The sequence below is a fragment of the Rhinolophus sinicus genome, chromosome 13, assembly GCF_057876585.1.
Source record: "Rhinolophus sinicus isolate RSI-liver-muscle chromosome 13, RSI-T2T, whole genome shotgun sequence".
Lineage (NCBI taxonomy): Eukaryota > Metazoa > Chordata > Mammalia > Chiroptera > Rhinolophidae > Rhinolophus > Rhinolophus sinicus.
The window spans coordinates 25,978,518-26,121,890 of NC_142513.1; the positions used below are offsets into that span (position 1 = coordinate 25,978,518).

Consider the following 143,373-nt stretch of genomic DNA (forward strand, 5'->3'; position numbering starts at 1 on the left):
TTGTTTCAATACTTCAAAATTGTACTGTTAATTTTAAAAGCACTAAAGAAAATATTGTAAGCACATGTTACCAAAAGAAGCAAATCACTGTGATGATATACATATGTAGCTGCTACTAACAAAAGATGCCATTGTATTTAATATGACTAAGGCATTCATATACAGTGTTTCCCTGAAAATAAGACCTAGCCGGACAATCAGTTCTAATGCGTCTTTTGGAGCAAAAATTAATATAAGACCCGGTCTTATTTTACTATAATATAAGACCGGGTCTTATCTAACATAATATAAGACCCGGTCTTATTTTACTATATACTATAAGACAGGGTCTTATATTAATTTTTGCTCCAAGAGACCCATTAGAGTTGATTGTCCAGCTAGGTCTTATTTTCGTGGAAACTCGGTAGTTTAATTTCCAAAACAGAATACTTATGAGAGTGAAAGAGGGAGTTGTAGATCTTTATGTAAGGATAGAGGGACTGTCCTAAGTAAACTGAGTCACCCTAATTTTCAATTATAAAGCAATTTCTGAGAATGACATTTCCACCCCCAAATGTTATTGTGACTGCGTAAAATAATGGATGGATGCTAGCTGGACCAATGAAGGATTAGCTAAAAGTCATCTAGAATAGATGTAAATGAGCCATGGGCGACCAATCTACCCAGTACATTAGTCTTGATACCTTTTGTGGGCATTTATTTGAAAATGAGATGATAAGCTCAAGAGACAAAAAGAAGGAAAACACAGATAAGAGGGCCAGAGATTGAGAGAACACGGTGATAAGTTCTAATATATATTTAACCAAAGTTCCAGAAATTGAAGGGCAAGAGAGAAGATGGGGACAAAGCAATATCTGAAGACATAATAGCTGAAAAATTTCTGAAACTATTGGAAGATACCAGCCCACAGATTCAAGAAGCTCAACTCCAAACAGCATTCGTAAAAAGGAATCTGCACCTAGACACATCATAGTGAGACCACAGAAGACCAAAGACACACAGAAAAATTTTGACAGCAACTAGAGAGAAAAAAAGACAGATTATTTTTAGTTAGATGGCAATGGAAGTGAGAAGAAAATGGAATGATATTTTCAATGTGTTGGGAAAAAATTCATAGAATTCTACTTTTAGCTAAAACATCTGTCCATTAAAAAAAAAGTAAATATGTTAATGTGTTTTTTTTTCATTGTATTCATTTCCCCGCACCAGACACAGTTCCTTGTTATGTCTATGCCACTTGCCCAATTCTCAGGAGCATCTGAAGTGGAAAATAAAACCTACGCTACCAAATGTTTTAGGGGGTTGAGAAAAAAGTAATTTCAAGCCTGGAGTATTTGCTGCCGTCAGGAAGACTATGACTACCTTTATTTTGAAATACATGACGGAAACCACAGCTCTCTGTGGCTTAAAGGAAACATGATGAAATCATTTTGAGGCTCTTCTCCTGTTTAAAACCTGGGATATAAAAAGAACTCAATGATAAAACAAACAACCCAATAAAAATGGGCAAAGGATTTGAACACACGCTTCACAAAAGAAGATATACAGATGACAAAAAAGCACATACAAGATGCTCAACATCATTAGTTTTAATGGAAATGCAAGTACAATGAGATGTCACTATACACCTACCATATGACCCAGTAATCCAACTTCTAGGTATTTATCCAAATGAAATAAAAACTTACATCCATACATAAATCTGTATGCAAATGTTTATAGCAGTTTTATTCAGAATCTCCCAAACAAGAAAACCCAAATGTCCTTCAACTAGTGAATGGATAACCTGTGGTATAATTACATAATGGAATACTACTCATCAATAAAAAAGGAATGAACTATTAATATACCCAGCAACATGGATGGATTTCAAATGCATTAGGCTAAGTGAAAGAAGTCAGATTCAAAAGACTACATGCTGTATGATTCATTTTTTTCCAGAAGAGCAAAACTATAGTGTCAGAAAACAGATCTGTGATTTCCAAGGCTGGAGGAGGGAGAAGGGCTGACTACTAAGGAGCAAGGGGGAATATTTTGGGGTGGTAGAGCTGTTTATATATTGATTACTGTGGTGATAACACAACTATATGAGTTTTTCAAAACTGCACACTAAAAAGGGTGAGCATTACCATATGTAATTTATATCTTAAAAAAGAAGAAAACAAAAAAGAAAAAAAAAGTAAAAAAAAATGCAGGCATCCTCAGGGTATTTTATAATCTCACTCTCTTTGACATGTAAGTAAATGCTGTACACATACACAGACACACACACACACACACACAAACACACACACAAAAAACATTGGTGGTTGTCATATCAAATTTCCAGGACCATTTCCTCCAGCCCTCTTTCTCCTTTTAGTAGATGACTTTCCTGTCTACATAACCAAGAAGTATCAGATTAGAAGAACACACTTGACTTTTCTCTCCTCTATCTAAACTGTCTCTCCTGATTCTTATGAGGATTTAGGATAATCTTTTAAGCATCTCAGAGTATCTGCATTCTAGTATGGAAAATAATTTTTAAAATTATTAAAAACTAGAATGAGTTCAACAAAAAATATAGTGACTTGGTGATATGACCAAGACCCTGGCATCCCTTGATGTTTCAGGGATCAACCTATTTGTGGACGAATTAACCAGTTAAGGCTAAGTGGAAGAAGCCAATGTGAAAAGGTTACATACTTTATGATTCCAACTATATGACATTCTGCAAAGGACAAAACTATGGAGACAGTGAAAAGATCAGTGATAGCCAGGGGTTTAGAAGGAGAGAGGGGAGAATCGATGGAGCACAGAGAATTTTTTCGGCACTGAGACTTATTCCGTATGATACTGTAATGGTGGATACATGTCGTTATACATTTGTCAAACCCATAAAATGTACAACTCCAAGAGTGAACCCTAATGTAAATAATGGGCTTTAGTTAATAATAATGTATTAATATTGGCTTGTCAGTGATAGCAAATGTACCACAACAATGCAAGATGTGAAATATTGGGAAAATTGGGAGGGAGAGAGAAGGGGTACATGAGAACTCAAATTTTTCTGTAAACCTAAAACTGTTTTTAAAAATCTATTAATTAAAAATAAAGTGATGCGGAAGAGTTGAACTTTAGATGTGAAATTTTCAGAATACTTAAGCAATTTTGTTTTGCTTGAAATTTCCTTCTTATGTATGCACAAAAGTGATAAGCTATAATTTATTGATCCTAAGACACACAATTTAAAAAATCTCTGAATTGGGATGCGTCTTAAAATGGATGACATTTTAGATTTGATAAAATATATATGTTTAAATAAGTTGAAAGGAGTTCTTTCAATAAGTATTAAATAAAACCTAAGATTAGAAAGTGTTGTGTCAAAGTTTAATAGGTAGTGTTTTTCTTTTTAAGTGGTGCTTAAAATAATAGTGCATCTTATAATTGATGTGTTTCAGATTAGATGAAATATAACATAAGTATACACTATAAAAATCAGCTAGATGATGCATATTTAATTTATCTGTTATTGCCTTTGATGATGGGAGTTAAAGGGTGATGACAATTTGAATTGTAATGCTTTAGTTATTGTATTTAAAAATGATACAGCAACTGATATAAAATGTTAACAATGATTAAATCTGAGAAATAGGAGCATGGTGTTATGTCTTTCTTGGCTACTTTATTTTCTACATTTAATATTTTAAACAAAACAGAAACACCTGAAAAAATAAAATGGAAGAACAACAGCTCAGAAACTTATTTTATTTGCTTGGGAGTATTCTTGGGCCATTAGGGGATGGCGGAACTAGAGGGAGGAAAAAGTTGGGCAGGCAGACACAAAAAGACGAATATTGCATGATTCCACTTATATGAGATACCTACAATAGTTAAATTCATAGCTACAGAAATCAGAATAGTGGTCACCAGGGGTTGATGGTGGGGAGGTGGAGGGAAGGGGGTGTTTTGTTGAATGGGTACAGCGTTTCAGTTTGGGATGATGATAAAATTCTGGAAATGCATGGTGGTGATGGTTGCACAATATTGTGAATGTAGTTAATGCCACTGTGAACTGTACACTTAAATATGGTTGAATTGGTAAATTTTCTGTTGTGTATATTTTAAAACACACATACACACATGCACATACACACACAAGTTGAGCAGGGGAAATCAAGAGTCTTATTTTGGGCATGTTGAGTTTGAGATGCTCAAAGGTAGTTGGATAAAAATCCAGATGCAGGGGAGTGATCGTGGGCTATAGATGCAGATATAGCAGATGCCGTGTTGGAGCTGTGGGGCCAGAAAATATGGGGAAGGGGAGGCAGTCAGTTCCAAGACCAGGGCCCTCCAACCCTTAGAGGAGGTGCATCCAGTGAGGTAGGAGGAAAACCAGGAGAGGTGGGGTCCAGGAAGCCAAGAGCAGAAAGCCCTCCTAGCAGGAGACAGTGGTCAGCAGTCTGGACTCTTTCTGAGAGACATGAGTGAGGTGAGGACCACTGGATTTGGATTTGGTAGTGACAGAGTTGTTGGGGTTTCAGTAATGTGCTAAGGAAGGAAGGCAGACTGAGGTGGGTTGTGAAGGGAGGAAGTAGTGATGGGAACTATCCACATATTTTGAAATTTTGCTGTGAATATTAGGTGAGGAATGGGGTGGTAGCAGGAGGCAAATAAGGAAGTCTTTTTTTTTTTTTTTTTTAAAGATGAGAGATGATGGAAGACATTTGTATGCTTGTGGGAATGGTCCACTATTACCAGAAGAGAGGGAGCGAGGGAAGAGAGAGGAGAGAAAGGAGAACTGAAGGAGGAGGGATACAAGTAGTGTGAGTGGCCTTGGGTGGGAACAGGATACCTCCATCTCGGAGAGGAGAAGGGGTAGAGAGAGTGGGCCCCAAGTATGTGGGTCTGAAGTTTTGGTGGTGGGAATATGATGGTGTCTGTTTCTTCAATGAGGAGTGAAGCAATGAAGCGGATGGCTTCTGTTCCCTCACCAGCTGAGCTGGGCACAAAAGGGGGTGTTGGAGGTTTGAGGACAGAGGAGAAAATGTGAACAAGTCATAGCAAAGAGTAGGAAAGGCTACACCCATAGGAAGTGTGGTGGGCCTGTGGAGGTGGAGCCCTGGATATAAGGGGAGGCCAGTGACAAGGCTGAGTGACTTTCTCTAGTGGTGAGTACAGTCAGGTGGGTATAACTCAATTATAATTCTTAACGTGTGCTTCAGAGACCAGTATCACCTGGGAACTTGTTAAACATGGAAATGTCAGGTAACACCCCTAACCTATTAAGTCAGAAACTCTGGGGTGGGGCCCATCCATCTGTATTTTTCACAAGCTCTCCAGGTGATTTGGAAAGTCTGAGAAGCTCTGAACTGGAGTGAAGGAACCAAGGGCATTGGGGATGATCTGCAACTTGTAAGTGCCAACAGGTGCCATTCTCCGGGGCAGAAGTTCCAAGTGCTATGAGCTGTGGGTGTGTCTTTTCCGTGGACTAATGACAGATCTATAAGCACACCCTGGAAACTGCCCAACAATGGAATGACACTTATAGGAACTTGGAGCTTTCTAATGAAAGATTATTTTGAAAGACAAATACCATCTTTCTTTTTTTTTTTGTTTAATTTATTGGGGTGACAATTGCTAGTAAAATTACATAGATTTCAGGTGTACAATTCTGTATTACATCATCTATAAATCCCATTGTGTGTTCACCACCCAGAGTCAGTTCTGCTTCCATCACCATGTATTTGATTCCCCTTAGTCTCATCTCCCACCCCCACCCCCCTTACCCTCTGGTAAAATACCATCTTTCAAATACACTTTTTTTTTTTTTTTTTCCTGAATCTGAATTTGGGTACTGAGTTTCCTATGTCTTGGTCTCTTCTGCCCACCGTGTTGTGGAGGACCCTGGACTTTCCCTGCTCTGCCCAGGTCACATCTTCCAGGGTCGTCACGAGGCCCTTCCTTGGGACTGCCCTGTCTTTCCACATGGCTCACTTCTAATTTTCAAGTGTGTGGAGAAACAAGGATGAACTAACTGGTCATTCTCCTACGTGTGAAGACTTTTCCTCCTGAACTAAAATAAAGACAGGGATGAGTCAGCCTCTCCCAAGCTCCAGGATCTCTCAATGACTCAGAGGATGGTCTGTTTAATGGGCAAGTGCTCCTCCCAGGATGTTGGCAGCCCCGGCCTCCCCCTGTCTGAGTCACCAGCCCTGGGTGCTCCTTGCCACACATTGCCACCAGGATCTGAGGAGACAGACCAAGAAAGATCAGTGATAAGTGGACCAGGAAGGAGGATGGAGTTGAAAGGCTAATACATGGGAAGCTAAATTAGTTCCTCATTTGCTGGTGGCCTTGGGTGAACCCACAAAGGGCTCAGTGTCCCTTTTTAGAAAGTAGGAGAAATCGTGTATCCTACAATGTGAGTAGACCCAGTAGTGGCCCAAAAGGAGAGAAGATGAGCCCTCTGGGAATATGTCTGGTTGGAGACACACTGTGGAAGTTTTCTGTGCCAAAGGAAGGGAGCCGTGGGGGTGGTTCATCCTTGAGGATTTCTAAGACAAGCTGTAGCTTGAACAGAGTCTGTAGGATGGTGCGGAGCCTCCATGAGCGGAGGCGCAGAAGGTCAGATGTGGGGAGGCTGGCCCCAGGCAGGGGAGCTTGGCAAGTAGGGGCACCAGTGGGACACCTGTGGGAATGTAGAACAGCTGGCAGAAACACAGAAGCCCAAGTCCTTGGTTTTGGTACTGCCTGAGTTGTTGGCTTTGGCTTTCTTCTCTGTCTCTTTCACTGTCTGTCTCTGCCCATCTCTGTTTCTCTCTATTCGTCTCCTCCTCTGTCTCTTACATCACGGAGAGTAGTGAAGGCCCCCCCTCTTCATGGGTCGAGTGTTTTCTTTCCTGTTTAGATGGTGACTGGCATTTGCTTGTGGAGGCAGCAATCGACCCATCCTGTTTACTTACCACTGACACAGGCTGTTGTGGTCAGAGCGGCTGTCCGCCGCAGCCTCCCAGGGTGGGGTGAGGACCAGGATGCTGACACACACAGGCACACACACTCAGCCATGACCAGGTCAGTCTGCCCCATAGAGCCAGCAGCTCCTGGGCTGTCCCACTTTGATGTCTTGGATGCTGTGAGACAGTCAGCTGGGCTGAGGTCACCTACTCTGCTGCTGACGTCCGATGGCCCAGCATGCTTGGCACGGACTCAGGTTTCAGAAAAGATCTGACCGAAGCTGAGTACACAGTGCACAGCTCCTCAGAGGGTGGGGGAGTTCTCAGGAGTGAGAAGGGCAGCACCCAGAGGGCAAAATGTTAGAGGGCATCTTGCTCAGAGTTCCCATTTCTACGTGAGGCAATTAGAACCACAGAGAAGGCAAAGAGCTTGCAGAATCGGTTACCACATCCCCTCTCTGCTCTGTCTCGCCTGGTTGGGCCCCTCTTTCCTTAATTCATGTGTTTTGAAACACTTTTAAGTTTGTTTTTCTTAGTTTCCCCAAATTCTGTGCAGTGTGTGCTGTTCAGAGTTAGGCTGGAGATTAACAAGTTTTCCAGAAATGGGTGGTATGAGTGGGGAAAGGGCGGGAGGAAGGCCAGACCTGTGGGGGGACAGATGGTGGTGGTGATGGGCATTTTAATAGAGGGAAGGAGAAACCAAGGCTGAGAAGATGGTACTTTATGTTATCAAGGGCTTGCCTAAAGCCTGGCTCATAAACTCAGAGCATATAAGGGCTAAAGCAGACAAAGATTGTCAGTGAAAATGAGCAAGGAACATGGAAAACCTACATAAGCCAAGAATCTAGGTGGATGACCTCTGATATTTCAAGGGTTTTTCAGAATTCCTGTGGTCATGTGGAGTTTGCCAGGGTCTGCCTCATGGCCTGATTGTACTCCAGCTGTGATGGTGAAGAGTCAGATAGACATGGGGTTGCTGGTGGGGCAACTGTACCTCTCAATGCTGTGTGACTGGGGCCCATGCTTTGACTAGGACATTATTCATTTTCTGAAGTTCAGATTGGACTGAGTGTCTTGCATTTTCATTTACTAAATCTGGCAACCCTTCTAAGCCCTCCAAAGGTCAGCTGCCACACCCGAGGCCATCAGCAGCAAACCGGAATTACTTTGAAGTCTGAAATTTCACCTGAAAAACTCACATAAAGTTTAAGGTCATATCCATGTTTCTATCTTTATTTTGGTATAAAGCAGGTATTAAATTATCCTGGTTAGAAGGCAAACATTTCCCACCTATTTATATTTGATTGTGGATTAGTTAAGGCCCTGCTTATCCTGATGGCTGACTTTCCAGGTGGATAGTAGGAGGACCCGGGGGTGGAGTCCTGGGGGTGTTTGCACTGGGCACCAGTGAGCGAGGAAAGGAAGAGTAGGGGAGTGAGATTTTTACAAGGTCACATTTGTTCAACTTAAAGGACTCAATTTTTGCCTTCCATTTTGCCTTTTTGGTATGTGTTTGTCTCTTCTTTCACAAAATGAAGATTATTTTAGTTAAAAAAAATATAAATTCTCTTACTTTGTAAAATAAAGGGTGGGCAGGCAGAGAAAGCCAGAGCCTCTGGAAAAGTGGGGAAGAGGCAGGAGGGTACAAACTCCTGAAAACAGCAAAGGGTGTTTTCAGAACAGTAGCTACATGTTGGAATAACTAGGAGGCCAGGTGGCACCCCAGACCCTCTGCATCAGAAATTTTGAGGGTGGCAGTGCCTTTTAAAGCTTCCCAGTTTATTCCAATGTGCAGCTGAGGTTGATGTCACAGCTTTGCTACCCAAACTCTGGCCTGAGGACCAGTGGCATTAGCCATCCCTGGGGGCTGGTAAGAAATGCAGAATCTTAGGCCCCACCTGCTGAATCAGAACCTGCCTTCCAACAAGGTCCCCAGGTGCTTCATCAGCGGTTGAGAAGACTCGCTTTAGTGCACCAGTCAGGAGCCTCACCTTGATGGGGTAGTCTCAGCAGGAGCTGGCCTATTCACTGGGGTCCTGAAGGCCACGGGTGCTATCTCTCCATCAAGCTTGCTATAGTATCTCCCATTCCTGGGCATATGAAGTTGGAGCCCTGCCCATAGTACTGGAACTTGTATCCTTTGTTTGGGTCTGTTAGTGTCTTTTCACCAATACATCATTTGTTCCATCAGGACAGCCATACAGCAACCAAGGATGTTGGCTGAAGATCAGGGAGTCCTGTCCTGGTGGAGAAACGTAAGCACACCCGTCAGGATATGTGGAGAGGAACTAGAGGGAGTATACAGTGTGGCCTTGACTTCAGATGCAATCTTTATTTACTGCATGGCCACGCAGGCCTGGTTTTGAGCTATGTACTCTCTTGTTTCCTACCTCTTTCTTCAATCAGATGGAATTGACATAACTTATGAAAACACTGGGTGAGCGAGGATACTTTTTATTTGTCTTTATCTGTCAGAAGTTGTCACAACAGTGCTTTGTAACAACCGTGAAACCTCAGTGGCTGGCATACAACAATCAGTATTTATTTCTCGTGTGTGTGGTTTGGCTGGGATGGCTCTGCTGACCTCATGTGCTTACAGGGTGGGTGGGTGTTGGCTGATCTAGACTGGGATCAGGTAGGGTCTTTAAGTTAATGGTCTGGGTGAGTTTGGCTCTAGGTGCTGGGTTGAACTCTGGGCTGCTCCTCATGTGTTCATTCTATAGCTCCAGGCTGAAGGGCAGCAGCTATCTAGGGGAGCATTTCTAATGGAGATGGCAAAAGCAAAATAAGGAAGTGGAAATGTGCAGGAACTCTCAAAACTGAGGCTCAAAATGGACACACTCCCACTTCTCCATTTCATTGGCCAGAGGAAATCACATGGTCGGGCCCAACATCAGTAGGTGGGAAAACATACTCCATGTCTCTGAGTCCATGGTAAGAATATGGATGCAAAATGCTACACAGAGAAGTGAAGCGTTGTGGCCAGTAGGTCAACGTACTACATCCTCCCACCAGGAACACTTCCTTGGGGATATATGACCCATTCCTTCTAGAACTTCTTTATAAACTCTCTCATGGCAGAGACTGCAGCCTATTACTCCCAAATCACTTTCCTACCTTTCCTGTGTTCATAGCTAGAACACATTTCCCAGCCTTTCTTGTAGTAAGGTATGATTACGTGACTGGTTTTGGCCAATGATATGTGAGTAGAAATAATGTCATTTTTCAAGTTGAGGCTTCCCAATGCTGCTGGCTTTCCAATAACTACAGACCCTAATGGTTGCTGGAGGCACAGGTTGGAATGAACCTAGATCACTGAATATGGAGGAAAGCCATTATCAAATGAGAACGCCTCTTTATTGTGTGGGTAAGGTATGAATTTCTATGATGTTTGAACCACTGTATTCTTGGATCTCTTTGTTACCGCATTACTATAACTAATACACTTCTTAAAGTCCTTATTTGTTACTCTGCCCTCATAGCATAGGGCAACCCAGCTTCTTGTGACGGAGATTATGGAAGTGCTTTGTAAACTGTGAAGTGTTCCACACATGAGAAGTCTGAATGTGATTAGTGCTTTCCTAATATTTTAACAGAAAAATGGGATCTAAGTCAACTATACTGATGTAGCAGAGACTGATGCTAATAATTACATCTAGAGGGGGCATGACGGTTTAGACATCATTTTCCACACACTGTATTCTTTTTAACCTTCATCGCAATCCTGAGTGGTAGGTTTTTTATCTTTACCCCTGTTTTAAGGATGACGAAAGGGAATCTGCCAAACTTGCTCAAGGCCTCACAGCTTGTCAGGTGCCTGAGCCTGACCTTTCCCTCCTTGTTGTTCTGGGAGGAAACAATGAAGGACTGTTTTAGCTCTAATCAATTTTGCACCAATCAGGCTCCAAAGGGTCCCTTGAGGGGATAGGAAAACAGGTTTCACCCAAGGCTGCTGATGCTGGCAATGTGATTTGTAAGAAGCGTTTAAATTTGGGGACCTAGTTGAACCTGCCTACCTCACGAGTCTGTTCTTAAGAATAAGAGGGAGATATTCTTTGGTGTTTCTACTTTGTGGTAGATGGCTAACAAGGAGTCCCTCCTTTCCTGTATGTTAATTTGTTATAGGTTGAATCATGGCTGCCTCCCCTCCCCCGCATAGGTAGGTTGACTATGTTGGAGTCCTAACCCCCAGTACCTCAACATATGACCTTATTTGGAGAAAGGGTCTTTATAGAGGTAATCAAGTTAAAATGAAGTCATTAGGGTGGGCCCTAATCCACTGGTGGGCCTTAAAAAAAGGGAAATTTGGACATAGAGATAAGGACTTGCACACAGGGAGAACTCATGTGAAGATGAAGGGATGAAGGCAGAAATTGGGGTGATGCATCGACAAGCCAATGGACACCAAAGATTGCCAGGAAACCACCAGAGCCAGGAGAGAGGAATGGAACAGATTCTCCCTCACAGGAAGAAAAACCCCAGATGACACGTTGACCTTGGATTTCCAGCCTCCAGAACTGTGAGACAGTACATTACTGTTGATTAAGCCACCCAGTTTATGGGACTTTGTTGTAGCGGCCCTAGCAAACTAATACCACACTCCACTCTTCCTAACAAGAGGTGGAGTCAATTCACCCTCTCCTTAAATCTAAGCTGGCTTTGTGACTTTCTTTAGCCTATAGTATGTGGCAGAAATCATGTATTGGCAGTTCTGGGCTTAGGTTTAAGATGCCTAGCAGCTTCCAACTTTACCCTCCAGGAAGCCAGGCTGCCATGTAGTAAGAAGTCTAGGTCATCCTGTTGGAGAGTCACATGCAGAGAGAATCCATTTGGACTATTCCATGCCCAGCCAAGCTTCCAGTTGTTGTCCTTAGTCAACGTCACATACAGCAGAAGAACCGTCTAGCTGAGTCCAATCAACCCAAAGAGTTGTGAGAAATAAGAAATCATTGTTGTTTTAAGCTACTAAGTTTTGAGGGTTGTTTGTTGGGTAACAATGGACAACTGAAATGTATTTTGGCAAGTACTCCAGCACCTCTGTCACTGTTGAAAGTTCTCCCAAGAAAGAAGGATGTTCCAAAGATACTGGGCATCCCTGAAACACGACGAAGGTCCCCAACAATGGCCTATGTATTTTTTGTGAACTTACTGTTTGTTTGGCACACAGCTCTGGGTCCACTCACCTTCTGATTGTACACAGTACCCTGATACCAGCCTTCTTCACTCTCCATTGCTGTGGTGTGGATGGGATTGACGTCAGGGTTGGGCATGTGATTTAGGCCCAAACAATGATATGTGATCCAGTCAGAGCCAACTTGGTATAACCTTGGCTTTTTGCTCAGACAACTGAAAGAAATGTGGACTTGGGCTGTGAAGATGGAGCTGCTTGCAGCCATCTTGCTGCTGCAAGAAACAGAGATAAGAGATGAGGAGAGGAAGACTACGTCTTGGTATTTTTTGAGCCTCTTGATACCAGGATCTGTCATACCATTGGAGTTTTTGCTTCTGTGAGCATATAAAATTCCTGTTTGCTCACACCAAGACAACGTGAGTCGTTTCCCATCATTTGTAATCCATCAAGTTCATAATGATGTTCTTATTTAATATTCACAACTCTTTGGAGTAGGTACTACTTATTAACCCCATTTTACAGATACGGAAACTGAAGCACAGGGAAGGCACGTAGAAGCAGAATTCAAACCCTGGAAATGTAATCCTGAGAGCCCACTCATAGACATTTTGCTTTCCTTGGTGACGGGGAAGGATTCACAGAGGAGGGTGTGACATTTAACTCCAAGGGAATACATGGGCTTGTCAGGAGCAGGGAGGAAGGCTTCTAGGTGGAGGGAATAGTTCGGACAATGACAAGGCCTTTTTCTGCTGAGAAGAAATCTCAACTGGAATTCACCATACACGTGCCCTACAGCCTATTGTGGAGGAGAAACTGTTCTGTGATGTGACTGCTGCCAGACCCACCAGATAGATCTGGGCTAAAACAGGAAGTGCTTCCTAAAAATCCCCTCAGAGAGCTCTCCCCTTCCTCTATGCCCCAGATGTGCTGGCCCTGGAACAGGCCTTTGCCCTACCAAGCACATAAGGCTTTTCCCACTGTCTGGAGCGAGTCACGTATCAGTACCCTTATCTTTTCTGCCCCATTCTATATATAATTCTTAGGGCCTGCCATGTTGCCCAGAGAATATCCATGTCATTTTGCTGCTGCCCACGAGAAGCCTCATGTGTAAATTCCCTTACGTTTGCCTGGGGAAAATTTTCCAACACCTGAACCCAAGTGGGTCCCTTCTGCAGGGGAGCTTCAAATTCCAGTACTGCTGGGACGCCTCTGTCCTCCTGGTCTCAGGACCCATGAGGACCTATGCTCTGTCCTGGGGCCTGTGGGTCCCCTGTGGAGTCTGGGTTAGGTGAGGCACTTTCCTCAGCCTGAAAGACAGTTCAGGGCAAGGGCCTGGCTTCCACTGAACACTTGCACTCCTAGAACTGGGTCTCTATCAGCCCCAGGAAGCCCTGGAGATGCTTACAGGGTTAAATAGAAGGCAATTGTCAGAGACCAAGGGCTCCCTCCCTTTACACCCTTAAACTAGAACAAATGAAAAACTGTACAGGGACCAGAGCAGTGCTTGCAGAACCTCAAACCGAAAACAAATAATTTTTATTATTGATCTTTTTTTTTTTTAAGGAAAAGAAAGTGACCCTCGCACTTGTATTTGCTTCGGTTTTTATTCGAGGATGAGGCAGTGGGTGCCAGTGAAAGATATTTTCTTAAAGAGGCTATTTCCACTGACAGCCCGTGGGCCGCGAAGAGACAGGCTGTGGCGATTTGAGTGCCCCCCTACCCCCTGCTGTTGCGGGTCTGAGATTGATTCTAGGAGGCTAGGGGGCCGGGTGGTGGATACGGCAGCGCTGTTGGGGAGAAAATGAGATTGGCGGTGGCCCCAAACCCTGGTCTGAGGGAGTGAAGACAACTCTGGGACGAGAGAGGTGCGCCCCTTCCTTTCGAAAGGGCGATTCCAAACTCTGCGGGTAAACTGAGGCCCCCGTCCTAGCTCTGTTGGATGCCTGGCAGGAAAGCTCGACCTTATGTTTTGCCCAGCACAGGGTGGGCAGGGCTGGGTCCGCTCCTTTTCTTTCCAGGATGGGTGGGGACGTTTGGCGCTCAGCTTGACTGCAGTAGAGGGCTGTGGGGCCCTGGTGGGAAGCGCCAGGCTGGGGATCCGAGGCCGGGGCACCATGGTCCTCGGTCCCGGCGGCCACCAGCTTCCCCGCCTCCGGCGGGGCGGGCCCGGGGAGGAGCTGGGTGCGTTCCCGCCCCGAGGCGGAGCGGGGGCCGGGCCGGAGCGGACCGGGCGGGGTGGGCTGGGGACACTAGGCGGAGCGGGGCCCCACACAGGCCGCGGCGGCTGGCTTGGGCCCCTACGGTCCCGGTGGCGGCTGGAGGAGGAAGCCAGGCGGTTGAAGAAGGAGGGGAGGCGGAGGAGGCCGAGGCTGGAGCGCCGCTCGCGGCAGACTCACTTCCCGGGCTCAGCAGGGAAAGGTACGGCGCGCCGGCTCTCCGGCCCCAGCCCCCGGCGCCCGGCCCTCGTTGGGGGGTCGGCAGGGTCTGCGGCAGTTACGCGGGGTGAGGGCCCCGGAGCAGCCCCGAAGGCTCCGCCGGCCCGGAGCTCCGGCAGCCAGCGCGGCGCTGGGGCCGGAGGGCTAGGTGCGCGGCGTTCCCCGAGGCTTGCGGAGAGCTGTGGGCGCCGCGCCCACCTCGCCGGCGTCGGGGGAGGCGGTGGTCGGGCCCCAGGGACCGTGATCTCGGGAGGGGGCTGCGCGAGCCCGGGCAGCGCGCCGGGGTGGAGGGCAGGCCGGCCCCTGCGAGCTACGTGCGGCTGGGGAGCGCCCCGGGCGCTCGGCAGGCGCGCTCCGTGGGCGCAGACAAAGCCGGGCGCCGACGCCCCGCGACGACTCGGGCGGTCCAGAGGGTGGGCGCTGGGGAGAGAAGAGAAGGCTGCGGGGCGACGGCTGGGACACGGGTTGAGGCTGGGCCGCCCTCCCTCCGGACGTACGGGTGGTCTCCTCGCGGGCGCTGGGGTGGGGAGCAGCTCTCTCCAATGGGCCAACTAAGGGCTCACGGGCTGCGCCAGGCTTGGTGATAGCCACACTCGGAAAGGGATAGTGTGTTGAGAGCTCACTTTGGGGGAGGGGCTGAGGGAGGTCACTGCTCTGAGTTGGGGGCTGAGGCCCTGATGGAGCGGGTGAGGGTCCCGTGGACCCCTTCCTAGCTTGCACCAGGATGGGGCACCGCCTGATGAGGTAAGCACAGTGGCTGGACCGTATGGTAAGATGTGTCCACAGGTTGTTTGCAGAACCTGCTGGTGCTGGCACATCCCATGCCAGCCCGTGGGAGGGCCACTTGTCCAAGCAGTGAAACAAGGCAGGTGCCTCAGGGGTCACTGGAGTGGGCACGAATGGAGGGTGTAGGCGTGCATCTGAAAATGTGTACAGTGAAGGCCTCACATTTGCAGTCTGCCTCCTTGGCCCCCCTTCCTCTCTTCTTCTCCCTTGTTAGGGGTAGGAAGCATCCCAATTCCTGCCACAGGCCCATGCCTCCACTTGGGCCCCAACGTGGTCCGCTCCAAATCCCCCTTTCTTCAGTTACTTCTCTCTCTAGTGTGAGAAGTGGCTTCTTTCCCCCTTAATCATTCACAACAGTATAAGAACATACTTTGGCGCCCTCCTCCATCCCCACCCCCATTTCATAGTCCCCTTTTTGCCTTCGTTCCTCATTCTCCTCCAGCAACAGACCCACTTCTCCACTCCTCACAGCAAAGCTTCTCCAGAGAGCTGTCTGGACTTGCTCCTCGGAAGCACATCCCTTTGGTTCCTCAGCCTACTTGACCTGGCTTCTGTCCCACCACTTCACTGAAACTGCCCCAGTCAAGGTCTCGAGTGATTCTCTTCCCACCCCACCACGTCTTCCTTGACCTCCCTTTGTCTTGTTGGTCATTCTCTTCTTCTAGAACCAATAATCTCCCTTGGCTTTTCCTGGTTTTCTTCTCTTTCCCTGGCTAGTTCTTTCTTAGTCCTCTTTGGGGACAACTTCACTCAGCTCCAAATGTTGGGGGATCTCAGGGCTCTCTCCTCAGCCCCCTCCTCTCTCCTGGCTCCCTTCTCTTACATACCCCACCATGTTCTCATTCTTTCTTAGGATTTTTAAAACCAAGCATTCATTTACAACAATACAGATCCTGAATGTACATCATTTTCATTCTCATGATTTTAAGTAGCAAATTTTATCCCTAGCCTCTCTGTCCAACCACCCATCTGATGATTTATGGTGTCCTGGATGTGTCAGAGGTATGAAAAACTTCACACAGTTGAAACAGAAGCCTGACTGCACTCCTCAAACATGACCGTCCTCAGGCCTTCTCATCTCAGTAAACCCACCCAGCTTTAAAGACAGGAAACAAGGTGGCATCAGCTCCCCGCTTTGTCTCCCTCCCCACATCCAGTCCAACGGCAAATCCTTTTGGTTCTTTCTGCAAAATCTATCTCAGACCTGTTCATCAAACTCTGACTCCACTTCAACCGCCCTCGGCTACTGCCACAGGCCAAGCTACCTTTTATGTCTTGCCTGAATGCTGTAGTAGTTGCTGTCTGCTTTCCCTAAGTCCGCACTTGCCCTCCTCTAATCCATTTCAACAGAGAAGTATTTAGGAAAATATTGATTAGATAATCTCATTCCTCTAAATAGCCCTCCATAACTCTCTGTTGCACTTGGAATAAAATTTCAAAACTTTCCCATGGCCTCTCAGACCCTCCATGATCTGGGCCCTTTTGACCTTCTCCAGCCTTGTCCCTTTGCATTCTTCCTGTCAGCCACACCTGAATCACTTTGCCTTTGAACTTTCGAAGACTTTTCCTGCCCTAGGGCCTTTGCTTGTGCTATTTTCTCTGCGAAGAATGTTCTTCCAGAGTTTTCTACTGGGCTAGCTTGGCTCCTCCTTATTTTGCAGGTCTCACCTTAAATATGCCTTTCTCATATGCCTTCCCAGTCTTGGTAGAGGGTCCCTCTCTGTCCTGTAATTCATCACAGCACCTGCTTTACTTTCTTCCTTATATTTATCACAGTCCGTAACCATTTGTTATAGTTGTTGTTTTACTTCGTCCGGCTTCTCAAGGGTTAGAACCTTGACCAAACGGCCCACTGCTGTATCTGGAGCATCTAACACAGTACCTGGCATGTAGCTGCTGCTCAGGAAATCTTGCGCCAGGTAGGAAGGTCTGGGCTGGGCTGGGCTGGGCAGAAAGAGGTGGGTATTGCCATCAGCTCAGGAGTCCCCTTTAAACCTCAAGTGACAATGAGGATTTTAATTTTTTTTCCACAAAAGCAGTTGTGCAAATGGCTGCAAGAATCTGAGGGGGCCAGTCGGGTGTGGAAAAGGGAAGTGAAGAAGGTACAAGTGTCTTGAAGGCAAGCCCGTATGCCTAGGGAGAAATTGGGGACCTGGGGGATGTGGAGTGGTGTGGGTAGCTGTGGGTTGGGAATAAATGACTTCCTTTGCTTTCTTTGGTGGAAATCCAGGCTGGGTTAATAGAGGGGTGTGTGTGTTCGCTAACTCAGGAGATGAGAGTGGCCCGGGCAGCTGGGGATTTATTTCAAGCTACTCTCTTGGGTGACTGCTGGGTGCCTAGCCTTGGGGGACAGGGAGTTGAAAGGGAAGAAGAAGCTGGGGCTGGGTATCTCTCTATAGACCCTTGTCTTTCTACCTACAGCTCTCCTCTTTGCATAGAGGAACCAGCTGAGAATTGAATTGTGTGGCTGGTGCTCTCAGAATGGAGGGCTGAGAGCCAGGAGACCTCAGATCTGGGAGGGAGGGGAACTGGGTGCTGGCCAGGCAGACTGGTGATGGACCAAGATGACATTGTGAGGTGAGCACTGAAACTAGGGGATGGAGGTCCAGATCTAAAATTGGGCTGGCATGCCTAGGAAAGTCTTTGAGCTCGGACAGGTGGGAACAAGGAGGGTATCCTGGGTGGGAGAAATCAGGCAGAGGCCAAGAGGCTGTGCCAGGGCCCTCATCTATTCAGTGGGTGCCAGACAATGTTCTAAGGACTGTGCAAGTATTAACTGCTTTAATCATCTTAACAGTTCTCTAGGGTAGGTCTTATTCCCATTTAACAGACGGGAAAACTGAAGCACAGTAATCCAACACAGTAGCGACAGAGCGAGGATTTGAACCCACTCAATCTGGCTCCAGAATCCAAGCTCTAAAGCACCTCACTCTACTATGACTCTCGTGCCTCTCAGATACGGCCCAGCTGAAGTTGTCTTAACAAACAAGTGGGTTTCCCAGACTTCCTGAGGTGCCTGGCCTTGGGGACTGGGGAGGTAGGAAAGAAGTCATGCCCTCTAAAGTAGAAGGGGTCCTTGCTCAGAGTGGGCAGCTGAGTTTCTCTGCTTCATGTACTACCTTTTCTTCCAGGAGGGCCGTAGGCCCAGGCCGAGTAGTTGGGTGTTATGCACATTGTGATTTCAGGGTGCTGGGGAGGTCAACTGCTTCTGGTACAAAACAACTCTCTGCTTGAGATGCTACCATTACCGTGTTTCCCTGAAAATAAGACCTAGCCAATCAGCTCTAATGCGTCTTTTGGAGCAAAAATTAATATATTATATTATATTATATTATATTATATTATATTATATTATATTATATTATATTATATTGACTGGGTCTTATACTAAAATAAGACTAGGTCTTATATTAATTTTTGCTCCAAAAGACGCATTAGAGCTCATTGTCCGGCTAGGTCTTATTTTCGGGGAAACAGTAGAATGTCACCCCTCTGGGTTTAGCGTTGCCTCACTTCTCTCTTTATCTCCCTCCAGAGAGCCAGGGAGGTCAGGTAGGAGCTCTGCAGATAAACTGGCCTGTTTTGGATTCCATCTAGGATATCGTGAGGTTGAATTTCACACTTGGCCTTGGGAAGCCTGGATGGGGGTCAGGGTGGGGTTGGGTTGAATGTGGGAGCTGAGCTAGGGGAACAGAGAAATGGGACCTGCTGAGAGCTTAATGTACTTCACTGGTGGCCCTGTCCTTACCTCTTTTAGTCTGTCTGTAAAATGGGATTAGAGAGGCTTTTTTCCCTTTTTCCCCAGAGGTTGTGGAAGCTGGGAACTCCTTAAGGTTACGTGCTTGAGTGTCTTCTTACAGACCCAGTGTGAAGGACTTCCCATGGGACACCAGCCCTGAGGAACGGGGCCAGGAAGGAGGGAGCCAAGAGGAAGGTGTGGCAGCCCTGTCCTGCGAGGCTTTCCTGTTTGGTCATGAGAATGCCTCTGGGCAGGTGACTTGGGCTCCCAGGGGCCTGGCTGGCTGGCCGAGTGAGGATTTGCTGAACACACAAGGATGGAATCTCTTTGTTCCAAATTCTGAACCCTAGAGTTTAAGGGATCTGCTTTTCTATCTTGACAGATTCTGCCAGCCCTCCAGGAAAAGAGGGAGGCAGAGTTGGTGGCTTCTCCTCTGCATTTTGGGAAACTGAGGCACAGAGTAAGGACATTGCTGCTGGAAGCTCAACTGGTGCATGGGTCTGGCAGGGAGTATGCAGGCGGCTTAGCCACGCTGCCCAAGTCTCTTTCTGCTGCTTTGAGGTGAAGGTTGTGGCAGAGCCAGAAGCTGGCAGGCTAGAGCGGAGGGTGGGCTTCTTGACAACTGGATGCTGGGCCTTGTTACCTTTGGTCATCATTTGGCATCTCTAATGCCCTGGCTTGGTACTCACAGCCACTGGGAACACAGGACAGGATCCCCACTCTCTAAGAAATAAGAGTGAGCCATGCTGGGTGTGATATGATAAGGTGCAGTTCAGACCAGCGTCCTGGAGGAGGAGGTAGTGCTTTTAGAGGGTCCTGAAGTCTTGGGTGGCTTTGGCTGACTGTGGTGATGATGACATTCCCAAGACAGAGGGGAAGCCCAAGCCTGAAGAAGTGGGTTAAAGCCAGGCTGGGGAAGGCCTTGACTGCTAAGCTGCTGAGTCTGGACTTGATTCACTAGGCACCAGGGAGCCATTGAAGGTTATAGGCTCCGGGTGCAATGACTTGATTGGAACAGTGGCCTATAAAAGTGCTTCTCAAACTCGAACATACACAGGGATGACCTAGGCAGCTTGTTAAAATGCAGATTCTAGTTCAGCAGGTCTAGGGTGGGGCCTGAGACTCTGCATTTCTAACAAGATCCGGGTGGTGCGATGTTGCTGGCCCACGGGCCTTCTTTGTGTAGCAAGGGTTAAGGCTGGCAACTTGAGGGCCAGGCAAGTGCAGGTCGGGTGGGACCTGGAACAGGCAAAGAGGCCTGTCCTGGCTCCTATGGACTGTTTGGGGAGGTGCACGGACTGCTTGTATTGGACCTGAGGTGGGAGCAGGGCAGAGGGGAGTGTGTAGAGGGTGTGGGAAGCAGGGGGCTGCTCTACTGGTAGGTGGGGCTAGGTGAGGGGTCTCTGGGGCCTTGGGTCTCAGGCCAGGACACAGGCTTGATTTCCGGGGCACCTGACTGTGAGGAACTCACAAGATAACGGGAGGGTATCTTAGGTAACGGCCCCAGGGCAGGATGACAGGCAGGAGGCACATAGGGCATCTTATCTTTGCCCACAGCTGAACCCAGCCCTGTGGGTAGCTGATCTGGGGTGAGCACTCTTCCTCTAGCCATTCACGGTGGGGCCAGGGAGATTGGGTAAACAGCTGACTTCAGCCCGACATGCCATCTTCTAAAAGCCCCCAGATTCTACTCAGCCGCTGAGCTGTACCCGGCGTCCTTTACCCCAGCCTGTGTGAGTCCTTGTAGCCACTGCCGATGGTTACCTGAGCCACTGTTGGGATCTTCTCCCACCAGGACCCGTCCCTCGTACACCTGGACGTGGGAAGGCCCAGATGCTTCTCTCTGCTCTGCCTCTGGCTGGGCCACTACAGGCAAGTGACTGCTCCCTGCTTAGGCCACAGTTTCCTATAAATTGAGGGATTTAGTCCTTGACCTGGGGAGGAGGGGAGAGGGTCATAGGGTTTGTTGGGGTGGGGTGGGGCACTGCTTCTTCCCAGAATGGCAGCTTAATACTCTTTAATTTTGGTTTACTATTAAAACTTGAATGCTAATGATAGAGTAGAATGAGCAATTTGCATGGAAGAACTGTCTAGCTTGCTTTGGGGTCTCCGAAGGTCCCTCGTTCTCTGGGCTCAGCATAGCCTGGGGAGTGGTATCTGAGGGCACTGGAGAGATGAGGTCCCTCTAGACATTGGCAAGATAGTCGGCAGTCATCTCGCCCAAAGGAAAGTGGGAAGGGCAGACACGAAGGCAAAGGTTCTGCAGCCCTGGGCAGTGCCAAGAGGGACTCTCAGGCTAAGTTCCCCAAATGTACCACATACCTTATAAAAGGTCCGCAGGGCCCAGTGCCTGCCTGTGTGGCATTTCTCAAAGACTGTTCTGAGAAACCTCAAGGGTTCAGAGAACAAATAAGGATAGGAACTGGGAAATTCACTCCACTGCTGGGTGGGAGATTCAAAATGCTTTTAAGAGAATTAAAGGCTCTGACAAGTCCTGCAGAAAAGAAATTATTTGATGTTTCCCAAATTGATTTGACCATAGAGATCTTTTTTTCTTTTTTTAAATACTTCCTAATAATATCCCACTGACCAGGAAAACACCCGGGGGGAAGAGTTGATGTGGAAGGATGCTGCCCCACAAAAGACCATAAATGAGTGATGGGTGGGCCCAGAAGTGCCAGGGAAGGAAGGGAAGGTGGATGGATAGCTTCTTGGGGGAGGTGGACTTGGTAGGATGGGTACCATTTGGAGGGTCAGTGGAAGAAAAGGGCACTGCAGAGGGAGGGACAGCCTGGAGAGGACTGGGGCCCAGAGCCAGCCCTGGGTTCTTGTGGCAACCGTTCGGCTTCACTGGGTGGGTGAGGAAGGGACCTCAGAGGACCTGTCTGGTGCCTAAGACTCAATGGTAACCAGGCCCTGGTCTTTGGGATTCTGGGAGTGCCTCCCACCCCACCACTCCTACCATCTCCTTGCTCTACAAATTCTCTCCCAGCTGTTCATCTCGGAGAGCAGGGTTGTGACCTCTCAGTGCCTCAGTTTCCTCATTTGTACTGTGGGAATAACATTATTTCCCTCGTAGGGTCATTGTGATATCGAATATCTCTATTGGCTGCTCTTAGTGTGACTGACATGGCTGCAGGTAGTGTCTCCAGGAGGGACCCAGGGAACGGGACAGTGGTCAGAATCATGAGAGGCACAAAAGCCAGCCGAGAGCATGATGAGGCTTGAGGTGGGTCCTAATTAGACCAGAAGAGTTAGCTTCTGGAGAGGAGAAGAAAAGTGTGGGCGAGGGGAGCCAGGACTGACTTCCTAGAGGAATGGCTGGCAGGATCAGGAGATTTGGGCAGAATGCAGTAATTTTTCAGGCCACCCTGGCCTCTGTGGGCCTCGTCTGAGTGTGGATTTCAGAGCATCATGTGGGGTGTAGGAGACAGAGACTGAGGGCAGGGAGGAGGTGTCCCCTGAGGAGGTCTACCTTCATTCATTAGGCCATGGGGAGTCATCAAAGGTTTTTGAGCGTCGCAGTGGTTTGATGAGAGCAGCGCTTTAGTGAGAAGCTTGGCAGGGCTGTGATGGTGGTTTGGGGGGCAGGACCCCCTTAGGCCTTCCTCATAGAATAGTTTATGCCCCTTCACAACTCAAAGCACTGGCCGGGGTCGAGTTGCTTATATGACCCCTGTCTTTAGATTCTCAGAGCTCTGAGTCATTTTCTCCCAAAGGTTGGGAATTTCATCCTGTTGCCTTCCTGGCAGGGTGTTGCAAGTGCAGGAAAGGGGTGAGGGGAGTTCCAGGGCCCCTGCTCCTTTCCCCACCTCCTCCCCTGTGGCTGAGGGCCTCAGTGAGTCCACCCTGCCTTGTCCCTTGCCACACCTCATTTCCTCTGAAGTGTGAGGACTCTTTGTTCAGCAGCTCAGGTGGGGGTGACAGGGTGTGGCATTTCAAACAGTGACCCAGGAGAAGTTGCTTTCATGGTTCAAAGTTGGGCAGACAGGAGGGCCCTGGCAGAGGATGCTCAGTGAGCTTGCTTACCCAGCACAGCGACACGACACTCTCGTGTCCTCCTTCGCCCTCCTCCTCGTTTTCTTCCTCTTTCTTCCTCAAACAGTTGGAGCCCAGGGCTTTTCCTGCTGTCTCTAAAAAGGCTGGGAGGACAGGGGAGGAAGTAAAAAGCATTTGGGTCAGCCAGAGTAGGGTGTCCTGGGCTGGGGAGTGCAGCCCCCATGCCCCCTCAGTCCAGATTCTTTTATCTTCTAGCTAATTCTTGGAGGAGGGTGTTAAGGAAGGTGTGATTTAAGCCCAGGAGAAGAAGCACTTGGAAATGAACTGTAATTTATTAGAAAACAGAACAAAGAACCTAGCCACTCTCTACCACTTTTGGGCCAAGCCTTGGCAGATCCATAGTTCCTGCCTCAGGAACTATGGCCCCATAGAGCCCGAGCTATTACCCCATTTCACAGACGGGGACACTGGCAGTGCCAATGAATGGAATGACTGGGTCTCCAACCCCAGTTCTAGGATATCTCGTCAGGGGCCTGTTCTTCACCTCACAGACCCCTCAGAGCCTCCCCACCACAACCAGAACTTCCCCCTCAAGCAAGCCCAGCCCAACTCCTGACCTCAGGGAGAAGGTGCTGATGGTGCTTTTGGACTGGCAAAAAACTAGACCTTGAGTCAGCTAGATTTTAAGATGACTCAGGCAGAGACACTCAGGACCATCAATGGGCGAACATTCTGAGGAAAGATTTTTAAATGAGGCCTTTAAATGTTAAACATACAGATCCTTTCTACTCTCTTTGAAAATTTTGGAAAAATTGATTTAAAAAATCATACACTATGAATGGAAAACTTTTGACTTAATCTGAAAAAGTAACTCAAGACAATGAACTCAACTCATTCCTTGGTTTTAAAATAATGTGAAGTCTGAGGCTTAGTATTTTACTAAGTGAATTTTGGAGCGCTTTATGTCAGATGGCAGGTATGGGACCTCTCTGAACCTCGGTTTCCTCCTCTGTAGGATGAGGGTATTGACATGAGGATTCACTGATATATTCCACGTGAAATGCTTAGCACTCTGTTCTGTACCTCAGACGTGCTCAGGGAAAAATAGTGATAACGATGATAAAATTGTAAGAACAAGCATTTCTTGACTTCAAAAGCTGGCGAATTATTAAGTCTCTCTGTGAACTAAACAAAAGGACTTGAAGAATATATTTATTGTACAGGCTCAGTATCTTAACTGTAGGTGTTTTATAGATTAAATCGTGGGGTCAGGGCCCACGTGTGCATTTTGAAATGAACACCATTGGCTTTTCAGACTTGGTTCCAGCTCTTGCTAGAGTTCTGCTTCAGGGTTGAACTTTACGGAGAGGCCTTTATTGGGTGAGCTTTTGTTAGGAGATGCTGTGTTACCGTGTTTCCCCGAAAATAAGACTGGGTCTCATATTAAATTTTGCTCCAAAAGATGCATTAGAGCTTATGTTCAGGGGATGTCCTCCTAAAAAATCATGCGAGGGCTTGTTTTCTGGTTCGGTCTTATTTCCGGGGAAACACGGTAGGATTTGTTAGAGGAGCACAGTTACACCATCCTGAAGTTACCAGGTGGGGAAAATCTTGGGCCACTGAGAGAGGTGACAATCTAGAGGGAAGTATGAGTTAGTTGCTCTTAGAATTTTTTTGTGTGTGTGTGCAGGCACAGCAATTAGACCACTGTCCCTGTCCCTGTTTATGGAGGATGAAGCCAAGGGCAGAGGGCTGTGGCCTGGCATAGTGTAGTGCCTGGCAAGCCTTGAGCCAGTCCCCATGAGGCAGGGAGACTCGGGTGGCCTGAAGCCGACCCCACTATCACCCTGAGCAGGAGGCAGGTGGCCTCCCCTTGGCAGCCCTAGGTTTTGGTGGAGCAGCCAGGCTTGGGGACACGTCATGCAGGGCAGCCCCAAGTGCTTGGCACAAAGTGTGTAGTGTCAGTCTGTGGGGAGGGGTGGGACAGGAGAAGTGGCAGGCCAGGGCTTTCCTCATGCCTGCTGTTCCTGGAGGCTGATAGGGGCCTGAGAACCGAGTAAGTGCTGGGGAGCAAGAGATGAGCTCTCAGTATTGTCAAGCCTCAGTATTATCACTCTGTCTGGGTGGCCTCCATCACTTCTGTGAACCTCTCTGAGCCTGTTCCCTCCTCTGTAAAATGGGTACCTGGGTGTTGGGGAGTATTAAATGATGGCATGAACGGAGACTGCTCAGCGCGGGGCCTGGTGCAGGAAGGGCTCAATAAACAGAAGTTTGCTACGAGGTTCATATGGTGCCTGCATTTTGGGGGGATGTTTTTGTTTTCCTTTTTGCCTTTTGTTATCATGTGTGCCACCTTCACTTTGTGATAAACTGTGCTGAGTGGGGGCCATAGGAGAGGGAGCTTTATGAGAAAAGAGTTTACAGTGGAGGGGGACCCCTTCCCACAAAACCTGCCTGGAATCAGCAAGCCTTGGACACTCAGCTCTCCTGTCAGGGCTGCAGTGTCTCGTTGGGGGCAGGGAGCACGGGTCCTGGGCTGGGCAGAGTGGGGACCCCGTGGCTCTGGAGAGAGGATGGGCTTGCAGGAGAGCTCCCTCCTCCCCGGGGCTGGAGCTGAAGCACAGACAGGCTTTGTGCAGAGTCACGAGGGGCCAGCAAGGGGGAACTGCGCCCGGGCTTGAGTTTGTCTCACAAGCCTCAGTTCTTGTCAGTGGTTTTGAAAGAGTCAGTGGAAAGTGCTGACTGGGCAGCCCCCTTCACCCTAGAATTGTGGGGCTGTGGCTCCTGGCAGGGAGAGGGGAGAAACCTGGCAGGGAAGCCACCTCCTCATCTGCCAGCTTACACCTCCCAGGCTTCAAGTGCTCCAGGTGCAGAATAGGTGGGGACGCTAACCCAAGTCAGGGGCCGGTCAGGGTGGTGCCTGCAGGTGACGCCTGAAGAAGGGGGCTGGGAGCGGGGCTCCGGACCATGTGTTTGGGGGTATGCTGGGCATTGCAATGAGAGGTGGCCTGGAAAAGCATTCTCAATGCTGGTGATAGCCCTGAGGGGAGAACTGGGCTCTGCAATTAGACCACCTGGGCCCTCCTCCCACCTGCAGGTCTTATACCAAGTTATTTGGCCTCAGTTTCTTGTCTTTCTTACCCCACAGGCTTGTTGTCAAGGAGAAAGGGGATAACCAGTTGACACAGAACTCGACAGGGTTTGTCCTTGTGGTGTCATGACTGGTCACCCAAGTCATCCTGACCCTGCTCTTGCTCTCGCCCCCATATCCTGTCATTTAGCAAGTTCCCAGGGGGTCACTGTAGCACTTTCACCCTCTGATCCCCTCCTGCCTGTCACTTCCTCTGCTCCATTGTCACCTTCTCAGAGAGGCTTCCCTGACTTCACCACACAGAGCAGCTGCCTCTCCCATCACCCTGCTTTTCTTGTAGCACCTGTCACCCCTGATCTGTTAGATCCTCCATGGGGAGGCTTCTGACTGTTGCTGTAGTCTGAGTGCCAGAGTAGTACTCACTAAACTGTTTGTTGTTTTCTATTGTGGGAAAATGTACATAACATAACATTTACCATTTTAACCATTTTTAAGTGTACAGTAGTTCCCCCATTATCCACAGGGGATATGTTCCAAGACTCCCAGTGTTTGTCTGAAACCAGAGATTGTACCAAGCCGTCTGTTACGATGTTTTTTTCTTATACATACATACCTATGATAGAGTTTAATTTATAAATTAGATACACTAAGAGATTAACAACAATAACTAATAGTGGAATAATTATAACAAAATATTATCATAAAAGTTTGTGAATGTGGTCTCTCTCTCTCCCTGTCAAATATCATATTGTGCTATATGTACAGTGTGGATGTAGTGGACAAAGGGATGATTTACATCCCAGGCAGGATGGAATGGGATGGTGTGAAATTTCATCACACTGCTCAGAACAACGCACAATTTAAAACTTATGAATTGTTGACTTCTGGATTTTTCCATTAAATATTTTTGGACTGCTGTTGACCATAGGTAACTGAAACTGGGAAAGCAAAATTGTGGATAAGGGGGGACCCCATGATGTCATGTGCCCACCCAGACTTCTCACTGCACTGTGCACTGGCTGTACAGAGCCTGCACTGTTTGCTGAGTGACTGTGTGACCGTCCTGCCCACCCCCTCTCACTTTGTCTGGAGGGTTGGGACTGCAGGTGATACCTGATGAAATGGGGCTGGGAGAGGGGTCATGCTCCACACTCCACTGCCTGTGAGGTCTTGTGTTCTCTGGGGACCTGGGGCCACTTTGCCCTTTCTCCTGGGCGTGCCCCCACAAGGGTGAGTTTACGTGTGTGGCTGACTTACTTGGGGAAGCTCAGGGCAAGCCCTCTAGGCCTGCACTGTAGCTCAGGTGGTGGCTGCTGCAGCTGTGGAGGAATGTCAGGTGAGTGGCCAGGTGAGACTGAAATGCAGCAGGTTGAGTCTTGGAGGGAGGGAAAAGTGATGTTGAGAATTGATCTTGTAAGCAACGCCTCTGAGCCTTTGCACATGCTGTTCCCACCGCCTGGAACTCACTTCTCATGTCTCTCGTGGAAATCTCATCTGACCCCTCTCCCTGCCCCCATTAAGTGCCCCTTCCTATCTTCCTCCACATTCTCTATCACAATCCATCCATATCAAGTCCTTATCACTATGTTGTACCTGTGAGTGAACTGGCTGTGGCCTTGTTTGTTTGATCCATTGCTGTATTCTCCCCAGGGCTGTGTCTTGGGGGAGACAACACATAGAAATCTTTCTAAAGATACCTAGGACCCCAGAGAGTGCAGAGCAGGTGTGATGGCAATCCCCATTTTACAGATGAGGAAACAGTCTTCCCCAAGATCACTCAGAGCTAGACCCCATCCTGTACCCGGAGTCCTCTCAAAGGGCAGAGGTTGTCCCTATCTGGCTTGAGGTGCATTGCAGCTATGGAATGAAGAGCGCTTAGGGAGCTGGGCAGCTGCAGGGGCTTGGGGATAGAGGGAGACCCTCAGTTTAAGGGGATTGGGGGAGTGGACCTTGGGCACTTCCTGTCCTGCTGCTCTCTCTGCCTCCTCCTCTCCTGCACAGGTGAACACCATGTTTCTGGGCTAGCCTGGAGCCTGCCTTTGGAGCCTACTGTAGAGTAGTGATTCTTAACCTTGGCTATATGTCACCATCATCTAGGGCCCTTAAAAAAATATCCACAATGGGACCCACTCCCAAAGAGTCTGATTTAGATGACTCAGAGTGGGGGTTGGGTTTCAGTCTTTTATACTAATCTCTAGTTGAGTCTAATGCACTGGCTAGGAAGGAGCTTCTGTCCTCTGGGCCTTGTAAGCCTGGCCCAGGCTCTCTACTCACTCCACCCCAGTCCCGAATTTCAGAAAAGAGGGAGCTGGGCCCTGAGTGAAATGGGGGTTTTATCTGAGGATTCCTACCCTGGGGGGTTCCCCAGGGAGAGAGAACTGATGGCTGTATTAGTTATCTATTGTTGCGTAATAAACTACTCTAAAACTTAGTGGGTTAACATAGCAATAAACATTTATTATCTTCATAGTTTTTGGGAGCAGTTTAGTTGGGTGTTTCTGGTTCAGGGCCTCTCAGGAGGTTGCAGTCAAGATGGTGGCTGGGGCTGCAGTCATGTGAGGGCTTGACTGGGGCCAGAGTGTTTGCTTCCAGGGTGGTTCACTCACAGGCTTTGCTAAGTGGTTTGGCTCTTGGTAGGAGGACTCAGTTTCTCGCCTGACGAGCCTTTCTACAGGGTTGCTTGAGTGTCCTTATGATGTGGTGACTGGTTTCCCCTTTAGCAAGCAGTCGAAGAGAGCAAGGTGGAAGCCACAATGTGTTTTATGAACTAGTTTCGGAAGCCACACTCCATCATTTTTACAATATCCTATTGGTTACACAGGTCAGCTTGGAAGGAGGCTATATTAAGGCACAGGTATTAGGAGGCAAGGATCATTGAGGGCCATCTTGGAGGGTGGTGACCACACAGATCGTCCTGTCATTGCACTTGTAGCCTCACAGTGTTACCTGGGAGGACCAAGCATTCCCAGTTAATGGAGGGGCCCTTCTTTCCTAACCTCTGTTCCTTCCCTGTCATCAGACCATAGCAATGTCACTGCAGGGTGGCTGGTTCTCTCTGGGGCCTGCAGGTCTTGCTCTGGAGTCATCATGTGGCCCAGGGTGGTGGGGGGAGGTGTCTATGACCTCTTACTTGGCTGGATTTTCCCTAGCCCCTACCACATCTGGTGTCCTGGCCCAGCCCTCCCCACAGTCACCCCACTAGTGTGCAGAGTTGGGCCTGTAGGAATAGAAAAACTACTGCTGCTACATGCCTGGCTGTGGGCTAAGCACTCTGCATTGTCCCACTTAACCCTGAGGCTGGTACTCTTTATCTTCATTGTACTGATGAGGAAACTGAGGCTCAGGTCACTCATTTAATATGTGGTAGAGATTCAAACCACTGGTATTCAAAAACAAGTGATCTGACCCCAGACCCTGTATGAAAACCATTGTGCTATAAAGTGTCCCCAAAGGAGGGGACTATTTATCAAGCAGGATCATCAAGCGAAACATAGCAAAGTATGTTTTTATGATTATGTGTGTGTGTGTATGTGTGTGTGAGAGAGTGACGTGTATCTTTCTGAGATTTCTCAAAGGCCATGGTCTCAGAACAGGGCTGGTACTTTGTTTTGAGGCTGTTTTTTTCTCTAGGTCCAGCCCTTTTACGGGAACTTCCTCCCAGGGAAGTGAGTGACTGAGAGCTCCATTTCCCATCAGCCCTCTCCTGCTCACGGCCTGGTCTGCTATCCCCAAGGGCAGTCTCACACCAACGTAGTCACCAGGATAATGGCCAGCTCTGTGGACTCTTGTAATTCTGTGGTTGATGACTTCCTGGAGGGGGGTTCAGAGTTGGGGTGTCAGGTCCTGCTTAGAGTGAGGGAATCTAGGTCATGGAGTCTCCTCCGAAGGGTTGCTAAAGGGAGCCACAGTGAAACCTGTGCCTTTAGGACTTTTCTGGGGAACACAGGAAGCTGGCTGACAGATTCTGGGCTCGGGCCTCACTCAGGGTAGGGGTAATTATTCCCATTTTACAGATGGGGAACCTGAGGCTCAAGTGCCAATGGACTTTCCAAAGGCCACACTGATTAGGGGCAGAGGCTACTGGCTGGGCAGTTTCATCTTCTCCAGGAGTGTCCAGGAGTGGCATAGTTATCATGTCAGACCCAGACCTCTCTCTGGGCTGAAGGGGCCTGGGGTCTGTCTGCCTCTGTAAGATCTGGGATAGAGGGGAATATTGTGGGCCCTGCTGGCTAAGGGGTAACTGCCTACCCTGCCAGACAGGACATCTGCAAGAAGACAAAGATGGGAAACCAGGGCGTGGGGTGTGACAAGCTGCGGTTGGAGATGGAAGCTGAGCTGTGCGGCTGGCCCAGAATTTGAAAGGTTCATAGGGGGTGTTTAGAACCATTATGACTGCCACCTGGTCTGATCTATTGTCAGAGCATGATCTACTCATTTGTTTTTGCTGAAGGTGGGATCTCTAAGGTGGAGTTTGGGGTAAAGCTGTTTGGGGGAGGGTACGGAGGCAGGAATGCAGTCCTAGGCTCTGCCCTGGCCCATCTCCACCTCTGTTTCTCTTTCTGGCTACACTGTCATCAAAGCTGCCAGCTGAGCATTATTTATGCCCATCAGAAGACCTTACCTTTTCTCTGGCTTCTTTCTGTATTCTCTTCCCTTCTCCACCCCCAACTAACCTTAATAACCAGAGGCAGGTGGTCTTCAGGGTCTCTTCCTGCAGGCAGCTGTAAGCTGGGGTCCTGGAACAATCCACCTGGGTCTGTCCCATCTTGCAGAGCGTCATGGGAAGTAGAGGCTGCACAAAGTGCTGACCTCTCCAAGAATCCCTCCCCCTTTGCCACCCGTGCCTGTGTGGGCCAAGCGTTGGATCTGTCCCCTCAAATATCCTGTCTAGCTGCGTCTCTCCATGCAGTGTAAGCTCCCCTTTTTCTGAAAAGGCTTACAAAGCCTTTAAAGTTGTGCTTTTAGGGACTTTACGCATCTGGTAGTGGGGAAGAGATGTGGCTGACAAAAATGGAGAGAAGTCTAAGTTCCAGGAAGGAAGATGGGACCGCCCAGAGCGCTTTCCTCACCTTGGCCTGTAAGGGCCAGAGAATGTTGCTGGTGGGAGGGTTCTGAGGAATGAGGCACCCATGCTTTGGCCCTTTTATGAGCTTGGGGATGGCTAATGGCCCTCATCTCTGATGCCTGTCCCTACCCCCAAAACTGGGTAGGATGGTCAGGCTGAGACAGTACTGAGGGCAGTCTGATGGGTGTCAGGGTCAAGGTCCAATCTGATATTAGGGATGGGGCCATGGCTGAGGCTGGGGTCTGAGTTCAGGTGAAAACTGGGGTTCTTCAAATGAACTGGAGCTCTGGGCTGTGGGAAAGGTGGCACCCACGTCTGTACTAGTCTCTCTGGGTCACTTCCTCCTTCTCCTTCCCTTTCTGAGGTGGCCCTCGCAAGTAGCCACACCTTCTGCTTGTGCTATCATTTAATCTTCCCAGCAGTCCCACCAGGTAGCTCTACCTGATCCCATTTTACAGATGGGAAAGCTTGAAGTCTAAAGGAGGCCGTGAAGCATCCTATGGGGCTTAGACAAGTGTGTCCAGGAGGCGGGGTACAGATGCTGTGTCCTTGGAGTGGGTTCAGAGGTTTTGGCCAGGTGGGGCCCAGAGAAAGGGTCATCTGTCAAGGAAGCGACTGAGCTGGGACCTGGGACTCTGGGCACCCAGGCCAGTGTTCCCTTTCCATCCCTGTGTCTCTTTGGCTTGCAGGCTGCCCTTGTCCTGTCCCCCAACCCCTGTGACTGGCCAGGCCTGGCTCTGCTTTCCTGCCTCTTTTACTTCCTGGCTGGCTGGTCTGGGTAAGGAGGGCTGGGGAGGGTCTGGCTGGGAGGAGTTCAGGCCCAGCCCCTTCCTGGGGCTGAGGGGTAGGAGGAGCCACGCCGGCAGACACAGAGCCCCTTTGTCTGGGCTGCCCGTGCAAAGCAGCTGGTCTGGGATTTCTGGGCGTTTTTTACATTTGAAGAATAATTGCATTGTCTGGGGGGCCCCTTGAGAATCCAAATCACTCCCCAGACCAGCCAGGCAGTCCAGAGAGATTTCCCCTGACATTCCCCCTCCCCTCAGATGTCTGAGGCAGAGGGGTCCCTCCAGGGAAACTGAGGTAGGGCTGCTGCCCTCAAGCACTAGGAGCATCTTTTGGGAGGAGAGACTTAGAAGTCCCCAAGGTTGGTTGGGGAGCGTTCAGGTGGCCCCCAGAGCCCTGAGCAGGGCTGAGAGGAGGGGAGGAGCCTGCTGATTGGGAAGGGTGGGCTCATTTTGGAGCGGAGTCTGAACCCTAAGGAGTGAGGTGAGGTGAGCCAGATGGGCTAACTGCCTGGCCATACTCTTCTCCCCTGGGACATGGGTCATTCACCTGGGTGACCTTGAGAAAAGGAGAAGGAAGCAGACACATGTGGGAGTAGCCTGTGTTCAGGGGTGAGCCAAGAATGGGTAGAAGTTTTTTTGTTCCTTGTGAGGGGTGACTTTGGAAGGGTGTGGGGCATCTGGGAAGCTGGCCCTTCATGGCATCGTTTTTGTTGTCATGGCCACTGTTGGGGAGGGAAGTGACCTGATTGCTGGGTGAGCAGAAGTGGACGCCAATGCTGAAGAGGAAGGGCCACCCCGTGCTGAGCTGGGCCACTGACCTTCCTTGGAGTTCAGTCCTAGGCTTGGGGAGGGGTCACCAGTCTAGCCTGGGACGCTGGCCCTGCTCAGTGATCATGCGGCTGCAGCCTCACTCCAGAATAATAGGCAACAGGATTCCCTGGGGCGAGATGCCTATGCTTTGGGAACAGGCAGTGGCTGGGCGGTGGTGGTTGCAGAACAGAACCAGTGCAAGGAACTCACATTGCCAGGGTGTCTGTTGCTTCAGGAAACATCAGGGGAACAGACCTTCCTGGTGGTTCAAGCAACAGACAGCCGTGCAGCCACACAGCTGCACAACCACAGTACGCTACACAAGGGTGTGCGTATAAGAGAACCCAGCTGGCTTCTCTGACGTGTGTAGGACGGGTGTTTCCCACAGGCCTTCAGCGGGGCTGCACTGGGGATGCTCAAGACTAGTGAAGTTGGGGTATTTGTGTACGTTTGAGGGGGTGTGAATAAAAACTGAAGCCAGAACGGTCAGCTAGGTCCAGAGGGTCAATGGCTGAGGCCTGCCTAATATCTGGTACATTGTAGATCCTCAGTGAATTGCTGGGTATTATTCCTGGTCAATGAGGGGCCCGGCCAGCGTTGCCTTTGAGGGGGTGGCTGAGCAATTCTGTAGGGGTGCAGTTCAGATGGAGGAGGCAGGCCGCTGCCTGGGGAAGTTGAATGTAGAGGCAACAGTGATTTGGGCTGTGGGGTTGATGTCGTGACCCAATGGATACGGGTGGGTCTTTCACGAAGGATGCCTTCAGTTTTGAGCCTGGGAGTGCTTGGTGCTCCAGCCGTTTTTAATCGAGATGGGGAAAGCATAAGGAGATGCATGGTGCCCCCAGCTCAGTTCTGGGCATTTCCAAGAGGGGCTGAGCAGGGTCATTTGTGGGAGGCCAGGATTAAAACGTATCTCTTGTATTTGGCAGTTAGGAGGTACTTTTTGAAGAGTAAATCTCCGGATGTCAATTGAAACAGTGAGGATGTTGCGAAAACATGGGTGGGGAAGTGGACGCGCTTGGGTGCCAGTGTCCATTCCTGTGGCATGGCCTCCTCGTCTTCATCCATTCTTCTTTGGTGGCTCTGCCACAGGACAGATCTTTCGTCCCTCTTTTCCTCTCTTCTTTTCAGTTTGGCTTCCTGGGCAGCTCAGTCATGGCATTGTTGGCTCTGTGTAGCAGGGGGAGGCTGGGGCCTGCAGGCCAGAGTGGGAAGGAGGCTGGGGAGGGCAGTGGGGCACCGTGAATGGCAGTGAGACACTCATGCCATCACTGGCCTGATTTCCTGAAGTTACCAAGCTTGGCCTGCTTGGGGATGTAGGGGCCCCAGGCTCCCACCCCCATTTTGCCAGGGGGAAGCAGGAGCAAGAAGGCAAGTGCTGTTGCCCTGTGCCTCCTGCCTCCCTCCTCCCCTACCCCTTCTCCTCTCCCTCCTCCTCCTCCTCCTGCCCCCTCCCTGCCTGGCTGAGCCAGCACTTTTTTCTTCTCTCCTTTATCTGCTAGAAAAGTACAGGGCGTTCTGTTTCTCCTGTGCATACAGATCAGGGAGCGGATGTTATTTATTTATTTATTTCCCAAAGTTGAGAGAAGGGCAGGCAGGCACCAAGGAGCATTAAGTAATTCTTCCTAAGTCAGGCATTTTCTCATAAAACTGAAAAAAAAAAATGTTGGAAACGAAAACATGACACAAACCAATAGAAAACAAGTTGTCTCCCCAATCAGATAACAGCACCTGAAGATCCAGTTCAGCATTGCGCTGAGGGCCCAGCACACAGCAGGTATCCCTGCACATGGCTTTCTACCTTTCAGTTTGGACCCCAAGGCGTGTTGGCTCCAAGGACCGATATGGGGGGCATGGCAGACACCTCATCTCTCTCTGCCTTCTGTGGGCTATGCTGGTGGTTTCTGTGGCTTCTTGGGGGCCCTAGGGGTTGATGGGCCATCTGAGACAAGGCCTGTGGAAGCATAGGACTGGGGGATTAGCTGTGAGGGCCAGGGACACTGGCGACCTACATGACCCTACTTACTGCTTCCACGTTGACACCCCATGTGTGATGTCTGTCTGTGATACTTGGGAACTCGGGGTACTTTTCTGTGTTCATCTGAAAGGCAAGCTGCCCGCCTGTACTTCTCAAAATCCATTCCTGACCCCCTTCCCAAAGACAATCTGCTCATAATTTAGCTATAGAACTTCACAAATGATGTTTACATGCGCAGCTCTTGAAAAGGGTGACAGTCTTGTGACGTCCACATAGGGCCTTATTGGACTTCACAACGAGGTAGTGAGGGCAAGCTGACCATTTGCGAGAGAAGGACGTTCAGGAAGGGCTGGGAAAGTGCTGCTGCCCCAAGCATTCTTTCCCTAGACCCGCTTCCCAAGGTAGCTTCTTACCTAGACCCCAGGTTTTTAGAGGTAATGCCCCAGGGAACCTGTGATGAGACTTCAGTAGGGGCAGGACCCCCTGCTTCATCCCAGGCATACCCTGGGCCCCACAGGAACTTTTCGAGAAGGGGTTCCACCAACAAAGTTGGAGAACCACTGCACCAATCCAACTCCTTTATTGTATAAAAGAGTTTGTTTTGGGGGTGGCCTCAGGGTAGGGGTGGGAATAGAGATGAGATGAGCAGTGCCCAGCTGTGTTGGTGTCAGTGGTAGCTTCCAGCGCCCTATGTATTTATAGACCTGCTGTAGACCCTTCCTCCCTGCTGCCTGCCCTGGCCTCCTGGTGTGGACAGCCACAGCCTTACCTAGATTTAGTGCGCAGGAAGGAGAACCTGGGGGAGGGAAGAAGGGAAGGGAGGAAAGGACTCAAGCCAGCCCTGATCCCCATGCTCCTGGGAGGCTGGACGGAACATCCTGGGAAACTGGGGGTGGAGTGGGTGGAGCGTGGTGGACGGACAGGAGGACTGAAGCAGGAGGGAGGAGGAATGGGAAAGCTGGGACACAGGCTGTCCTGGAAGGAGGCGGGGCACCAGTCTGAGTCTGCGAGCCCCTACCTCTGAACCTGAGAGTCTGTCTCAGAGATTCCAGGCCTTAGGCACCACCTTCTGGCCCTCTAGGGAACCACTTCTGCACTGAGTCTGGGCCTGGAGGGTTTGGAGGGAGTTTGGGGCAGGAGTGGGGGGACATGTTTGTCCATGCCCAGGTGTGGCATGACAGGTGGGGTGGGTGGGGGGAGGTGCGAGGAGCAGCTTCTCAGCTTGAGCATATTTATAAAAGGACCCCTTTGCTAAATGTGTGATAAAAAGATGTTCGAAGGTAAAACTTTAGTGATCAGTCCTTGAGATGTATGGAGAAGGAAGTCAGGGTGTCAGCTTTTATTTATTATTTTTATAGGGAGCCAGGAATGGATATCTGAGTGGTTGCTGAGGTATAAATGCACGTATAGAGTGAATCGCACAAATCCTAAATGTCCACCTCTGTGGATCTCTGTATGTTTACTGTGTAACCACCATCCAGATCAAGATACATATTCCTTCCACCCCAGAAAGTTCCCTTGTGACCCTTTTCAGTCATCCTCCCGACCGCCATTTCTCTTCTGTCATCACAGATTGATTTGACCTTTTCGTGAACTCCGCATAAATGGACTCATACAGGATGAGCTCTTTTATCTCTGGCTTCTTTTGTTCAATGTAATGTTGTTGAATTTATTGCCAAGAACTAGTCCCTTGCATGAATATGCTACACATAGCCCAATATATTTATCCGCGCTCATGTGGATGGACTTGGGTTGTTTCTGTTTTTTGGCTATTGTGAATAAAGCTGCTATAAACATTCTTCAGCATATCTGTTTGGTGAAATCTGCCCTATTGGGTGTGTGTCACAGCTTTTTAGATGCCCCCTGTCTGCTGCCCAGAGCAGCCACCTCGCTCCCTGTTGTTAGGTCTGCAACTTCTGCCATTGAAACTTCAGCCATGGCAACTGGGTCAGGTAAGGAACAGGGACAGAATCAGAGCTGAGTGGCTCCCCAGGGTGACCCACGGACACCTTCAGACCTTTCTGGTCACTCTGGGAATAGAAGGGTAGCTTCTCCCAGCCCTGGGGCCAGATTTCTGGACCCCCTTGGCCTCCCAGCCATCTACTTCTTAGCCTGGCGTCTCTGAGCAAGCTGGCTTAGCGTAACTGTCAATTTGATGTCTGGCCTCTGGTGCCACAGGTCCTCATGGTCCACTGTTTCCTGGGCTCCTTGCTGCTTTGCGGTGACTGAGGGGCTGGATGGTTGGAGAAAACAACCAGAGGTCTACCCGGAATAGCAGAGGCGCGTCCAATACCGGCCTCGTGGCATTTCTGGGGGGAGGGTGGGACTCTGTCCTGCCTACCAAATTGCCACCTCGTTGAGGCTGTGAAAGACTAACAGAAAGCCAGAGGAGAAAAGAAGGGGCAAGGAAGAGAGAGTACCAGGGAAGAGCCAGGCAAGGGAGAGAGAACAGAAGGTCCAGCGCCGTGTGTGCAAGTATCTGGGGTTAGTGTGAGCATCCTGAGGTCCGTGCAAGCGTCCTGGGGTCAGTGTGGGCATCCTCGGGTTGGTGTGAACTAAACTACAGCAGCCGTGCGGGGCCCAGCTGGCTCAGGGTCAGCAGTGCCAGAGTCAGTTTCTCCTGCCTTTGGCCTTCTTGATCATCCTCTTCCTGGCCAGTCTCTTAGCCTTGGGGAAGAAATAGTGCCTAGTAGGTTTGGGATGGCATTGAGGGCTTTCAGGGACTCAAGTTCTCCTGCTTGTGACAGGGTCCAACAGTACATCCCTTCCTTCCTCTCTCCTTCCCTGTTTCTCTTCCTCCCTCCCCAGATCCTTTGGAGATGTGTCGTTGCTCAGGTCCTGAAGGAGGTGGGGGAGGGCTTGAGCTTCCCCCTTGAGGGTGGAGCTCGTGAGTACCCCTTGGGGTAGGTGGGAAGTGAAGGGGGGTAGGTGAGCTGTGACACCCCTGCTTCCTGCAGGTTCCTAGGAGGCGAGTGCGGACGGTATGCAAAGTTGTGAATCCAGTGGCGACAGTGCGGATGACCCTCTCAGTCGTGGCCTACGGAGAAGGGGACAGCCTCGTGTGGTGGTGATCGGCGCCGGCTTGGCTGGCCTGGCTGCAGCCAAAGCGCTTCTGGAGCAGGGCTTCACGGATGTCACTGTGCTTGAGGCTTCCAGCCGCATCGGAGGCCGTGTGCAGAGCGTGAAACTCGGTGAGTGCCACCTTAGCCCAGCCACCTCTCAAAGTTACCTCTTGTTCCCTAATACCTTGGCCCTGCCTGAAATCTCATTACTTTAGTTTCTTCTCTGAGGTGAGTGTTCCATCATGTATGCTGCCTGGATGTTTTCCAGAAGCTCCCTATTCCCCTCTCAGTAGCCCTCTGAGGTAGGCAAGATGGGGTTCTGGCCTCCATTTTTGGAACATTACCTAGGGTTCATAGTGTGTAGGAGGGAGGGAACACCCAGAACCAAACTGTCTTGGCAGTGGGTGGACCAGTTTCTATTTCCCAAGAAGGGGAATTCTATGAGCTTCTATTAGTCATTAACTTTTGAGTATGAATTAGTCTGTCATGAGTGAGAGTAGCTGGGACAATAGAAACTCAGGGCAGCAGAGATGGAAGGGGATTTTGGGGCTCTTTGTGGGTGATGGGCAGGTCTTAGGATTGTCTAGGAAGAGGGCCTGTCCAGGTTGCAGAGTAATGAGGTAATGAGGGCTCTGGAGAAAGCAGCTAGGTAAGAGGCTTACCCCAGGGGTAGGCAGATGATACCTGGGGTTCTAGAGGGTAGGGAATTGCCTGAAATGCAGTTGGAGGCCAGGGCTTCCCAGCCAGGCAATTTGACCAATGAGTGGTTGAGCAGGTAGGGACCATGAAAATGGCCCAGTGGGACCATTCACTATGGGCTGCATTGGCTGGAGGATTTTGTCTCTCTGACCATTCCCTCATAGGCAGCAAGGCCAAGCAGATTCTGTGAGCCCATTTTGTTTTTTTCTAATTAAAAAAAATTTTTTTTAAAGGAGGGCGCAGCTCACCGTAGCCCCTGTGGGGATCGAACTGGCAATTTTGTTGTTATTAGCACCACCCTCTAACCAACTGAGCTAACGGGCCACCTCCGGTGTGCCCATTTTGGATGGATAGGGCAAATGGCTCAGAGAAGTAGGTGGTCAGGCTTAGAATAAGTAGAGGTTGAGGACACATGGGGACCTTCTCTCGTCTTTCAGAAGCTCTGATCACATTAGGAATCTTCCCTTATAGCAGTTACTGGAAGGCATGCTTGAAGTTGCGTCTGTCTTCTCGCACACACAGGAGTGTTTGTTGGCAGTAAGACTGAAAGCACCATCCAAGGCATTTGGAAACCTGGGGACAGCCAGTGGGGAAGCCTGGAACTCTTTGCTTGACACCTGATTGGCTGGGCTGGAGCCTTAGAGAAGGGATGGCTTCATTTGTGGTTCTTGAGTCTTGATAAGATATTTAGGATCTGACACAGAAGCAGAAGATGGGAGGACAAATGGCCCCGTCTCAGTGGTAGCTGACAGCTGAGACATGCCGTGCAGTGAAATGATGGTACAGGCAGCGAGGAGGAAGAAATTGGGTTGCAGGAGGCGGAGGGGATACACAACTGGACAGGAAGCCTTCCCCCAGAGGGAGGGAGGTTAGATGGGTCTCAGGTGATGGAGGGAATTGGGTAGTAGTGAAAAGAGGACGGGTCAGTACTTGTGGAATAATGTACGTGAGGAAGGTAGACCTGCCAGGAGAGGGGAGAGCATGTCAAAGCAAGGGCATACGTGCATGTGTTGTGTGTGCAGACACACAGGGCTGAAAGTCCAGGTAGCAAATGGACCTGCTGCAGTGTGAGATGGTAGCTGTGAATCTCAGTGGTAAGAGCAGGGGTTCAGGGCCAAAGGCCCCAAGGGGGGGAAGACATGGAGATATTAGGTTGGTGCAAAAGTAATTGCGGTTTTTGCAATTTTAACCTTTTAAACCGCAATTACTTTTGCACCAACTAGTACCTGATGTCCTTTGGATGTAGGCGTGTAGCAAGGGTCACAGAAGCAGAGGGCCATATGGGAGAGGGCAGGAAATATCCTCAGACTGGGGCCTGCTCTGGGCCATACAATTTCCTGGCAGAGCCTGAGGGGTAGGAGTAGGGTACTGACCTTGCAGCTGACCTCTAGCTGCTCCCCTTGTTCCTGCTTTTACTGGGTGTCTAGAGCCAGGAAGGGTACCCCATGCCTGGGCATCACTTCCCAGTGGCTATATGACTTGGAGCTCCCTGCTGTGCCCTGGGGAGGGTCCCTAGGTTTACTAGGGCCTCCAGGGTGCCTACCCCTTCTGCTCCTTTTGGGGGCTCAAACCAGGCAAGATTCTTTGGGGAGCCCTAAGCCTGAGGCTCTAAAGAAAGATTAGTAATAAATGCCCCCAGTGCCCACCAGGAACCCACTGGAGGCAGGGCACTGAGTTTTCAGTTTTTGGTGCCCTTCAGTCTGCCCACTTCTAATTAGTCTCGTGTGGTGACTCTGGAGCAAATCACAGTCATTCAGGGTGGCAGTTAGCTATAAAGTGGAATCCATTTTGTGCCACATGTGGTTTCACTGAAAACTTTCCACTGAGACTTTGGTAGGTTGCCAGAGGGGGACCCTAATCCCTTTCCTGCCCTGTTATGAGTGTGGAATGATCCTCCTGGAGGAAGGAGGGTGAAGCAGTGTTATAGCCCTCTCTGAAGAAGTCCTCACCCCTCTTATGGGCCTGTTGTTTTCACCATCAGGACACGCCACCTTTGAGCTGGGAGCCACCTGGATCCATGGCTCCCATGGGAATCCCATCTATCATCTAGCAGAAGCCAATGGCCTTCTGGAAGAGACAACTGATGGGGAGCGCAGCGTGGGCCGCATCAGCCTCTACTCCAAGAATGGCGTGGCCTGCTACCTTACCAACCGTGGCCGCAGAATCCCCAAGGACGTGGTTGAGGAATTCAGCGATTTATACAACGAGGTGAGGTGTTGGCCGGGCAGATGAGCATAGAGTATAGGGGCAGGAGGTGCCCTGGCAGTGTTGGGGGAGTCAAGTGACTTGCTAGGGTCTTCTAAGATCCTGGTCATGTCTTTGCACACTCTGGGCACTGCATTTGGAACATCAGGACAATTTGTGGATAGAATGAAGATAATGAGTGGAGAAGTACTAGGTAAGAGATTATTGGTACACATGATTAAATATTTCTCCAGAAAGGCCTTAAACATCTTTTATTAGATTTACTACTAGATACTTAGGTAGTGATTGTTGTTATTGATTTTAGATATTTTTGTAAATGGTAATTTTAAAAATCTTTATTTTCTAGTTGTTCCTGGTATATAGAACTATAACTGATTCTTATATATTGATTTTAGTGACCTTGGTAAACTATTATTTTAATTCTAATACTTTGTATATCAATATGTTATATTAATTTATATTCTAATAGTATTTTAGAATTTTATGTATATAATCCTGTACAAAAAATGTTGTTTTTTCCTTTCTAATCCTCAGACCAGAATTGTCTAATAGAACTTTCCACAGTAATGGAGATGTTTTAGACCTGCACTATCCAGTATTGTAGTCACTAGCCACATGTGGCTCTTGAGCTCTTGAAATGTAGCTAGTAAAACCGAGTAAGTAAGTATTTAATTTAATTTAATTTAATAATTTAATTTAATTTTAAATTGCTACAGGTGTCTAGTGGCTACTGTATTGGACAGCATAGCTTAAGACTATTTCTTTTTCTTACCTTATTGCACTGGCCAGTATCTCCAGTACAGTGTCAGAGAGAAGTGGCATACATCCTTGTCTTATTCAGGTTCTTAAAAGTATATTAATATTTTTAGTGTCTTTTCAGTGGTACTGTGAACTGCACTGAACAAACAAGGTAACATGTAGGCCTTGCTTTTTGATACCTTGTCATTTATAGTGTAATGACCTTTCACTCCAGGTCCATAAATTGGCCAACAAACACATATTGTACATTTTCTATGTCTCTTGGGCATGGAAAAGGAGAAATGACACTTGCTTTGGGGTAGTCCCTGCTCAATGAGGCCGGCTCAATGTGTGTGCATCCACTAGGTATGTTGTGTGCAGTCCCACGGTATTGTGTGTTCTCACTCATGTGCCAAAAGACTGAATTATTACTGAGCAGATAAGAACTAGTATTCTTCAAAGTAGAACTTTCTGGTCTACTGGGAATCAGTCATGTGCTGATTCCCAGGTTAGTTTGTGTTTCAGGCATGGATGCCTCTTGAGAATGACTTTCAGGGTCCATGACTTACTTGTTCTTTTAAATATCCTTAAAAGTAGATCACCATAAACTTCTGCTTGTGGGTTTGATTTTTGAAAACCAGGAGTGAGTTGTAGAAAGTAGGATGGGTAAGGTGGGTTATAGATCTGGGTAGTGATGCTTTGGATCAGAAGGAGAAGGTATTAAGCATGAAATCCAGAGATAGGTTTCCTTGTGTAGCTTTTAATCAATGCTGGAGGCCATTCTGAAGAGGTGTGTCTAAGCAGTGAAGCCCTGCCTGAGGGTGGCTTCATAACAAATATGAAGCCTCCCTCCAAAGGTGATGACTTTGAAGGGGGCTACTCATTTAATGTGTTATATTTGTTAATAAATAAATGACTTTATTTATGGAGCAAGACTACCTTGATTCAAATACCCGTTGTACCATTTATTAGCTCGAGTAAGTTATTGAGCCTCTCTGAGTCTTACTTTCCTCATCTGTAAAATGGGCATAGTTATAGCAACTTCATAGTGTCATGAGGATTAAATGAGATCCTGATGAAAGTGCTTAATGAGAATCGGGGTGGGTATTAGCTGTTATAGGTTTGTCCCATTTCCCTTGGGTCACATTGGGAAGATGTCATTTAACCCATAAAAGGAGACTGTACCCATATGACAAACCCATATTCAGTTAAGGCTGTCCTAGTTGGTGACTGACACAGAGTCATGTAGATGGACTAAATTTGTTACTCCTCAGCTGGGCATTTTGGCCTCTAGTCAACATAAGCTAGGAAGAAAATGCAGGTAGGAAGAGGCAAGTTGAAAGCCTGACTCCTTGGGAGTGGTACTGGGTGAGGAATTTGCAGAGGACTCCAGTTAAGGCCAAACACCCAGCATCTTGTGACTGAAGGGAGGAAAAATAAACAATTTAACTCATTACGTTTTTATATTTTATATTTCAGAGGCATGTTTAATTCATGTTTCTATCTTATGTGGAGGCCTTTCTCTTGGGTGGAATGGTTCAGGGTGGGCAATGCCACCTTCCTTCCTCCACTCTGTAGCCCCATGGTCTATACCAGGGCTGCATTACAGGGCAGATGTCCTTCCCATGAATGTGTGCTAACCAGATTCAAACTCACTTTAGGAAGGGAAACACAGCGTGAATCGGCATGAGCCACAGATGTTTGACCAAGGAGCCTGCATTTGCCAGTGTCCTGGGAGGGACAACGGCATGTGGTGATGCCAGGGTCTTGGATAAAATCCAGAGCCCTTGACAAGACCGTTGGTTCTTCATGCTCAGGCCCTTACCTGCCTTTCTAGTCATCTCTTCCAATTTTCTCTCTCCTTGCTGCCCACTTCAGCAAGACTGAATCACCTTTGAATGCAATGCATCTTATATTCTCTCTCCTTCTCCCTCTCTCTCATCTTTGAGTATGCTATTCCTTCTGCCTGAAATATTTTTCCTCTCCCTCCCACTGCCATCCTGGCTATCTCCTGACTGTCCAAGATTGTCTGGGTGGATGATCTCACAACCCCTGGGTTCTTTCCTTTCTGGGCACGTTATGTAGAAACAGCACAGTTCTGATGTTTCCCCAACTTGAGTGAGGGCAGGGGTTCAGGGCTGTATCCGTCTGGCTCACTATTACAACCTATGTCAGGCGCGCAGTCCGTAAATGTTTGTTGAGTGAATGTTGCAACTCAGACCTTGCCCTTTGGGGATCCCATGCCTGACCCAAGATTGGCTTCCTTTCCTCAGGGAGATCTGCCTGGTGATTGGTGGGGGTGATATACCAGACAGGCAGGGGAGGCAATAGGACCCACTCCAGGGGGCCATTACTTTCTGTCGATGAGATGTGGGTTGAAGTTCTTGCTAAAATATGCCGGTGGAATGCATTTCCCTTCCTTGGCACACTAGGGCCTCCCTGCTCTGCACATGCCCTGCCCCAGCATGGCCATCTTCCTTACCTGTGTCTGAGTCTTGCAATAAAGGGAGTATCTTGGCCAGGCAGGGTCTCCTGGGAGATCAAACTTCAGAGCCCCTTCTGCTCCCCTTCCCCTAAAACACTGGTCAGGCCACCCCTCCAGACTGCCCTCCTGGGAGACAGCAAAGCAGACATGCTTGGGCAGAGGTGGCAGGGAAAGGGTTTGTGCATTTAGTTCTTGGAAAAGGCAAATGTGTGCAGATCTGGGTTCTGAAGTGGGTGGTCTGCTTGGCCATGTAGAGCCCATAAGGGGAGGTTCCTTTCCCATAGACTGGACAGGCACCAAGCATCCCACTTTTCTAAGCAAAGGCCCAGCAACAAAGCCTCTAGGGCCCGCCCATCCCACCCCCGTCACTGGCCTTTGAGAGTGGCATCTGGAGGAGAATGGCTGCCCAGGGGAGCTTGCTATCCCTGAACCATGACGTGTTGGTGCAGTCTCCGTGCATTGCCCGCCACATTGATGCCCCAAGGGAGAGGGGTCGTGGGCTCAGTATATCTGGGGACATCTGGGAGATGGCAACTTTTATGTTGGAATTCTTCAGTCTGAGGTGGAGATAGGATGGGGGAGTATGTTTTCAGTCTCCTCGGGTCTCTCTGGCAGGTCTATAACTTGACCCAGGAGTTTTTCCGGCATGGTAAACCAGTCAATGCTGAGAGTCAGAACAGCGTGGGGGTATTCACCCGGGAGAAGGTGCGCAACCGCATCAGGGATGACCCTGACGACCCGGAGACCACCAAGCGCCTGAAGCTCGCCATGATCCAGCAGTACCTGAAGGTATCTTTGGTGTGTGGGAGCTTAGCTGAGTACAGGTGCCAGAGTGAAGAAGACTTGTTCTGGGGAGTCTGGGTCCAAGGAAGACATGCTGCTCTGAGGTGCTGTTCTGACCCCTGCCCTGTCCTGGCGGTCACCTGGCTTCTCTCTGGCTCTTCCCACAGGTGGAGAGCTGTGAGAGTAGCTCTCACAGCATGGACGAGGTATCCCTGAGCGCTTTTGGGGAGTGGACAGAGATCCCTGGCGCCCACCACATCATCCCCTCGGGCTTCATGCGGGTTGTAGAGCTGCTGGCCGAAGGCATTCCGGCTCACGTCATCCAGCTGGGGAAACCTGTCCGTTGCGTGCATTGGGACCAGGCCTCGGGCCGTCCCCGGGGTCCTGAGATTGAGCCCCGGGGTGAGGGGAACCACAATCACAATGCTGGGGAGGGTGGCCAGGGTGGAGGGGAGCCCCTGGGGGACAGGCGGGATGAGGATGAGCAGTGGCCGGTGTTGGTGGAGTGCGAGGACTGCGAGGTGATCCCAGCGGACCACGTGATTGTTACGGTGTCGCTGGGCGTGCTCAAGAGGCAGTACACCAGCTTCTTCCGTCCTGGCCTGCCTGCCGAGAAGGTGGCTGCCATCCACCGCCTGGGCATCGGCACCACCGACAAGATCTTTCTGGAATTCGAGGAGCCCTTCTGGGGCTCCGAGTGCAATAGCCTACAGTTTGTGTGGGAGGACGAGGCAGAGAGCTGCACCCTCACCTACCCACCCGAGCTCTGGTACCGCAAGATCTGCGGCTTTGATGTCCTCTACCCGCCTGAGCGCTATGGCCACGTGCTGAGCGGCTGGATCTGTGGGGAGGAGGCCCTCGTCATGGAGAAGTGTGATGACGAGGCAGTGGCTGAGATCTGCACAGAGATGCTGCGGCAGTTCACAGGTGCGACCTTGTGCCACCTCTGTCTGCTTCCACCTGCCTCTCTCCATCCGTCCATGACCCTCTGCCAGACCCTCTGAATCCCCTGAACCATGTGGTAGCTCTTCCCTCCATAGATTGTGAAACTGAGGTGGCACAGCCATTGGGAGACCTGCCACAGGGTGCCACGTCTCAGCCTTGGGCTCCTAAATTATGGGCCCTCCCCTGTCTGGAGCTTGAGACACTCAAAACCATAGGTCCTGTGTTTCTTCTCTCTAAGGGCTGATGGTAAACACTCAGATGTCACCGCAAAACCTCAGATTGCTTATATCCGACTCATATTATCTTGCAAAGAGATGGATTTGTGTTTTACTGTCTGATTCTTTTAGCTGAACATCTTTCATCCATCGTCCTGGGAAAGCCCCACAAGAACCCCTGAAGTTGGAAGGAAACATGATTATCTAGAATGTTTTTCTGATAGGAAAATGAAAGCCCAGGGAGATGAGGTGTTTTGCTGGGGGTCACAAGGAGGCATGAGGGGTACACAGCTTGAACCTCAGCCTCCCTCCATCCTCCTCCATCCTCCATGCCTCCCCACAGCAACCTGGCCTTCTTGGAACCTCAGAGATAGATAGGAGAGGCTCAGGGTGTCTTCTGTGTGTGGCTATTTCTTATCCTTTCTCTTGGCTCTTTTGACTCCCCAATAGGAAACCCCAATATTCCCAAACCTCGGCGAATCCTGCGCTCGGCCTGGGGCAGCAACTCCTACTTCCGAGGCTCCTATTCGTACACTCAGGTGGGCTCGAGTGGGGCAGATGTGGAGAAGCTGGCCAAGCCCCTGCCATACACGGAGAGCTCCAAGATGGCAGTGAGTGTGGGTGTGCTCCACATGTGGGGGGTGCAGGGTAAGGAGGGGCCTGTGAGGGGTGGCTGTGTGTATTTTGTATGTTTGTTTGGTTCAGGGAGAGAAGGGGAAGGGTTCGTTTACTGAGGGGTACCAAGGTGAGACAGGGATGGAGTGTCTCCTATAATGGAAGAGAAAACAAGAAAATGTGTACTTAACATCTGGAAAAAAAAGAGGGAATAAAATTGAGATGTTAAATGCTTTCTTGAGGTTATAAAAACTGAGCCATTTAGTGCTGTGCCGTCCAATATGGTAGCCATTAGCCATTCTTAATTTAAATTAATTAATTAAAATTTAAATTGATAAATTAAAATTTTAGTTCCTCAGTTGCACTAGCCACATTTCAAGTTCAATCACCACATGTGGCTAGTGGCTACCATGTTAGACGATGTCGCTATAGAACATTTTTGTCATCATGGAAATTTCTAGTGGACAGCACTGATTCAGTGGAAGTAAGTTGCCCCACTATGTATTATTGACTTTTCTCCTCTAATATATTTTAGAATGTAAAATTGAGAACACTGACCCTCTCCCAAATTCTATCAACTGTATAACAAATAATATGTAGAGAAAAATAATAAATATGAGAGAAATAATTATATTTCTGTTCCCATAAAGTGGATTTTGAGTCCCTCCCCCCAATCATACACATACTATAAATGCTAAAACCCCAACAGAATTATATTTAAAACAGTTCTTTGGTGAAATTGGTGCTGTCACCAACCTCTCTCTCTGTCTGCCAACATGGAGTCAACCAACCAGCAAGGTGTGTTGTGCCTGCCCCAGCTGTGCTCACGGGGAGAGAGGCAAAGGCCCTCAGTGCTGCTGCAGCCATCCTCCTCAAAAGCAAAGCAAAACAGAAATAACTGTGGCTTAAACAAGAAGGAAGTATACTTCTATCACACAAAAGGAAATCCAGAGTAGGCATCAGGACCTGGTATGGTTAGCACCTGGCTCCATTTTCAAGGCCTCCTTGTGGTCCAAAGAGGGCTGCCAAGGCTGCTGCTCTGACATCTACGTTTTAGGTTGGAAGGAGGAGGTCCCTTGGGGCTGAATCAGTGTATCTAAGCAATAGTCTTGAAGCTGACTGGCCAGAACTTAGTCACATGACCACACCAGCTGTTGGGGAGGCTAGGATATGTCATTTTTATTCTGGATGGCAATGGACCCAGTTAAAAATCAGGGCTTTGTTACTGAGGAGAAAGGATAATAGATGTAGGAGTAGGCAGCTTGCCCCCTGCCAGAATATGCATTCCCCCTTTCAGCTTAAGCACCTCTGTGGGCTCCTTGTTGGTGGGTTAAAGCCTCACTACTCAAAGTGCGTGGTCCATGGACCAGCAACCCCAGCATCATGTGGGAGCGCATTAGAAATTCAGACTCAGCCCACCCCAGACTTACTGAATTAAAAACTTCACTCTACCAGCTTCCCAGCTGGTATGCATTCAGTTTGAGATGCCCTGGGCTAAAGTCCAAATTCAAGCTTGGAATGTGAGCACTTGTGCTTTGCCTGGCTCACCTAGATAGCCTGTTTTCTTGAGGTTGAGCCCTGGCTGTATCAAAATCATCACTCCCCTAAACAAGGTCTGCTTTGGTGCATTTTTGCTCCCACTTTCCTTCTTCCTGAAACGTCTTTTGCCTGTATTTACCCAGTGTCTTCCAAGAAGCAGCCCAAGGTCCTGTCCTCTGAGAAGCTTTGTGTGTCCCTCTCCCCAACTATGAAACTCTTTTCTGGGTTCTCAGCACCTCACCCAAACACCCATCATGTCACATATGACACCATTAATAATTGGGTTTCGTGTCTGGCTTCCCCACCAGCAAGGAAGCTCCTCAAAGCAGCAGCCTGGTCACCTTTTATCTTCCAAGTGCCCAGAACAGTCCCTGGATCCTAGTAGGGGCTCCATAAAGGTTTGTTAAATTACCGCCTAACTTTATCGAGTGCTTATGTTCTTCCAGGTTCTAAGTGCTTTAGATACATTATTTCACTTAATCCTTATAACCACCCTCAGAAGTAGGTAGCATAAACCCATTTTGCAGATGAGAAAATCAAATCTTAGGAAGGTTAAACTGCATGCCCCGAGTTCACTGGTAAGAGGCACAGTGAGCTTCTGAGACTGCAGAGCCAGGACTCTAAAAGCCTCAGAGTAGACAGAACTGAGGCCTGGATGTTTGGGGTAGAAGCAGGGCAAGGTGGCCAGGTGGGGTGGGCAACTCCTCATCCTCTGGAAGCAGAAATACCTGCATCTTAGATGCCTCTTCATTCTTCTGTGACTTGCAGTATTGATGGAGGGTTCTGGGAGAGACAGATAGCCTCTTGCCTCTCTTACTCCTTCACCCTCACTTATCTGTCCCCCGCCCAGCCCATGCAGGTGCTGTTCTCAGGTGAGGCCACCCACCGCAAGTACTACTCTACCACCCATGGTGCTCTGCTCTCTGGTCAGCGTGAGGCCGCCCGTCTCATCGAGATGTACAGAGACCTCTTCCAGCAGGGGACCTGAGGGTCCTCATCACCGCCGAGCGTGTTCCTTAAAGAACCACTAACTCGTGACTGCCAGCCCTGCCCCTTGCTGCTGTATACTCCTAATTCCTAATACTCTGTAGGATGGATTTGTATCTTTTGTAGAGCTAGACACCCTGACTAGCTTCAGACCTGGCCCTGTAGCTTTTTCTTTTCTCCATGCTGGGTGGTGACCAGGGTAGGGCCCTTTGATTTACCTCTGTGCTCTGACCTCTGACCTTTCTTCCCCTCCCACCTCATTGTTGAAAGTGCCTTTACTACTTTACATTCTGGGATAATAAAAGAGGCTTGCCTTTCCCATGCTCCTCAGCTCCTCTGTTCTGTTTTCCTCAGTCGTGTGTGTGTGTGTGTGTGTGTGTGTGTGTGTGTGTGTGTGTTTGTGTTTGTATGGTTTTGTTTTTTTAATTATATCCCCTTTGAGTGGGGGGGTTGTGGGGGGAACCATGGCCTGGCTGTACCTCCAGAAGGGAAGGTGCCTGCCTTTACTGGAAGGGATATCCCCTTAACCCAATCTTTTTGTGTTGGTTTGCCTTCCTGTTGGTGAGGACCCTCAGGGATAAGGGCCCCTCACTGCCCAGCCTCAGCTCTTTCAGGACAGGCCTGGGCCTACCTGCTGGCCTTTTGCTGAACTTCTCAGCGTCTAATTGGGTGACATGGCCACATGGAGTGAAGGTGAGTGCCATGGGAGGGTACACCTGTTGTGGCTCCATGTCAAGCTCATATGTATTAATTATTAATTGGTGTCACCTCTCCATGGGGCCCTGGGTCTGGCCCTTGGGGTGGCTGCTGTTGACTTCTGGGAAAGTGGATAGTCTGACCATTTTGGGGGCAGGGAGATATCCCTAAGTGTTGCCCACTTGCTGTGTTCCAAGGGCCTGCCCCTTATATAGGTGTGGTCTTTTCTGCTCTGTTTGCTAAGTGAAACACACAGACACACACACACACACAGACACACACACTCACCTTACATATACTCACCCACATACACCCCTACATACACTCACTGCCACACAGATAGATACACCATCCCACATCCTTCTACTTGCACACAACTATATCTACATACACATGCATAGAACCTGAAAGAACATTTGCTCATTTTCTTACTCCGGATTTCTAGTGATAAAGTTCAAATTCTATAGAGTTGAAGGGTTGAAAGGTGGAGGAAATTGTGAAAAGCCAGGTGGGCCCCCTGGTCTAACTTTGTATGAGCTTAGGTTGGATCTCCTTCTTGGAAGTTTAGGGTACTTTCCCTTGATATGACTTTATACCCTCTTCTTCCCTCACCTCAGGTTGTGATAGAGCTGTCCAACATGTAGACACAGCTATACACATGCCTGCCTGTACCCACCTACATGCACACCCATCCACATGGACGTATTTAACAGGTATCTTGGTTTGCCATGGTTGATCCACCAGACGTTTCATGGACTTCGTGTTCAGGGATTCATATTCATCTGATGTATAACTTCTAAAAATTATAAGTATAACAATTAAAAGAATTTTGAATAGAGGATCTATTGATGTGGCTCTTCACGCTCAAAAGTCATACAAGTCTACACTGAAACATCTCCCGTTGCCGCTCCTCACTGCCCCAGGTTGTTAGCCTTACATATCCATTTTAGATATGTCAATATAAAGATATACCCTTCTCTGTCCTTTCAATAAAAAATGACAAAGTACTCATAATGCATTTTGCTCATTTTAATTAACATGATGTATCTTGGCAATCTTTCTATAACAGTACTTAAACAGATGATGTAAATTTTGACCTGACTTTGGTCAAAGAGCGTCTCCTTTCTGGCCCCAAGTTACTTTGCGGGAAGCCCTTTCTCTTAACTTCTCTTTGGGAGGTCCTGATCCAGTGCAGACCCTCTCCGCATCTGGGATTTTCCCCACTAACTGATGGGATGGGCAGAAGTGGCTTGTCACATAAGTATGCAGGAAGAAACTTACAGAAGATTTTCAGGTGTGGGAATTTTAAAGGACTCCACAGGGATGAAAGGGCCTGAAATTTTTATTTGGTGACCGCCTGTTGGGAGCTTCAGGTGTGGCAAGAGGGAGAGAGAGAATATTTGCTTACTGCTCACCACCTGCCAGGTAGGATGTCAGTCATAAATGCTGGGCGCATGGTCTGTTGATTTAACAGGGATGCCAACTCAGGCTAACATCACTCAGGTGACGCTGAAACTTGAACTGCAGTCTGTCCAACTCCATAGTGCAGGCTCATTCTATTGCATGATGAAAAGAGGCTAATGGCATAACAACAAACAAACCCCAAACAAACAACAAAACAAAACACCCTAGGCTATTGCTGGAGAGAATGGGGTGAGTGGCCATGACTGAGAGACTGTGACAGATTCTACTCAAACTGGTCATGTGTCCATCAGGTTTTCCACTCCTGGGTATACACACCCCAGAGAAATGAGTGCGTATGCCCACCAAAAATACATCTTAGAATGTTCATAGCAACCCAGTTTGTGACAGCTAAAAACTGAGAACAGCCCAGATGTCCATCAATAGTAGAATGGACAAACTAGTACATTTATGCAATGGAATACTAATGTACCAATAGAATAAGATGAGCTGATATTTGCAACATCTGTTAATCTCAAAAATATGTTGAGGGAAAGAGGCCAGACACAAGGCTGCAGATGTACGTTGTTATATTGTACTTCTCTTTATTGTGTGCTTCATAGATGTTAAGCTTTTACAAATTGAAGGCAAGACCCTCCACCAGCAAGAAGGTCACAAGTCACTTTATTGCGATACTGTCTTTATTGCGGTGGTCTGGACTGAACCTGCAGTATCTCCTAGGAGGTACAGTGTTCCCCCAAAATAAGACCTGGCTGGACCATCAGCTCTAATGCGTCTTTTGGAGCAAAAATTGATATAAGACCCGGTCTTATATTATATAAGACCGGGTCTTATACTAAAATAAGACTGGGTCTGATATTAATTTCTGTTCCATAAGACACATTAGAGCTGATGCTCCGGCTAGGTCTTATTTTCGGGGAAACACGATGCTCTATGATTTCTTTTATAGAAGTTCAAGAACCTGCAAAACTAATCTGTGGTGTTAGAAATGAGGGGATGGGGTAGTGCTTGGGAGGGAGTGTGGGGGTACTTTCTGGGTTACAGAAATGTTCCATAGCTTGATCTGGGTTGTGGTTGCATGGATGCATACATTGGTAAAAATGAATTGGATTATACACTGAAGGTTTATGTACTTTTCTGTATGTATGCTATAACTCAATTAAAAAAGTTTTAAAAAGAGTCTGACAATGGCCTTTCCCCAACCTGCCCATCCCAAAACATACAGTTGTGTTGGCCCAGGCAATTTTTTCCGTTCAGCAGAGATGACCCATCATGAGAGCAGATAAAGGGAGGAAGGACCTACTTATGCCCCACTGGCTGCCCAGTGATAAGAATTGGCCTTGCATTTACATAGGATGTCACCATTTATCAGAACCCTTGCCCGTGTCCCCTCATCTGGGCATCTATCCGCAGCCATGTTAGGGAGGAGGGGATTGTTTCACAGCAGAGGAAATCAAGGTTCTCAGAAGGACTGGTGTGGGGCTGTGCAAAGCCCCACAGCTTGGAGAAGATGCCATCTCAGAGGGAAGAGAGCAACCCTGGGAGGGAGGTGGGGGGAGCCTTGGAGACAGGTGAGAGTAGGTGAGGGAGGCATGGCCCTGGAGAGGTTGCCAAAGCAGTCAGCCCTCCTAGGCACTGCCTCCATATTAAATAATTGCATCGTGTGGATGGCACGTAACAATTTGCAGTTCCAAAAGCAGATTCGAGGCAGATACAAAAAGAAAAGCAAGAGTCACTCAGAAGTGAGGAGAGACTATACGTACCATGAACACAGCATGAGTTCCTTGCTGGGACTATTTCTGAAGCAGCCTTGGCATTGATTGAAACCCGAAGGACTTGAACAGGGGTGGAAAATGTGACATGCTTGGGCCAACACCCAAACCAATACCTGCTCTCCAATTCCTATCGCCGGTCGAAGGTCACTTGAGAGGAAAGTTCTTTCCTGGCACTGAATTCTATGTAGAATTGTTTGCATCGTTTCTTGTGCTGTTGGCATTAGTGAAGTCACAGGCCAGGTGTTCAGTTTTGGTTTCGTGGAAGACTCAGAAATGTTCCCTTGGGCCCCTGAGGGACTCAGCAGGTACTGTCTCTTTCTAGCTTTGCTGCTACTGGCCTGGTGGGCAGCATGTCGCTCCCACTTCATGGGAGCGGCTTGGACTGTCTGCCCTACCCACAGACAAATGCCGGAGTGAAGCGTCTCTGGTTTGAGTCACCCTGCATTCACTTGGGCCTGTTGGGATGAGCCCAAGGGTAACCCCAAGGTGCAGAGTGTGGTGAGCAGCTGCTTCAGTTCTAGAGAACTGCCTGCCTAATGAATGGTCTGCCAAACATAATGGTAGTGTTACATGAGGCTATGCTTTCTCATAATGACTGGCTGGGCTGTTTGTGGAGGCTACTTGTGATTTGTGTAGGATAATCAAATCTCAACAAACAGGAAGAGTTGTGGCCCTACTAAGGTGACATCTAGGACATCTAAGCTCATGTTACTTGTTTCATATAAGAAAGGAAGGGGGAGGTCACCGCTCTGCTTCATACTATGTAACGGGAGATGATGGTTATAAAAGCTGTTCTCACCTCCCATGATTCTAGTGGTGGTTGTTGAACACATGATTTTGCAGGAGTGTTCAAAACCTGGATCTCTGTTAGGGGATCACGTCAGGCATATTTTATTTTAGTGAGCTCAGTATTTGAGTGATTTTGACCTGTTGGGTTGGGTGTTCCCCCTCCATTTCACTGTAGAGTCCATTACTCCTTTTTGTCTTGGATCTGTCACCTACCCCTCATATATGTGGGGCTTCTGGGGTCACAGTCATCCATCCATGCCCAATTCAAGGCCATGACCAAGACCAGATGTCTTGTAGCCCATTTCTGAGCTACCCCAGTGTCCTTTCCAGCAACATGATCCATTGGTTTCCCTTTGGTTTAATTAGCTTGGGCTAGGTAGGTAGTTTAGCCCTGACTAATTAAACTTGGTTCCAGGTGTAGGGTTTTCAATTATCTATCATTTCACTTGATCTCTTTCCAATATCCTTAACTCTCTTGCCATTTGTTCTGTTAAAGCCCAGTCACGGATCCATTGTCTGCTTTCTCCGCAGTTGTGTCTGGGTCACCAGTAGGTACACTGGAGAAAAACACAGAGTCACACCTCCTGGCCCAAACAAAGCAAAACAGAGCAAACAACGCAACACAGGCCTACAGGATCTTTCCATGGACTTAACATGGAAAACAGAACTCTTTGATCTACTCCTTCCCAAATCTACTCTACTCGCTTTGAATAAGCGGTTCCAGGCAAACACCTGCGTCCTGGGCTCCTGTTTTTCTTTCACACTCCACATCTTATCATCAAATTTGCCATCAGCAAATCTTGTTGGCTCTACCTACATGACACATCCTGAATATGATTGCTTGGTACTTTCTCCCCTGTTCCTCTCATTTCTGTCATTTGTGGCTGCATTAGCCCCCTGCATGGTCCACGCTCGTGCCTTAGCCTGTTCTCCACACAGCAGCCAGTGTAATCCTTTTAAAATATGAATACAGTCATGTACTTTCCTGGTTTCCAATGATTCCCACCACACTGAGCGTTAACAGGTGATTTCCAACGCCACGTGTGATCTGTCCCCTGACTGCCACTTCCTGCTCCCTTCCCTTGGCTCTGGCTTTCCCCTTTATCTGGAATGCTTGTCCCCAGATATTTGCAAGTCTCATTCCCTCACTGTGTTTGGATCTCAACTCAGTGTCACTGCTCCAGGAGGACTTCTCTAAACACCCCATTTTCATAGCACTGCCAGCACTCTGTTCCATCCCCTGGCCTGTTTCTTTATAACTCTTCTCTTTCTCTTTTCTCATTTTTTGTTTGTTTACTTATATGTTATTTATTTGTCTGAATCCCCCCAAATGTAAGTTATAGTGTCCAAAATAGTACCTGTTATAATAGCTGGTTATCAAATATTTACAGAATGAATGAACAAGTGAAGGAAGAAGCCGAGCTGAATGGTGCCCACTTCTGGACCTACCCTCAGTGCTGGCAGGCAATCCCCCTAGGTTTCCATCATCAGCTCTCTCCCCTTCAACTTCCAGCCCCTCTTACCTCCTCAGTGTCAACAGGCAAAATATGGTCTCCTGTGTCATAGGCAAAACAGGAGCCAACTGAGGCACCTTACTCAGCAAGTCTGCAGATAGCCAGCCTTTACACCAGTCCTTTTAGACCCCCTCTACACACACAAAGGAAGTGAGTGACCCTCCACTTGTACAGCCCATGTCCCAAACTCAGGGGCTTGCCTCATCCTTTCGTCTTCCCCTTTTCTCTATGACGTCCTTCTCATCCACACTGCAATATGCTCATGTCATTCCCATCACCTACCCTCTTGCTACTACCTCCCCTTGCCTCCCTTTCATAGTCGAGCTTCACACTAGCATTTTCTACACTTGCTCTCTGTGCATCCTCACTACCCTTACCCTAGCGGTTGTCGGCGGGGAGCCTCAGGTTGCAGAGGGAGACATAGGAAGGGTTGGGTTGGCTCCGTGTCCCACCATGGCTGGGAGAGGCTGAGAGGAGCCACAACTGATTCCCCGGCATTTGGGAGCAAGGACAACCTCATGGGCTGAAGCACGTCCTCTGGCACCATCTACTGGCCATATCGGACTATAGCCCTCGTGCTGCAGGGAGAACATGTGTGGATTCTCTGTGACCTTTTCTGAATTAAAAAAAAAGAAAAAAGACGAAAAACCAAACATCACAGAAAGTACCTTTAATTAATGTTGAATACCTGAATAAATTAAGATTGTAACTTATTCTAGAGTATCACTTATTTTTTATTCTTAACAGTAAAGAGGCCTTTGCCCCCAAGATGAGATATTTTCTTTATTCATTCATTCACTTATTCTTTTGATCATTCCCCAGACTTTTAGTGATTTCCTTTTGCATGCCAGCCTCTGTGCTAAAAAAGTTTAATTATGCTTCAATAAATAAGTTTAGTAAACAAACAAACAAACAAATAAATAAGAAATGAACTTATTTTGTTCCCCAAATGAAGCTGGACTGTGTGGTTTAAATTTTTTGATGTTTGTTTTATGGCCCAGGATAGAGTCCATCTTGGTAAATGATCTATGGTGCTTGCAAAGGGTATGCATTCTGCTACTGTTGGGTGGAGTGTTCTATAGGTGTTGATTATACCTGTTGGTTGACGGTGTTGTTGATTTCTTTTATATCCATGCTGTCTAGTTCTACCAGTTGTTGACAGAATAGTGTTGAAGTGTCCAACTGTAATTGTGTATTTATTTATCCTTTTAGTATCATCAGTTTTTTTAATTAGTAGACTTTAAAAGAAGTTTTAGACTTATAGAAATAGTAAGTATATAGACCCCCTCCCCCATTTTCCCTATTATTAACATCTTACATTAATATGGTACATTTGTAAAAACTAATGAACCAATATTGAAACATTATTACTAACTGAAGTCCATAGTTTATTAAGATTTCCTTAGTTTTTATTTAATGTCCTTTTTCTTTCCAGAATTCCATCCAGGATACCATATTATGTTGAGTTATTGTGTTTCCTTAGGTTTATTCCCTCTCGCTTGTGACATTTTCTCAGCTTCTCCTTGTTTTTTATTCCAAGTAATAAAAATAGTATTCTATGTTTTAAAATAATTCTTAAAGTTTTATATATTTAGATCTTTAGTGGACTTGTGGTAGGAGGCAGGGATCCAGGTTTATGCTTATTCCTCATTGTTGGCTGGTCATCCCAATGTTACTTGGATGATTTCCCTTTCCCCACTGATTTAAAGTGGCATCTAGTGATTATTGCTGGGAAATAGGAAGGATGCCAGTTTTTGAATATTAATGTAGACTTGGCTAAATTGCAAACTCTTTTATTAGTTTGGATTATTTATCAGTCACTTTTCTTGGGTGTTCTAGGTAGATCACATTACTTGCAAAGTTTGATAGTCATATGTCTTTACTGTCAATATTCCTATTATTTCTTTTTTCCTTTTCTAATTGCGTTAAATATAACTATTGGTACAGTGTTGAGTAAAAGAGTGATATGGGGATCGTTGCCTTGTTCCTGACTTTAATGGGAATGTTTCTAAAGTTCCTAATAAGTATGCTGTTTGCTCTAAGTTTCTGGTGGGTACCTTTTATCAGGTTAAAGAAATTCCCTTCTATATTTAGTTTGTAAGTGTTTTATTAAGGATGAATATTGAATTTTATCAAATGCACTTTCTGCATCTATTGAGATGATCATAAGGTTTTTCTTCTTTTATCTGTTAATGTGTTAATTGCATTGATAAAATTTTCCTTGTATTTTGGGGGCAGTCTTTGCCTTAGCTTAGGCTAGGTTCTGCTCTGATAGCAAACAACCCCCAAATCTTAGTGAATTACAACAGAAGTTTATTTCTTGTTCCTGTCACATGACCACAGAGGATTGATTTCATGTCTTATTAATTTTAGTACCCACATTGATGGAGCATCTCATGGTAGATGGCAAAGAGAAATACTGGAACATCTTGATGTTTCTGCTCAGAAGTAGCATGTGTTACTTCTATCCACATTTCATTGGTCAAATCAAGTCAATGCCTGAGCTTAATGTCAGTGAATAGGCAAGCATACACTCCTCCCTCAGAAAGTGCCTCGCAGGTCGGGGCAGTGAATGTTTTGTCAATAATATAATCTATCACACTGGTCATGATATATTCTTATTTTAATGTGTTGCTGGATTTCATGTGCATGTATTTATTTAGGTTTTGCGTCTATGTTCACAAGCGACCTAATTTTTTTCTTGGGCTTTTTCCCCTCCCTCTTTGGTTTTTAAAATAATTTGGGTAGACTTACATCTTTTTACTATATACATTGGATAAGTATGTACAAAATGTTAATTATCTGTTTCCTAGAAATTTAAAGAACTTAATGCATTTTTTGGCAGGGAGGGGGAGGAGTAGATACTGGACTGTTGTTTTAATTTCTTTTATGGTTAATACTCTGTTAAGATTTTTCACTTTTGGGGGTGAGATACAATTTTGGCAATTTATATTTTATTAGAAAATTGGCCTTTCCATGTTGGTTTAAACATTTACTGGTCTAAAATTGCACACCGTATTCTCTTTTGTGACTTTATATATTCACTTTTTGTTTCAAATTTGTTCTTTTTCATTGTATTTACATTGATTGGGTTTTGTCAGAGGGTCCTTTTTAAAAGAAGAGTTCATGCATATTTGGGAATATCTACCTTTTGCCTGTATGTGTGAATAACACCCTATTTAGCTTAGAAAACCAGTCTCTCCTTAGAGCTCCCTCTACTCTTCAAAGCACATGTACAACAGGATCTCATTTGATTCTTACAAGAAAGGTGTGAGCTGGGCCCCCGTGACAGCAGGAAACCTAGACTACAGGAATGGGTAGTTTAGTCTGGACCAATGCTCGTTCTAGCTCAGGGCAAGAGCTAAACTGGTATTGCACTATGAGAGGTGATGGCAAAAGCGACCTCAGTTCTTCACTCCTTTCTGTGACTGCATGCTTTGACATATGACCTTGCATCTCCTCACACTAAAGAGGTTGTTGTGGGCTAAATTATGTCGCTCCTCCCCCAATTCGTATGTTGAAGTCCTAATCCAGCCCCCCTGAGATAGACCGGAAGATTATTCAGCAAATATTCAATCACTTCTCTTTTCTTCTGGGAAAAGAGTATATTTTCCTGCCCCACTGACTTTGGGCTTGGCCATCTCAGTTGTTTTGTCCAATGGGATGTGAATATTTGTGATGTAATATGAGCAGAAGCTTTAAACATGCTTGTACAGTTGGGTTTGGCATCTCATGTACTTGCCATTTGTCTCGAGAAGAACATATCCCTGATAAATGATGTTTCAAGGAGAATATGGAGAAAGGGGGAATAGATCTGAGCCCATAGAAGCCTAGAATCAAACCTAGGACTCGCAGACAGACGCATAAGCAAGGAATACAAATGTTTGCTCTTGTAAACTGCGAATTTAGGGGTGGTCTGTTTTATAGCATTGTCACAGAAATAGCTGATTGACACACCTCTGTTCGGCGGTGTCACCCAGCCCAAGAGGGATATTTCTGGGCATTAGTGATAGAGTGAGTGACGAACCCATAGACAGGGAAATCACTCAGGGTACAAGGGTGGCACAGTCCCAGCAGAGGGACCTGGCAGGAATGGGCCAAGGGATTCAGGTCTGCGGAGGATGCATTTCATGGCTGGGCTCTGGCTCAAGGAGCTGGAGGAGACAGAAACCATTGGGCATTCTTTTAGTTCTGTTCTATCAGACTGAGGAAAATCCTCTTTCCCCCCTACTGCCCAGTTCTCAGGTTAATGAGGAAGAACTTTGTTCTAAAAATTCAGACCTGCTGACTATTCCTTTTCCATCAAATGGAGCACCTGAGAAACTATACTGTCCTACTCTGTTCTCAAGGTCCCTTCTGACCCCAGATCCACAAGCCTGATAGGCCAGCGAAATAAAGTCTTTCCTGACAGTAGAAAGTTACTTCAGGGAATTGGGAGGATGGGGGCCATTACTGTGTCCTCAGCTACTCAGAAAGCAGTTGTTGGGCAGTAGGACAGTGACTGGAGGTTAGATGACTGAGCAGACTCTTCTTGGAGTTAGGGGTGGGCAATGTGGGGGGTGTTCTGCAGTGGAGAGGGTAAAGCCTTTCCTTACCCACCTCCAAGCCAGTGGTGCCTTTGATGTGGAGGCAAAACTCTGGCAGGGCCTCTGAGTCCGTCTTTGAATGCAGCTTCCCCAGCTCTGGAGTCCCCATTGTTTGCAAATGGTTGGTTGATATCCTTACTCTTCAGATCGGTTTTGAATTTCTATCCTCTTTTTAGGTCTTTGTTGATGTTTTAAGGGGAGGGGTTTTATAAAGGGCTTGGCAGGATGTCATCTTAAGTTGCAAGTACCTGTCCTTGACGAGAAAACAAAATGGCTTTCCTACACCAGTCGTATGAGCGTATCAGCTTCAGTATTGAGTCGGGAGGAAATTTGTGTCGGACAACCACAGTCAACTCTATATGTTTTACCACAGTAAATATGAGGTAGGGGAGATGGTGTTGGTGCTGGAAATGTGGGTTTGGGACATGGTTGCTCCTATGGGTGGCACTGGAAGAAAGAACAGAAAAAAGAAGGAAAGAAAAGAAACCTGAGAACAGAACTTCAGGAAATGCCTAAATTTAGGGGGACATGGGAGAAGGGAAAGAAACAAAATCTTTCCTGAGGTGATAAGGGCACCTAATAAGGCAGGCAGTTCTTGATGATAGCTTGGGAATGCCGAGCGTGGGTGGCTCATGTATATGCCATCTTCAAAATCTCCAGAATCTAGCTCTTCTCGTCATTTATCTCCATCCTCGTGGCCAATGGCCAAGTCTCCACCACCTCTTGCCTGGATTGTTGCAGTCACCACTCTCTAACTGGGCTTCTGTTTTGGTCTCTCTCACTCTCACACATGACAGCCAGAGTGACCCTGTTCATCCAAAGTCAGGTCCTGTCACTTCTCAAGCCCTCCTAAGGGCCCACCTCATTCAGCGGGAAACCCAGAGTCCTGCTATGATTTACACAGCCTTGTACACTTTGGCTGCCATCACCTCCTACATCTGGCATCTTCATCTTCTATTCCCCTGCTCTGCCTTATCTGCTCTGGCTACAAAAGGCTGGGATCGAAGCATGAGCCACTTAGATGGGAGGATGGAGTGCACCAGGCCATGGGCTTGGTCCCCAAGTCATGGTTCCACATCCCTGTGTATTTTGCCCGTTTCCATGGTACATCTTTCTTCATGTTTAATAGCCCATGTTTAAGCAGCTGTTGATCAGCTTCCTTATGACTTGCAGCTGTGGAATCAACAGATCCAGCAGAGATAGCAATCATTACTTGCCCCGCCCCTCTTCCGTCTAGGAAAATCACTCCACACACAGACACTGGTATCCAGACAGCTGGGTTTTGTACTGTACCATCTGTCCCATTCCCATCTGCCAGCCCAGCTGTTCTGCCTGGTCCCCAAATTAGACAATCCATAGGCTGGCCAGTGACCAACCTACGTGGCTTTGTTCAAAGATGAGTGGGACCTACATGGGTCAGTCTCTCTCTCTCTCTCTCTCTCTCTCTCTCTCTCTCTCTCTCTCTCTGTCTCTCAGGAATGGGAATTGAGACTCTTTCTTTGGTTTCTGACAGGACAGAAAGAGTTGGACACAGATATCATGGTGGAGTCACATGAATGAGAACCCTTGGAAGGAACTTCCACGGGTGTCACGGGTGAGGCCTGGAGCTACATTTCTCCCTTTGGCTCCTGGCTCTGAAAGCTCAGCCTATTGTGGCCCCAGTTCCTGGACATATTCTGGATTCCAAATTCTTCCTGTAATTTCCACTTCATTCTCCCCCAGAGCCCCAGACAAGACCAATTTGAGAATGTAGGCTGGGATCCTGTTCAGAATTCCCTTTGATTTCCCTGTTCCTGCTAAGGGGAGGGGAAGTGTGTGTGTGTGGGGTGGTGGCGAGGAGAAAAATGACAGCCTGTATGGACAGGAGAATGAGTGTCTTTCCAAAGGCCTCACCTCCAGCACCACCTGGGCCCACCAAGATGGCCAGAGAACTATTCCAAGCAGAGAGGCTGCGGGACCGGTTTAGCCTTTACAAGCATCTGGTTTTGTGCTTCGCTGGAGTTACAAGAAGGAAAAAAAAAGAAAGAAAATTCTTTCCAAGTAGACCATGAACATGTAACCCCCTGGGGGTGTAATAGGATGGGAATAGAAACAGGGTCAGGAGGGCACTAAGGAGTCTGAGCTCTGACAGGTCACTGAGGGGATGACCACGGAGGTCCCGAATGTTTCCTCAGGACCTATCAGCATCTGGAGCAGTGGCGGTGAGGAAGGACCTGCAAGGGTTAGGGCTCCAGGTGGGAGGGTTTGCTGGGCTGGAGGACATGTGGAGCAGGTGTCCCTGCTGAAGTCCAGGGCACAGCTGGCTCTCTGGCTGGGGGGAGCATGGAGCCTCTAGCCCCTTGAGGACTGGTGGGACCAGCTGGGGTGATGGTCTCACAATGATGGTGTTGTTGAGCCAGCTACCGGGGGGCACTGGGTAGTGTCCCAGGGAGAGGTCCCTGGATCCACAGATCCAGTATTTAATGAATATGCATGTCCAGCCCTGAGCAGTCCTGGGGACAGAGAGCCCTCTCCACCTGGTGGACACAGATATGGGTCCTATCAGTGGACTTGAATAAGTGAGGGTGACCTTGGTGTGAGCTACCAGGGATGCTGAGGGACGTTCAGGGCTTTGCTCTGGGCAGGGGATCGAGGAAGGGGGTCTTGGGAAGATGATGGAGTATGGAGCGGATGTACAGCTCAGGGCCTCAGGGAGCCTGAAGCCTCAGCATCAGTGGCCTTGTCATTTCCACATGAAGTAGAGGAGATGGCTTTGCAGGTGATTGGGCTTGTATTTGCAGTGCTGGGGGTCTCCCAGGGGGATAATGAATACACATTTGGAGCTAGAAAGGCACTTGGGAGCCATTTATGTACGAGACTGAGATGATTTGGAGTGGATGAGATTGTGTGGAGAGTTGAGAAAAGGAAAAAGAAAACCCTGGGGGACATTTAAGGACAGAGAGAGGCGCTTGCGCAGGAGTCAGGAGAAAATGTGTGGTCAGGGGACCAGAAGAGATCCCAGGGGTGTGGCTCGGGCAGGGAGAGGAACATTTCAGGAAGCAGGAGTGGCCACCAGTGTGGACTGCGGCAGAGACAGAGGGGAGGAGATTGGGGAAATGTAATGTCCCAGGTGACTTGCAAAACCAGCCCTGTAGGATGCTGGGGACAGAGGTCCTGAAAAGAGTGTGGGAAGCAAGGCAAGATGGGTGGCAAGAGCCCGGCTTGAGAGGGAGCGTGGACTAGAGCTGGAGGTTTTGGGTAGGAAGCAGGAATGAAGCTTTCTAAGGATGGGGGGTGGGGCGGGGTGGCAATTGGGCAAATGCCAATGAATTTGGAAGCTTGCTTTTGTCCCTGTCACATCTCACAGGACCATCCTCTTCCCACTAACAACCTCCTTTAGGCCTCACCCCATTTCTTGAGGATTGTGCAAAGGAACTCCTACTCCCATTTTGATGGGCGCTGGGGGAGAGTCTTCCCTATTCCCCCAATCACCTTGACGTTTCATAGATGCTTCCTAGAGACAACAGCCCCATTTTTATATGCACTTCAGGGACAGTCTTTAATGAGATCAGTAGGCCAGGCTGGGGGGCTGGGAAACCCGAGGACCCAGGAAATGGTGCAGTGAATGCACTTCTTCCAAATTCCCCCAAATCACTTGCAAGCCCAGAAGGGCTGCTACTACTCCTTCCATTCCTCTTGGCCACTCTATGACTTCTTGGCATGTCCTGAGACCAAGGTCAGCAGCTCAGTGCTTTATTGATTAGAACCAGGTCCCTGGATGCCTTGGCCGTGGCATGGCCTCTCTGGGGACTCTGCAGCCCTCATCCATCTCCTGAAGGCTTTACACCTGGTATGGGGGGTACAGGAGGAGGCAGCTGTGTGCAGAGGGCCCCTGTGCCAGGAGACAGGGACTGAGGCTTGAACAGCAGACATGTTTTGATGACTGATCACTGCGCCTAGAGACAGTATTGGGCAAGCTGCCAGCACTGCCTGCCTCCACACCCGCTGTTATACAGGGCAGGGAGGCCCCCCTAAAATCCTCCTGATGAAGACTCCCTTGCTCCCTTGCCCCTATTGTTGACCTCCTGTGGGTTCAACTGTCCTGGCATGTGGGAACCAACATTCACCCTGCTCAGGGACCCTCCCCTGCTGTTGAACCCCTTCTCAGGAACCCAATGTTTAATCCTCTGACATGGGGGTCTGCCCCCTCACTAATCCCTGTGAGACCACAGGCTGTCCCCTAGTGTCCCCAGCTTTAGGGTGGACAGTGTGCTGCAAAGTGGGGCCCTCTTTGGGGTGTGCAACATGTTTCCACACCTGCCTTAAACTGCCCTTCCTGTTCCCTGGGGGGATGCCAGGCCAGAAGCCCAGGACGTGTTAAAGACTCACATGTGAAATGGCAGTTCCTGAGCCCCGACATGGGCTGCCTTTTTACCCTGTAAAATTGGGATGAGGGGTCTGAAATTGTAGTGACCTTTTAAACAGACTCCTAGTACAGGATGAAAATTTTGGCTTGAAACACTGGCCCATGTTGGCTCCAGCAGCTGGACCTTCTGGTTTTGGAACACCCTACTCCAAACACCTCACAGTTTTGTCTAATCAGCCCTGCTTCTGAGGGTCCTGCTTCTGGGCCACAGTTACCTCTCTCACGCTCGTTGGATGTCTGTGATTGATACTATACAGCTGAAGACTGAACTACCTGTAACCTCCGGGGACTAGGAAGTGTTGGTCATTTTATTCAAATCTAACAAACATGGTTCCTAGGTAGGTCTTCTCTCCCTCACCATGTACATCTGTCTACTCGGGCTTGTATACTTTTTCTTGTCATGTTTCACCCATTTAACTGATGGCTGCCTTCCTCACTGAGGCCATCAGAGCAATTACAGATACATATGGGGAGACTGACAAAGTGAAAATTTGTGCTTATGATTCCTCTTTGGTTCCCAAGACTAATCATGTGCATTTTAAAAGCCAACAACCCTCCCTCCCCCAAGTCCTTTGGTCATGCTGAAAATCCCAAAGGACAGCAGCCATCAGTTAAAAAGATAGTTACGTTGAAACTAGAATGGTGAACACATACCCCTTCTATCCTGTTGTGGGCCTTTAGTACTTGAAGGATTTTAGAAAAAAAAAAAAGTAGTTCTTTATGGGTTATAAGCTAAAGAGGGACAGTTTGCACAGTTTGGACAAAATAGAAGTACTCTTACCAATAAATACGTCTCAAAATGACAAATAAAGCTCTCCCCATTTGATGGCTCTGGATCCCAGCAAGAGGTGACAGGCACAGGCACAATGAGCTATGTACAGAGTGTAAACAGTAAGGCCCCTGGGGGACGTAATGAAGGCAGGGCCAGGTGATGGGGTGTGCACGGAGGACCATCTGTACCGGGGAGTGGGCCAAGGATAAATACAACAGGCTTGTAGGAGGGTCATCCAATCTGCCACCAAAGCTTATGGGTGGCCGTGGCAGGCCCTCTGGGTTCCTCCAGTTGGCAGTAGGGAGCGATTATGTTCATTGAGAAGCCTTAGTCCCAATGGCTTTTTGCTAGGGAGGCAGCCATGCAGTGCCTCTATGCCCCTTCCTCCCCGAGAGGAGGGGCAGGCCTGCCTTGGCCATACTTGGGGCTGTCTACCCAGGCTTCAGGGAAAGGATGGGGCAGTGTTTCTTAAACAGGGATTGTGAGCAAATGGCCCCACGGAGTCTGCAGCCCCTCCCTCAGAAAGGAGGAGCTCCCGGCATCTGTGTCCAAGAGGGGGCCCCAGAACTTTCCATCCTTTCAGGGCGCCAGTCCCGCTTCAGTTCCTCGGGGCTGCCAGCGAGCAGTTGTCCTAATCAGTTTCGAGTCCCTGATCCGCACCGGCCTCTTGAACAAAGCCAGCCTCCCTTCCACGTCCTCACCCGCATCCCATTGTATACCCCTCCTCCAGCCACATCCCGGCCTAGCTCGGGGGTCCTTAAATATCAGTCTCCCGGAGGTTGCCATAGTCCGCCAGCTCGTAGGCCTGGCAGGTGGCGCCCTCGACCACTTCGTGGGGGACGCCTAGGGACACAGCCTCCACCTCCGAGCGCAGGGCGCACGCGGCTTCTGCGCGCTGCGCGCTCCCGGCGCGGATCTTGTGCGACAGGCTGGAGACCTTGGCACGCAGCTGGGTGGTGGGTCTCCGGAAGGGCCCCAGCAGCCTCCACTCGCGAAAGGCGCAAGGTGGCTTTCGGCGGCCGGCGACGGGAACTTGCGACTCGGGTGTGTCTGGGGAGCCTGGGGCCGAGGGCGCGGTGAGGACCAGCGGGGCACCGGGGGGCGCAGCGCCCGGGCCGGGGGCGCAGTCGAGGCGAGGGCCTCCAGTCGAGGCCCGCCAGTGGTGGCCATAGACGCGCCAGAGAGGGCGGCGGCGCCGGCGACGCCTGCACTGGCAGCGCAGGAGGCGGAGGAAGGCACGCTTGAACTCGCGGCTGGAGCAGGGGTAGATGAGTGGGTTAACGCAGCTGTTGAAGTAGCCCAGCCAGAAGATCACCTTGAAGACACCCTCCGAGGGCTTCAGCTGCGGGAACAGGGAGCCTGCAGGGAGAAAAGACCTACGTGGATTAGATGCTCTGGGAGGAGGAGGCCCAGGCAGCGCCTGGGTGCAAAGCGGGGACCCTCCCCGCTCTCCAGGGGCCCTGGCTGAGTTATCAACTTGGGGCTGTCAAGATGTCTGTCCTCAAGGGGTCCCTGATATAATTTGCTGGTGTCCATGAACTTGGATGGGGGAAAAATAGTCATCTTCAGTTTTACTTACATCTACCTGAAATTGATCATGTCCCTCAATGATCAATTTAGGCAAAACTATATGAAACCATCATTTTTGTAGCTCAAAACTGGTGCAACATTAGCAGTTTCGTAAGGTTCAACCTAATATAGCAGGTCCTGTAGATAGCTGTCTATCACATTCAGTTGCAGATGTTGCAAAAGCATTGTCTATGCTCCTCACTGTTCAGAGATGATGGTCCTTAGAACGTACCACTAGATCTTATTTCATGCCTTAACTTAGAAGCACATTTATTACTAAATCAAATTTCATCTAAAAATATTTTGACAGAGTTTCAATGAAATAGATGTCTGTTGCAGTCCTTTGTTTTGTATTTTATTTTGTGCCTTTGAAAGGATGACACTGAGAAGGGATCCTAAGTAGTCCCCAGTACAAAAAGGGATGAAGACCCCTGAATTCAATGTTGAGAAAGGCATGCCCCTGCCAAGCATTGCACTGGGCTCACATCCAACAGCCCTGCTCCCTTGCTAGCAATGTGGATCGAATATCATGGGAACACAGGTGGGGTGGGGAGCTTCCAGGGGTCTCAGAGGATGGACAGGAGCCAGCCAGAATGAGGGGGAGAGGGTGGTCGGAGTGGAAGGGACAGATGGGCGAGGATCACAAGTCTGGGACCTGGGAGTGTCGTATAAGATACGCTCAGAAAATTTCACTGGGACAGATGGTGAAGGGCCATAAATTCTGGGAAGTTCGCCTTTTAGTCTGTGGCACTTAGGAGCCAAGGATATTTTTAAGCAGGAGAGAGATAGGGCCTAGAATGAAGGCTCAATAAACACAATGTCCATGGCTGTCGGAATGCAGGACAGTGGGGATGTCTCAGTGGAAGTGGTCAGGGAAGGCTTCTGGGATGGCTTTAGGGAGAAGTGCCAGGCAGGAGGGGGTGGGGGCACTGGGATCTGAGCTGTGCCAGGAAGACCTTCCTCCCCACAAACCTTTCCCCTGCCATTTCCACCATGAACATGTCTCCAAAAGCACCTGACAAAATGCAAAGGCATGATTTAAGAAGCGGAGGTCATCTCAGCCCCATTCATCCTCAGCCAGCAGCAGGGGTAGAGGGTAGGTGGCAGGAGTGTCCCATGCTGGGCAGAAGCTGCAAGTGCCCGAGAGGCTGAGCAGGTCAGGGGCTGGGGTCCTTGGCAAAACATGGGACCTGCTCTTCCCTTGCCCCCTAAGAAATAAGAATGGGGTCCCCTACTGAGGGGGCAGAGGAACCATGCTTTCCTTTTTGACCTGGGGAACCCTGCATATCACCCATCTCCCCCTATATAGAGAATTCCTGGTGCTAAGAGACACCATGGAGGAAAAGGAAGGTCATGCAACATTGTGTGGCACAAGCCTTTCAAACCTTGGTCACACAGCCCTGAACAAGTTATTTTGCCGGTCATCTACGTCTCACCTTTCTGTGAAATACAGACAATAATATATATTTTTTTTTAAATAATTTTTTTAATTAAATTTATTGGGTGACAATTGTTAGTAAAAATAAAAAGATTTCAGGTGTACAATTCTGTATTACATCATCTATAAATCCCATTGTGTGTTCATCACCCAGAGTCAGTTAATAATATTTCTCTGGCAGGGATTTTGTGAAGATTCATAAATTTCAGGGTCTAGCACTTAACAGGTTCTTAATAAATACTGCTGTCTATTCACTTCTCCTCTCCCTATTTCTGTGGCTTTTGAGAGAGGAGACCTCAGACCTGGAAGGGACCCACCTCTGGAGAGTGGCCAGAAACAGAAGCAGAGACATGGTGGGTTTGGGGGAGGCTGGTCATCAGTTAGGGTGTGTTGAGGAGATGATATCCCTGAGAAAGAAGTTGGGCAGTTGTCCCTGGAATGTGGGGGCCACCAGGGTTGACCTCAGCCTCCAGGATGGAGGCCTTCTGAACAGCATCCCTCAACGGCTGCAAAGTAAGACGGAGTGCTGAAAATAACTTTCTGACTCAGGCCACAGTTTTTTATATTTAGCCCAAATGACAAATCAGTGGACTATGCTTTCAGCGACGAGCCTGAAGCCGGCCAAAGGGCACTGTTATCAGCATGGTTTTGATTCAGATTAGTGGGCGACATGGCACATTGTATGGTCTGGGCCTTGTTGTAAACATTAATATTCTAATTTATGCTCAGCCAACCTATTTGGAAGCCTGCTGCCAGCTGGGAATTCCTTACACACAAAGGAGCTGGGATTCAAACAGCTTTTCAGACCCCCAATTTTCCTGCTGTGTCCTACTGATGTTCTGTCTTACTTTGGGCTCTCCCAGAAGCAGACCCTGAGACAAAGATTCAAGTACAAGTTGTTAATTTGGGAGTTAAATGAAACACCAGTAGTGCAGTGGGAAAAAGACAGGGAAGAGAAGGAAGCCAATAAAAGGTGTGTTATGGAGTTGTCACCACTGTGGGTAACCCGAGTTTAATCCCCTGCTGGGGAGCTCTGGGAGACAGTGGAGAACAGGAACCTCAGAGTAATCCGCCCCTTAGTGGGTGAGGCAGGTGGGATATTTATACACCCACTCCCATCAGTCATTAATTTTCCACACCTCCTGCCTGCTGCATGGGTAGACAAGGAGGCTTTTGGTGGGCAGAGAAAGCCCCTTGGGCAAAGTGACAAAGGCAGGTGCTGGGGTGGAAGCTAGCCCACTAGTACAGTAAGGGAGGTGGGGGAGGCACCAACAGCATCTGCCACAACTTTGTTCCATTTGCTCTCTGCCCACTGCTCAGACATCTTGCCTGGAGAATACAGATGTTTGTGACTTGGGCTCCAGCTTCCAAGCAGCAGCTCCCAAGAGACGTTGCCTGTTTCTTTCATAGATGGCAGTTCTAAGCCTCACACCTGGCTCTTTCAGAGTGTTGCAGTCTTCCTCTGCATCTCTCTGCACGCTGCTTCTCTCTCCCTGCAGCCCCACGTCCCCCACCCCACAACATTCTCTCATTGCCCCATAGCCTCTTGCAAGGATGTCTGGGGGCAGGGGTTGCAGGTGCGCACTTCCCTCCCTTTGCATGTCATGAGGTGCGGAACTGCCCTGAGACCCCTGACGATGGGCACTTGGCTCACGGACACTGTCCCTGCAATGCTGCCCTGCTGTGGGGGCATCAGTGGACAAGGTCCATCTCAGCCACTCCTAGTTTTCTCCTCCCCCAGCCACTGAGCTATGGCTACTCCAGCTGACCAGTTGCCTTGCCTCCTCAACCCTCTCCAGCTGCCCAGCACACACCTTTGTCAGCCCTTGTAGCCCAGATACAGGAAAGCCTCAATGGGCAGCTGGGGCTCTGAGACAAAGCCACTCTCTCTCAGTTCCCGGCACCCCCTTTTCTGCCCGGAGCTGGCTCCCTCTCCCACTCCCCATATTGCCCACAGCCTTTCTTGCAGGTACGAAGCCCAGCTGTGCTAACTCATCTTGGCAGCTGTCATTGGAACCAGAGGCTGTCATGGGAAGCCCTCCCTCAGCCTCTCACCTCTCCACCCAGGCACTCAGCATCACCCTTCACTCTCTCTTGTGGCGCCTACTTCCCTCTGTAGCCCTACTTCTGTCTTCATGTGAATCAGCTAAATGGTCACCGACTTCTTGCTGCCCTCTGGCCACAGCAGGCTCCCCAGTCTTGCCTTTAGGCTTTTGCACATGATCCGTTCTGGGCGCCTTTCCTTTTTCCTCCATTTAGTAGTGCCAGCTCCAGTGGCACCTCCTCCTGGAAGCCTTCCTCACACCATCCCCTCCAGCAGAGTGAGTTGTACTCCCCGCCCCCCAGCACATCTACTTACTTCTATGTGCCAAGAACACTGCAGGTAACTATTGGTTTCATGCTATCTTATCCTTAAAAGTTGGCTTTCCACACCATGCTTGGCACATTGTCGGTGCGTGATAAATTCTGACCCCTCTCTTTCTACCGCGCCCTGCATCTCATCATCACCAACTTCTGTTGGTCCCAGAATCTCCCCTCTTTGCACCACCCCATTACCACGGTGGTCCCAGCTACCATCGTCATCTACCTGCAGTATCCTTTCAAGTGGGCGACTGCTCCTGTGCCCCCAAACCTTGTTCTCTAGACAGCAGCTGGGGGATTCTTTTAAAACATACATCTGAGCATTTCATTTCTTTACTAAGAACCCAATTTCCACCGCTGACTGCAGCCTCCCCTCCTCTGTCTGTCTCATCTGTACTTTGATCTTCTGTTAGTCCCTTTGTTTCCTCCCATCATTTCCTGTTTGCCTCCTTCTCAGCTTGGCTGAAAACTCCTACTCACTCCCACCTCAGCCATTCTCAACCCTCCTACATCTGCATCCTTCTGGATTTGGGTTGTACTTCTCCAGCCAGATCCACCCACTCCCTGAACACGTCTGGGATCCCTGACCTCAGCTCAGTGTCCTCTGTTTCCAGCAATCTCACTGTCCACCTTCAGCCTGCTCTCCCCTATTCCTGCACTGGCTCCTTTGAGCCTGGATCCCTCTCTACAAGGCCTGCAGCCTCCCCTTCACCTTTTCCAGAGCAGTTGACCTCACTTCCTGTTTCACGGAGAAAACGGAAGCCAAAGAAGTTAGGGACTTGCTCCAACCTTCCTCACCTCTCTTTCTGCACGGTAAGAAAAGAGTCTGTCCTGCCACTCAAGGTCAGCATCCCTATTTGCACTGTGGAACCCGGGAGCTTGCCTCTATCCCGGCTGCGCCCTCATTCTCTTCGTCCTTTTCATCCACACCTGCTGTCTCTGTTTCCCTATCTGCTTTTCACTCCACTGCTTTGTCCTGTAGCCCATCCCACCTGGGCCCCCAACCTATGGACACTGCGCTTGTCCATCTTGGGTATCTGTCACCTCACTGTGGCTTCTAAGGTGCCACTCTCTTGGGTTTTTGACTCTGTGTCCATTTCCTTTGTGGCTTCTTCCTCACACCCTCGATGCTACATAAATACAGGAGTGCCCTTATAAGAAGACTCTTGTAATTAAAATGAGCTCTTGTGGTTCCCACTTAAAATTGCAATGTGCCCCCATCCCGTGTTCCGCATCCCCCTCACCTGGCTCTACTGTTCTTCACAGCACTTACCACTTTCTCCTGTACTATTTGAGTTATTCTTCACTGTGTCCATCATCTTTCTCCCTGCAGTCCATGGGGCAGGACTTGCGTCTGTTTTGCTTGGCGCTGCCCTCCCATCGCTCACATAACCTCATGAGCACACTGAGCATACAGCAGGCACTCAGCATTTGTTGAGTTTGCTGAATGAGTCCTTCTCTACCTACATGTCCAACTTGTCACCACATCCAGTGAATTTGACTTTCTCTCTAGCAAGGTCCCTCCCTTCACCTTGTTCCTGAAGCCTTTGCTCAGTCTGGCATCTCATTTTGTTTGTATGGCTGTGACAGCCCCCAGTGGTCCCCTGTCCTCTCCACTCTGCACACAGATGCTGGATGCTTTTATCAGAAAATTGGTTTCTCTCCTTTCCCCTCTGAAAACCATGAATGGCTTCCAGTGGCTCCAAGGAATAAGCCCAAACTTTCTTGCGCGGCGTTCAAAGCTTTTCAGGACCCAGTGCTATCTTTGTCATGCCTCCTTCCAAATTCAGCCACACAAAGCCACAAGCAGGTCTTCCCACAGGAGCTGGGCTCCGTCCTCCTTTCTACTTGGCCCTTAGCACTCCCACGGTGCTTTCTGCTTCCTCCCACCCACCCCTCCAGCCTCGGGTCAGGCATCCTCCCCCACCAAGCTGGATTAGGTACCCTTTCATGAGTGCTTCCACTTCAATAAAATTTATGATTGCTCTATCTACTGTACTAGACTCTAGGTCTCTTGAAGGCAGGAATGGGATTAATTGTTATTTCATCCCAGCCTCTAACACAAGTGCCTGACCCAGAGCAGGGACTGTAAAACATCCATTGAATGAATGAATAAATGGTGTCTGGATAGGTGGCCTCTAAAGTGAGGAGGAGGGAAATGGGAGCTAATGGTTTCTGAGTGTTTAGTACCTACTAGGCTCCATGTTGAGCTCTGTGAGCACTTCTCATTTAATTCTCATGGCACTGGCATCCCACTTCGCAGAAAGATTCTAGTTATCTCCAGAGGGCAAGTGACAGGGTCAGGATTTGAACTTAAGTTAGTCTAGTCCTAAAGCACTTGATTTTCCTGCAGCATAATGTAAAGATAAAGACAGAACTTTCCCTGATATTCCAGGGATCCTGGTGGCCAGCAGCCATACACATGTGCTTTATCCCTCCAGTAGCATTCCCCCAAGCAGTATACCCATCCCCACCTCTGCACTTTTGCACACTGGCCAGGCCAGGAAGATGCCTTCCCGCCCCCACCCCCACCCCCTTGCCCCACAGCAAGTTTGTCCCCTTCTTCAGACTCAGGTCTGGAACCACCATCTCCAGGAGCATTTCTGTGATGAACCCCACTCCCCTGGGCATCTGGGGAAGTGGTAGTAGTTTATGGAGTGTGTGGCCTTGAGCACCTCTTAATTCTGCCTGCACCAGGCTAGGTGGCATTCGTTGCCCTTCTGTGTGGCCTCAAGGGTGCCCCGTGGGCCTTGCCACGTCTGGTTCAGTTCCTGTGTATACAGGTCTATCCAGAACACCCAAGAGGGCTGGGTTGTTGCCTGCTTGTGGGAGCTGCATCTCAGGGGAGAGTGGCAAACAGACCCCCACTTCCTGGGAGGAGCCCCAGAGCTGCCTGGCCATCTCCTTCCCCTCCAAGTCTTTGCTCAAGAGTTACCTTTCAAGTTTGAAGTCAATGCTGTTGGTGCCCCCAGCCCCCAGCTGCTGTGAGTATTGGCTGCTAAGGCTCATAGTTGCCCTTTCTATGGAGAACTGCCCTCGGCCAAGGGGAGCTGCTTTGAATGGGAGATAACACCTCCCCACCAAGGGCAGCTCACAGCCAATAACAGACGGATAAGGGGATAGAAAAGGCCAGCCCCTTTGCCGCCATTTAGTGCAATTCTGTGTGCCGGTCTTGCTGCAGGGCTCCAGGTGGGGCCAGGCTGAGGCCAGACTTTGAGACCACATCCTGGGTTAGCTCTTCCCCTGCCCCATCCCCCTTCCCTCGCTCCCACAAAGGTGCCTCCTGAGAGCCTCCCTCCGTCCATCACTTGCATAAGAACTCCTGTCTCAGGCTGCGTCTAGGGACCTGACCCAAGTCACTCTTTGTGTGGACGTGTCTTGTTTTGCTCAGTCCCCATAATCTAGGGATTATGCCTTTGTTGCTGTGTCAACTCTTCTGCCCATTGCTGAGAAAGGCAGGGCACAAGTGTGTACGTCAGCATCCACTTCTCCCCACTCAGCAGGCAGGTTGGAGCAGGGCAGTGGCCACATGTACTTGCTGATGAGAGGTGGTGAGGACACAGGAAGGAGATACCTGCACACACAACTATTGCTTGCTTCTCTCTGCTCCTTGACCTTTTCCTTTCATGTGCGTCCCTATCAAGCTTGCTCCCACCTGCCTTCCCCCATTCCCTGTATTGAGGCGCCTCTGTTAGGAGTCTAACCTAATGTCTGGGAGGTGGATAGCCACCGATCAGAAGAGGCTGAGCCTCTTCTGTATCAACAGGTGAGCCCAATCTCTGGTATGGGCCAGTCTAACCTACACATTGTTGGGGAAACTCAGGCATCAGCCTGTGAGGTTATGGGGGTGGTATTTGCAGCTGAACATCACAGGTCAGGCTTCTCTCCTAAGGAACAAAAATGACCAGGCCCAGGATTTCCTGCTGAGATGCCAGTTATAGCTGGCGGTGACCAATCTGACCAAGCCTTGTTGAGGAGTGACAGCTCTGAAGCCAAGGGGTGGATTGTGTGATTAACAGCACTCTTTTGGCCTCAACAGAAGGGAACTTGTTTTTTCTTGGCAGAATGTCAGAATTCACAGCCAGCCTTGCTCATAACTTGCAGCCAACCATGAAATATCAGGCTGTACCCCAGCCTTCCCCTTTTCCCACTCACTCCATCACTAGTGGGGGGTGAGATGCAGCTCCTAGAGCCACAGAGGCTGCCTGGTAGAGAGATGAGTCATAGACCTGCCCCAAGTCCTACACCGGGCCCCAACCATTTCCTTCAACTCTTTTCTCTCCCCTTCTCCCTGCTCTCTTTTTCCACCTTTCTTCTTTGTCCCCCTTCTTTCTACGCTTTGTTGTCACTTCTTATTATTTCTTCATTTGTGGCGTTGGAGTGGCTACAACCCAAACTCTTAGTGCCCAAGGCTGAAGTCCTTGCCAAATGGCCCTTGTGCTCAGCTGAACTGGACCCTGATCCGAGCTTGAGCCTCTCAGCTCTGGGGCCACACCGACAAATGGCTCACAGATATATCAGTGCTTATGCTAGAAAAGAGAAGGTCCTTAGGCAGTGGTCACTCTGTATGGGAGTCCCAGCACTGAGCATTGCTCATGAGGCCCCAATGCCAGCTCTAGGGGTCTAGGACCCTGTTCTTCTGGGTCACCACCAGCAAAGTAACGGCAGGCAAATCCTTCGACATTCACAGGAGACCTTTTTCGGTCGGCATATAGCTCATGAAACAGGGCGAGGCAGGGCTCAGGTGGGGCCAGAGATGAGCTCAGAAACACAGAGACTTCCCTTTGAGGGGTGGGATCAAGAGCTCTGGGGGTCTTCTGGGGTCTGTGAGAGGATCAAAGCACACAAGAAGTGGTCCTGTCCAATGGCAATGCTCAGGATCCCATCATGGCCAGGATCTGGGGCATAAGGGAACATGAAACTGAGCCTGGATGATGAGTGCAGGGCCTGAGGTATTCAGTGAGATTTAAAGCTTAAAACATGGCTGCCGACTTTTGGTCAAGATGTTGGAGTGGTAAATGCTATGCTTGCCTCCTCTCATGATCATATCAAAATTATAGCTAAACTGCAGAACAACCATCATTGAGAATTGCCTGAAGTCTAGCTGAAAAGAAGTCTTATAACATCATGACAACACTCTGTGTCACACATTGCTTGTAGTACAGCAATTTCTGTCAAATGAAACATTACGGTGTGTCCTCATCCACCTTATTCACCAGATCTGGTACTAAGGATATATATAGGAAGACACATCAAAATTGGTAGGAGGGGCAGAGATGTGGAATAAGCTGGTCCCACACTCACATGTGGTGGTTAACAATTGGAAGGGCTATCTCTGCTGCAGAGGTCCCTCTGAGGAGCGAGGGGTCCCAGCTCCCCACTGGTCTTCCTAGCCTGGACCACCAGTGCCAGGAAATGAAGTCCCCATAACTTCTGGCTGTGAAAACCAGCAGGAATTGTGGCTGAGGGGGTTCTGTCTGGGTGATGCCAAGGGCTGCTGGAGTTCCAGGCATTCCTCTTAAAAGGCTCATGCACAAACTTACTCTCAGATGGACTCAGCACTGCGGCAGTTGCTTGAAAAGTGGCAGGGACATACAGGGAGGACCTGAATTGTCTGGCTGCAGAGTGAGGGCTGGAGGGGCAGCTTTCTTCCAGACAAAAATGCTGGAAAAAGCCATTGTTCCTTTGTCGACCCTCCCCTCATCCAGCCTGCAGGCATAGGTAAGCATCATATCTGAGACTCCATAAACCTTGCTAACACTGTTAGCCCTGCTCTAGTGATTCCCTGAGACCCTGCCCAGCCCAACTTTTGGGCGCACCCAAGCTGCTTCCAGTGGTTGTTACAGACAAATGGCCTGCCTTGGCTCGTGCTGTGGAATTTCCTAAAATCTCTCAAAGGTTCACAAACCCCAAACAGGCAGCATTTGGCCTCTTGCTAAGCGGCCCCAAGTCCGGCACTAGTGACAGCCAGCCTCAGTTCACAGCTTAGTCTCTCCCAGTTACTTCCAAGCCCAGAAGAAGCAGCAACCATCTGCAGATCACTTTGTAGCTTATACCAAGTGGCCCTGGGCAGGGCACAGGCAGCGGCTGATCTTGACCTTCACTACAGCCCTCCCAAGAGGCTCCAGAAGCAACACACCCAGAGGCCAGCTTCAGACCACACCAGAGCACCACCCAACCACCTCCACAAATGACACACCCAAAGGGTGGACTCGGCAGGTGCCAAAGCCCCACTAAAGTGAATCCTGCTCCACAGGGTCAGCCCTTGTATAACAGCTCCTCCATGGTAGTCACAGTCAGTCTTCACAACCAGCCTGAGAGTAATCCTGCCCATTGATGTGCCAACAGAAATCAAGACTTAACTACAAGAGGGCACACACAACCCACACAAGGAACACACCTGGAGCACCTGGCTCAGGTGATCAGGGAGTCTGTGCCACTGGGCCCCACAGGACACCTACTACATAAGGCCACCCTGCGAAGATTGGGAGATGTAGCAGATCTACCTAATACATAGAAACAAACACAGAGAAGCAGCCAAAATCAGGAGACAAAGAAACATGCCCCAAATGAAAGAACAAAATTCTAGAAAAAGAACTAAACTAAAATGGCGACAAGCAATCTACCAGGTATAGAGTTCAAAACACTGGTAGTCAGGATGCCCAGTGAAACTAAGGGGAGAATAGATGATCTCAGAGGAAACTTCAAAGAGACAGGAAAAATAAAAATGGAGATAGAAAACATAAAAATGAACCAGTCAGAAATGAAAAATACAAAGGTGTGATAAAAAAATACAGTGAATGTTTAAATTAAAAAAAAAAGTATTACAGTAAAAGGCACATTGCCACTAATCCCCCTCAAAATACTCCCCCTCACTTCAAACACACTTATCCCATTGTTCTTGCCACTTTCTGAAGCAGTTCTGGAAGTCCTCTTTCATGAGTCTCTTTAGTCGCTCTGTCGTGGCTGCCTCGATGTCCTGAATCGTTTTGACTTTGGGGAAGAGCCAGAAGTCATTTGGTGCCAGATCCAGTGAATAAGGTGGATGACGACACACCATAATGTTTTTATTTGACATAAATTGCCATACCAGAAGTGATATGTGACATGGAGTCTTTTCGTTGTGATCAAAACATATGGTGAGTGCTGTTGCCGAGTGCCATCCAACGGAAAGGCAGGGATCTTCAATATGGGAAGTGGCCTTAGTAACAGGGTGTGACAAGTTTCAGCTTGTTCGGTGCAGTCAGTTGGGTGTGAGTTAAGATTGAGAGAAGATGTGTTTTAAAGTGTGCCTTAAATCATCCTCCATCATGACAACGCTCCGTCTCACACATCGCTTTTGGTATATGGCAATTTCTGTCAAATAAAAACATTATGGTGTGTCCTCATCCACCTTATTCACTGGATCTGGCACCGTGTGACTTCTGGATCTTCCCCAAAGTCAAAATGACCATGAAAGGTAAATGTTTTCAATCAATTCAGGACATCGAGGCAGCCATGACAGTGCAACTAAAGACACTCATGAAAAAGGACTTCTAGAACTGCTTTAGAAAGTGGCAAGAATGATGGGATAAGTGTATCTGAAGTGAGAGGGAGTGTTTTGAGGGGGATTAATTATAATGTCCTTTACTGTAATAAAATTTTTAAAATTTAAACATTCATCATATTTTTCGATCATACCCCAGATTAGTCTACCCAGCAAAGCTATGATTTAGAATTGAAGGACAGATGAAGAGCTTCCTAGATAAGAAAAAGCTAAAGGAGTTCATCACCACCAAACTAGTATTACAAGAAATGTTAAAGGAACTTCTTTAAGAAGAAGAAGAAAAAAAGGTCAAAATACGAATAATAAAATGACAATAACTACATACCTATCAATAATTACTTTAAACGTAAATGGATTAAATGTTCCAATCAAAAGATATAGGGTGGCTGAATGGATAAGAAAACAAGACCCATATATATGCTGCCTACCAGAGATCCACTTCAGATTGAAAGACACACACCAACTGAAAGTAAAAGGATGGAAAAAAGACATTTCATGCAAATGGAAATGACAAAAACAAAACTGTGGTAGCAATACTTATATCGGACAAAACAGACTTTAAAGCAAAGGCTATAACAAAAGATAAAGAAGGACCCAGCAATTCCATTTCTAGGTATTAATGCAAAGAAACCCAAAATACTAATTCTAAAACCCTATGTTCATTGCAGCATTATTTACAATCGCCAAGATATGGAAGCAAACTAAGTGTCCACCTAAGTGTATATATGTGGTGCATATACACCTAAGTGTATATATGTGGTGCATATATACTATGGAATAGTACTTGGCCATAAAAAAGAATGAAATCTTGCCATCTGCAACATGCTGGATGGACCTAGAGGGTATTATGCTAAGGAAAATTAGTCAGACAGAGAAAGACAAATACCATATGGTTTCACTTATATGTGGGATCTGAAAAACAAAATAAATGAACAAACAAAACAGAAACAAACTCATAGATACAGAGAACATTTTGATGGTTGCCAGATGGGAGGGGGATTGGGGAGTTGGGTGAAAAAGGGGAAGGGATTAAGAAGTACAAATTGGTTGTTACAATGTAGTCATGGGGATGTAAAGTACAGCATAGGGAAAATAGTCAATAATACTGTAATAGCTATGCCTGGTGTCAGATGGGTACCAGACTTACTGGGGTAATCACTTCGTAAATTATACAGATATCTAATCACGATGTTGTATACCTGAAACTAATACAATATTGTATGTCAACTGTAACTGAAAATTTAAAAATAAAAGAATTGTTAAAAACAACAACACATGGCTGCCAACTGACCTGAATCCTGACCCCAGACTGACCTCTGACCCTGACAGGAAGACACAAGAAATCTGGAACCAGAGTGCTGGAATTCAAATCTCAGCTCTGAAATTTAGGATTAAGATTAATATTGGAATATATTTTTTTAAAAAGTAAGTTATGATAAGAAAGCAAGTAAAGAATATTCTTGCAAAGTAAAAAGGAGGGAAGATTATCCTCGTGAGAAGGTGGGGAAGGGCCACAAGGTTGAAGACAAATCATTTTTATGGGACGCTCAGGCCACATCCACATGCTGTGCGTATGGACAGAGGAGAGGTAGAAGACAGGGAGGGCTGATGGAGTGAGATCCCTTAGGAAGAAAAGGTATTGAGAGAGACTCAGAGCCAACAGGGAACATACAGGACTTCTGGGTCACCCCGAGACTGCCCTGAGGAGGAAGGCTGATTATGGAAAGTATGATTTTCTTTAGCAAGTGCTCAGCTAAACACTGGTTTGCAATGGCTCACAGAGCAGATTGTTTAATTTTCAGGAATTTTGCAAACAGGCTGATGTTTCCTCGGTAGCTTAGAGTTGATCCAGTGGAACTATTTACACCATGGGAATGGGCAGGTGCTATAAATGAGTCCCCACTCCAGAGCCAATTGTTAAACATTTACCAGCGACACTGCATTCCACTCCACATGAAGGAATGTATGAATTCAGGTTTTGGGACTCACAGAAGCAGGTGAAGGTGAGGGAATTCAAGATGGCAAGAGAGGGTAAAGTGATGGATCATGGTAGTAGCTGGGAAGGGAGGGCTAACTAACCAGAGGGCAAGGTGAGGGCAGGGAGGTGAAGGCTTGGTCAAGGTTGGGCTCAATGAGCAGGTGTAATGGAAGCCAATGAGCAGATAAACTCAGGTGGCAGAGATTCATTGAGGATTTGGGGGGAGTTAGATCAAAGTGGGTATGGGGGCTAGGGTATGGCCCTGGGAGGAAAGGATGAGGGGGAAGTCACTGTAGTATCCAGGTCAGGGTGCCAGCATGGGTCAGCCTCAGTGGATTCACACCGATGCCAGAGTAAGGATGAGAGAGGAAGAGAAAGCATGTGACCCCAATATCCACGTCTTTAAGGAATGATGCAGAATGACTAGCAGTTTATTGGATGTTTGGGACTCACATATCAGCAGGAGTTGGGCAGAGGACAAGACCCTCAGAGGAGGGATCTGTGCCTAAGAACAGAAGTTCACCCCCATCAGTGGTGTGTTTTTCTTGTACAAAAAATAAAAAGAAAGTATTTCCTAGCTCTGTCCACTAAGTCAGTGACCGGTCCAATACCAATGAACAGCCAAGAGCTCAGATCGTGGTCTTTAAATGATCATTTTCCACTAAAAGAGACCACAGCTGTTTAGAGAAATGGCTGCTTCCAGGTCTAGCACCGCCCCCCCCCTGCCCCCAACACAGACACAAAGTACAAGCTGAACTTGAAATTGAAATACCTCATCAGATCAGAAAGTGAGGAAGTGGTTAAGATGCCTTGGGTTGTGCCAAAGGTCTCAGGAGCCAACTTGAAAGGGCGCCCGTTGGCCAACCCCAAAACAGTGATGTCTGTAGTATGTGACAGATTTAAAAATCCCTTTGTCATGGTAATAAAAAATCCTATTGATCCCCTTTGAAAAGAATGTTGGAGAATTGACTCTTCCGATAAAGGGGAGCACTGAATAGCTCTCCTGCTTTTTCCATACACTCTATTTCAAGCAACCAAACAGCTAGTGGCAAATTCTTTTTAGAATTTTAGCAAACAAATGTAGAAGGAATGACAGAATTTGGATGTCACCATTTTAGTCCTAGTGAGGTAATGAGTCCAGGCCATGGCTACTGGCTGCTAAAACCTGCAGGTGAAAGGCTGATGGGACACTTTATAATGGACGATCAGGCTGATGGCACCTGAACCCCTTCACATCACAAAAGATAATTTTTGCCCAAACACTGAACCTGAATCTGATCAAGCCAGTTTACAGGAAGTACAGGGAACAGAGGGATATATTAAATGGCACTACGGGGATGAAAATTACCGACCATGGGCTACTCCTTGGGGCAAACAATCTGGCTTCTTCACAAAATAAATTGAGAGGTTTTGGGAACGTACAGAGGGATAGTGGATGGGGGGAGGGGGGTTCACACAGTGTGAGGGATATAAATGATAAACGTCTAAGTTTTGCTTTGTCTTGTGCACCTGAAACTAATTAAAAAAAAATAAATAAATAAAATAAATTGAAAGGAAAAAGGGAGGGGGAGAAGGATCTTATCGATTAAAGAGACCCAGGAGGCAAATCAACCACAAGCAATGTGTTCACCTTTTTCGGATTCTGATTCAAACGAACCAACTGAAAATTTAAGAGGCAATAGGCAACATTTGAAGACTAGGTTGATATTTGATGACATTAAACAATTATTTTAATGCATTATAATGGGTTGTGGTTATTTTTTAAAAAGTTCTTATCTTCCAGAAATATATATTAAAGAATTTACAGATGAACTGATAAGCTGTCTGGATTTTCTTCAAATTAATCTGCAGTGGTGGAAAAGTGGGTGGGGCATGGGATGTACCAAGATTAACCTTGGATTGATACTTGTTGCCGTTGGCTCACAGGTACCAGGGGTCATCATACTGCTTTCACTACTTATGTATGTATTTGAAACTACCCATGATAAAAGAAATCCCAACCCTAGCTCATTGCTTAATCATAGTAACCACTCAATAAGTGTTAGTTTTTATGTTTTAAAAAGATTTTTGGTCACATAAATGGAGGGCCACCCCCAATACATCACTAATAAGGAAACTTGGCTTTACATAGAAGGCTCTTATGCTAAATGAAATAAGCCAGTCACCGAAGGACTGCATGATTCCACCTATATGAGTTATCTAAAATATAATACAGGCATTCCTTGCAGATGTTGAGGATTTGGTTCCAGACCACCGCAATAAAGCGAGTATTGCAATAAAGCAAGTCATAATGTTTTTGCCGGTGGAGGGTCTTGCCTTCAATTTGTAAAAACAAACAAACAAACAAACAAAGAAACAAAAACACAAAACGCAGTATCTGTGAAGCACCAATAAAGCAAAGTGCAACAAAACGAGGTATGCTTGTAGTTGAATCCATATAGTCTAAGAGGGAACGGGGGCAGGGCAAGTGCGGAGTTGCTAATCAACAGGCATAAAGTTTCACTTAAAGAAAACGCATAAGCGCTAGAGATCTTATTCAACATTGTGCCTATAGTTGACAATATTGTATTGTACACTTAAAAATTTGTTAGTAGATCTCATGTTAGTGTTCTTACCACAATAAAAAAAAATGAAAAAAATGAAAAAAATAAAGAGGACTGTACTTTGCCACCCAGACCCTTGGCATGGCAGGATGTGAAGAGGCCATGGGTTCTACCACTCCCTCCTTCTACACACATTGACTGAGCACCTACTATGCGCCAGGTGCCACAAAGGCACAGACAGGAAATGTAATGCCAACCCCTTCTTCAGGCTTTCGGACCAGGGGACAGAATTGCCATTACTGAGGGCCTGAAGCACCCTGTCTGTCCCCCTGCATCTGCAGACCCTTACATGAGACCCCTGCACGACTTCAGGGAGCCTGTGGAGATGGGTTCTTTGACATTTGGCCAACATTCTCAGACACATACGCTGAATCAATCCTCCCAGCCAGCTGCCAAAGTGTGCTTTCCAGTCTGGATACCAATTCCTTAGCATGGATCACAGCTTTCTCCTGCTTTCTCTCTCTTCATTAAGATACTAAAAGTCAAGTTTATAAAGTGCATACATCTTAAGAGTACAGATTGATGACTTTACACATGCATACACCAAAGTAGTCACTGGCCACATCAACATATAGAACATTCCTAGCCCTTCAGGTTTCTTTGCACTCTCTTCCAGTTAATACCCCCCCCCCCCGCCACATATACACAGAATCACATAATATATGCAAGATTTTAATTTAAGATCTGGCTTATTTTGCCCAGCAGAGTGTCCATGAAACTCATCCACGTTGCTGTGGGCATCAAGTTTGTTATTTTTCCTAGCTGTATAGCAGTCCAGTCAATGAATACACCACTATTTATTCATTCATTGATGACATCTTGCCTCATCTTGTGACCCCTCTTCTCAGACTCTATATTCCGGGTCTCCCAAGCCAAAGGCAACCTGCAAATGCCTCTGTTCCTCTATGTCTATATATGTACAGTTTACTCTGCTCTCACACTTAATGGTATGTGTAAGAATATTGGCAATTACAGTGCACAGTACATAAAGGTACATGCAAAGTGTTTGGGGAGAATGAAGGAGCACCTAACTAAATGTGGGGTGGTCAGGGAGGCAGCAAAGTCACAGAACCTAAGCTGACAGTACGGGAGGATGCCCCTCGGTCCCCATGTCAGGTGTGAGGAGCAGCAAGATGGAGGAATTGAGAAAGACCAATGTGTGCCAGCTAGGGCAAAGGCCATGGAAATTTAGGGATGAGTTTGTGGAAGAGGGGGACATGTGATCTTGACCGCAGAAAACAGTAGCCTTTTGCAGTGTTGATTGTAACTGAGAAATTAGAAAGAGTCAGCAGGAGACTGCATCAACACGCTGTGGAACACTCTCAAACAGAATACTACACTGCTGTAAAATGAACCAGCAGGGATAAATCTCAGACACACAGCATTGGGTGAAAAAGGCAAACTGAAGACTGACACACAAGGTATGGAGGGATTTACATAAATTCTAAAGACACACAAAACAATACTTTATATTATTAGTGGTACAGATGCTTGTGGTTAGAGTATAAACATATGTGGAGGAGTGATAAACACCAGATTTGTTTCTGGGGAAGGAGGCAGCAAAAAAGGAAAGGATAAAAGCAGGAAACTTCGTTGTGGCTGTGTTCTATTTCTTTGAAGAGAGAGGAAGGGATCCGAGGCAAATATGGCAAAATGTGAGCATCTATTTAATATGGATGATTATGGGTACGTGAGCATTTGCTATATTATTTTCTCCTTATCTGTGCATTATTCTGTAACTAGAAATTTTAAAAGAAATTAAAATACCATAAAGGAAGGTGGCATTCTACCCACAAATTGCTCATTCCCTATAGGGGGCAGAGAGAAGATGAGGGCACCTGGGACGGGGCACGGCTGAACAAGCCTGGAGTAGGGGTTGGATGGCAGGGCAAGGAGCCTGGTGGTGGACTTGGGGGCTCTAAATACTGGGTGGGTGGGTTTCTAAAGGAGGGCTTCTCCTGCCCGCCTATTTGCCTCCCCCCATGTCCTCCATCCTTCCCTCTACTGCCTCCATTCCTCCCACAACAGCCTCTGGCTGGGTGATTTTCAAGTTGGTGATTTATTCATTCACCACCTGCCACAGTTAAAGTCACACATGATATCTCACTGAAGTTTCACCACACCCCAATAGGTTGGCATTATAACCATCACCACCGTTCTTATTTCACAGATGAGGAAACAGAGACACAGGAAAGTTCTGGGATTTGCCAGAAGTTACACCGCTAGTAAAGGGTGGAGCTGGGATTTGAACCCAGCTATCTGGTGCCAGAGCCTGTGGTCCGAACTGTTGTGGTCTATTCCTCCTCATAAGCCAGGTACTATGCTGGGGGCTGTGGATTCAGTGACGGCACAGACAGCACAGCGCTACCCCTGCAGAGCTTCTGGGCCCGTGGGGGAAGTCAGATACCAAACCAAACAACACACAGATGTGATTACAGCTAAGGAGCTGGTAAAGGAAGAGAGGCTGTGTCCCTAGGGAGAAAATACAGAGAAGGACACACTGAGACTGAGGCATCTGGGAAAGCCTCTCTAAAGAGGGGACATTTATACTGAGACCTAAAGGATGGGGGTTAGCCAGGAGGGGCTGGGGAGAACAGGACGGACAGAGGGAAGAGCAAATGCAAGGGCATCCGCTCTAGGTGTGGTAAGGAACTGGAGGAGGGTCAGAGGGGCCACAGAACACAGTGAGCACAAGGCTTGGCAGCTAAGCCATGAGGCTGGAGGGGAGGCAGCCCCTCAGGCCCCTCCTTACAGGAGGGGTATCACATATCTGGGTTTGCCCCCACTGTCCTGGTTCACGCCTACGGTTCCATTGTAAATATTCCTAGTGTCTCATTTTGGTTTGGACAATAATAAATTTGAAGGTCATCCTCTCACAGGCTATGGTGTAGAGTTTGGATTTTGTTCCCAGGGCAGTGGGAAAGCATTGAGGGGTTTTTGTAGAGAGCGACACTCTAATTTATAATGTATAAAGGTCACTATAGCTGCTCTGTGGAGAAGGCCTGCAGAGGAGCAGGAGGGAGGCCATTGTCTCTTCCTGACTCAGCTGCAGAGTGTGGAAGGAGCAGACCTGGGAAAGGCAGGGAGGCCCCAGTTTGGGCTTGCTAACATTACAGCCATGGGAGAAGTGACTCAGGGCAAATCCATTCCCAGAAATGCTGTGCCCCTTTTCATCCCTGTGCTGACCAGCCCCAAGGCTTCCAGGAGGAGCCTCAGGTGTGGGGCTGGGGGTGGTGGGGGAAACCCCTGAGAATGGCTGCTGGCCTCTGAGGACTGCAGGGACCCTTGTGGAAGAACTAGGAGAGTTTTCTGGAAGTGCTCAAGGGCTCAGTAAACGTAAGAAATGACAATATTAACTTTCCATTTGGTAATCTGCCCCTTTCCCTTTCCTTCTCACCCTCACATAGACCCTTCCCTCCCACTCCAAGAGGAGATTACAAAAGTGACAGCCCAGGGTATTCACAGATACCAGCTGGGGAGGGTCTCTGAATGGGGCCAGCTTCCAAACTGGGAAGTGCTGGGAGAAAGAAGGTGGGTTCTGGTGTCTGCTGATGTACATGTTGGCCAGGGCTTGCGGCCCATGGACGAATGTAGGCCCATCCACTCTGTGTACCACCTCTGGGGGTTGGCATGTACATCTGGGGTTGGGGTCGTGGTGATGGTTAATATGTAGATATACACATACACTGCTGACCACATACTGTGGACAAATGCCTCCACAGATTTCTATGGACCTTTATATTTAGAGGGGTCAGGAGCATAAAACAAGCCCAGGGCTTGTAATGGCAATGGGTTGGAGGGAAGGACAGAAGTTAGAAGCCTGTAAAACAAATCCTGCAAGAGCGAAGAGCCTCTTGTTTGTCCCCCACAAAGTGCACGCACCTGCCTAAGAGACCAAAGAGGTTGCTAAGCCCACCTTCCGTGTTCAGGTGGAGAGTCACCCTTCACCTGGGAGGGCAATCCAAGTCCACGTGCTAGGAAGGCACAGCTACAGGCAGAGGGAAAAAGAAAAGGGACTTGTGGGAGAGGGGTCACTCACCGAGTGGCAGGACAAAGAAGAAAGGGAACCAGCAGAGCACGAAGACGCCCACGACGATAGCCAAAGTCTTGGCCGCCTTCTTCTCGCGGGAGAACTTGAGAAGGCGCACGGACAGCGAACTGCGGAAGGTGTGGCCCTTGGCGCTGCGCATGCCCCCGTGCGCCCCATCTGTGCCCGAAGTGGCACCGCGACAGTGGATACGCAGCACCACCTCGGAGGCCTTGCCCCGCTCACGCTTGACGCCCGCTTCGAGGCTGCGCGTGGTGCTGCGCGCTACCACGTACACGCGGCAGTACATGACCACAATGATGGCCATGGGCAGGTAGAAGGAGCACACGGAGGAGAAGACGGCGTAGCCTGCCTCCTCGGTGATGCTGCAGAAGCGCTCATCAGGGGGCACCGGCTCCTTCCAGCCCAGCAGCGGCCCCACGGACACCACGAGGGCGACGACCCACAGCAGCGCCAGGATGGCAGCTGCCTTGCGCTCTGTCATGATGGAGGGGTACTTGAGTGAGTGGCGCACGCCCACGTACCGGTCCACGGAGATGGTGCAGAGGCTGAGGATGGAGGCGGTGCAGCACAGAACGTCCACGGCTGCCCACACGTCGCAGAAGGCCCGGCCGAAGGCCCAGAAGCCCAGAACCTCCATGGTGGCCGAGAAGGGCAGCACCGTGGTGCTGAGCAGCAGGTCGGCCACGGCCAGGTTTACGATGAAATAGTTGGTGACCGTCTGCAGGTGGCGGTTGCAGGCCACAGAGAGGATGACAAGCAGGTTGCCGGCCACCGCCATAAGGATGAAGGCTGCCAGGAAGACGCCCACGCCTACGCTCTGCGCGCTCACCACTAACCCCCCGACGGCCGCCGTGCCGTTCACCTCGCCGCCCGCTCCCGCGGCCCCCGGCTCCCCGGTGGAGCTCCGGTTGTCCTCGCCACTGCCGGCGCCCACCACGCCGCCGCCGCCGCCGCCCGCGGCCCCTGGCACGCCACCCACCGCCGGGCCCTCCGAGGCGGCCGCGCCGCCCGCGCCGCCCCCGCCGCTGCCCGCGCTAGAGCCCGCGGCGCCGCTGTCCCGGCAGGGTCCCTCGAAACTGACGCTCAGTAGATCGCGGAAAGTCATCTCAACGCTCGGCCGTCGGGTGCCGGGCCCCGGCGCAGGACAAACGATTGTCAGGGAGTGGGGCACCAGGCATAGCCGCGGAGCTCCAGTTCAGCCCCGCGCGCCGGTCCCGTCGGGGTCTTGCCCAAGTTACCGTGACGCGGAGCGCTGGTGCCCGCGAGCCAAGCGGGGCGGCGAGGACGACAGCTGGGGCACCTCGAAGACGGCGCTGAGTCTGACCGAAGAGCCGGACCGGCGACGGGCGCCGCTCTCGGAGCGTGCCGAGGCGAGCGGGCGAAGCGGCGGCTCCCGGCCGGGGCGGTGCAGGCAGCGGCCACTGCGGTGCTCGCAACTCGGCGCGTGGGGCGGGACGGAGGAGGGGCAGCGTCCTGAAGGAGGAGGGGGAGGCCGGCGCCAGGGGTTGCGGGGTGGAGACGCCGCACTCGCGGAGAGAAGGGGCTGTGCGCGCCCAGCAAGCGGGCGTTGCGGGGTCCGCAGGGTCTGCGGCGCTGGCTCGCTCTCGGGCCGGGCGGCAGTCACCCCCGCTTCTCCGCGGGTGCCCACGCTCGTCCCCTCTCCTCGCGGTCCGCTCCGCGCTCCCTCCTCCGCCCCCGCCCCTTTCCCCCTTAGCTGCGTCCCCCTTCCTCCCGCCCTTTCCCCAGCCTCTCGGTCACTTGCTGGTGCCCTTGGGTGCTCGGAGCGTAGAAGGCGCGATTCCCGGGTCCCCGGGCTCCCGGCTCTGGCCGCCAGAGAGCAGCAAGCGCCTGGGATCTGCAGACTGCTGGCTGGATCGCGCAGTGCCGCGGCGGGTCGCCTCCTGGGACTGTAAGGATGAATCTGCCGCACCTCCCTCCTTTTCTCAGGCCACTGGCCAGGAGAGGGTCTCAAACACCTCTGTCCAGTGCGGTGGCGTGGAGAGAGCCGCTGAGGAGATCAGATGCTTGTGCTCGCTTGGGATGGACGAAGGAACAAGATAAATGGTGACAGTTCCTGCCCACAACATGTCAGTTTGCATATACCAACTTCTGCACTGTTACTTTACTCCATATCGGAGGCTAAATAAAACTTCCACGCCACACTAAATAAGTAGCTTCGTTCTGGGGAGGGCGAGTTTAAGTGCTGAACGTTGGGAAAGGCCGCTGCTTGGCTGCATGGTTAAGGGGTGGGGCAGACAGTCTGGCTCCAAATCTAGGCTCCACCCTGTATCAGCTGTTTGACTTCTTTGTGCCTCAGTTCCTCATCTGTAAAATGAGGATAAGAATAATGTCTATTTAATGGTGTCAAGGTTAAGGCCCAGAGCAATGCCAATGGTTGTTAGCTGAGTGGGACTTGGCAGGGCAAGATTTAAACAGAGAGAACAGAGGGCAGAAAGGGTATGGAGCTGGTACCAACGGTGGAGCCAGACGGAGGGGAGGATTTGAGAAATCTTTTGCTGACTAGGTAGGACCGGGTAGAGACAAAAAGAGATCATTCATTTGACCAAAATAAAAATACTAACCAGGCTGCTGTCATGTGGTCCAGCACTGTGCTGGACACTCTGGGTGGCAGGGAGAGTGGGAATTGCAGGGATGATAGCACCACTGTGTATGTGCAGGATGAAGAAGCCCTATGCCACTCCAGGGAGATGAGAGTCTGTTTGGAGAGGTGTCTGGGAGTAGGTGGAGAACTCATGGCCTCGGTACCCACTGGCTGAGGATAACACAGGGGTAGGATGTCTGTGAGTTCCAGATGACAAGGTGCTTTGGAGAAAAAGCAGAAAATGGGAGAAATGTTGAGAGATGGGTAACCACCCCCCATATTCCTTCCCCCAGTCCAGAAAGCCAAAGCTGTTATAGTCATAGCTCAGAAATAGCTCTTCCAAGGCCCTTCCCAAGCTTGCTCATTACATCTTCCATATTTCACTTGGGTCTTTGGTAATTCACCATAGAGGGATGAAATAAAAGCAAGGTGAGCCCTAGAGACCCCACTGGTCCTTGGAAGATCCAGTGGCATGGCTTCTATTTAAGATGCAAAACTAAGCACCTGTGTTTACCTCCACTCCCTCCTGAGACCCCCAGTAGAGTGAGAGTAAAGAAAAAAGGAAAGGTTCATCCTACAATTGAGAAGGTAACTCCTAGGCTGATAAACCTGGACTCTGGCCCCTAAAAAGGAGGCTTGAGAACCCTACAGGAGATCATGAGGGGTTTGAGGAAGTTTGGACCTACTCTCTGGTGAGGATGGAGCAGGTGGTTGTCATTTTCAGAGTCAGAATGCTGCAGAGGAGAGAATGCTGATGAAGGAGTTCCTGACATCCTGTTTGCAGGGAGGATCCAGTTAACCCCCAGTTCCTTTCCAGCCCACCAACCTGGGCAACCTTTATTATTCATTCAACACAAGTTAACTAAGCACCAGCTATATGCTAGGAACTGTCCCTGGCACTGGGGATATGATGTTGAATAAAGCAAAGTCCCTGCCATCCTGGGGCTCACAGTCAAATGAAGAAGTGCTACCCCGAAGAGTTAGGAGAACTTTTCCATTGCTATGAACAAAAGTTTTCTCTGTGTTTGATATCTGGGTCCTAGAGACTCTCTTTAATTAAATCTTCAAAGAAAATTCAAATCCAAACTCTTTTCCAGTACCTCCCCACCTGAGAATAGCGGTGGAGCCTGAAAGGGTATGAAATTATGCGTGTCATTGGCAGACATGGCTGAAGTTGCCACTTCCTTGGATTGGTCCCTATGAACACCATGGACTTCCATTCTACTCTTCAGCTGCAAAAAGATCTGTGGCCCAGCCTATCTAAGCTTACCATGGCCTGGCCCTACCGCGGGCTACAACCTGACCCATAACCCTGACTGACCAACAGCCTAAGCCTACCTGATCTCCCTAATTATGTCATTCACTCTAGATGCATATTGTGGTCAGCAGGGGCACTGGGTGAAGGGGTGAGGGCTCAGCTCTACCCTCTCCCATCCTCAGGACTGTAGAATTTATTACTCAGGGCTGGCCACCTCTCAGTGGTCACTGGTTAGGGTGTATGTGGGGAATGGACTTTTTTTTTTCTGCAGGAAAGAGGTACTTCATAATCCATCCTCCCAGCCCCATCCCTATATCAAAGAGACTGGAGAGGACTTCAGGCCAGTTACGATTTGATTATTTATGCTAAGTTTTGCTTAAAATTAATGGAGTTAGAAGTTAGTGATTATATTTCGCATCACACTAGAAATGGTAGAGGCTGGGAATGGGAACCAATGGAATGATATTCCTACTCAGAACCTGGCGAGCAGCCCATTGCTCTGGGGACCCTTGGGTAGTTGTTTGGTTTGCAGCTGTGTTTGCTTCTGCTTGTGGAGATATTCTTTTGTTTCTTTATTTTTTTCTTCAGAGGAAATAAGCTGGGAAGCACGACATTGGACAAAGTTGGAAGACCCACCAGGGTGGAAAACTCAGAATGGGGCACAAATTAGTTATGGTATGGTTATGTAATAAACACCCCCATATTTCAGTGGCTTAGCACAATGAAACTTTGTTTCTCATTTACTTAACATCCAATGTGAAAGTATCTGGCTGGGAAGCTCTCATGGGCAACCATGGGGCAACTCAGGGATCCAGGCTCCTTCTAATGTGTGGCTCTACTCTCTCCTAGGGCCCTGGAGACCTCCTCTAGATTGTCTACGTCCAGTGGCCCAAAAAACAAAGGAGAAATGTGGAGGATTACGTAGGCATTTTAGGAGCCAAACACAACACCTGTGTCCAAGCCTATGCCACCCCCCCCTTTAGATGCAAGGGGGAAGTGTGGTTCACCCAAGTGCCCAGGAAAAGGGAGTGGATTTCATGGCCACTGATTTGATGGCTATGCTGCAGGACAGCAAGAGTCCCAGGAATATTCGATTTAGGCATTAGTTAGGTAATGCTCAATGGATGGATTGTGAAAACAGCAGATAGATTGGCTGCTCTGAATCGTTGGCTAACACTCTATCCAGGCTCAGTGGACACTTCATGTGGTTGTTCCTTCCAGACCAGGCCCAACATTCACAATTCCAGCATAGCTCACTAAAAATTGGTTAGAGCTGGGAATGCCATTTGGGGTGAGCTGGTGACAATGACAATTTCAACTCACTTGGCTCAGGGAATGAAAAAGGAGAATTAAAGTGGGCAGCAGAGACTGCTTTATGCTTCATGGAGAGTAAGCAATCCCTCTCTAGTAGAATCCACCGAGTGTCAATGGGACTCTCTCACCTTCCTTTAGTAGTGCCTGAAATTCCACTCTTATCTGGGTCTTCTAACTCCAAGAACCAGTGTTTTTCATTACATCACAAATTCTTTTACATCCTAGTGGAGGTGACATACAAGGTTACTATCTCCTCTAGCCCCCGAGATCTGATTACCCAATGTGAGATGAGGAATTGGGACAAGTGGGGAAGATGTTCCATAGGGATATTCTGTGGTAATGAAAAGAAAGATGAGAAAGTTCTAGGGATAATCTTTGCTAATCTGATAAATTCTCTGACCCCTAAATAGAGCAGCAAATGCTTATGAAGGAGATTTCCTAACACACAATTAAAATAAGCCAGTCAACTCAGGGGAAGGGGCCAATAATCAACTTGAGAGGCTGGGCAGAGTTGCATGACTCCAATCCCAATTAGGGAAGTTGAGACAGCTCCTGCTGGGATATCAGCCTTCCAGCTCACAAACGAGATGGCCCGAAGCCATTTTCCATTTCCTTTCTTCTGGGCCCAGATTCAATCTCTGGAGAAGACAGTGAAGAAAGGAGGATTTCCTTTGATGATAATTCCTTGGAGGAATAGAAAGATGGAGAAAACAAAAAATCCCAAGTATTTCAGGAAAAAAATTAGGAGGTGAGGCTGGCCTCCCCACTTTAGTGTTCTCCAAGCCTTGTACTTGAGATGCTACCAATTCTCCCTTCCTTTCTCCATTGTGGGTCCATCATTTAATCTCTCTGATCCTCCATTTGTAAAATAGTGATAACTCTGTCCCACATGGGATTAAGTGTCTGCAGAAATCCCATTTACCTCCTCCTCTGGGTCCCCTTATCTTTGACTTATTCCTCTGTAGTGTTGTGCAATTTCATTCTTTACCTGTGATACCTGGAGGTAGTGACCTTGTTGGGCTTTTCAATGACTGTAACATATTTGTGTTTTTTTTGCTCAGCAGTTAGTGCAGTGCTAGCCTCTTGAAGTTGCTCAGTGAATGTTTGTTGAATCAATGGACGACAGTATGAATCAACAAATGAAAAAATGAATGAAAGCACGACGGGACTCTGTATCTCTGAGTGTTACTGAAGGTTAGAGTAGATGTCTGTCCCAGAGTGCCAGCTGCTTGCAAGAGGTGACTAGGGATGGCTTTCACACATTCCAGGGAGCCTGGTCTGTCTAGGGCAGGAGTGGGTAACTTTCTCTCTTCTGACGGGCACTGGCAGGGAGCTGGGTTAGAGTCGTAGGTGCCCCTGATCCCAAAGAGGTAATAGGAGGTTCAGAATGTGCCCAACACACGCCTAGAGTTCTTGGCTTGGGCTGCTGTCCAGGGCCTCAGGCCTTTGAAGGCAGGTGGTCATTGGACACTGCAGGACCCAGCACAAGTTCTGATTTGGGGAGAGGGCTGCTCTGGGTTTGTATATCCATAGCAGGGGAGCACTGATGACTCACTCAGCTGACATCCATTTGAAATCACCTGGTTTCCCCAACTGGCCACCTTGAGAGTGCCAGAGATTATTTGAATAAAGGTTACAACCATATTTTTTCCCCCCATTTTCTCTTTATAAAACCAGAGGCTAAATGGTATTTTATGATGGCCTCTTTGAATCCCTCCAGAGACCTATTCTTTGGTGGTTTAGTTGGGATCATAAGCTTGTATAGTGGGTTGAATGGTGGCCCCCCCAATATATATGTCCACATCCTAATCCCTGGAACCTGTGCATGTTAGTTACATTATTTACAAAAAAGAGTCTTGGCAGATGTAATTAAGGATCTAAAGCTGAGGAGATCATCCTGGATTACCCAGGTAGACCCTAAATCCAAAGACAAGTATCCTGTAAGAGTGAGCCAGAGGGAGATGAGACACAGACACACACAGGAGAAAACGATGTGAAGACAGGCAGAGATTGGAGTGATGTGACTGCAAGCCAAGGAATGCCAAGGATTGCCAGCAGCCACCAGATGCTGGAAGAGGCAAGGAATGGATTCTCCCCTAAAGACTTTGGAGGGAATGTGGCCCTGCCAACACCTTGAATTTTGAACTTCAAGCCTCAGAACTGTGAGATAATAAACTTCTGTTGTTTTAAACAACTAGTTTGCGTTCATTTGTTACAGCACCAACATGAAACTAATACAACTTGGTGGAGATTGAGAGGTTGGCACAGTGATCTGCCACAGCATTTCCTTTAGAATGTCACAAACGGTGTCAAGACCTTTTTCTGGTGTGTGCTTCAAATATATTGGAGAAGGTAAAGGTAGATCCACAGCAGACATAACTTGATCATGACTAGAGAAGTCCTTTGGAACCTCAAGAAATAGTCCCTCTGGTGGCTATTTGAGTTACAGTAGTTTCCCCCCCCACCCCCACTGCCCCTTATCCACAGAGGAGAGTCCCAAGACCCCCAGTGGATGCCTGAAACTGTGGAAAGTACATACCCTAAGCAACTCTTCAATTCTGCTGGAAATGTGGCAGCAGCTTCTTCAGCGGTAGACACAGCCTCTCCAGTAATTTTTATGTTTTTCAGTCTAAACCTATTCCTGAATCTGAGTAGCTATCTTTTACTTGCAGTAAATGCCTTGGTGTCACCTGTTTCAGGGGATCCCTTGCTGACGTCTTCATACAGGCTCAATGCTTTGTGGCACAAAACGTTGCCAATCAGAACATGTTTTCTGTTCACGGTTTCCATCTACATATTTAACTTTGCATCTTAACTAAGAACTTATCACGCGTTGTGGCCATAACTTTATAGTTTGAGGTGTGACAGCAAAACTGGCAAAATTTTCTTGGTCCTTCTCCACAATTTCACAAATAGAAGATTCATTCTTACCTTACAATAGATTTTAGCAACCTCAGCATGTGTTTTTCTCCCCTTTCCTCGTTAAATTGAGAACTTTTACCTTTTCACTTAAAGGAAGCACTTTATGGCTTCTCCTTGGTATATCCAAATTGCTAGGATCACAACTCTTGTACTTTGGGACAATTATTAAGTAAAATGCAGGTTAACTTGAAGATGAGCGATGTGATGCCAAGACCGTTGATCTGATAACCAAGCTGGCTCTTGAGTAACTAACAGGCAGGCGTGTCAACAGTGTGCAGACACTGGACAAAGGGATGAGTCATGTCCTAGGCGGGAGGGAGCGGGACCCGAGAGATTTCATCACGCTTCTCAGAATGGCACCCAATTTAAAACTTATGAATTGTTTATTTCTGGAACTTTTCATTTAATATTTTTGGACCACAGTTGACCATGGGTAACTAAAACTGTGGCTAAAAGAGGACTACTGTACATTTGCAGAGTAAGTCTTTTTGTATTACATTTGCAGGGGTGATATCAACGAGCAGGAAGGAAAAAATTTCAGTCAAGGGCCCAACGGTTACTGTTATGAGCTGGGAGATAGGAAAATTCTGTGATCTATTTGAAATACCTGCCACCCATGTGGTGTGTTTACTCTGAGGAAGAAGTTGAACAAAGCAGGGCATATTGTAGAAATAGTAGCACCCATATCTACCAGAAATTGATGAGGGTAACCATCTGTATTTATATATAGTTAACTTACCTTAGAAGTTTACGAGTAAGGCAGGTTATTGAGTGCTTTTTCCTTCCTTGGATCACCCTCATTGATCTAAACTGAAAGATTTTTCTTTGTCTGGTTTTCCTTTTGTAAAATGGGATGATCTTTCATCAGTGTACCTTCTGTTTACAAATCTACAATTGAATTGTCCTCGTTGATAAAGATGTTCAGCTGGGAAGTGAGTCATCTAGTTTTTCGATCTGCAGGGCTGTAACAGTCAGGTTGCCCAGATAAATAGAACTAATAGATATGTGTGTGTGCATACACGTGAATGTATGTCTATATCTAGTTTTAAACTTAAGTTTTAAGAAAATGGCTCGCTCAATTGTGGGGGTGGCAAGTCCAAAATCTAGAGGACAGGCTGGAAATTCAGGTAAAAATAGAAGTTGCAGTCTTGAATCTGAAATCTATAAGGCAGGCCAGCAAGCGGAAAACTTGGGCAGGATTTTTATGTTATAGTCTTGAAGCAGAATTCCTTCTTTCTGGGAAACCTCAGTTTGTGTGTGTGCGTGTTCCTCAGGCTTTCAATTGATTGTATGAAGCCCACCTACGTTATCCAGGGTAATCTCCTTTATCGAAGGTCAACAAACTGTAGATAGTAATCACATCTACAAAACACACTCACAGCAGCATCTAGGCTAGTGTTTGGCCAAACAGCAGGGCACCATAGCTTAGCTTTTCTTCTTTTGCAGGATCGAATTATGGTCCAGCAGATTTTTATTAGAACTGTTTTACGTATGGCTTTTAGGAAATTTTGCTCTACTTTATGAGTCTGTTTTTGACCTTCGGGTTTATTGTGGAAAGAGAAATCCAGGTCAGTTCAATCAGCTTTTGTCATCTGGGATTTGTCATCTGAGGTTCTGAGCAGCACATATCAAATTGATATATGTCAGGTAACCCTGGATCGTAAAAACTCAAAAGAATTCTACATTCTTCTATGAATAGTTGCTGGTCTTGTCTGGGTTTAGGGAAATCCTTAATTATAGTTACTAATTCAGCTCTGGTCCAAGATTTAAATTTTATAGTCGTCTGCATGTCTGGCTCATGAAAGCGATGTAGCTTTAGAGGCAACTGGCATTTAAAGATCTTAGGAGTCATTGGGAGAAAATAGGGACTGGACAGAGGAAGAGGAGGTTTGAGTCAACTGGGATTTGGAGGGGGAGCAGTTGGAAAGATAATGGGGAGGAAACATGCCTGGGGTTTGGGGAGCATATGTGCCTTTTTCTGGTTGGTCCTTAGTTAGAAGCAGGTATGAAAAATAAGGAAGTTGGAAGTCATTGACCAATTCCTGACTATTCTGGGTTGAGTGCTGCAGGGGTTTGGCTTCCTGGACTGGTTGCTAGATTGTGGGTCACAGTTTTTTGTTTTTTTCAGGAATAGGAATATGGTTTTATTTTATTTTATTTATTATTATTATTTTTTTATTAGATTCAGGTGTACAAAACAGTGTAATAGTTAGACATTTATCGTTTATGTCCCTCACACAGTGATAACCCTCCTCCCCCAATCTACTACGCCTCTGACATCGCATATAACCATTACATTTCCACTGTCTCTATTCCTAATGCTGAACTTCACTTGTTGTAAATATATATGTAAAATTGTAGTTGACATTCGTTATTGTTCAGCTTCAGCTTCAGGTGTACAGTGCGGTGATCAGGCATCTACATCATCCCTGAGGTGGTCTCCCTAATGAGACAAGTGTCCATCGGATACCCTACAAAATCTTTACAACATTATTGATTACATTCTGTGGATCACAGTTCTATTGTCATATACGATGTGGCCATTCTATATTTGTGTATTTGGTCTCTGAGTTCTTATTGGTGTCTTGACCCAGAAAGGTCATAGTTGGCTAAGGAAATAACATGTACATTCAGGGGCAAGACTATTTGTGCCTGGGATTAAGGGGTCCATCTGGGGCCAGGCTGAGGGGTCAGGCTGTGGGTAAAGTGAGGGTCAGGTTGTGGAGGAATGTACTCAGTTGGATAGTGCAGAATTGGGGTTTACTCAGTTGAGGGGTTGGGCTGTGGGCAGGGCAGGGCAAGGAAGGGGGTTAGCCAGAAGCTTCTATCTGAGTGTAAGGGGCTGATTCAGTGATGCAGGCCCCATCCCCTAGCGGCTTGGATTTAAGGATTTCCTACTTTCCTAACACCTCCTTTGGCATTAAGAGACCTCACCTGGGAACCTTGCAGGGAGTACTTTTAGGTATATTCTAAGGTTGGGAGGAAGTGGTATGGCTTTGATAATAGGGGACCAGGGCAAAATGATAGCCTGCCATTTCTCCCTGCCGTGTGAGAAAAGCGTCATCTCACCTGCACGTAAAGATGCTTTGACAGTCACATCCTCTGACAAGCCAGGACTGCCCCTGTGCCATCGTGTTAGGAATCAAGATGCTGTGATGCCACAGATATCCTGGTAGGGGTGAGGCTGGTAGGGATGAGGAGATGGCAGGAAGGATAGGGGCTTTGTTCCTTTCATTGTGCTGTTGAATGCATTTCCTTCTGTTTAAAAGGTTGGCTCTAGGAGTAGCTATAATTAAAAGTCTCCAGTTATTGCTTATCTAGGGGGACACAAGATTCTGTCAATAAAACCTCACTGTCTGGCCATGGTGACTGAAAAGCCACATTATCGCTTCATTCATTCCACAAATATATATTACAGATGCACATTATTTATCAATCACTTTACTGGGGACTGGGGATAAAATGTTGAGTACGATATGGTCTTGACTGTCATGGATCTTATAGTCTATCATGGGAGACAGATAATAAAGACAAAACTGCAATGAATCTAGTGTAATGAAGAACACACTGTGACAGGATCATGGAGGGGACAGGGCAATTTAGGTGGGTTAGTGAGGGCATGCCTCTCTGCAAGGGTGGTATTTCAACGGATTTTTAGAAATACCAGATTCATGAGGAGCAGACAAATTCACCTCAGGCAAAAGAAAAGCATATAGAAAAATCTCAGGCCAGGAAAATCATGACACCAAATGAAGGCTGGTAAGCTTAGAGCATACAGAATCAGGATTAAGGACATGAGTTGCAACTAGGGAGGGAACTGGGGGCCACAGAGAGATGCAGAAATGTATCTGTGTTTAATTCCAAATATTCCACGCAATGGAATATTATCAAGTAAACTTCTTATTAAAGTTATGACATATGTAGAGAAAAATGCACAAATCATAGGTAAATAGTTTGCTGAATTATCGTAAACTCACCTGTGTAACCATCATCCAGATCAAGAAACAGAATTGCCCCACTCCTGTCCCATTGGAGGCGCCCAGTGAGCACCTGGGCATTCTCGACTGCTCAGTCCTGGGCAAGGAGAATATCCTGCGTTATCCAAGTGGGTCCAATGTAATCACGAGGGTCTTACATGGAGATGAGGCAGGCAGAAGAGTCAGAACCACAGTGGTGGCAGAAAGATTAGGCTGGCCATTGCTGGCTTTGAAGATGGGAGGGGCCTATAAGCCAAAGAATATGGGCAGTGTCTGGAAGCTGGAAAAACGCAAGAAAACAGATCTGTTCTAGAGCCTTCAGAATACAACCCTGCTGACACCTGCATTTTAACCCAATGAGACCCATTTCAGGCTTTTGACCTGCAGAAGTAAAAGATTATAAATCTGCATTGTTTCAATCCACTAAATTTATGGGTATTTGTTATAGCAGCAATAGGAAAAAAATACACCAACTTTATTGCTAATAATAAGACTACTGTACACAGTTTAAGATTTCTTTGTGGTTCGTTTTGTCCTTAGGCTATAACTCACGAGGGATGCCCAGTCAAAATATTTTTTCTAAGTCATTTGAAATAATTATCCACTGTATAGTTATTCTACCAACTTTGTATACAGTTGGTTCATGTGTTTCAGCATATTTTTTTACTTTAGAGATGCTTTCCCCCCTTTTTTTCCTTATTTAAAAAAATTACATGAGACATTTACATGATTCCAAAATTCCATTCCATCTTCCAAGTTCTCTCTTTCCCCTTATTATTACTCATTTTAAAAATTAGTTTTTTGGCTTACCTTCTGCTATGGACTGAATGTTTGGTTACCCCAAAATTCATATATTGAAACCCTTATCTCCAATGTGATGGTATTTGGAGATAGGGTCTTTGGGAGGTAATTCATTTATGAGGTAGGGCCTCCTTGGTGGGATAAGGCTCTTATCAGACGAGACATGAAAGAGCTTGCTTCCTCCCTCTCCCTCAGCCATGTGAGGATACAGCAGGAAGGCAGCTGTCTACAGGCCAGGAGTGGCCTCTCACCAGAGGCTGGCTCTGCTGGTACCTTGATCTTAAACTTTCCAGCCTTCAAAACTGCGAGAAATAAATACCTGTTGTTTTAAAACGATACTTTTCTTGTTTTAAGGTCAGTTGATTAGCAAATTTAAGGATTAGGGATTGTAATACCATGCATTCTATGGTATTTTCATCATAGCAGCCCGAACTAGTAATTCCTTTTGGACACACACACACACACACACACACACTTTCTTTCCTTTCTTTGTCTTATACAAAGGTAGTAAGTTATACACACTATCTTGTATAGCAGGTCCTCGAATAATGTCGTTTCATTCAAAGTCATTTTGTTATAATGTTGATGAGAAAAAAATTGATTCCTGGCTGGGGCCACTGATGGTGTGGAGTGTGCATGTTCTCCCACCTCTGTGCGTTTTCTCCAGGTATTCCGGTTTCCTCCCTCATCCCAAAGACGTGCACGTGAGGTGAACTGATGTGTCTACATTGTCTCAGTCTGAGTGAGAACTGGATATTTCAACATAGCCTGGTGAAAATTTCATATTTTGGGTATACCGAGAAAAGTAATTCAGTCTGGACTCAGATTTCTCCCTGATAAAGAAAGTGGGGTAAATGTTATAGCAGCACATCTTAAGTGGATGTTATGTCTATCATTGCCTTGGGAGTCTGTGATGGATATGCTCTGAAAGATAGATGCATGCTTGCAAAGTGCTATAGACTACCTACTTCTTTTTGAATTTATAAAGCCCATTAGTTTAGTAAAAAAACAAAACAGAAAAGTTTGTCTTTGTTTACCCATTATTTCTCAATAATAAATGTTATGCCTCTATTAATAGTCACAGATAATTTCCACTACTTTGGGAATTATTTAGCAGCGGAGTTCTTTTCTTAAAAAGTTTATTGGGGTGACAATTGTTAGTAAACTTACACAGGTTTCAGGTGTACAATTCTGTAATACAGCATCTATATATCACAATGTGTGCTCACCACCCAGTCAGTTCTCCTTCCATCATCATATATTTGATCCCTTTTACCCTCATCTACCACTTCCCCACCCCCCTTACCCTCTGGTAACCACTAAACTATTGTCTGTGTCTATGAGTTTTTGTTTCTTCATTCGTTTGTCTTGTTCCTTTGTTGTTTTCAGTTTTATAGCAGCAAAGTTCTAAGATTGCAACCCAACAATTTTTGGCATCATTGAGCTGTTGTTCATATGCAAAGGTGGTGGGAATACATTATTTATAGCTTAGGTATGCAGTCTTAGGAAATGTATCATTTCATACACCCCTCCTGTCAGGACACTGCCAACATGGACGTTCGGGCCACATTATAGAGCAGAGTTTATTTAGACAAAGGTAAGACCGAGGCAGTGTGGTGGAGAGAGTATCAGACCAAGAGTTAGCAAATAGAACATTAGACACAACCCAGGGTATGTCAGTCACTTGATATGTGAGCGTCAGCTGGTTACCTTAATTTTCAGGGTATCTATTCCATCATCTGAAAAATGAGCACAATTCCTACTTCCTTAGGCTGCTGGAAAATTAAATAGGGTAAAATATATGAAATTAAACTGGAAAGGATGATAGAAATATATGTAGAATTGCAATTAGAGTTCTCCAAGAAGTAGACCCTGAGACAAAGATTCGAGTGCAAGTAGTTTGTTTGGGATATGAGCGCAGGAATCACTGGTTGAGGAGTAGGGAAGGGAGATAGATTAGGGAAGGCAGCCAGTAAAGGTGAATTATCAAGCCACTGTGGGCAACTGGGGCTTACTCCCTCTGGGAGCTCTGAGAGACTGTGGAAGAACAGGAACCTCACGTCTCCCATGGGTGGTGTGAGGGAGGTGAGTTGAGGTATCTATACACACATTCCTATCAGCCATTGGTGTGGCTGCTGGGGTGGGTGTTAATTCTTTGTTGCTGTCGGCTGCCCTCTACTCATGCAGGGAGAGCTCCAGCCGCTCAAGGGAGCTTCCAAGAAAAAGAGTGGTAGGTGCTGGCAGGTGGAAGGTGTGAAACAGGTGGTCCTAAGGGGAGACAGGTGGAGCACTGACAACATCTACTACATTAATCATCTTTTGAGTCTCATTTCAAACAGTATGCTAATAATCATCGAGATATATATTTGGATAGAGACAATTTAATGTTTCCCCAAATCTCATTGCAAATATTATCTGAAGATCTATTTTGTCTGTGGGGACAGTTCCAGCCCATTCTTGACTCTGAACTCCTACCTCCCTATGGCATGGACCTTGTTCAGCCCTTCTCATACTTGCTGCTCTTCCACTTTCCCCTTCCTCTTCCCCTCCCCCACCTCCCTCCCACCTCTTGTAAAGGATTGGGAATGCATGGCAGCTCAGGGAAAACTTGTTAACTGATAGAATTAAATTCAGGATACCACTTGGTTTTCACTCATACATCTTCTCTATTTCCATTCAGAAAGTTCACTTTAGAGGCAGATACCTCCTGATGAGAATGGTGTGCTGGAGAGGTCTGCGTGAATAAAACTCACGTGGATAATAGCCAAGCCTCCTCTTGAAAAGGAGATTTCATCTTTCCCCGCAGCAAAACGCTAGTGGGATTGCTCACAGGGAGTAAAATGAAATGGTTTGAGCTACTTGCCATTCTGAAACAACCCTCTTGGGACAGTGATGTTTAAAAACATGTTCTTATCTTAGAATCTTCTCTCCTCCCAGATGCCAAGCCCTCCTTCCCTGGTCTTTATCTCCTGGGTGCCAGACCTCGTGGTCAGGACCAGGGTTCCTTCCGCTTTTGCTGGTTTGACTAACTGTCCAGGTAGCTCCTTCTTTCTCCCTAACCCATGTGAGGACCTTCTAAAATTGCTTCTCAGCTGGAGAAAGTGGCCTTGTCAACAGAAATAACCCACTGGCCTAAGACCTGCTGTGAATGAGGGGGTCAAGATGGCTCTTCCCTGCAAGAATTTCTGTCTCCCCGCCCTCCCCTAAGCCCAGTATCTTCAGGCCATACCCAGTCCTGGGAAACAGCTGAGGGGCTTGATTTTTTTCCATAGTCATTTTTTTTTTGGTTAATAGGAGGTGAAAACCCTAGAAAAACTCAAAAACAGTGCTGAGAAAACCCACTGCACATTTTCAAAAACACCAGTGATATGCTGGTGGCTTTACTTTTTGATAGCATGAACAGAGCCGCCTACATTTTTTCCCACTCAATTGAATGACTTTTTGATGGATTTGACTGGTTGTTTTGGCATCGTGTAGGCACCAACTTGAGCTGGGGCTCCAAAGAGGCGGCGAAATCAGACATGAATAATAATCATAATAAACCTTCGCAACATTTGAAAGTTTCCAAAGAGCTTTCTTGTGCATTTACCTCGTTCCATCCTAAAGCGCCAAGTGACATAGGCAGGGCTGGTGTGATGGCTCCCGTTTTTCTTATGGAGGACATAGAGGCCCAGAGGTGGGTGCCGGCGTTTCCTCAGCCCTGATCAGAACTGGACTCCTTGTTTGGGGCTTTTTCCACATTGTTGGGGGGGTGAGAGAGAGAGAAAGAGCAAGATGTCTGGTGGGGCCTCCATGGCAAGAGGTTGGGGCAGAGATCCTTGAGAACATTTGTTTCAGTAGGGCCAGTTAGGGTTCAGGATATCAGGTTCTGAAGAAGAAAGCAAACATCAGGGCATTTGATGCCACCCTGAGACGGAGACCTTGATGAGATCAGAGGTAATCACAGGACTTGCAGGGGCCCTATGACTCCGGGCACGTTAAAAAGACTGCAGGACACTTCATTTGCTCATCTCTTAGGTCTGGTGGCTGGCACAGCCGTGAGGCGGGTACACATGGTCTTCAGGGTCCCTTCTGGCTTCCTGTTCTGCCATGCCAACCTTTCCAACAGCTCCCATTGGCCTCTGGGCACATTTCTCCTTCTCCCCGCCTCCGCCAGCTCACTTGCTCTGGCTTCATCTTGCTGGCTTCTCCCTCCCCCTGGCCCATTATTTCCATCCTCCTCACCCCCACCTCCCCTCCCTGGGATCCAGCTCTTTGCTCATGGATATAAGAAACTGATTGCCAAAGAACACCGTCCCGGGCCTTGCTCTTCTCAGGTGAAATGCATTCATTTTTACTGGAGCCTTTTTCAGACAGTGCTTCCTCTTGCTTTGGCCCTGGATGTCAGCCTGAGATGTTTGCTTTCCGTTGAAATTCCCTTAGAGGACTGCTCAAATCCTGCCTCCTCCAGGGAGGCTTTCTTGACTGCTCTGGTCCACCCTGTTCCTGGGCCTCTGTGACCTACTGGGAAGTTGGGCTGATTGGGCTGTGGCTCCAATCTTTTCCTTTCTACTTCTCTGGAGCTTTCTTTCCTCCACCTTTCTCCACACACCTTCCTGCCCTCCTTCTCCTCTCCTTCTATCACTGTCATCATCCACACACATTGGATTTCATGCCCTCGTGATCACACCCTATTCTTCTTACCAAAACCTTGCAGGGAACTGACATGCCCGTTCCCCGGGTGTGTGTGTGTGTGGGGGGGTTTAGACCTCAGCTCAGTGAAATGAAGTTCTCATGGTACAGCTCCACACCTCAGTTGGGGCAGGTTTGGGTGAGGTGGTGAGTTCATCTGGGAGCTCCTGAAATGTACCAGAGGGAGTGGGTCCTGAGTTTGTGATGTGCACTGAATTGACTACGTTTTGTCTTTTCGACAAATCTTGTCTCTACCTGTTGTCTCCCAGTAGACAGGGAGCCCCTTCCCTGTTTGGAGGGACTTCAGACTCGATCTAAATGGGGTGCTGTTGAGTGTGGAGTGAGATGGGAGAAGGGAGCGGGTGTGGGCAGAACAGAAGTTGCTGCTCCTGTCCCTGCAGCTTGCACTGCCTCTCTGCTTGGGGAATGGAAATTCCCTCCTGGTCTCCTCAGCTTGTGGCCCCCATGCTCTCACGCTGCAGGCTCCCCATCCCCTCCATATTCAGGGTGCAGGAGGCTGGTGTGAAGTCAGCACTGGTTGCCCAGCTGGAAAGTGAGGGCAGGTGGTACTGGCCACTGTGGCCTGACACAAGGCATAGCCTCTAGGGTGCCCCTGGGGATATGTCCTTATTCTCCTGGGGATCATGGGGGTTCTGGGCCCTCCCCTTCCCACCCCAACCCAATTTCCTTTTGAAGGGCCTGACAAAGGCGAGGTCCCTCTCCTCTTGCCTGCTGTGCCAAATGTGAATCATATTTCATGTGTGACATTTTCTTTCAGTGAAAAACACATAGTTTGACCAATTAAAGACTCTTATGGACTAAGCCCCTGACAGAATTGGAGAGGCAACAGAAAAGGACGTCCTGTTCCTATGGTTTTCCTCTCTCTTTCTCTGTTTTTCTTTTTCTTTTTTTCTTCCCTGCACCTCCCCCCACCCCCTTCATCATGGTTCAGATTTAGAGGGAAGCAGTGATAGGAATAAACTAGGTCTAGTCTGGCCTCTTGGCGGCTGTGGGGATCCAGCTCCCAGTTGCACAGTTAGAGTCCTGGGAACCAATGCCAGGCCCGAAGGGCAGAAATGGACTCAGAGAAGTCTGGGCTATGCCTGGAGTCCAGGAGAAGAAGGAGGGAAAGGGGCTACCTAGAGCTTATGGGCTGCCCCTGCTGGGAAGGCCATGGGCTGTAAGGAAGCCCCACCGAGGATGTGGGAGGAAGGGGCCTAGGTGGGGGAGCAGGGAAGACAGGATGGACAGGGCAGTGTGGTCTGGGGTTCCCCTCACGGGCTGAGTCTGAGGGGCTGTGAGCATTAGCGAAGCAGCATTGAGACAGCGCTCTGGACAGAGTCCTATGCACTGTCCTGTGAGCCTGGGAGACTGGCTCTGTGGGTCCTGGAGGTGGGGCTAGGGCAAAAGAGGAAACACATGGCAGATGTGATTTGGTGAAGATAGGAGATGAGTTGGTTTGTAAGACTCTCTGGGGACCCTCAGGATCACTGAGCAAGAAAGGTGAGAAGGGGATGTCCTTTAGGAGCAGGTGGGGCCAGGCACCAGCAGCATATGCATCCTTCCTGTCAAGGGCACCCCACTTGTACACACAGGCTCCAAAGACCAGGGAAAATTGAGTGACAGGAGAGTGGAAGGAAGAAATGAACGTTACTTTGTTGGGTAGTTAGGTACCTGGTATGGTATTGAGTAATTTACACATGGCTTACTTTATTCCAGCGAAAACCCATTCATTCGTTCATTCGTTCAGTCATTCAACAAACATTTACTGAGAGCCTTCCATGTATTAGACACTTTAATAGACATGAGGGATATAAATCAAATGAGATGTGACCCCTTCCTCCAAGAACTCAGTCTGGAGGGGGGACACTCACCTCTGTCAGGCTGGGTGTCATGGATGGCTTCCTGGAGGAGGTCATCTTTGAGCTAAGTTTCAAGGATATAACTAAAAGGAAAATAAAAAGGTGGTGTTGGGAAATGGTGGCAGTGTTCCATGTAGCAGGAATGTGTGTGCAGACCGAGATTTGAAGCATTAACATTTTCGAGGAAATATAAATGGTTCTTTGTGACTGATTCCAAAGCTTTGAGACAGGTTCAGAAGTGTGTGGCAAGGGTGGGAGGGCCTTTTGGAGGTCCTGGGGCTATAAAAGGGTCTGCACACAACAGTGAGGCTCTGCGATCATTTATTTGTTATTATTATTTGTTTGGTGGGTGACATGACATGACGACCATTTGACATATTCCATTCTGACGTCAGTGTCCAAGGGGCCAACCTGGACTTAGGAAGTCCTGTTGAGGACGGTGGCTATGATTTCCGGGAGAAGCGATGCGTCCTACATTAGGACAGTGGCTTCGGAGAAAGAGAGAAGTGAACAGTTTTGGAGCTAGTGGGGGAAGTTGAATGGATGGGACATGACTGGATATGAGACAATGGCCACATCTTTTAGCTTGTGCAGTTGGTATGTGACCCCTACTATCAGATCCTACTATCAAAACAATGAATTTAACACAGAAAAACACAGAAGTGGTCCCTCTTCCCATGGGAATTCCAGTCTCAGTGGGAAGACAGTGAACAAGAAGTGATGAGAGTGGTGCCTGCTACAGAGGAGCAAGGAAGCTGCCTCTAATGGGGGTTTGGGCATCTGGTTATTTTCTTGGAAGGTCTGATTAGTGCAGGATCTCTAGGGAGACCACGGAAGCCAGATGGGAGAGGGGGAAGTTTGAGACAGAGGGTAGAAAGCCTGACTTGGAGCAGTTCCTCTTCTCACAGATGGCAATGCCACTGAGTAGGCATCTCTAGATGAAGGCTGGAGCACTTTACTGAGACCACAGGTGGAGGACCAGGATTGCAGGTTTGGGCGTGCTGAATTTGGGTGCCTGTGGGACTTCTATGTCCAGGGGACGGTCAGATAGATAAGTATGGCATTTATTAGCTCAACTGAATATTCAAGCTTGGGCCCATTAACATATGTGGCAGTTGAGTCCATAGGTTGGGGTCATTCAGTGAAAAGAACAAAGGGAAAAGAATGTCATAGAAATCACTGGCTTTCCCTCTTCTCTCTCTTTCTCTCCCTCTCTGTCTCTCTTTGATGCAGTAGTACAACTCTAATTGACGTTTTGGGAAGATAAAATATGCACATGGTGACCATTCAAACAATATGAGGGTAAATGATGAATGGCGAGCCTCCCTTACTCCTGATCCCTAGGAACCCAGGCCCCAGCCCCCGAGGCATACCAGTCTCCTATATATTCTGGAAATGTTCTAAGCCTATAAAGCAATTGTATATAAATGTTAGCACATTTTGTTTACTTTTCTACATCTTCCTTTGAAAACTTAGCTAAATATATTGGTGACTATTCCTTATTAGTACTAAAAAACTCCCTCATTCTTTTATACAGCTTCATAATATTCCATCACATGCATATCCCATAATTTAATTAACCAGCTCCTTATCAGTGGGAATTCAGTATGTTCCCAGGCTTTTGTTATATAAGCAATACTGCAAAAATATCTTTGTACATACAAACACCATTTAGGGATTAAGTTTGGCTGTATGTAAGAGAAAACTCAAACAACAGAGATTCAAACAATATAGAGATTATTTTTTGTCATAAGAAATTTGGGGTAGGCAAATGCTGGCATTAGTTTAGTGACTCAATGATATCAAGGCAAGGTCTTCATGTCCTTTTGTTTTATGCTTACAAGATGGCTGCTCCAGATCCAGCCACCACATCCCCACATCCACATTCCAGGCAGGAGGCGGGAGGGAAGACAACAAAGGGGAGAAGGGTACCATTAGCTGAATCTGTTATTCTTTTAAGGGGATTTCCTTGGAAACCTTCCCAAAATTTTCTTGCTTACATCTCATTGGTCAGACTTGTGTCAAGCAACCATCCCTATCTCAAGGGAGGCTGGGAAATGTCTTTTAGTTTAGCTCATTGCTCTGCCAATAAAATCAGATTCTGTTGTAAAGAAGGAGAGAATGGGTATTAGATATATGTCTGGTAGTTTTATCTCTAGTACGAATTCCTATAAATGGAATTGCTGGATTAAATCCTTTCATATATTTAGCATTTTGATTGTGTCAAATTCCCCTCTAAAGGTTTTTTTTTTTTTTTTTTTTTTTTTTTTTTTACCAATTACATGTCTACAATGCACAAGAATGCCTGTTTTCCTACATCACTGCCCACAGACTACTGCCAAACTCTTCATGTTTTGTTGCTCTGATGGGTGAAAAATGATCTCTCATTGTTTTAATTTGAATTCCTTGTATTATGAGTGGGGTTGAGCATCTTTTTATGTATTTAAAAATATCGGCGTTTAAAGGGTTACAGAAGATGCCATAAGGGAGAATGAGAAAGCAGTGACTGGGGTTAGGGGAGAATGCCAGGAAAGGTTAGAGACAAAGAAGGGGAGAAAGAAGAAAGCTTCAAGGAGGAGAGGAAGATGTAAGGGACACTGTCAGATGTTGCAAACAGGTAAGAGTGCCCACTGGGTTTGGTAACATGGAGGCCACTTGGGATCCCAGACAGAGTAGGTTGAGCTGGAGTAGAAACCAGGTAGAAAACCTCACCATCGAAGTATTACTTTTTCTATTTACATCAGTAAATGAATTCAGAGGGGTTAAATAACTTGCACAAGGTCAGAGCTCGTAAGTGGGGAGCTGGGATTTGAGTCTAAATGTGTTGGACCCAATCTCTGAGAGTGAATTTCATCGAGGCCGTGGTGGAGGGAGAACGTTTGTTTAGAACTATTGCCTTACGGACCTGGATGGGGCCTTTGAGATTATAGATGATCCACTTGCCCCATTTAACAAATGAAGGAATTGAGTACCATTAAGATGAAGAGATTTGCTAGAAAGTGTGAGAGCTTTGCAGGGACCCAGATCCTGCTCTGATTCGAGCATTTTGTGAGATCACTGCTTTCTCCAGCAGGGGACGCTAGTCAGTATCTTGGGCTAAGTAGAAGTCACTTGTTGAGTCACTCAGCATCTTAGACAAGGCAACAACTTGGTTCCTGGGGGTTACCCCTAGCACCTTGAAGGAGACATGGATCCAACCTATGTCCTCAAAAAAGATCAGGCTATTGGTAAATTTTGGGTCCTATAGTAGCCCTTTGGGATGGTCTGGGAGCTTAAAACAAACACTGTGCCCTTCTGAGAATTGCTGTTTCATCTTCTCTCATGGCAGAGCCTCTGAATTGTTCCCACCTGGGGTCACTAACATATGGGTTATCATCTATCCTTAGCTCTCAATAAAGCCAACTAGATGGGCATACCTCTAGCCTGTTTGATAGTTTATTCACCTATTCATTTAAAACATTTTTACAATTATGCTTAAAATAATTGATTGTTATTCTAATATAATATGGATCGTCATCCAGATAATTCCTATTGAGGAGTTTGTTTAGGGTGGCAATGTGCTCAGCCTCTGAATACAAATCACGGTTAACTAAGCCAATCATGGTAATATGTTCCTTTTTTGCTAGATACTGACTTTCCCAGAAACCTTGCAACTGGATGGTAGAGGGGGTCATGTGACACAGTTCTGACCAATGATTATAAGAGACAGGCATGAGGAGCACATACCATGGCATTAAATCTACCTTCTCCTTGCCTTTAATGTGCATGTGGTGCCTAAAGCAGAGGCAGCCATCTTGTAACAGAAAGGGACAATGAGAGATCAAACAGCCTGCGATGGAGGAGCAGAAACACAGGTCCTTGATAAGAGGTTTCTTGTTACCGTGTTTCCCAGAAAATAAGACCTAGCCAGACCATCAGCTCTAATGCGTCTTTTGGAGCAAAAATTAATATAAGACCCGGTATTATTTTAGTATAAGACTGGGTCTTATATAATATAATACAATATAAGACCTGGTATAATATAATATAATATAATATAATATAATATAATATAATATAATATAATATAATATAATATAATATAATATAGGGTCTTATATTAATTTTTGCTCCAAAAGACGCATTAGAGATGATGGTCTGGCTAGGTCTTATTTTCGGGGAAATACGGTATATTAGATAATTAAATGTGTTTATTGTTTAAGCCACTGTTACTCAGGTTTCTGAGTATTTGTAGCTAAAAACACTCCTGTGATACTTTCAAGGTTTTTATTTATGTAAGGCTCACTCATTATTTAGTGAATTGCATTCTTTACTTAATATATCTTGGAGACTTATTTATATCATTACACATTAGGTCTGCCTAATTCTTTTCTTTTTACAGGCATGGAGTATTCTATTACAATACATACACTACAATGTATTTGCCCATTTCCCTATTGATTGAAATTTAGATTGTTTCTAGTTTTTCACTTCTACAAAGCAGAGCTGTAATGAGCATCTTGAACATACGTATTGGCCACTTATGTTTGTATATCTGGAGGTTAATTCGCTAACAGTGGAATTGCTGGATCAAATGCTATATGAGTTGTAAAATTTGGTGGTGCTGCCAAATTGTCCTCCAGAAGGGGTCCATCAATACACACTCCCACTAATAGTGTACATGCATGCCTGTTTTCCCAAACTCCCATCTACTCGCTCCTGTTAAATGTTTGCATTCCTGGTAGTACAGTCATTTAAAAAAGATATTGTATTGTTTTCATTTGCATTTACTTATTTATAATTAAGGTGAAGCATTTTTTCTTATGTATATTGGACATCTGCATTTCTTCTTTGGTAACCTCCTGTTTTTAAACTTTCCTCTATTTTTTTCTGTGAGGTTATTAGGCCCTTTTTGATTTGCACAAATTTCTTTTTTTTTTTGGAAAATCAGCCCTTTGAAAAATATGTTCCAAATTTTACCCCCAGTTTTCTTTCTTTCTTTCTTTCTTTCTTTCTTTCTTTCTTTCTTTCTTTCTTTCTTTCTTTCTTTCTTTCTTTCTTTCTTTCTTTCTTTCTTTCTTTCTTTCTTTCATATTCTTCATGGTATTTTTTATCCCTCAAATGATTTAAATTTTTAAATTTTTAGGTAGTTGTATGTATCAATCATTTCTTTCATGGCTTCTGTTTTTTTTTTTCTTTTCTTCTTTTTGTTTAGAAAGGACTTTGCACTTCAGGGTTATAAATACATTAACCAATTTTTTCCTTTTAATACTTCCGTGGTTTCTTTTTTACACTTAAAAATTTACTTCATGTGGATTTCAATTTGGTCTAAGGAATAAGATAAGAATTTGCTTTATGTTTTTCTCAACAGTCCCCCTTGCTGCTGGTTTTGAGGAGCCAGACTTGCATTTGGGGATCTTGATAAGTCATGATTATCTTCCTGTTTCCCTTATATCTAGACAGGAGGTTTGAAGACACCAGGAAAGACAGCGTTGTAGCCCAGGGAAATGAAGCTCTGTGGGAATTTCAAGGTCTAGGGTAGGTGGGGTGGGGGAGGAAACTGGAGAGTGGAGGGTCTGTCCTGAATCCATTACCTTCAGGGTGATAACTCTGCTTGGAAGGGTCTGCTCTTCCAGAAGCGTCCTAGTGGAGCCCCAGTGAGAGGGACTCTGAGAATTTCTTTTTTACAAAAGCCTGGCCAGAACCATCAGTAAGGAAACATCAGACAATCTTGCAGGGGCTTTTCTAAGCTCTCTCTCTCTGACTGGTACAAACATAGCCTCATTCCCCACATGGCCTGAAACAACTCTTTTCACTGCATCTTGCTCCTGGCTTCCTGTCATAATTCTCCTCCCTCAGTCAGTTAATTACTGGCCTTACGCCTCTCCCACTTCCTCATGCTGTGCTAGTCCCAACTGAGGAAACGTCCTGCTAAAAATTCCAAGACAGGGATTTCCTGAACTCTAGTGGGGTGGAGATAGATCAGAGCTCTCAGCCCAAAGGAAACTGGAGTTATCCACGGATGGCATCTGCTCTCCACAATTCCCAGGAGCATAGATTTTGCAGACAGACTTGCTTTGAAACCATCTTGAAGATTCTTTGAGAGACTAAATACAAGGGAGTGGTAATACTAGTATTGGCAAACGTGTGGAGCATCCAGACCTCTCATAGGTTGCTCGTGGGAGTGTACAACGACGTTATGAAAACGTTAGGCAGTAGCTACTAAAACCAACATACTCACAGCTTATGATGCAGCAATTCCACTCCTGGGTGTATATGCACCGGAGATGAGCACATACGTTCACTGAAAGACATGTGCTAGAGATGCTGATAGCAGCAATGTTTGTACTAGTGCCAAACTGGAAATAATCCAAATTATCTATTGATAAGAGAATGAATAAATAAATTATGGTAGAGTCACACAGTGGAATACAATTCGGCAATAATAAATAAATAAATAAATAAATAAATAAAACCAAACAAACCAGTATTATATGTGTTATGGGCTGAATTATCTCCCCCTCTCCAAATTCATATGTTGAAGTCCTAGCCCCCAGTACTTTAGGTGACTCTTTGGAGATAAGATCTTTGAAGAGGCAATTAAGTTAAAATGAGGTCATTTGGGGGGCCCTTAATTCAATATGACTGGTGTTCTTATATGAAGAGGAAATTAGGATACAGAGACACACACAGAGGGAAGACCATGTGAAAGCCTAGGGAGAAGACAGCCAGCTACAAGCCAAGGAGAGAAGCCTCAGAAAAAACCAACCCTGCCAATACCTTGATCTCTCCAGCCTCCAGAATTGTGAGAAAATACATTTCTGATGTTTAAGCCCCTCAGTCTGAGGAATTTTGCTATGGCAGCCCTAGCAAACTAATATAATAAGTGACTGCATGAATGAATCTCACAGATGTTATGTTGAGTGACTGAAACAAAATGTCAAGCATACATACTGTATGATTCCATTCATAAGGAATTTAAGACTAGGTAACACTAATTGGTTAGATTTGGGAGCTGACAGATTGGGAAGGGGCACGAGGGAGGCGCCCCAGGGTACTGGAAATGTTTTCTGTCTTGATTTGGGTGGTAGTTACATGGTTATATATATCTATAAAAATTCATCAAGCTGCATATATAAGATTCTTAAGATTTGTGTACTGTATTATTTGTAGGCCATATCTATTAAAAAGAAAAAAAACACACCCAAATTCTTGAGAAGAGACATGAGCATTTTGGGGTTGGTATCACCTCTGTGTGGCCTGTTCCATCTACTTTTACCAAAAGAGCGATGGGAATGCAGGCTGAGTGACCACTGTTCAAGTCAGCCCCTTCTAAATCTGAGACAAAAATAACCACGTCTCAAGTATGTTCTTTTCTTTTTTTCCAAATGGGAAAGGCACAGGCTTTTTTCACATCCCCAGCCAGAGGGAATCTTTCTCAAACTTTCCATAGAGATTCTCCTTTAGGCAGACACCAAACATGGACATTTTCCACCAGGGAAAAACTGCTGGGGAGCTCCAGGCTTCTGAAAAGTGATGGTTGGGAAGGAAATGATGGCAGAGCCCCCCTCCCCCACCTGGCCTCTCCCTAGTCCTCTGGGAGCCACGCAGGAGCAGCTGTGGGTTGTCACCTCCAGGGCACTGATCAAAAGGACTGTGGTGCTGCATCCAGAGTACAGAGATGGGAGAGATATCGGTCAGGCTACAGCTCTTCTTAGCACAAGGCCTTTCCCACCTTGTGGGAGTGAAAATTTTGATTCTCTATGTCCCACAGAAAGGAAAGAAAGTCATAGATATTAAAAAATAGAGTGGAATGCAATATATAAAATGTGGACAGCGGATGGAGTTTCTCAATTTTGTGTGTCTCTGTCCATCTGCCAGTTGTGGAAAGGGTGGAACCTGGTTTTCTGGCTGTGCTGCCTCTCTCCCCTCCCTGAGCCCCTCACTCTGTCATCTCCTCTGTCCAGCCTCCTCATTTTCCTCCTCACCACTGGAAGTACTCAGGCTAGGGACAAATCTTTGGGAATCACTTATGTAGGGCAGGCACTGTGACAACTTTGCCAGAAGGGAGTTATTTTTCAGGTGACGACACCAAGTTTAGGAGAGTGAAGTGACCAGCCTGAGATCAGACACTTAGAAGTTAGAGACGGGATTTGAGTTCAGGCAGGTGAGACCCAGGGCTTGGGCTCTATCCATGGGACTTACTGCCTTAGGTCTCCTTTTCTCAAGAAGGACGTGGCTGGTCTGTTATATTCTTTCTTATGTCTTCAGATAAGTAAGATTTTAATGAAATGTTTTTAAAAAATGAAAATCAATACAAAAACCTATGATGAATAAAATATAAAAATTTTAAGTAAAGATAGGATCAGTAGTCCTGATTTTTCCTTTTATTTTAAGTTCTAATATGGCACTGTTATATTGACTTGTTCCTGGGGTTCTCACCCCAATACTCTGCCTCCAGTATATGATGGTGCTTTGCTCTCCTTGGCCCACTCTCTTGTCCTTGGAATTCTCAAATGGATAGTATTGTACGCCCTCAATTTTCATCTCAATTAGCAATAATCGTGCCTCGGATAAACCTCATTGGCTACGATACTGCGACTGTGCAAAGCTTAATTTTCATCTCAATGTGGGTGACTCTAAATTATACATGACCAGCTCTGGGCAAACCACTTCTCTTGGGTTAATATCGTGTATTTCCATGGACCTGTTGGAAACCTGAACACTGCTGACCTCCTAAAGTCAACTTGTTCTCAACTGAACTCACCTTTTCCCCCATCCTGTCCTCAGGTCTTCTTTTGACTGTCCTGTCAGTGTCAGCTGCAGCCTTCTGGTCACCTGGTTTCCCTCCCATTTCTATTTTCTATGTCCAGTCTGCTATTAAGCCTTGTTGGTGTTTATTCTCAAATACCTCCTATAGCTGCTCTTTCTTGTTCAGACAGACCACATCTTGAAGTGGCCACTTGCTGGGGGTCGGAAGATACAAAAGAGAGGACATAAGCATTGTCATTTGTCCCAGGACCGCAGCTGTAGCAGGGAGGGTAGGGAGAAATGGATGGATTCACTTAGCACCGTGTAGACAGAGCAAGTGGAATTTGAAGGTAGAAATAAGCTCCATATTGCTGAAATATTTTCTCAGTCTTTCATTTTGTAAGTGAATTTTGAAAACCTGCTATCTTCTAGGTACTTTCTAGATGCTAGGGAGACAAAGATTGAAAATCAGTTCAGTGCTAGGGAAACTCACAGACCATTGGGAAGATGGACCCACAAATAAACCACACAGGAGCATGCCATTTTGGAGCACTGAGGAGGGAACAACCAACTGTGCCTGAAAAGATGGGCTGGAAAAGTTGCCCAGAGGAGAAGATACTGAGCCAAACTTCAATGTTGAGTGGAACGGGGGAGATGATTGATGTCATTGGTGATGACATTTCTCATTATGAAGGGGAAGAAGATGGTGAAACTCACCAAGGTGATAATAATGCACAGGGAGACTCCATCAGGATGGATGGTGGTGATAGGGTTGAGGAATGCACCCCACCTTGGTACCTTTGATGGTAACATATTGTACAGTGATATCAGCCATTTCAAACCAGTCCATGGAGCCTCATTGCCTGATTTCAGGCGTTCTCTCACCGTCATGGCTTATAATTCAAGGTATAGCTTATCTGTGCCTTTTTCTTCTTTAATGAAGAAGCGTTCAGAACTTAGACATTCACTTGGCTTTCAAGCAGAACACAAATGTAGTAATTTTTTGGGAGGTTATTCACTTAGAGAGACTTGCCTGCACTGGGATCATAAAGAAATATTCTTGCAACTGGCCTTGACTTGATTCTAATCTGAATAAAAAGTCACTAAGAACCGAGGAAAGGGAATTTCACACTAGTTACTAGTTCATCAGCTGGCACAGATGTTGGACATCTGGTCCCCATCCTGCCTCTCCCTACTGCGGAGTCCTCTGATTCAGCAGCCACAGCCTGATGGGTCTGGGTCTCAGGGGAGCATCTGTGCTATGTCCGGAGAGCTTGTGGAAGATTAAAAAGGGATCTGTGCTTCCTACACTCTTCCAGTTATAGAACCACCAGCCCTGATAACTGATAACTCCGGAGGGATTTCCTCACCCCAAACTATCTCTTCCCTTGGGTGTCATATGCTCAAAGTCTTGCCATGAACAACACATCATTTCCTTGGCTTAGGTCTTATTTCTCCAGGGAAGGATGGAAGGAGGAACACATCAAGACCCCAGCATAACAGAGTTTAGCTCACGGTGTCCTGGGCCATCTGTTTTAATGGTAGAGAGGAGAGAAGACCTGCTTAGGCTGTGGGCCAACTGTCAATGAACAGGATCGACTGAGGATGTGTAGCAAAAGGGTTGGCTACTTTCAGACCTCTGAGGCCTGAGGATGGGGTCTGCAGGTGATGGGAGGTGGGAAAAGCCCTACAGGTGGCCCAGAACCTTGGGTTGAGCAAGGTTTAGAAGTGAACAAAAGGGGTCCCTGTTTGCTTGAAGGCTTCCGTTGGGAGGCCCTGCAGAGGGAAAGATCAGAGACCCTGTAGACATGCTGGAGTCCCAGCCTCTCACCTGTGCCCTGCTGCCACTCTCCACAGCTAACTCTTCGGCAGGTGGGACCTAAACCCATGCCATGATTCATGGCAGACATGGCCTCCCAGGGGCAGCCAGCATGACGGGTGACAAAACCTCTCCTTCCCGATCACTGTAGAGACTCAGACCAGGCCTGGGGTGGCCCAGGCTCTTCTGGCTCCCCACCTCCCACCCCCAGCTCTCCTTACCCCAGAATTCTGTCAGTGCAGAGACACCAGGATGCTTTGTGTCCCAGGTGATTGATGTTCCAGAACACACAGAGGAAACCCAGGTGTTTCTTTCATTTTAACAATTTCTTAAAAAGGTTTTATAGGACCCACTTGTATGCCACCCTAGAGGCAGGTTAACTTGTTTTTCCCTCCAGTAATCAGCCACGTCCCCTAACTATCTTCATATGAAACACCTTATTCTTATCCCCTTTCTAGTGGGAAGAAGCCAGGCCTTACGGACTTCAGAGAACTGAAAAGCCAGAGCCGGAAGTTCCCAGGAGCACACCACCTGGCTGAGCCAGCTGTGCAGTTGCAGAGAGTAGCATCTACCTTGGAACCTCATAACCACATTCAATCAGATTCTTTTTTTTTTTTTTAAATTTATTGGGGTGACAATTGTTAGTAAAATTATATAGATTTCAGGTGTACAATTCTGTATTACATAATCTATAAATCCCATTGTGTGTTCACCACCCAGAGTCAGTTCTCCTTCCATCACCATATATTTGATCCCCCTTAATCAGATTCTAATTTTAGGAAATTCTGAGAACTCATTGGTTAATTCTGAATTACCTTTTTAAAAACATGAAATATAAATTGGGGACCAGACCTCAAGCATTATGACTCTAAGACTGAGTCTCCTAAGTCACCAGGTGTGCCTGTCATTGGTTTGCTTGCAGACCCAATTCATACCTTTCTCCCTGGTCTGCTCTGGGTCATGGAGAGCTATATTTCCCAAGCTCCTTGTGCTCAAATCCACTTTGTGTACAGAGAATAAGTTGGGAACCTACACTCTTATTAGGGGTGTCAATAACCCAAATCTCCTGTCCCTGATCAGATGATTCTGGGATGTAACCTGCAGTATTGATCCAAAGTTACTCTCCTGGCACTTTGGTTGATATCATACCCTTGCCTGGCTCTCTTCTCATCCTACTCCCACTTCCTCACCTTCTACCAGTCTTCCCAGCCCCCACCTGGGAACATTGCTAATAAACCACATTCATAGGAATCCTTATCTCAAGGAAAGATAGGCGATGGCTCCGACTCATTCTTTTCTTTCTGACTTCCTCCAGTCTGAGCTAATCGGGCACCAACTGGGCATACTGTTGTCTGAGAGCCTTGCCTTCCCGATTCTAGTGTAAGTCCCTGGAGAGAATCTTATACTCCTTTATCTCCCTGAGATGGCCTGCAGGCACTGGGACATCCCTAATGTCACCCCTTGTCAGAGGTGGAAGGCTGTGGAGGTCACTGACACCAGAAGAGGACATGGAGGCCCAGAAAAGCTAAGGGGCATGTTTGCTAAGTGGTGCTTTCATTTTTCCTCTTTACTGAGATGTGTAGAGATACATTGTGTCCTCACGATAGTCAGTTCTTGGTTTGTTGATGTCATCATCGTCATCATCATTCCTCTTGCTATGTGGTGTCCCGAGGGGTCCCAAGTCTTTGGCACATGTAGTTGGGAAACTTCCTGAAGTCTTTCTGAGGGAGAGACCCTATGTCCTGTGTTTTAGGCAAGCTCTGCTCTCGGCTTAGGATTTCAAGTAAGACAGGGAGGCGAGGGGTAGTTAGTTAAATAAAAGGAGAACCACAGCAGGGTTGGGGGCACGTGTGTGGGGTCCAGTGGGAGCTTGAGCATTTTAACCCAACCATGGGTTGTGGCTCTTCCATCATCCATTGAAGCCTGAGCTGAATGTTGGAGACAAATAGGTGTTTGCAAGGCAAGAAATTAGGGAAAGGTAATTCCCCTCCAAAGTCAGTATATAACCCACAACATTGGACATCAAGATGATGGTTTTTTATTTAGAAAGAGTTTTATATAGGGGTGTGAAAACAGAATTTGGGGTCAAATGGGATTCAAATCCCAGCTCCATCACTTTCTTTGTGACCTTGAGCTAGTTCCTAAAACTCCCTGAACCTGGATTTCTTCACCTGGGAATTGGGATAATAAATCCCATCTCACCAATGGTCACCCAGCTCAGGTGACAAGAACAAATTCCTGACATGCAAAAACCACTGGAGAAACGATAGCTATAATGTTCCCATATTGAGCTTTTTATCTTTCATCATCATCATCATCAAATGAATATGCATTATTCTACTGTGTTCAAGTGTTGAATGAACCTCATCTTGTCTTGTGTACCCTCATTTGGGAGGACAGGAGACTATCCTGGACTAGAGACTCTGAGAGGAGAGGGGACCTGACCACTCTTATCTTAGGTTGGGTTCCCCAAGAAGCAGGTGCTCAGGGGAGGATGTGAGTGCAAGTACTTTACTTGGAAGGTGATCCCAGGAAACACTGACTTGGGATCAGGAAGTGAGACACGGAAGTCAACTGACACAGGAGTATTTTCCATGCAGTTACCACTGGGGGCAGCTGGGGCTCAGTTCCCCTGGGGATCCCTGGGGTCAGTGGAGAGCATATGCCTCGGGGTCGTCCCCATCTGAGGGAGAGGGAGCTGCTTATTTATCCAACAGCTCAACAGTCTCAGTGGAGAACTGATCCCAGGGTTCTTTGATACTGCCAGCCTGTGTTGCAGGCAGCAAAGTAGACTCTGGTGGCCAGAGAGAGGGTGCTGGCCGCTGGGTGTGGGATGTTGCAGTGGTAAGGATGGGGCTGTGAATGGGGCACTGGATTTCCTTTCATGGTTTTGTGGCAGCAGGTTGGACGTGGATGTCTTGACTCCCAGACCTTCTCCCACGAAACCATCGAGTGTGCATTCCCAGGGAGGGAGTGGTGGGTGTCAGCTGACTGTGGGGCAGACAGGAGTGTGGATGCAGACAGGGTGTGAGGAAACTGAGGAGACTGCAGAAATGGGGATGGGCAGAGGTGGAGTCTGAGGACAGACAGAAATGGGGCAGGCGCTGTGTATCTGGCAATTTGTGCTCTTCCTCAGTGAACACTCTGATTTGGTGCCCAGGACAGGTTCTTTTTAAGATGCTCTTCCCTTAACACAGTGATTTACGATAGGTGTGAGTTGTTTTTACCACTTGCTGCGTCAAAAAGAGGAAAGAAAATATTCGACAATCTCTCTTAGTGTTCTCTGCCTTCAGCTCCCATTAACTTGTTCTTAAATCCTGCCGGTCAGTCTCCTCAGGTCTGGAAGAGAGAGTATTAAATGTTTTTACTCCCAGGCAGTTCTCATATTTGAGCTTCATGCATTACACGTAGTAACCTGACCCTGAGAAAACAATTTGGATCCAAGGGGTTTATGTGGGAGGAAATCCCAGGAGTCGCTATGGGGTATGGGGAAGTGAAGAAACACCGATGAAGAGTGCATTAATGGGCGGGTGGGCAATTGTGCCTTCATCCTGCTGGGGGTCTCTCAGTGAATATGTGCATCAGGCCTCAGGACTGTCCCCGTGAGGGGTGAGGAAGCTGGGGCACTGCCACCAGCTCCTGCCTTTACTAGATACTTCCAGCCTAAGTTGAGCTCAGGGGCGCCCTCCCCTGGTCAGAGGCTGCTCTCAGGTAGAGACGCAGGGGTGGGCTGTGGGGAACCAGCTGTGGATGCTTACTAGAGAAAGAACAGAGATGCTCTGCCAGGAATAAAAAGGCACTGGACGACACTTTATTTCCTCTGACGAGGGGCACAATCACAAATTTAAATAACTCTCATCATGCTACTCTCCTGCGCCCTAGCACTTATTCATCCAATCTAACTTCCCAAATCTCTGCCAGTCCAGCACTGCCTGATAATTGTTTGCTCTCTAATCCATAAATAACTATAACAGAATGCATAATTAATCAAACCCACATCCCTGCTTTTTGCACCATGTCTGCAGTGGGAGCTAATGCACATTCGGCTGATGGATGAAATTGTTTTCGACCAGCCTTGCCAGCCCAACACATAGCAGCTAGCTGTACCCTAACTCCCAGCCTGCTCAGCCACCTCCTTGGCCTTGCTCACACCTCACCCCTTCTGTGCCTACACCCCATTTTTCTCCTGCTGTCTGTCCAGGTCCTGTGCATCACTCAAGGCCTGGTTGTGATTACACCTCCATTGGATTTTCTTTCCATCCTTGGTCCCCTATAGTGCATGTTTGTAAGGGTCACTTGTTAGGCCAATGCCACTGGCCATCTGATAGAATCTAGGAACTTGCCGCATGTGTGAGCCTTGTCTGCCTAAGGTGGGGCCCCAAGTCTCCTCTCTTTCCCTATGGCACAGCTCTGTGTAGGTTCTCAATCAGTCCTCAGGGAACACTGGAGTGCTGGTGGCATGTTCATGAGGACTGTGGCAGATGCTGTCGGTGCCCTGCCCACATCCCTGCGGCACTCACCTCTGCACCCTGTCTGCCTGAGGGCTTCCTTTTTGGCTGGGGAGTGTGTATGACCTGTGTGCAGAGGAATCAAGAAGTGCCCAAGAGCTACTGAGAAGGAAAGAGCCCTGGACAGTTGAGAGCTTCTCAGCTGAGATAATGCTGAAGGGTGTTCTACCTGGTCTCCCAGCATTTCTTACCAGGACTAACTGATAGCTCAGACTGGTAGCTTGCTTGATAATGTACCCTGTTTTTGGCTGCCTTCTCTTCCCTTTTCAATTCCCAACTCTCCTATGAATATGCATCTGGGGTAACACAAGCCAAGTGGGCGACCTTGACATAAATCAGTTTTGGGTCCCTGAATGTTAGAGGATCCTGAGTTTGTTGGGGCTCATTGTGCTCTCAGGCTAGGAGGCAGTGAGTGTTAAGGGCCATGTGGACCTGAGGGGCTGGACTTGGTAGTAGGTCTGAAGACAAGGGGAGGGTCAGGTGGGCCTGGGGAGGAGGGTTTCCCAGTGTAAGCTCTTTGACTAAAAACGAGAGAGATTGCAATGAACGTGGAGTGACCCTGAAGCTTGTTAGGCACTGAGTATTTCTGAAAGACGTGCCTCGATTTGAAAGATTATTATAAAGTGGTTTGGATATTGGGAGAAAGTGCCACTTCCACCAGCCAAAACCCACATCTTCTTTTTTCGTTCTGAGTCAGAGTGGCGACTCGGGTATATTTTGTCATGGCATTTGCATACCTTCGTCCTGACGCAGTGTATTTGATCTGCTTCCCACCAAGGGAAACTTGTTGGTTTTCATGGGTAGACCTCTGACCTCGTGTCAGACTGATTTCCAGTCCTGGCTTCAGAGGACACCTCATTCTGGCCACAGATTTATTTTCCCACCTCTTTAGACTAACCTGTAAGTTCAAGTATTATTCCAGAAACAAGTGCTACCACCTCTAGGAGACCAGCAAAGAGAAAATGGGTACCTGAATGCAGCCCTCCCATGGCTGGAGCCCTGAGGGCATGACTCCCATGTCTCCTATGGGGCAGGGAGTTTCCTATAGCTTGAGTTCTAGGGAATTCTATAATCTAACCTTGGCACTGAGGACAAGGGCCTTAATGACTATCTGAATTTCATTTTTTGTGGAAAAAATGTTCCACAAAAATCCATCTGTTCATCCTGAATCTGAAACACTTTTACCCATTGAAGGAATTAAACAGGAGTTGGAAAGAGCTCAGCAAGACCAGCCAAAGACTCAAAGAACATTTGGCTCAAGGAAATTCCAGAAGAGAAAGAGCTGGTGAAAAGGGAGGCTTGGAATCCTGCCAGCCACCTCCCACCCAGAGCAGGGAGGGCAGAATGGGCTTACAGGAATGATCCAGGCCAGACTGGGAAGCTGCCTTCGCATCCTGGTGAGGTGGGGATTCCATTCTTCAATAGACTACAACACTGGAGCATTAGCTTTGGTTGAGGCTGGTTAAAGGGGACTCTTTTAAGGTGTGCCGAGCAATTTGTTTGGTGGTAAACCTTCTGATTGGGAGATAAAGGCCTTAGTTTCATTAATTCAGTTCTTCAATTAGTGGGATGAATAATTTTTGTCTTTCATTAAAATGAAAAATCTATTAATATATCATACATTCCAAAAAAAATGGGCAAAAGTGTACTTCTTGAAGAATTTTCATAAAATGAACTCACCCGTGTAACCAGAACCTGGTTAGAGAAACAAAATATGATTAGCTCTTCAAAAGTCTGCTACCCTGCACTCTCTTCTCAGCCACTACCTTCTCAAGGGTAACCACTGTCCTGACTTCTAATAGCATAGATTAATTTCGTCCTTAAAATTCATGTAATGAAATCATTCAGTGCATATTCTTTCATGTCAGACAGTTTTGCCTCAACATTACGTGTAAGATCTATACATCTTGTATGTAGTAATAGATCATTCTTTTTCGTGGCTGCATAGTATTCCATTTATGACCATACCATAGTTTATTTATTCATTCTTCTTTTGATGGACAATGTGAATTTTTTCCAGTCTTTGGCTATTCTGGATAAAACTTCTATGACATGCTTGTGCATATCTTGATGGATATATTTTTATTGCTCATATACCAAGGCGTGTGCTTGCTGGGCCACAGGATAGGCATCTTTATAGTATTTGTAAATACTACAAAGTAGTTTCCCAAAATGTTTTCATCAACGTCACTCTTACCAGCAATGTATGAAATTTCTAATTGCTCCACATTCTTGCTAATACTTGGCACTTTTTGTCTTTTTCATCTTATCCATCCCGGTGGTTGTGTAGTGATATATTTCTTTAAATTTATTTTTAGTTATAGTTGACATACAACATTATATTAGTTTAAGTGTACAACATAGGGATTCAACATTTATATACCTTATAAAATAGTCCCCACAATAAGTCTAGTAACCATCTGTCACTGTACAAAGTTATGATATTATTGATTCTATGCTTTATGCTGTAATCACATCCCTGTGACTTATTTTAAAACTGAAAGTTCATAATTCTTAATCCTCTTCCACTTTTCCACCCCCCCCCCATTGGGGATTTTAATTTTCATTTCCCTTATGAGTAATGAAATTGGGTACCTTTTCACGTGTTTCACCATTAGATCGTCTCTTATTTAAGGACGTCCTTGTTGAAAACATTTTCTTATTTTTCTGTTGGGTTGTTTGTTGTTCTCTGATTGACTGCACACAAGGGCTGTGTGAATTTGAGCAAATCTCTATCCTTTTATAGACCTCTGATTTCTCACCTTGTCTATGTTGTTATTGTGAAGTTAACTCCAACTCCCAAGACTCTGGGGTGGGCACACAATTCTGGACTTTCAAACCAGCTTATTTTTATCTCCATGGCCCCTATCAGGCATGGACAAATAACTCAGGTTTGTCTGAGACCTTTGTTGAAGCTTTTGGGAAGGCAAAGCTTTTTCTTCTGGGATTTCTGGGTGTGAGGATGATGTAAGATGATGTAAGGCTAAAGTTGCACCAGTGGCCTTGTTGCCACTGACCCATGAAAGCATGAAGATCTGCTCAGAGTGAAGCTAACATTAAGGAGAGAGCAGGGGGCTGGGGGTGAGGGGGAGAGAGAGACAGAGAGAGACAGAGAGAGAGAGAGACAGAGAGAGAGAGAGAGAGAGAGAGAGAGAGAGAGAGAGAGAGAGATGATGTAGTTATTTCTCACAATTATTTTGTGAGCCAGCCTTTTCTTCATCACTTAAAAAACTAAAGGAAAAAAAATTAGTTTAGCAGTTGCTCTTGATGCCCCGCCCTTATCATCCCCTTGGCACTCACTGTTCCCTTACCCACCTAAGGCATTCTGCTACAAGCATGAATGCCAGGGACCTAGGAGTCCTGGGACAACCTCTGAACTAATGATAGTTGCCTCTCCCTCATATAGGACAACTCTGAGGTGTGTTCTACACAGTCCCTAAGAGTTCTTCAGCAGACCCGATGTCCATCTTGTTTACTGTGGTAATCTGTGCACTAATACTCTCTGTATTGGCTGCCATTCCTGCCCTGTCTCACTTTTCTTCCCTCCTCAGGTGCTTCCTGAGATCACGCTTCAAATAAACCACCTACATGTCAAATTTTGTCTCAGCTTCTGCTTTTGGGAGACTCCAAACTAAAATAATGGAGGTATTAGACTATGAGCTAAAATTTCCATGAACATATGGAATCTAAATTAATCTAATCCCATCAGGTTCAATTTGAGAGCCCTGTGTAAAACACGTGTAAGACCCCGAGAGTCTAAAAGAGTGTAAAGACACCTCTGTCTTCAAGAGACCTACCAGTTTGGTGAGGACATAAGATTCCCAGATAAAACATTTGGATAAATATATCTTAGAACACTAAGTTGGCAGGCAGGGGCCTGCTCTGGGGGTATCTGTCTGAATATGGCTGGAATCCCCAATTTTATGGCTTCTGAGAGTCCAGAGACCTCATACCAATCTCTTTAAATTCCCAACAACAGATTGGGCTCAAAGCCTATATCCACAGAAATTTGATCACACAGAACATTTCGAAAGTTTGGCAGTTTTAGGGAAGGTTTGGAAAATTATGGAAGTAATCACATCACTCACCTCACAACTATCTCCCATATTGCTAAAGCCACCCCTTCTTGACCTCCACTTCCTCCCATAGGCCCTTCGTATTGTGTGCTGCCCCCAAGCCATTGGCTCAAGATTGGTCCTGATTGCTTCCTTCCTGGTGGAATGCCTGCCAGGCTGGCCAACCTTCTCCAGGGCTCTTTGGAAATTTGAATAAATAAAAATTTCTCCTTAAAAACTGAAGTCTAGCTTGGCCTTGAAGTTCTCTTTGACCCCTCTCTTTCTCTCATCCTTCAAATCCAATATGGTGGCAAAACTTAGCGCCTCAACTCTCATATTACACCCCAAATCTCAGCATCTCTTACTTTCTCCACTGTGACCATCCTGGCTCAAGCCACTGTCGTCTCTTGTCTTGATTAGTGAAATAGTCTTCCAACAGGTCTCACAATTGCCAACCTTGTTTTTCACACAGGAGACAGATTTGTCTTTCTAAAATTGTAGGTCATATCAGTATATAAACTTGTCTTTGCTTAAAACCTGCCACAGGTGCCTCATCGCATTCAGAGTAAAATATAGTACCTTCCCCTCACAGGCAAGACCATGGTGGACCTTCATCACCACTTTGAACTTAGCTTCTGAAATTCTTCCCCTTGCTCACTCTGATCCAGCCACACTCCTTCTTGTTGTTTTTGAACCTGCCAAGGAAGCTCACACCTCAAGGCCTTTGCACTTGCTATTCCCTCTACCTGAAGTGCTTTTCCTCAGATTTCAGCATGACTCACCCCTCACTTTTTTGGGACCCTTACTCAGAGAGACCTTCTTTGACCCTTCATGTAAAATAGCACTCCCCACTGGCACTCTCTAGTGCCTTGCTCTGTTTTATTCATCCATTTGATATAATATATGCATATATAAATTTAAATTAATTAAATTAATACATATAATTTACATATAAATTTAAATTAATCAAATATTATATATATATGTTTATACATATACATATAAATTTTTAAAGAATTGGTTTATTGTTTGTTTCTCCTTAGCAGCATATAAACTTCTTGAGATCAACACGTGGAGTATTTGTTGAATGAATGAATGAATGAATGAATGAATGCATGTATAAGTGAATTTCAACCTTGATGAAGTGTGGGGCTTCCAGCGTCCCTTCTAAACCTTAATCTGCAAAAACAACACAATAGTATTATAATGGTGATGATGTTAAGACCCATTGCTTGACCTGGGGGCACAAGTGAGGACATGTCTCTTTAGTATGTAAATTAATCCTTAGCCCTGACCTACCAGACTAATGATAATCCAACATCTCTCTTTGGGTTGAATTATGCGGGAGCCCCAGGGATTTACTTAGTCCAGTGAAGCCTGTCCTGCTTCCAGAATCCCTACAGAGAGAATTGAAGAATCAGATTAATCAGTAGCAGATTTCTGTTCCCTGATGCCCTCAACAATTGGCTCTTCCTATAGCAAGATTTTTCAGTGTGAGAATGAAACACAGATGAAGGGAGAAGGTTATGCCTCTTATGTTGGTGGAAGACAGTAGTCATATTTCAGCTTTCTTTCCAAATATCAAATATGGGGCTCCAGCACCTTAGTTCCAGAGGAGGAAGAGCAGGCAATGGCTACAGCTCGGATCCATGCTGCAGGGCAATAGGTGCATCGGCCCGTGGGAGGTGGAAGTGAGCTGCTCTGTGCGAGCTGAGAGGAACGTACGCTGAACCTCTTGTGTCACACCTTCTCGGTCAGACAGCAGGTTGGTCAACAGCAGGTAGATGGCTGTTGAACTTATTTATAAATGTCTGTAGGAGCAGAAACTCCAGAAACTTCCTTGAATGGGTGCTTCCTTCTCAGCCTGTGGGCTGCTGTGTAAGCCCCAGGAGCTCTGGGCTCATCTTGTAGGAGGACGTGAAGCCCGTGACCGAGATGTCAATTCTTTCTTCTTCCATGAGAGTGTTCACTGTCAAAATGGAAGCAGTTGCTCTGCTGGTCCTCAGTGATTTTCAGGTCCTCATGTGTCTCCTGGGGTCCACTCACTTGAGGGTGAGTGCAAGTTTTAACGATGTGCGCTTCTCATCCTGCTGCTCAATTTTAGAAGCAGCTTTCTATTCCAGAGTTTCACTAGGCTGGTCCCCAGGGTGGTGACTTTTGAAGGGATTTTTAAGGATATTTGAAAACATGGGATGCGATTTCACCTTAATTTAGAGCCCAACCTCTGAATTAGATGTGATTCCAAGATGCGTGTGTGCTCATGCATGTGTGGCAGATTTACGAAATACTGCCACAACTTGTTTATCAGAGAAAATGTGGTTTGTTCGTAATCGCTCTGCTCTTTCCTTATGTGAACCCCCTCCACTCAGTAATGGTGGAAGGGAGCTGTTTTTCCACCCCATTTTAGAACTTACCATAATGTAATATTTTAACCTTTAACTAATACCCGGAATCGCAGGATAAAATTGCTTCTGCTCCAAACTCCCTTCTCCCTTCTTCCGTAGACGTATTGGGCTATATGGGCAACAGGCTGAGGTGCCTTTATTAATACTGGGAAAGATGAGGATTCCCAGTATTAAGATGGGTCTTTCCGTGGCCCTCTGACTCTTCTGCCCTTGTCTTGTTCTGGTTGTCATTTACCCTGCTGGCACTTGGGCTGAGTTGTGTTACAGCATAGCTCAGGGGCTGAACTCAGCATAATATGGGGGCAGCCTCTCACCCTTACCCTTGCCAATGCTCACCTGTGCAGGCTGGACTGCCCTGCTTCCTCTGCCCACCTCCCACCCCCCACCCAAGGAGGCCTGCAGGAGCTTATGTGCACCCTCCCCATGCTGGTGAGCTCAGAAGCAAGTTCTCACCATTTTTACTTCGCCTTCAAGACGTTCATAAGTATCCCAATGCACTTCACCTTCCAGATTCTTACACAGGAGGCAATTAAATCTCCCTTTTAGCTCTTACTCCTATATGGAGAAAATATCTCCTCTTTTTTTCCAACAGCAAGCTTTCTTACCCAATCCCCTTCCAGGAGAACTCTCCTTTCTTGCTGGATAAGGAGTCAATGGCTGAAGAATGGGAGCTCGGGAATCAGCCAGCAACCCTGAGTCTGAATCTCAGCCCTATCACTTGTGAGCTGTGTGGCCTTGAGCAAGTCATTTTGCCTCTCCAGGTTTCACTTTCCTTATCTGTAAAATGGGAACAATAGTATTTGCCTCTCATTATCATGAAGATTAAATGACACTGAGTGCTCAACACATGTTTGTCAAATGATGAATAAATGAATGAATATACAAAACAAATGAACCAGCTGGTGGATTGGACTTTGCCAGTTTACTTGTGAGCATTGCAATGTTAAGATAAACACTCCAGCCAGACTGCACGGTCTCTCCTCTTACTACCCTTTAGTAAAAGCCCCTGATTGTCTATAATTGCTTTTCTCTTTACTGTGGGTTGGTTTGATCTTTTTAGCAGGTGGTGAGCTCTCCAAGGGTGGCGACTAGATCTCTTCCCATCTCTCCCTCAGCTTGACAGATATTCAGTAAACGGCCACTAATCCTTTTGTCCTATTTGGCCCAAAATGTCTCCTGAATGCCGGCATAGAGAGAACAGAGGACAGGCCCGAGATGAGTCCTTGGAAACTGGACTGTGGGAGCAGCTCTGCCCTCCCAAGCCATCTGGAAAGCTCCCTCTTGTGTCCTTGCCATGGAAGCAGCTTGGAGTGGCTGAGACATCAACCTGTGGGACAAAGACAGGAGAGCTCAGGGACTTGGGCTCTGTCTGTGAGGGAGTTTTTACCAGTAAACAAATGACTGTATTGGAACACCCTCTCTACTCACCTGATCTGGCCTCCAATGACTTCTTTCTTTACCCGAAGGTTAAGGAAATATTGAAAGGAAGACATTTTGATGACATTCAGGACATCAAGGGTAATACGACGACAGCTCTGATGGCCATTCCAGAAAAAGAGTTCCAAAATTGCTTTGAAGGGTGGACTATGTGCTGGCGTCGGTGCACAGCTTCCCAAGGGGAATACTTCAAAGGTGACCATAGTGATATTCAGCAATGAGGTATATAGCACTTTTTCTAGGATGAGTTTGTGAACTTAATTGTCTGACCTGGTACATTCACTGTTTTCTGAGTACTCCATGACTCCTTACTCATAGGTGCAGGCAAGTCTCTACCAATCACACACGAAAGTGCTTTTTAAGAGAGGTTTAAACAAATTCTGTTCCATCCTTGAGGACAGAAATTAGATCTCATGCTGTGATGGACCACAGTGCTATCTTCTAAGTATGACAAGAGATGTGTGACAATACTTAGCCCTTCCACACCCATGGGCCCTTCTAAGTGAGATTGTATCACCCTTGCTGATAAAGGTGGTGATCCAGGTGGTGGGCCCACAGCAGACCCCAGGATAGACAATACACAGGCTGTCCATGAGAACGCCTGTGCATGAAGTTCTTCTTAATAGAGTGAGATAAATAATTAGGGCAACCAGACAATCTCTTTATGAAATTTTACCAGGAAATTATGGAACAAACCAACCAATATGTATTAGAGGGAAAAATAAGAAGATAAAAAGAAGCAGAGACTAAATAACTGGCTGAGTTGCATTAATGGTGGAGAACAAGAGTGATGTCCAGGCAACTCCTCACGTTGAGAGGAGCACCAAACGCCTCCGTCCCTAGAGCTGCCTTGATGTCCCTCAGTCCCCTCAAATACAGTCACTTGGATGAGTCTCTGTTCCTCTGCTGTGATGCAAAGACCTTGCTTTGCAGAGAGAATTTATCAAAATGGGAGTTTTAGCCAAGTCAAGCTGTAAAGCCATGATGAAGCCAGTGCTTCTCAGACTTTAATGTGTGTCTTGTTAAAATGCACATTTCCATTCAGTAAATTGGCGTGGGAACTGAGATCCTGACTTTCTAAAAGCTTCCAGTGGAGGCTGATGCTGGTGGTTGGGGGACCACATGCTGAGGAGCAAAGGCTTAAGCAAACAACACACACACATACATACACACACACACATACACACACGTGCACACAGGCACAGACATGTGCACACAGGCACACACATACCATCCATCCATCATCAATTTAAAATTTTTATAAAGAAGTTGAGATTCCATGGATAACCACTAGTTGGTTAGCTAAACTTGTCACTTTTTACTTAGCTCTATGATAGTGTGGGGAAAAAAAATGATGACTTCAAAAACCAAATACTTCTAATTTATTTTTGGCATGGAAATCCAGGATATGTTAAAAATTAACAGTAAAGATACTTTAACTTAGCAAAGATTTCTTTTGTATTTTAGGTCAAGAAAATTCAGTTTTTTTTCAAGAACTGCAAGAGTTTATCTGGCTTCCTGAAATTGTACTTCTAAATGTTTCTCTGGGGTGGATTTACAGGACAGTAGGGAAGAAATGGATTATTCAGTAAACGGTGCGGGGACAATGGCTTAGCAACTTGGAACAAAAAATCAATTTAGAGTCTCATCTTACTGTACACCAAAATAAAGTTTAATGGATTAAAAAACCAAATATAATATAAAAAAGACTATAAAAGCATGAAATAATCTCTAGATGGGGAATACTTAAATAAGGCTAAAAAAGTTGGAAGAAATCATAAAAGTTACAAATTTTATTAGAAAACATTTACAATTTCTGTCTGTAGTCCTTCCTGCTCCCATCCCATCATAATTAAACAAAAATCAAAATAGTTGTGAAAGAGTGTAAACATCACCACAATCAAGAGACAGGACAGTTTTATTAACTTTATGCATTTGTTGAAACTCATAGACCTGTACCCCCAACAGAGCAAATCTTACTCTATGTACATTAAAAAATAAATTGCAGAAGAGAAATAAAAGAAAAAAATAGCTTCTGAAAACACATAGACATTAAAATACCAGTAAATCCACTGGGAGAAAAATATTTGCACACCATAAACTAAGGGTTGATGTTCTTACTATATAAAAAGCATTTTAAATTTGATAAGCATAATATTAATATTTCAATAGACACTTGAATGAGCAGAGAGGTCATAAAAGAGGAAATTTAAATGGCCAAAATAATAAAGTGAAAATTCACTTGTCGTAGGTATTTTCATGTCCCACCCATCAAATTAGTCTAAAATAAAGGACAAACGGGACCACCTGATGTTGGCAATAGTGTAGTGTAGTAATCTGAACAATAACCTCTAAAGATATCCTTGTCCAATCCCTGAAACTTTTGAATGTTACCTTCCAGGGCAGAAGGGATGTTGCAGATGTGATTAAGTTAAGAATTTTGAGATTATTCTGGATTATGCAGGTGGGCTTTAAATGTAATTACAAATGTCTTTATAAGAGGGAGGCAGAGAGAGACTTGTCTGCAGAAAAGTAGTTGGAGATGTGATGATGGACGCAAGAGATTGGAGTGGTTTGAGGAAGGGGTCACAAGTCAAGGAATGTAAGTGGCCCCCAAAAGCTAGAAAAGGCAAAGACATGGATGGATTTTCTCCTAGAGCTTCGAGAAGGAACCAGCCCTGTTACACCTTGACTTTATCCCACTGAAACTGATTTGGACTTCCTGCTTCCAGATCCATGACAGAATAAATTAGTGTTGTTTTAAGTCCCCAAGTTTGTGGTAATTTGTTACAGCAGCGTTAGGAAACTAATACATGCAGTAAAACAAACTTTGTCATAAATTGCAAACAGGAATGTCAACAGAGCAACCTCTTTTGCAACATTTTTATAATATGTAGAAAAAGCTATGAAATTTTTATATCTAATGATTTAGTGATCCTGTATCTGGTAATCTATTTCAAGGAGACAATTCGGTAATGAAAAAGACTCTTGCATAAAAATGTTTATCAGTATCATAATAGCAACAAACTGGAAACAACTTAAATGATCAACAGAAAGGGAAAAATTAAATAAACTATAGACTCTTTGAAGATAGATTATCATTAAGCTATAAAATATTTGTAAATATTTTGCAAAAAATGTGAAATGCTATATTGTATAAATATTATATTAAGAGTAAAAATCAAGGCATAAAATTATATATGCCCCATGATCTCAACTACGTAAAAATTCATAGAAGTAAGACTAGAAGGATATAGGCCAAAAATATTGATTGGCTGTGGATAATTATTTTTATTCATTCAACTGTTCTGTCATTTCACATTTTTTATAATGAGTGGGCATTAGTTTTGCATTTGAAGTAATTATTAAGATTAGGAACTGGCTTTGGAAATAGAATGCAAGGGCTCTGGATCTTGAGGGTGGTACCATGGCCAGCCCTTGAAGGAAGTAGAGATCTGAGGAGCTTGTTTAGGGACAAGGCAGAAAGGAAGGAAGGAGGGCTTGGCTGGTGGGAGTGGGGGTGGTAGACGGTGAAGGGTGAAGGGGGTGGAAGGGTGACCACCCTATTAAGGAGGAGAGTTTGGCTTTAATCTAAAAGAGCTGGTTAGCAAATTTGAGGAAAAAAAATGTGCTTCTTAATAAATCTCTTTAGAAAAAGGAGTAGAATAGGCACTGTTGGGTGTTTGCCCAATATCCACTCCACTTTCCAGTTTCTGGCAGCACACCAACATCGTATCTCCACCTCTAATCAATCCAGGGAAATAAAGAAAGCACACCCCAGCCTTATATGGAGATGGGAAGGGGGTGGGGTGATTCTGAGTAGCCTTAACCACTTAGAGAAAGCCCATTCCACCTCTTTCAATATACTGGGAGTGCCAAAAAAATGTATACAAGTGGACACTTTGGTCAACGTTGCTCAAGCAGTAGTTCGCCACAATCAGAGTGTCCGGACGCTGATGGTAACCACTTTGAGCACCTCTTGTAATTGCAGAACACAAACATGACTTGTATTCATCTTTTGTCATCGGTATATATTGAGTATTACAATTTTAATACAGTTTTCCTTTCTTAAAATGTGTATACATTTTGTTGGCACCCGCTGTATGTTTGCAGAAGCCTGATTTAAGCTCCTGCAATCACAGGTTTATAACGCCCCCCATTCGAGATATGCTCAATAAGTGTTGATGGGTGAAGCACCCAGCACTTGTTACTGGCAATCGTTACTGGTTCAGGAGTGGACACATGCCCTAGCTCGTTCTGATGAGGCTGAAGAGAAGGATTTTTATGGTCAAATGGAAGGTTCTTTGTGTTCTCCAGATTTTGAACAAAGAAGCCTACTCTTCCTGTTGCTGCAGGGTGCCATTTTGCCACCTTGAGAAGCGAGCCAGAGAACAAAGCCCTCGCAGAGGAGGACAAAGCTGGTGGAGTCTCCAAGAGATGGAACAAGAGCTACCCTACCTCTGTACTTTTGGTTACGTGAGTTAGTACATTTTTTGTTTGTTTGTTTTGCTTGTGCTGTGATTCTAATGTAGAGTGAAACAAGAATCCAAGGATTTTTAATGGAAAACTTCAAAATATTTAGAATATCTAGAATTAATTACTGAGAGCTTACGTGGTTCAATACTGAGCACAGGTTTTTATCCAGAGAGGAAGCTACTTGTTCATTAGATTGACAGGATGGGACAGACAGTTACCTTTTTGGTCTGAGAAAGAGTAAAAGAGTGGCTGTGTTATTGGGGTAAATATGTGGCAAGTAGGAATCTATTGTCTTGGGTTAGGGTGTGCCTCAATTAACATGAGATACTTTATGCTTCAATAACAAAAAAATCCAACAACAAAAGCTTATTTATTGCTATGGTACATGTCTATCACGGCTGGGGTAAGGAGGGGCTCTACTCATTGCAACTCTCAGGGACCTAGAGTGATGGAGCAGCCACAATCTCACATGTTGCTGGTCTTTTTGTAGGAAGAAAAGACAGATCTTTGTAGTGTGTCATATGGGTAATTGAATGCAGCCACCTGGAAGTGAGAAGCAGAGTCAGCTTCACAGGCATGCAACCTGAGCAGTTGCACAAGGCCCCAAGCTCAGAAGGGCTCCGTGCTTGGTTTGATGCTCTATTGTTGCCATTTGGAAATTATTAATACTTTTAAAACAAGGGACCCCACAACTTTATTTTGCACCGTGCCCTGTAAATTATGTAGCCAGCCCTGGTGCTGTGTGTCCCTTACACTTATACCTCATTGGCCAGGGCTGATCACATGGCTCCACCCTTATCACAAGGGGACAGAGGAGTGCAATTCTACTTTGTGCCAGAAAGAGCAAAGATCCAGCATAGAAGATGAACAGCATAGACAGGGTGTCTGACACAAGTCTTTTGTTTTGTGAGGCTGAGGGAAAGAGTCCCGCTGGTATGCAGAGCTCTGGATGGTGGAAGAACTTATTTGCAAAAGGGTCTCAAGAACTCTTGTGAAAAAAAGGCAAAGATTTCAACTTCTATTCTTGGAGATTCGGAGTTAGGGAAATCTGTTTGTTGGTATGGACCAAACCCAGAGGCTGGGAAGAGCAATGAGGTTCCAGAAGTAGAATTAACTAGGCTGAGTGTGGGGCTCAGCGTGAAGACCAAGGGATCTGTGAGGGAGAACTTTCTCTGGCCCAATGTGGGTGGAGCTGGGAGCCCCCTATCAAAGAGGTCAGTCTGCGACATCATAAGTGAGCATGGGCTGTAAACCAAGTGAGCTGTAGCTTCAGGTTCCAACATGGGGCCATCATGCATTGGGGCCAGGGAAGTCCATCAGCTGTGAACAAGAATGCATAAGCCCAGTCTTGGACACTGGCACAAAAACAGAAGCTATAGCCCCCAAAATTGGTGGGCTCCAATTCCCTCTCCTGTTGGCAATTAGAAATAAGAATGAACCCTCTTCACATCGATTCAGGCTCCAAGGTTCTTAGAAAATTTGCAAGGAGGAACCTGCTTGAGAGAGAGAGATGCTGGACTTCTATTAATAGGACTTGAATGATTTATTAAGACACATGGAAGGAGATGCTCTATATCATATCCTGAAGCAGCTCGTATGGTTACTGTGCAGCTTAGCCAGAAGAACCACGCTCATACAAAGCTATCTGAAAGAGCTCTCTCAGCTTGGGAGACACAAGTCCTTGGGGCAGTTAAGCCAAGTGCTAGTGGGACCACAGAGGAAGTTCACTGCATTTGACTGTGGAGCAGCTGCCCTGGGGCCTGCAGTTTCCTGGGGCCTGAGCTCAGATAGAGGGTAGATGCTGGGAGAAGCTGTGACCCAGAGGACCTGCCTAGATTCATGGCATACCCATGGCCATGTGAAAGAGGCTGGTGGGACCAGTTCTGCTCTTCACTTAATCACTTAAATTCAGGGTTCCTTCGGCTTCTATATGGAGCCTCCTGGAAGACAGAAGCATGGTGAGGAGTAAAGGGTTCAGTGTGGTGAGCATTTCCACTGCACTGGATGCAGTTGTTGGCCTGCCCAGATTCCCTTTACCAGGAATGAGTGCCATTTTCCCACTGCTATACAGCTGTTGTGTTGACTGATAAAGGCTCACAAGGGCTCCTTCTCCCAAGAATTGCCCTCAGCTGAGTGGGAGCTGCCTCATCTGGGAGGTTATATGTCCCCTGCTGGGGAAGGGTAGCCTTCAGCCAATGACTGACATGCGGGTACCAAAGACTGGCTCTCTTATCCCAAAGTGAGTCCATTCTGTGGACCTACTCATGCCCAGAGCTCCCGGAGACTCCAGCTGAGGCCATATCCTTGCTCAGTTCCATCCTCTGCTTTGTTTGCTTCTTTCATTTTCATTCTCCTGAGACATATGCACCCAATCTTCATCTCAGATGCTACTTCTAGGAAGCACACCCTTTCTCCTGGGTGATAGGAGAAGTGTTTGGTTAAGGGAGGGCCAAGGTTCTTGGGCAATGGGGAGGGGGAGAAGGGAGGCATAGTTATCTTTCTTCATGGGTGGAAGCAAGCTTCCCAAAGACTGAGGCTGAAAGTCACTGGCAAGGATTTCTGTGCAAGTCCAAGGGGATCTCAGACAACCACTCACAATCGGAGGGGCCACAGCCAGTTCTCAAAGAAGGCACGTGGGCTGGGTTCTGAGCTAAGACTGTGTTCTCATGCAAGTCATTGTGATTGGGGAACACACCTGGTCACAGATTTTTGCTTTGTTTTCCTTTCTCCTTGTCCCTCTTCCCTTGTTTCGCTTCCCCGATTCTTTTCCCATTTTTAGTACTTTCTGTCCACATTGGGTGAGGCAGGGGTTCATGAAGGCAGAAGTCACTGAGGTTATTCTTGCTCAGTGAAACGGCACTGAGCATTGAATTTTGACCTGTGGCCTCTCATCCCAACCCAGCTACATGAGCCACTAAGAGCAGCTGTGCTTGGAGAAGCTCCACCCTTTCACCGGAAGTGTCCTTCATGACCTCAGTTCCCAACAGGTCTGCCCACTCCTCATTCCTGTTCTCTTATTCTCTCTCTCTGTCTGTCTCTCTCTCTCTCTCTCTGTCTCTCTCTCTCTCTCTCTCTGTCTCTCTCTCTCTGTCTCTCTGTCTCTCTCTCTGTCTCTCTGTCTCTCTCTGTCTCTCTCTCTGTCTCTCTCTCTGTCTCTCTCTCTCTCTCTCTCTCTCTCTCTCTCTCTCTCTCTCTCTCTCTCTCTCTCTCGGCCTTGTCTCTCTTTACAAGGTTCCTGACACCAATCTGATATGCCTATAGTTCTTCACTGCTTAAAATCTTTCAACAGTGTCCCACAGGCGTTCTAAGCTCTCTGGCATAGCTTGAAAGACCCTGCTTGATCTACCTCTACCCATCACTGCGAGTCCCCCTACGTCACCCCCTGCTTTGGTTCTTCATATCACAAAGCTATGTTTCTCAAGTTACTCCTTGTGCATCCATGCCCTTGTTGCTTTTCCTTCCTCTTAGATTGCCTCTCTCCCTAACTGACCTTTCAAAAGTGATCCAAGCTACCTTTTCTTTCTGAACTTCTTGTCATCCTCAGATCAATTGCCCACTCCCCTGCTTTGGGTTCTTCCCGGCCCATCTTCCCCTCCATCATTCAGTATTGACTTTTAATGGTTACAGCACCAGTGTATTGCATTTCTATGCTACACAGATAGACTATAAGCTCCTTGGGGACAGGGCTGTGTCCAGGATCTCTTTGAATCTCTCGTGTCTTACACAGTGAACAGTGCCTGGCACAAAGGACCTGGGATGGATGCAACGCACTGGACTCATCATCCATGCCAACTTCTTTTCAGTGCCCTTTTAGGAGGGGCTGGAAAATCAAAATCCACATTTCCCAGTCTCTTCTAAAGCTAAGATTCTGAACAGGATTGAGACAGAGGCCCACATTTTGCTGCATCCACTGGCTCTGCTGGCAAGCAGGCTTTGGCCATTGAGATGCTGGGTTTTCCTGCAATGCATTCCAGTGGTTGGTCACTAATTTCACGGGTATTGAGAGGCAGGGCTCAGGGATCTATGTTTTATGGGTCGAAGTCTGGAGAGTGTGACCTTACAAGCCATGTTCTCTAGAACAAGCATTTGCCCAGGGCACTTGTGACCCATGGCACTAGGAAGGTGATGTGTTCCTTTGTGGGTGGCATAGGAAGCAGCTCCCCTGCTGAGCTAGTTCTGTTGTGCTGTTTTGGGTGTCATGGCTCTTTCAACCTTCCCCAAAAGTTTTCTCAGTGCCTAGTTGCTTGTATTAAATCCATTTTGGCTTAATGCAGTTCAAGTAGTTTCCATTTTCTGCAACGGATCCCTGGCTGTGACAGTATGTTTGTAGAATATTGAAAGATCTACTGGTTGTCATCTAGTGAGTTCATTTTACTGACGGGGATACTGAGGCCCAGACAGTGAATCAAATAAACCAACGGTAGATCCAGGACTGGAACCCAGGCCTCTTTCTTGTTAGTCTCGTGTTCTTTCTCCTGTATCAAAGTGGCATTTCTGCCCTCACCTTTCCCTGCCTCATTCTCTAGAATGAATCTCTCTTTTCAACAGGTGGGATGAAGTGGGATTGGACCATCGTTCTTAATATTTATATATTATATAGCTATCTATATATCTATCTAATATTTATGTTTTAATATAAATGAGTAGTTTTGACTGTTTTCTTTTCCCTTCTCCATCTAACTTCCACACCCCTCTATCGTGTTTCCCCGAAAATAAGACCTAACTGGAAAATAAGCCCTAGCATGATTTTTCAGGATGACATCCCCTAAACATAAGTCCTCATGCATCTTTTGGAGCAAAAATTAATATAAGACCCGGTCTTATTTTCAGGGCAACACAGTACCAGTATTTACCAGAATAACTCTCCTGTAAACTGCTTGATCTAGAAGTTTTGTCTTAGGGTTTACATTGAGGAAGTCCAAATAAGATAGAGGGAAGCTTTCCTGTTGGTAGGATGGCAAGTCCAAGGAAAGGCGACAGGCCCTGGAGGGAGTAGTTTAGGGAGCAGATAGGCAAGGGAGTTATAGACAGAGAGCTCACTAAACTTGCCCCTGGGGCTGGGACGCATGTGGACTCCAGGTGTCTTGTAGGTGCTGTACCTTGATGCTGCTGCCAACTGAGACCCAAGGGAAGCTCCAAAAAGTTGATTAGTTTAGTAGAGCCCCAATGTCAAATACAATGCTCTTGTTTTCATCCCATGAAAGAGGATGAATATCTGATTCCGTTGTCAAACAAATCCTTCAGAAAATGGAACAATTGCCTCAAACGTACTGTTTGAGTCCATCCAACCTGTTAAATATAAGGTTCGTTTCAAGGAGTCCCGCCTGCAATTGGCCAACCCTAAAACCCTCCTGAAAACTAGTGCAGAGCGTATGGTCTCTCTATCCTTCCAGAGCAATGATGTGTGGGGGGAGGGCCCCAGGGACACAGAAGGATGCTAGAGGCCCACAGCCTGGGCCTCCTTCAGCACTCGGCCCCAGGCAGTTGTTATTATTATTTTTTTAAATAATCTCCAGAGAAACGATAAGGAGTTTTAAAAATAAAAGCCAGCCTGCAATATCTTACTCCCTGGCACCTCGTGCTCCCTACCCCTGGCTCTTAGCACATGGCAGGACCCAAGGCCCAGTCCCCAGGGCCCTGTTCTCTGGCCTCTTCAGCCACCTTGGGCCCGAGGGCTGTGCCCTAAGGTCCAGCTTGGCCAAGAGTGGTCAACAGAGCAGATAGAGTCAGAGTGACCCACATACTCAGAGATAAGGCGACAGTTTGTTGACTCAGGGGCTTGGTTATTCTCTAAATAAACTTTCCTGCTTCAAAAACTTCCCTTTCAACTGGAGCTGAGTGTTTCCCTATTTTTCTTCCCAGGGGAGAAGCTTGTGTTTTGCTTTTCATAAATTTCTACAAACTGTTCCCACACTCTCACCCACCAGATACCAAGCTCCTCTGACCCTCCCTAGATTGGCCATGGAGGGTGGATGCTTGGGGTGTGATAGAAGCCACACATTCTCTTGAAGTCCCATGGGGTTCAGTGGGGTGAGGGAAGAGAGGGGCTTTCTGTTACAACAACCCTGTAGTGGATGCAATGGGTACCTGAGCCACCAGACCCATCCCCCATGGCAGTAGGCATTGGCTACTAACCGCTCAACCGGACATCTTCTGGGAGACTGACCCTGGCTGGTAGGAGCTGCCTTGTGGAAGAAGCCTGCGAGAGTATGAGCATACCTGGGGTATTATTTAGTCAGTGACATACTGATTTGGGGATATAATAATCGCTCATCCTCCTTGCCTCTGGGAGGGACAATTTTGCTGTGCCATTCATGCTCCAGAGCTCCACATGGGCTCAAGCTGAGGCTAGATTCCAGCTGAAAACACATCTTCGTTCAGCTCCTTCCCCTGCCCTGCATCCCTCACTCCCTTTCATCCAAGAGCTCCCGCTCCCGTCTCCCCCTAATAACTCGTGTATATCTGAATCCCTGTCTCAGGCTTTGCTTCTGAGAAAACTGACCCAAGACAAGCCCTACATAGTGTGAGCCTGAAGCCACACAGCTTGTGAACCCCTGATCTCCAAGCTTATTGCTCATGCCAGTTCAACCCCACCCCTTTTCTTTATTTCTGGGTATGGGACCTTGTGGGATCTGAGTAATATTTCTAGTATTTGTTGTTCCCAAGCTCACCATATGGGAAATATTACATGTCCTTATTACTAGCAGGATCCTAGGTTCCTGCTAACTAACATTTGCTGCCACTCCTGTGACTCACGGGATCCATGGCAGTGACTCAGGCCCCACTCGGTGCGAGTGCTCTCAGCAGAGCTGCTGAGCAGGACCTGTGGCTGTCAGGATCCAGGACACTTGTAGGACTGCAGGCCACCAGAGGTTAGGTTTGCAGATGGACAGCATGTGGATTGGGGTCTGGCCTGTTGATGTCTGCTCCCGTCTCCAGTGTCTATCCTGCCATCCTGGGTGTGAGGTCAGTGGGGAAAGCCCTGTTCTGAGTTCACAGTCTCATAAGGCCTTATAATGTGGCACTGAATGCTTTACAGACATTTTCTTGTTTAATCCTCCTGCCGTTTCACAGACGAGGAAACGGGGGCTCAGAGAGGGAACATGCCTTGGTCAAGGTAGCCCAGCTGGCAAATGGCTCAGCCGAGACTCCAGTGCAGGGGTCTCTGTGTAAAGTACAGATGTCATCTTCAGCAGTTCCTCCTACCCTCTCTGAGAGCCTTTGGTCTCAGGCAGTACTTTCTGGAGGACCCAGGACCTGTGCCCTCCTGCCCATGCTCTGGAGGACTGGCTGATCAGTTTCTAAATATCCTTGGGGGATCAGGCCACATGTTCCTCTGACATGCCTCTGGGAAGTGCTGCCCTTAGCCCTGGGCAGGTAGGGCCTCTTGTCTAGGGCTTTAGAGCAGAGCTTCTCAAACTGTGCTGAAAGAACAGATTTTCAATTTTCTAGTCTGTTGTGGACCGATGATTTTGTAAAATACAATAAAAATGAATTACTAGAAAAATAAAATGTGAAAACTAACCACACAAAATAAAGCCCCCATTTTTTTTTATTAACTTAGATTCAAAAGACATGGAATTAGGCAGTCAAATTGCTATAAAAGTCGCAAATGCTTACCCAATGCTAACCTTGTCATGGGCCCATGATGAATAGCTCTTGGGCTGGCACTGCTTGCGGACCACATTTTGAATACTCCTGCTTTAAAGGACCTTCCCAATGCTCGCCTGCACTGTGCCAAGGAAATCTGTCTACCAGGAGTTCCTTACACCCTGTCACCTCCCTTACCTCCAGGCCACACTCAGGGTAAGCAGGCTCTAGAATTCCCTCTTAAAATGGCCTCAGCTCACTTCCATGCCCTGGGTGGGGATATTCTCTGGGTCGTCCTCCCAAGGTTAGCCCATGCGAGCATCCCCAAGAAAGGCAGGCGGGTGGTGGTCATGGACAGAGCTTGGATTGAAGGCCCAGCTGTCCACACACGTGTGCCTGCCAGGCCCCATGTGGGGCAGGGTGGAGCCATGGGTCATCTGAGGAGGGGGTGAGCTGCTCCCTTTGTACTCTTGTCTCACCACCCCACAAATATTAGGGGCAGACGTGCCTCTGCGCTTATGGTGCTTCTTGTCAGGCTGTGACTAACAGAGATCAGAGAGGTGGGGGCCAAGAACCTGGGCTCTGGCAGTGGCTTCTGCCCACATGGAGAGCAGACCCCCATGTCCTGGCAACCTACCCCTTGTGGACAGCTGTCGGCCAGCCCTTCTGGCCAGCCCTTCTGGCCAGCCATGCACCTGTTCCCCCAGCTCTCACGGAGCCTCATTCTCTCCCATGTGGTACTTGCTGGGGACTCTTTGGTGCTCTTGATGGCTGTCCTGTTTGCTCTCTCAGGGGCTGATGCAGCAGTAGTCTGAGGCCCCTACAGGGTAGGGCAACTTCTACACCTCTCTAGCTCTGGAACCACATGCACAATCTTGCTTGTGGAAGTTCTTCCATTGCCCTGACTCTGGCTCTGAACTAAAACAGTCCTCAGGATCTAAAGCTTCCCAGGATCTGAGTTATTTGGTGTGTGCCCACTTCCTCCATAGGGCGGATGCTCTCCAAGGGCAGGGACCAGAAGGTTCACCTTGGCATGACCCAAGGGCCTTGCTGAAGCCTAGGTCCACTATTTCCTTTATCAATAAGTCCAGCTGAGATTTTTAAGCTACAGGTATACCTGAAGTTGGCCTTCTGGGGCCCATACACACCACACATACACAAACACACACACAGACACAAACACACGTGCACGCGCACACACACACGCATACCTCATGCATATTTACCCACACACATATTGATATACAAGCACTCATGCTCACTCACACCCACAAATCCACACACATATGTGTGCACAGTTGCATAACACACACACACATGCACAACCATAGTTGTGTCTGCGTTCCCCCATTGTCCGTTTGGCTCTGATGGGCCTCAGCAGAGACCTCAGGGTTCCCAGAAGCTGTCTTGCCAGCCGAGAGGTGGAATGGCTGCCATAATTTCCGTGGTCCCTTTTCTGGCTTTCTTGATAACAACGTGAGCTATGCTCATTTCTTGGGGCTATAAGCTGTATCAGACATCCTAGCCTTTTGGGGACAGTGACAACTAAGTGAGCACCAGGGGGCTTCCCTACCCTCAAGAGCAGGCTGGCAGCCTGGTGTGTCTTTGAGGGTGGGAACTGGAGGGAGCCTCCAAGATTGTGACCTCCAAGGCTCACCATGGTCTCTCACGTGTCCATGACAGCTTGAGCAAGTGCATTAGGGAAGCCTCTCTCTGGACCAGCCAGCAAGGGAGATCTGGAACACTCCAGTTTGGGGCTGCCTGAGGCAGCAGTAGAGACCAGAACCAAGACTTTTCTCACATTCTTTGGGAAAGATCAAATTGATAATGGCTGTGAAAATGCTCTGCAAACTCTTAAGTGCTGAGCGTTGTGAGAGAAGATGTTCAATTTTAAGACCACAATGGAAGATTTGCTGGCTTCTTGGTGAGTAGTGGTTGTACCTTCTGTGAAGGACCCTTCACAGCACCAGGTCAGTCTGCAAGATGCTGGGTGCCCATCCCCAGGCTTGGCTGTGTGTGGTCTGCAAGGACAGCAAGAGCCATGGGACTTTCTCCTGGGAGCTTCCTTCCAGGAAAAGAATAGAAAAAGGCATCCTGCACAGTTGTAGGCAGGCTGTAGACGCCAGTGGTCAGGTGCAGAAGAAATGGCATCCTCTTGGCTACTGCGCCTCCCACAGACCCTTGCAGTAGCTCAGCACTTAGAGAACCAGTGATTGTTCTCAGAGAGTGGTGTCATGGGCTATGTTATGGTTATGATCCAAGTTGGCAAACTCACAAGATGCAATTGCCTTATTTTAGTATGGTTACTTAGTATGATGGTTAATTTTTATGTCAACTTGGCTGGGCCGTGGTGCCCAGATATTTGGCCAAACATTATTCTGAATGTTTCTGTGAAGGTGTTTTTTTTTTTTGCA

The 143,373-nt window shown here is 47.1% G+C and overlaps 2 protein-coding genes and 1 pseudogene across 9 annotated transcripts; 1 reads left to right on the plus strand and 2 right to left on the minus strand.

The window, feature by feature from the left end:
- The first annotated feature begins 14,267 nt into the window (after positions 1 to 14,267).
- SMOX (spermine oxidase) lies at positions 14,268 to 49,357 on the plus strand. Of its 8 annotated transcripts, none has more exons than XM_074317229.2 (9): positions 14,302 to 14,484; positions 20,822 to 20,898; positions 37,712 to 37,945; positions 40,497 to 40,723; positions 44,559 to 44,732; positions 44,894 to 45,653; positions 46,337 to 46,497; positions 48,349 to 48,438; positions 48,891 to 49,357. In XM_074317229.2, exons 3-9 carry the CDS (start codon positions 37,738 to 37,740, stop codon positions 49,026 to 49,028), a joined length of 1,758 nt encoding a protein of 585 aa, XP_074173330.2. In that variant the 5' UTR covers positions 14,302 to 14,484; positions 20,822 to 20,898; positions 37,712 to 37,737; the 3' UTR covers positions 49,029 to 49,357. The 8 variants fall into 8 exon arrangements, with proteins under 8 accessions (XP_019589362.2, XP_019589361.1, XP_019589358.1 ...); XM_074317230.2 differs by lacking the exon at positions 20,822 to 20,898 and adding an exon at positions 31,871 to 31,959; XM_019733803.3 differs by lacking the exon at positions 20,822 to 20,898 and having other exon boundaries at positions 14,268 to 14,484.
- Positions 49,358 to 64,508: 15,151 nt separating this feature from the next.
- On the minus strand, positions 64,509 to 88,667 carry ADRA1D (adrenoceptor alpha 1D). The gene is made up of 2 exons (XM_019733837.3): positions 86,521 to 88,667; positions 64,509 to 66,345 (listed from the first exon to the last, which is right to left on the minus strand). Exons 1-2 carry the CDS (start codon positions 87,635 to 87,637, stop codon positions 65,744 to 65,746), a joined length of 1,719 nt encoding a protein of 572 aa, XP_019589396.2. The 5' UTR covers positions 87,638 to 88,667; the 3' UTR covers positions 64,509 to 65,743.
- A 25,796-nt stretch (positions 88,668 to 114,463) lies between these two features.
- Positions 114,464 to 114,531, minus strand: LOC141568421 (U4 spliceosomal RNA; annotated as a pseudogene).
- Positions 114,532 to 143,373: the final 28,842 nt, after the last annotated feature.

Excerpts from the sequence above, each read along its gene's own strand:
- ADRA1D (XM_019733837.3), bottom strand. The coding sequence starts at position 87,637 with ATGACTTTCCGCGATCTACTGAGCGTCAGTTTCGAGGGACCCTGCCGG. Across the intron at positions 66,346-86,520 it reads CTTCTTTGTCCTGCCACTCG|GCTCCCTGTTCCCGCAGCTG; the intron begins GTGAGTGACCCC and ends TTCTCCCTGCAG.
- SMOX (XM_019733803.3), top strand. The coding sequence starts at position 37,738 with ATGCAAAGTTGTGAATCCAGTGGCGACAGTGCGGATGACCCTCTCAGT. Across the intron at positions 40,724-44,558 it reads TCAGCGATTTATACAACGAG|GTCTATAACTTGACCCAGGA; the intron begins GTGAGGTGTTGG and ends TCTCTCTGGCAG. Across the intron at positions 48,439-48,890 it reads CTAGTAGGGGCTCCATAAAG|CCCATGCAGGTGCTGTTCTC; the intron begins GTTTGTTAAATT and ends TCCCCCGCCCAG.